At 38.7% G+C, this 144179-nt stretch overlaps 4 protein-coding genes across 7 annotated transcripts; 2 read left to right on the forward strand and 2 right to left on the reverse strand.

Annotated features, from left to right (window-relative positions):
- Nucleotides 1-57306: 57306 nt before the first annotated feature.
- LOC311277309 (uncharacterized protein) lies at nt 57307-66053 on the reverse strand. Of its 2 annotated transcripts, none has more exons than XM_084387586.1 (5): nt 65604-65889; nt 64527-64618; nt 63551-63598; nt 63309-63452; nt 57307-57759 (listed from the first exon to the last, which is right to left on the reverse strand). In XM_084387586.1, the coding sequence occupies exons 1-5, from the start codon at nt 65617-65619 to the stop codon at nt 57652-57654; spliced, it is 408 nt and encodes a 135-aa protein (XP_084243712.1). In that variant the 5' UTR covers nt 65620-65889; the 3' UTR covers nt 57307-57651. The 2 variants fall into 2 exon arrangements, with proteins under 2 accessions (XP_084243712.1, XP_084243711.1); XM_084387585.1 differs by lacking the exon at nt 57307-57759 and adding an exon at nt 62529-63175 and having other exon boundaries at nt 65604-66053.
- rad50 (RAD50 homolog, double strand break repair protein) lies at nt 65317-118833 on the forward strand. 3 transcript variants are annotated; one of them, XM_084387580.1, is made up of 26 exons: nt 65317-65382; nt 66634-66788; nt 67814-67897; nt 68053-68204; nt 69758-69943; nt 70673-70877; nt 72026-72154; nt 74124-74289; nt 74895-75088; nt 75436-75642; nt 76872-77054; nt 78610-78767; nt 79383-79558; nt 89737-89974; nt 90987-91176; nt 94074-94200; nt 96954-97147; nt 98703-98813; nt 98989-99081; nt 99178-99291; nt 108876-109003; nt 109760-109984; nt 117403-117488; nt 117646-117788; nt 117906-118039; nt 118177-118833. In XM_084387580.1, exons 2-26 carry the CDS (start codon nt 66660-66662, stop codon nt 118361-118363), a joined length of 3939 nt encoding a protein of 1312 aa, XP_084243706.1. In that variant the 5' UTR covers nt 65317-65382; nt 66634-66659; the 3' UTR covers nt 118364-118833. The 3 variants fall into 3 exon arrangements, with proteins under 3 accessions (XP_084243706.1, XP_084243707.1, XP_084243705.1); XM_084387581.1 differs by lacking the exon at nt 65317-65382 and adding an exon at nt 66262-66369; XM_084387579.1 differs by lacking the exon at nt 65317-65382 and adding an exon at nt 66515-66562.
- A 3187-nt stretch (nt 118834-122020) lies between these two features.
- il13 (interleukin 13) lies at nt 122021-123375 on the forward strand. The gene is made up of 4 exons (XM_084387587.1): nt 122021-122276; nt 122383-122433; nt 122691-122810; nt 122900-123375. Exons 1-4 carry the CDS (start codon nt 122121-122123, stop codon nt 123005-123007), a joined length of 435 nt encoding a protein of 144 aa, XP_084243713.1. The 5' UTR covers nt 122021-122120; the 3' UTR covers nt 123008-123375.
- Nucleotides 123376-133004: 9629 nt separating this feature from the next.
- Nucleotides 133005-134640, reverse strand: pou4f3 (POU class 4 homeobox 3; the record flags this gene model as incomplete). The annotated part of the gene is made up of 2 exons (XM_084386390.1): nt 133005-134273; nt 134545-134640. 2 exons carry the CDS (start codon nt 134638-134640, stop codon nt 133377-133379), a joined length of 993 nt encoding a protein of 330 aa, XP_084242516.1. The 3' UTR covers nt 133005-133376.
- Nucleotides 134641-144179: the final 9539 nt, after the last annotated feature.

Genomic DNA, 144179 nt, shown 5'->3' on the forward strand with positions numbered 1-144179 from the left:
AATTTTACCACAACCCATCATTGTTCGTTTCAAACATGTGAGAGCATCAAAATGATCCATGGGTGAAATTGGTTGGATTTAATTAATTTTTTTGTCAGTTCCTATCATAATTTTAACATTTTGGCATTATTGTTTAGCTATTTACCTATGTTTTCAAATTTCCTTTGTTTTTTTGTTGTTGTCTCGATCGGACTAACGGCTTTGAAGATAAACACAAATTTTTAAAGCTCTAAATGACACTTACAAAAACCATAAGGTGAAACCTGGCATGTTTGGTATTGTTGGACTCGGCAAGGATTCAGGAGACTTAGGAGGTCACACCTGTGAAAAAACACTGGCTTGAAACTTCTAAGGCTCCTTCAAGGCATTGTGCCAATGACGTATACTGAGTTTTTTTGAGATACACCAATGTTCTCATAGACTATCATGGCACCCTGGACAAAGACACTGCGTGCCAATTTTCAGTTGACTAACAGTTGGGTGCGCTTATAGCTATTTTTATGATTTTTTTCACTGTTATAGCGCCACCAAGTGGCCAATTGTCACGATTTTTTTCATGTCAACTCAGATTGAGCTTATGAACATGTGTCCCAAGTTTAGCGAAAATGTCTCTTTCCGCTCACAAGTTATAACCATTTTATAGTGCCACCAAGTGGCCAATTGTCATGATTTTTTTTCACATGACCTCAGAATGAGCTCATGAACATGTGTCCCAAGTTTTGTGAAAATATCTCTTTCCGTTCACAAGTTATAACCATTTTATAGTGCCACCAAGTGGCCAATTGTTGCGATTTTTTTCAAGTGATCTCAGATTGAGCTCAGGAAGATGTATCCCAAGTTCAGCAAAAAAATCTCTTTCCGTTCACAATTTATAACCGTTTCAGTAAAAGTGGCCCTGGTGCCATCAAATATTTTGGTTCCCCTTATCGACCGTTAATTGAAATTTTGAATTTTTTGGATGATTATTGATTGTCAGACTCCAGAGAATATTCTTGCAGTGGTTTGGTTCCGATCGGGCTAAAAACCTAGGAGAAGTTAGCAAAAATAGGTTTTTCAAAAAAATGCAATTTACTCAAAATTGGCGCCTGAAGGGCGAGCAAATCGGAGATAGCCATTTTGTCCGCCTTGAGCCAAGGATTCCAACGATATAAGACACTTGATCCTGGGACAAGCGGTCTAAGAGTTATGAGCGATTTTGAACTTTTGGTTGCTGTAGCGCCACCTATGGGCCATTCGGGGTCATACTCTGATAGGTTGTCCCCAAATTGAGGCCTACCATCTGGCCAGGTTTCAAGTCTCTAGGCCTTACGGTTTGTCCTGCACGATGCGTTTTACGAATCCTTACAATTACAATAGGGTTTCAGCATTTCATGCTTGAACCCCTAATAAGAATGAAGGCTTTTTGCCAGTTATAGCGCCACCTGTGGTCCGATCTCCATGAAACTCTGCATGCTTCCTCACCATGTTCTGACACATATGCTCATCAATTTTGGTGAAGTTCTGAGTTTTCATTTGGGATGTATAGGCTTTTTAGTGTATTTTGCCACGCCCCTTTTCTAAATGACCCTGTTACAGCCACCCAAATGCAAAAGTTCAACTTTTTTTCGATAATTATTGATCTAGAGAGTCCAGAGAATTGTCCTAGACTGGTCTGGTTCCGATCGGGCGAAAAACCAGGGACTAGTTCGCAAAAGTAGGTTTTGGACAAAATCCGACATAGCAGAAAATTTCCCCTGCCTACATCCAAATCGGAGATAGCCATTTTGTCCGCCTTGAGCCAAGGATTCCAACGATATAAGACACTTGATCCTGGGACAAGCGGTCTAAGAGTTATGAGTGATTTTGAACTTTTGGTTGCTGTAGCGCCACCTATGGGCCATTCGGGGTCATACTCTGATAGGTTGTCCCCAAATTGAGGCCTACCATCTGGCCAGGTTTCAAGTCTCTAGGCCTTACGGTTTGTCCTGCACGATGCGTTTTACGAATCCTTACAATTACAATAGGGTTTCAGCATTTCATGCTTGAACCCCTAATAAGAATGAAGGCTTTTTGCCAGTTATAGCGCCACCTGTGGTCCGATCTCCATGAAACTCTGCATGCTTCCTCACCATGTTCTGACACATATGCTCATCAATTTTGGTGAAGTTCTGAGTTTTCATTTGGGATGTATAGGCTTTTTAGTGTATTTTGCCACGCCCCTTTTCTAAATGACCCTGTTACAGCCACCCAAATGCAAAAGTTCAACTTTTTTTCGATAATTATTGATCTAGAGAGTCCAGAGAATTGTCCTAGACTGGTCTGGTTCCGATCGGGCGAAAAACCAGGGACTAGTTCGCAAAAGTAGGTTTTGGACAAAATCCGACATAGCAGAAAATTTCCCCTGCCTACATCCAAATCGGAGATAGCCATTTTGTCCGCCTTGAGCCAAGGATTCCAACGATATAAGACACTTGATCCTGGGACAAGCGGTCTAAGAGTTATGAGTGATTTTGAACTTTTGGTTGCTGTAGCGCCACCTATGGGCCATTCGGGGTCATACTCTGATAGGTTGTCCCCAAATTGAGGCCTACCATCTGGCCAGGTTTCAAGTCTCTAGGCCTTACGGTTTGTCCTGCACGATGCGTTTTACGAATCCTTACAATTACAATAGGGTTTCAGCATTTCATGCTTGAACCCCTAATAAGAATGAAGGCTTTTTGCCAGTTATAGCGCCACCTGTGGTCCGATCTCCATGAAACTCTGCATGCTTCCTCACCATGTTCTGACACATATGCTCATCAATTTTGGTGAAGTTCTGAGTTTTCATTTGGGATGTATAGGCTTTTTAGTGTATTTTGCCACGCCCCTTTTCTAAATGACCCTGTTACAGCCACCCAAATGCAAAAGTTCAACTTTTTTTCGATAATTATTGATCTAGAGAGTCCAGAGAATTGTCCTAGACTGGTCTGGTTCCGATCGGGCGAAAAACCAGGGACTAGTTCGCAAAAGTAGGTTTTGGACAAAATCCGACATAGCAGAAAATTTCCCCTGCCTACATCCAAATCGGAGATAGCCATTTTGTCCGCCTTGAGCCAAGGATTCCAACGATATAAGACACTTGATCCTGGGACAAGCGGTCTAAGAGTTATGAGTGATTTTGAACTTTTGGTTGCTGTAGCGCCACCTATGGGCCATTCGGGGTCATACTCTGATAGGTTGTCCCCAAATTGAGGCCTACCATCTGGCCAGGTTTCAAGTCTCTAGGCCTTACGGTTTGTCCTGCACGATGCGTTTTACGAATCCTTACAATTACAATAGGGTTTCAGCATTTCATGCTTGAACCCCTAATAAGAATGAAGGCTTTTTGCCAGTTATAGCGCCACCTGTGGTCCGATCTCCATGAAACTCTGCATGCTTCCTCACCATGTTCTGACACATATGCTCATCAATTTTGGTGAAGTTCTGAGTTTTCATTTGGGATGTATAGGCTTTTTAGTGTATTTTGCCACGCCCCTTTTCTAAATGACCCTGTTACAGCCACCCAAATGCAAAAGTTCAACTTTTTTTCGATAATTATTGATCTAGAGAGTCCAGAGAATTGTCCTAGACTGGTCTGGTTCCGATCGGGCGAACAACCAGGGACTAGTTCGCAAAAGTAGGTTTTGGACAAAATCCGACATAGCAGAAAATTCCCCCTGCCTACATCCAAATCGGAGATAGCCATTTTGTCCGCCTTGAGCCAAGGATTCCAACGATATAAGACACTTGATCCTGGGACAAGCGGTCTAAGAGTTATGAGTGATTTTGAACTTTTGGTTGCTGTAGCGCCACCTATGGGCCATTCGGGGTCATACTCTGATAGGTTGTCCCCAAATTGAGGCCTACCATCTGGCCAGGTTTCAAGTCTCTAGGCCTTACGGTTTGTCCTGCACGATGCGTTTTACGAATCCTTACAATTACAATAGGGTTTCAGCATTTCATGCTTGAACCCCTAATAAGAATGAAGGCTTTTTGCCAGTTATAGCGCCACCTGTGGTCCGATCTCCATGAAACTCTGCATGCTTCCTCACCATGTTCTGACACATATGCTCATCAATTTTGGTGAAGTTCTGAGTTTTCATTTGGGATGTATAGGCTTTTTAGTGTATTTTGCCACGCCCCTTTTCTAAATGACCCTGTTACAGCCACCCAAATGCAAAAGTTCAACTTTTTTTCGATAATTATTGATCTAGAGAGTCCAGAGAATTGTCCTAGACTGGTCTGGTTCCGATCGGGCGAAAAACCAGGGACTAGTTCGCAAAAGTAGGTTTTGGACAAAATCCGACATAGCAGAAAATTTCCCCTGCCTACATCCAAATCGGAGATAGCCATTTTGTCCGCCTTGAGCCAAGGATTCCAACGATATAAGACACTTGATCCTGGGACAAGCGGTCTAAGAGTTATGAGTGATTTTGAACTTTTGGTTGCTGTAGCGCCACCTATGGGCCATTCGGGGTCATACTCTGATAGGTTGTCCCCAAATTGAGGCCTACCATCTGGCCAGGTTTCAAGTCTCTAGGCCTTACGGTTTGTCCTGCACGATGCGTTTTACGAATCCTTACAATTACAATAGGGTTTCAGCATTTCATGCTTGAACCCCTAATAAGAATGAAGGCTTTTTGCCAGTTATAGCGCCACCTGTGGTCCGATCTCCATGAAACTCTGCATGCTTCCTCACCATGTTCTGACACATATGCTCATCAATTTTGGTGAAGTTCTGAGTTTTCATTTGGGATGTATAGGCTTTTTAGTGTATTTTGCCACGCCCCTTTTCTAAATGACCCTGTTACAGCCACCCAAATGCAAAAGTTCAACTTTTTTTCGATAATTATTGATCTAGAGAGTCCAGAGAATTGTCCTAGACTGGTCTGGTTCCGATCGGGCGAAAAACCAGGGACTAGTTCGCAAAAGTAGGTTTTGGACAAAATCCGACATAGCAGAAAATTTCCCCTGCCTACATCCAAATCGGAGATAGCCATTTTGTCCGCCTTGAGCCAAGGATTCCAACGATATAATACACTTGATCCTGGGACAAGCGGTCTAAGAGTTATGAGTGATTTTGAACTTTTGGTTGCTGTAGCGCCACCTATGGGCCATTCGGGGTCATACTCTGATAGGTTGTCCCCAAATTGAGGCCTACCATCTGGCCAGGTTTCAAGTCTCTAGGCCTTACGGTTTGTCCTGCACGATGCGTTTTACGAATCCTTACAATTACAATAGGGTTTCAGCATTTCATGCTTGAACCCCTAATAAAAATCCTTACAATTACAATAGGGTTTCAGCACTTCGTGCTTGAACCCCTAATAATAAAAATCAGTACAATTACAATAGGGTTTCAGCACTTCGTGCTTGAACCCCTAATTAAAGCTGCAAGCAGCATTTATCGGGGTTCAAGCATTTAAGGCCTTTATGCACATAAGCATTTAAGACATTAAGATTTATTTAGAAAGCTTTTAACCACTGAAATAATAGATGGAAAAGTCAATTTACAGCCAATACAGGCAATTTACCATAGGAAATATATGGTTTTCAAAGCTTTTTAACAGTTATAGCGCCACCTATCATCCGATCTACATGAAATTGTGCATGCTTCTTCACCATGTTATGACGCACATGCTCATCAATTTTGGTGAAGTTCTGAGTTTTCATTTGGGATTTATAGGCTTTTTAGTGTATTTTGCCACGCCCCTTTTCTAAATTACCCTGTTACAGCCACCCAAATGCAAAAGTTCAACGTTTTTTCGATAATTATTGATCTAGAGAGTCCAGAGAATTGTCCTAGACTGGTCTGGTTCCGATCAGGCGAAAAACCAGGGACTAGTTCGCAAAAGTAGATTTTTAACATAATTACGAATATTTAATGAACGGTTTGATTGACAGCAATGGTTCTTGAGGCAAAGTTGTTCATCATGAGGAGATCTATCAAATGATATGCTTATTGTGTTGATATGTGCAACACCACGTGATTACAGAGGGCGTAAACCTCGTTAGCGCCAACTAGTGGCCGATTTCTTTCAAAATTCTTACAGACCTCTAGGGTCATGAGTCGAACATGCCCATCGAGTTTCGTTCCGATCGGCCTCTGTTAACCTTGTCTTATAGGTGCTCAAATTTCATTGGCCGACGGTGGCCATGTTTTTTGAGATACGCCAATGTCCTCATAGATATACATGGGGCCTTTGACCAAGACACTGCATACCAATTTTCAAGTAATTTGGACTAAAGCCTGTTTTATACTTCTGCGTCGAACTGCCGCCGTAGCTACGTCGTAGGCTGTGTGTAGCGCGCGTACCCTTCGGCGTACCCTGACGTGCACCTCTCCAAAAATGTAACAACGCGTCAATTCTACGCGGACACAAGCGCTGTGATTGGTCTGCCAGAACCCCTCCCTCGGGGTTTCATGCTCCCCAGGTGCGCGTCAACGCGGACAACGACACAGAAGTATAAATTAAAACCAACACGTTGCCTACGGCGTATAGGCTCCGGCGTAGGTCCGACGCAGAAGTATAATGAGGCCTTAACGGTCAGGTGGTCATAGCCCTTTTCATGTTTTTTTAATGTTATAGCGCCACCTAGTGTTCAATCGTCGCGATTTTTTTACTGTTACCCCAGATTGAACTCATACACATGTGTACCGAGTTTGGTGAAAATATATAATTTTGTTCATGAGTTATAACCATTTTAGTAAACTGGCTCCGCCTCCTTCGAACGTTTTGGCACCCCCTAGCGACCATGAATCAAAATTTCAACATTTTTTCAATAATTATTGATGGACAGACTCCAAAGAACATTTCTGCACTGGTTTGGTTCCGATCAGACGAAAAACCACGGACTAGTTCGCAAAAGTAGGTTTTTGACAAAATTCAAAATGGCGGAAAAATTTGCATACCGGAAATGAAATCGGAGATATACGTTTTGTCCGTCTTGAGCCAATGATTACAGTGATATAAGACACTTGAGTCTACGACAAACTGTCTAGGAGTTATTAGCGATTTCATACTTTTGCTTACTATAGCGCCACCTATTGGCCAATCAGGGTCATAATTTGATAACCTCTCCTCGATTTTTGTACTACCATCTGGCAAAGTTTCAAGTCTCCAGCACTTACGGTTTGGGCTGCACGATGCGTTTTACGGCAGAAGAATAATAATAAAAATCAGGGCAATTACAATAGGGTTTCAGCACTTCGTGCTTGAACCCCTAATAATAAAAATCAGCACAATTACAATAGGGTTTCAGCACTTCGTGCTTGAACCCCTAATTAAAGCTGCAAGCAGCATTTAGCGGGGTTCAAGCATTTAGGGTCTTTAAGCACATAAGGCAGTTTAGTGAGTTTTTGTTTAGGATTTACAGGCTTTTGAGTGTTTTTTGCCATACCCATTTTCTAAATGATCCTGTTATGGCTACCCAATGGGTAAAGTTAAAGTTTTTTATATAATTAATAATCTAGAGCTTCCAGAGAATTGTACTGCACTGGTATATTTCTGATCGGGCGAAAAACCTAGGACTAGTTCGCAAAAGTAGGTTTTTAACATAATCGCAAGTATTTAATGAACAAATTGATTGACAGCAGTAGTTCTTGAGGCAAAGTTGTTCAGTATGAGGAGATCTATCAAATGATATGCATCACGTGATTACATAGCCGTAAAACCTGTTAGCATCAACTAGTGGCTGATTTTTCAAAATTCTTACAGACCTCTAGGGCCACGAGTCGAACATGCCCACCGAGTTTCGTTCTGATCGGCCTCCGTTAAGAGTAAACTAACAGCTTTGAATTAAAATGGTGAGGTATCCTGTTGTAAACATCAACCATGCCTGTTGACAGTTCTCTTTTGTGGGAAGGGAATGAAAAGTTCTCAAATCCGCAGCACAGCCTCAGACATAACATTTATATCCATGATCTGCCATTTTCACTATTGTCCTTGCTTGCTTCTTCACAATACCTGCAGATCTTCTGATGATTTGGCTGTGCAGGTCCACATTAACACTGCCTGGCCTAGAAAATGGACTGGGAAATGCAAATTTGGGGGGTATAAATATTAATGATCCTGACTCCAACGTCACAGTCGGTGTTATGGTGGGATTCACTCATTTTTCAGCGGTCTTTTGCAAACAGGAGATTTACACATGAAGGAGGAAACAATGGTGTTTGAGGCTCACGGTATGTCAGTTCCATGTCCAGAACTCTTATCATTCAACTATGCCAAGATAAATACAGTTTTCAATTGTATGGCACCTTTAAAATAGATGATTAGTAATATAATGCTTACTTGGAGTCTGAAATGGCTTTAACAAAAGAAGAAAAATAGTCTTAGATTTCTGTTCATTCTAATCATGTACAAATAAAGTAGCACAGTAAGATTACATTTATTTGAATGCATTAGTGAGTGTGTGATTGTGCTGTGTGTGCAGCGTGTCAATACTAAAAGTGAAGGTGTAGTTGATATCTTTGGTGATAATATCTGTAGTAATCATAAAAAAACAATTAAGAAATAAAGAATTAAAATTACAAATAATATTCTATTAAGATATGAGTTATAATAACATGATTTGCAATAGTAATAATATCAATAATATATGCACAATACACACAGATTAGACTATCAGGTCTGTGTTTTACAAAAACATTAGTATTGCAGCCAATGTGAGTCTGTGGGATTTATAAACAGACAAAATATGATTTGAAATGTTATTTTAATGATTTTATTAAGTTTAAACAATATTTCAAATGGAAAAAAAATGAAAAATAATATTTTAGTGAGCAGAATGAACCAATGAGTGTTCTTCTTCTGGTGGTTAAAATGTAAATGAAAACAATAATACTTAAACAATAATACTTAATACACTAACCATGCTTGAACACACACATGCACACACATTTTGTTGTAGATGTAGATATTTAAAATAAAAGATAGGTAACAAAATGATAATTGCAAATCTCCTCTGTATAACACCATTTTCAGATTTCAAATTAATCACTGAGAGGCAGAATTGTTCAAACTGAGAGCTCAGTAAAAATGAAGTGATAAACTTTGACAAAACATGACTGTGTTATAATAGGTGATTTTCATGCAATAATTTTATATAGTCCAAAAACTTATGCAAAAGCACAGATGCAAATATTTTATTAAGTAGAATGTCCTGCTTCCATAGTAGAAGACCACTAATTGACTCACTTTCATTTGAAAGACTTTTTTTATCCACCAGTAAAACAAAGCAGTTTCTCCATGTTCTTTCCATTAAGCATGCTTACACACACAGACACACACACAAACACATCCACACACACACACACACACACACACACACACACACACACACACACACACACACACACACACACACACACACAAAGACAAATATGTTTTCAATGTTTTTAGGATGTGATATTGTGAAAATATCTTCATCTCCTCATCTTGAACAACTTTGCCTCAAGAATCACTAATGTCAATCAAACCGTTCATAATCATAATAAAAAAATAAAATATATACAAATATCATAAAAAAAAAAAAATCATAATAAAAAAGATTGCTTCTTAAAGCATTTGTTTATTTCCCAATACTGAAAGCGAATTAAAAGATCATGCGTAATCCTGCTGCTCCCTCTAGTGGACAACAGTGGTATCATAGCTTACATTTTACAGTTGAAGTGTTTGAATGAATGAATGGGAATTTGTTTTTTTACTTATATCTCAGGAACCAAAAGGCGAAAAATTCTGAAACTCAGAGCATAGATAGTGCTTGAGGAGCCCTGTTGAATGAGACCATCAAGGTGTTTTTGGGCGATTGGGGCTGGGAGTTATGGCTGTTATAAGGCATATCTGTTCGGGCTATTATCTCTGGAATGCCCAGGGCAAATAACACCACATTTGAATCGAAGCTAGCCAAAGACGGGACCTTTCCAACGAGCTCTCACACAATGTTCGGGGTGGTCTGGGTCGGGAGTAATGGTCGTTCAAAATCGGGGGTCCCGCGGACTGGCGATGCGCGGGGGGCGCGCTCCCGAGGCCCGCGACGACACGTTTCGATCAAGAGCCCGGAGATGTCCTCACCATCAAAATTTGAGCGCGCAACGACTTTCCGTTTTCGAGTTATGAATGAATTTGTATTCGGGGGCGTGGCTTAAATGCCGTTATACTTTCGTTTCATTTCATTCATTTACTTTCGTCCATTTCCATATCTCAGTGTAACACAATTGTCAATAGTAATACTCAATAGATGAGTTTTGACAAAATGTGATTGTAAATGTTAAAATAATGATTTTATAAAGTCTAAATATGAATTTTATAACAATATTAGGGAGTAGTATGATGAAATGACAGCAGGGGGCAGTAAAATACCACTTATTGGCTTAATATGTCATTATATTCATATAAAATCACCTTTTGAAGAAGTTAAACTTTTTTTCTGATAATTATTGATCTAGAGAGTTCAGAGAATTGTGCTGCACTGGTTTTGAACATTATGATATGAACATTATATGATGATAGAAGACACCATTTACAGCAAATACAGGCAATTTACCATAGGAAATATATGGTTTTAAAGCGTTTTAACAGTTATAGCGCCAACTATGGTCCGATCTCCATAAAATTTCCCATGCTTCTTTAGCAGGTTATGACACATATGCTCATCAATTTTTGTGAAGTTCTGAGTTTTCGTTTAGGATTTATAGGCTTTTGAGTGCATTTTACCACGCCCCTTTTCTAAATGACCCTATTACAGCCATACTCATGCAAAAGTTAAACTTTTTTTTGATAATTATTGATCTAGAGAGTCCAGAGAATTGTCCTAGACTGGTGTGGTTCCGATCGGGCGAAAAACCAGGGACTAGTTCGCAAAAGTAGGTTTTTAACATATTCATGAATATTTAATGAACGGTTTGATTGACAGCAATGGTTCTAGAGGCAAAGTTGTTCAGGATGAGCAGATCTATCAAATGATATGCATTTTGTGACGATAAGTGTAACACCACGTGATTACAGAGCCATAAAACTCGTTAGCGCCAACTAGTGGCCGATTTCTTTCAAAATTCTTACAGACCTTTAGGGCCATGAGTCGAACATGCTCATCGAGTTTCGTTCCGATCGGCCTCCGTTAACCTTGTCTAATAGGTGCTCAAACTTCATTGGCCGATGGCGGCCATGTTTTTTGAGATACGCCAATGTCCTCATACACATACATGGCACCTTGGACCAAGACACTGCATACCAATTTTCAAGTCAATCGGACTAACGGTCAGGTGGTTATAGCCTGTTTTATGTTTTTTTCAATTTATAGCGCCACCATGAGGCCAATCGTCGCGATTTTTTTACTGTGACCCCAGATTAAAATCATACACATGTGTACCAAGCTTGGTGAAGATACCTCATTTACATCGGGAGTTATAGCCATTTTAGTAAAATAGGCCCCTCCCACAACGTACGTTTTGGCGCCCCTTAGCGACCGTGAATCGAAATTTCCACTTTTTTTCGATAATTATTGATATTCAGTCTCCAGAGAACATTTCTGCACTAGTTTGGTTCCAATCGGGCAAAAAACCAGGGACTAGTTCGCAAAAGTAGGTTTTTGACAAAATTCAAAATGGCGGAAAATCTATCATGGCGGAAATGAAATCGGAGATATACGTTTTGTTCGTCAGGCGTCTACCTTTCCAATGATATAAGACACTTGAGTCTACGACATACGGTCTAGGAGTTATGAGCAGTTTCGCGCTTTTGGTTGTTATAGCGCCACCTATGGGCCAATCGGGGTCATAATCTCTGAACCTTTCCTCGATTTTTGTACTACCATCTGTCAAAGTTTCAAAGTTCCAGCTCTTACGGTTTGGGCTGCACGATGCGTTTTACGGCGGAATAATAATAATAATTAAAGCTGCAAGCAGCATTTATCGGGGTTCAAGCATTTAAGGCCTTTAAGCACATAAGCATTTAAGACATTTTAACCACTAAAATAATAGATGGAAAAGACCATTTAGAGCCAAAACAGGCAATTTACCAAAGGAAATATATGGTTTTCAAAGCTGTTTAACAGTTATAGCGCCACCTATCGTCCGATCTTCATGAAATTTTACATGCTTGTTTAGAATGTTATGGCACATATGCTCACCATTTTTTGTGAAGTTCTGAGTTTTCGTTTAGGATTTATAGGCTTTTGAGTGCATTTTGCCACGCCCATTTTCTTTATGACCCAATGTACCCATGCGAAAAATGCTAAAGTTCAACTTTTTTTTGATAATTATTGATCTAGAGAGTCCAGAGAATTGTCCTAGACTGGTCTGGTTCCGATCGGGCGAAAAACCTAGGACTAGTTCGCAAAAGTATGTTTTTAACATATTCATGAATATTTAATGAACTGTTTGATTGACAGCAATGGTTCTAGAGGCAAAGTTGTTCAGCATGAGCAGATCTATCATATGATATGCATTTTGTGACGATAAGTGTAACACCACGTGATTACAGAGCCATAAAACTCGTTAGCACCAACTAGTGGCCGATTTCTTTCAAAATTCTTACAGACCTCTAGGGGCTTGAGCCGAACATGCCCACTGAGTTTCGTTCTGATCGGCCTCCGTTAACCTTGTCTAATAGGTGCTCAAACTTCATTGGCCGATAGCGGCCATGTTTTTTGAGATACACCAATGTCCTCATAGACATACATGGCACCTTGGACCAAGACACTGCATACCAATTTTCAAGTCAATCGGACTAACGGTCAGGTGGTTATAGCCTGTTTTATGTTTTTTTCATATTATAGCGCCACCATGAGGCCAATCACCGCGATTTTTTTACTGTCACCTCAACTTGAGCTCATACATATGTGTACCGAGTTTGGTGAAAATATCTCATTTCGTTCACGAGTTATAGCCATTTTCGTATAATTAGCTCCGCCTCCTGCGAACGTTTTGATACCCCTTAGCAACCGTGGATCGAAATTTTACATTTTTTTCGATAATTATTGATCTTCAGACTCCTGTGAATATTTCTGCACTGGTTTGGTTCCGATCGGGCGAAAAACCAGGGACTAGTTCGCAAAAGTAGGTTTTGGACAAAATCCAAAATGGCGGAAAAATTTGCATACCGGAAATGAAATCCTTGAGGCCTTTTTTGTTCGGCTTGACCCAAGGATTCCAAAGATATAAGACACTTGAGTCTGTGACAAAGGGTTGATGAGATTTAAGCAAAAATATGCCATTTTTTTGTTTTTTGCACTGTAGCGCCACCTATTGGCCAATCTAGCTCATATTCTCTGAACCTCTCCTCGATTTTTGTACTACCTTCTGGCCAAGTTTCAAGTCTCTAGCACTTACGGTTTAGGCTGCACGATGCGTTTTACGGCAGAATAATAATAATAATTAAAGCTGCAAGCAGCATTTATCGGGGTTCAAGCAATTAAGGCCTTTAAGGCCTTTAAGCATAAAAGCATCAAAAGTTATTAAGATTTATTTAGCAAGCATGTAACTACTGACATAATAGATGAAAAAGACCATTTACCATAGGAAATATATGGTTTTAAAGCTTTTTAACAGTTATAGTGCCACCTTTGGTCCAATCTCCATAAAATTTTGCATGCTTGTTAAGGATGGTATGTCACATATGCTCACCAATTTTTGTGAAGTTCTGAGTTTTTGTTTAGGATTTATAGGCTTTTGATTGTATTTTGCCACGCCCATTTTATAAATGACCCTATTACAGCAATCCAAATGCAAAAGTTCAACTTTTTTTTGATAATTATTGATCTAGAGAGTCCAGAGAATTGTCCTAGACTGGTCTGGTTCCGATCGGGCGAAAAACCTAGGACTAGTTCGCAAAAGTAGGTTTTTAACATATTCATGAATATTTAATGAACTGTTTGATTGACAGCAATGGTTCTAGAGGCAAAGTTGTTCAGCATGAGCAGATCTATCATATTATATGCATTTTGTGACGATAAGTGTAACACCACGTGATTACAGAGCCATAAAACTCGTTAGCGCCAACTAGTGGCCGATTTCTTTCAAAGTTCTTACAGACCTCTAGGGGCTTGAGCCGAACATGCCCACTGAGTTTCATTCTGATCGGCCTCCGTTAACCTTGTCTAATAGGTGCTCAAACTTCATTGGCCGATAGCGGCCATGTTTTTTGAGATACACCAATGTCCTCATAGACATACATGGCACCTTGGACCAAGACACTGCATACCAATTTTCAAGTCAATCGGACTAACGGTCAGGTGGTTATAGCCTGTTTTATGTTTTTTTCATATTATAGCGCCACCATGAGGCCAATCACCGCGATTTTTTTACTGTGACCTCAACTTGAGCTCTTACATATGTGTACCGAGTTTGGTGAAAATATCTCATTTCGTTCACGAGTTATAGCCATTTTTGTATAATTAGCTCCGCCTCCTGCAAACGTTTTGATACTCCTTAGCAACCGTGGATCGAAATTTTACATTTTTTTCGATAATTATTGATCTTCAGACTCCTGTGAATATTTCTGCACTGGTTTGGTTCCGATCGGGCGAAAAACCAGGGACTAGTTCGCAAAAGTAGGTTTTGGACAAAATCCAAAATGGCGGGAAAATTTGCATACCGGAAATGAAATCCTTGAGGCCTTTTTTGTTCGGCTTGACCCAAGGATTCCAAAGATATAAGACACTTGAGTCTGTGACAAAGGGTTGATGAGATTTAAGCAAAAATATGCAATTTTTTTGTTTTTTGCACTGTAGCGCCACCTATTGGCCAATCTAGCTCATATTCTCTGAACCTCTCCTCGATTTTTGTACTACCTTCTGGCCAAGTTTCAAGTCTCTAGCACTTACGGTTTAGGCTGCACGATGCGTTTTACGGCAGAATAATAATAATAATAATAAAAATCAGCACAATTACAATAGGGTTTCAGCATTTCATGCTTGAACCCCTAATAATAAAAATCAGCACAATTACAATAGGGTTTCAGCATTTCATGCTTGAACCCCTAATAATTAAAGCTGCAAGCAGCATTTAGCGGGGTTCAAGCATTTAGGGTCTTTAAGCACATAAGGCAGTTTAGTGAGTTTTTGTTTAGGATTTACAGGCTTTTGAGTGTTTTTTGCCATACCCATTTTCTAAATGATCCTGTTATGGCTACCCAATGGGTAAAGTTAAAGTTTTTTATATAATTAATAATCTAGAGCTTCCAGAGAATTGTACTGCACTGGTATATTTCTGATCGGGCGAAAAACCTAGGACTAGTTCGCAAAAGTAGGTTTTTAACATAATCGCAAGTATTTAATGAACAAATTGATTGACAGCAGTAGTTCTTGAGGCAAAGTTGTTCAGTATGAGGAGATCTATCAAATGATATGCATCACGTGATTACATAGCCGTAAAACCTGTTAGCATCAACTAGTGGCTGATTTTTCAAAATTCTTACAGACCTCTAGGGCCACGAGTCGAACATGCCCACCGAGTTTCGTTCTGATCGGCCTCCGTTAAGAGCAAACTAACAGCTTTGAATTAAAATGGTGAGGTATCCTGTTGTAAACATCAACCATGCCTGTTGACAGTTCTCTTTTGTGGGAAGGGAATGAAAAGTTCTCAAATCCGCAGCACAGCCTCAGACATAACATTTATATCCATGATCTGCCATTTTCACTATTGTCCTTGCTTGCTTCTTCACAATACCTGCAGATCTTCTGATGATTTGGCTGTGCAGGTCCACATTAACACTGCCTGGCCTAGAAAATGGACTGGGAAATGCAAATTTGGGGGGTATAAATATTAATGATCCTGACTCCAACGTCACAGTCGGTGTTATGGTGGGATTCACTCATTTTTCAGGGGTCTTTTGCAAACAGGAGATTTACACATGAAGGAGGAAACAATGGTGTTTGAGGCTCACGGTATGTCAGTTCCATGTCCAGAACTCTTATCATTCAACTATGCCAAGATAAATACAGTTTTCAATTGTATGGCACCTTTAAAATAGATGATTAGTAATATAATGCTTACTTGGAGTCTGAAATGGCTTTAACAAAAGAAGAAAAATATTCTTAGATTTCTGTTCATTCTAATCATGTACAAATAAAGTAGCACAGTAAGATTACATTTATTTGAATGCATTAGTGAGTGTGTGATTGTGCTGTGTGTGCAGCATGTCAATACTAAAAGTGAAGGTGTAGTTGATATCTTTGGTGATAATATCTGTAGTAATCATAAAAAAACAATTAAGAAATAAAGAATTAAAATTACAAATAATATTCTATTAAGATATGAGTTATAATAACATGATTTGCAATAGTAATAATATCAATAATATATGCACAATACACACAGATTAGACTATCAGGTCTGTGTTTTACAAAAACATTAGTATTGCAGCCAATGTGAGTCTGTGGGATTTATAAACAGACAAAATATGATTTGAAATGTTATTTTAATGATTTTATTAAGTTTAAACAATATTTCAAATGGAAAAAAAATGAAAAATAATATTTTAGTGAGCAGAATGAACCAATGAGTGTTCTTCTTCTGGTGGTTAAAATGTAAATGAAAACAATAATACTTAAACAATAATACTTAATACACTAACCATGCTTGAACACACACATGCACACACATTTTGTTGTAGATGTAGATATTTAAAATAAAAGATAGGTAACAAAATGATAATTGCAAATCTCCTCTGTATAACACCATTTTCAGATTTCAAATTAATCACTGAGAGGCAGAATTGTTCAAACTGAGAGCTCAGTAAAAATGAAGTGATAAACTTTGACAAAACATGACTGTGTTATAATAGGTGATTTTCATGCAATAATTTTATATAGTCCAAAAACTTATGCAAAAGCACAGATGAAAATATTTTATTAAGTAGAATGTCCTGCTTCCATAGTAGAAGACCACTAATTGACTCACTTTCATTTGAAAGACTTTTTTTATCCACCAGTAAAACAAAGCAGTTTCTCCATGTTCTTTCCATTAAGCATGCTTAAACAGACAGACACACACACAAACACATCCACACACACACACACACACACACACACACACACACACACACACACACACAAAGACAAATATGTTTTCAATGTTTTTAGGATGTGATATTGTGAAAATATCTTCATCTCCTCATCTTGAACAACTTTGCCTCAAGAATCACTAATGTCAATCAAACCGTTCATAATCATAATAAAAAAATAAAATATATACAAATATCATAATAAAAAAAAAAATCATAATAAAAAAGATTGCTTCTTAAAGCATTTGTTTATTTCCCAATACTGAAAGCGAATTAAAAGATCATGCGTAATCCTGCTGCTCCCTCTAGTGGACAACAGTGGTATCATAGCTTACATTTTACAGTTGAAGTGTTTGAATGAATGAATGGGAATTTGTTTTTTTACTTATATCTCAGGAACCAAAAGGCGAAAAATTCTGAAACTCAGAGCATAGATAGTGCTTGAGGAGCCCTGTTGAATGAGACCATCAAGGTGTTTTTGGGCGATTGGGGCTGGGAGTTATGGCTGTTATAAGGCATATCTGTTCGGGCTATTATCTCTGGAATGCCCAGGGCAAATAACACCACATTTGAATCGAAGCTAGCCAAAGACGGGACCTTTCCAACGAGCTCTCACACAATGTTCGGGGTGGTCTGGGTCGGGAGTAATGGTCGTTCAAAATCGGGGGTCCCGCGGACTGGCGATGCGCGGGGGGCGCGCTCCCGAGGCCCGCGACGACACGTTTCGATCAAGAGCCCGGAGATGTCCTCACCATCAAAATTTGAGCGCGCAACGACTTTCCGTTTTCGAGTTATGAATGAATTTGTATTCGGGGGCGTGGCTTAAATGCCGTTATACTTTCGTTTCATTTCATTCATTTACTTTCGTCCATTTCCATATCTCAGTGTAACACAATTGTCAATAGTAATACTCAATAGATGAGTTTTGACAAAATGTGATTGTAAATGTTAAAATAATGATTTTATAAAGTCTAAATATGAATTTTATAACAATATTAGGGAGTAGTATGATGAAATGACAGCAGGGGGCAGTAAAATACCACTTATTGGCTTAATATGTCATTATATTCATATAAAATCACCTTTTGAAGAAGTTAAACTTTTTTTCTGATAATTATTGATCTAGAGAGTTCAGAGAATTGTGCTGCACTGGTTTTGAACATTATGATATGAACATTATATGATGATAGAAGACACCATTTACAGCAAATACAGGCAATTTACCATAGGAAATATATGGTTTTAAAGCGTTTTAACATTTATAGCGCCAACTATGGTCCGATCTCCATAAAATTTCCCATGCTTCTTTAGCAGGTTATGACACATATGCTCATCAATTTTTGTGAAGTTCTGAGTTTTCGTTTAGGATTTATAGGCTTTTGAGTGCATTTTACCACGCCCCTTTTCTAAATGACCCTATTACAGCCATACTCATGCAAAAGTTAAACTTTTTTTTGATAATTATTGATCTAGAGAGTCCAGAGAATTGTCCTAGACTGGTGTGGTTCCGATCGGGCGAAAAACCAGGGACTAGTTCGCAAAAGTAGGTTTTTAACATATTCATGAATATTTAATGAACGGTTTAATTGACAGCAATGGTTCTAGAGGCAAAGTTGTTCAGGATGAGCAGATCTATCAAATGATATGCATTTTGTGACGATAAGTGTAACACCACGTGATTACAGAGCCATAAAACTCGTTAGCGCCAACTAGTGGCCGATTTCTTTCAAAATTCTTACAGACCTTTAGGGCCATGAGTCGAACATGCTCATCGAGTTTCGTTCCGATCGGCCTCCGTTAACCTTGTCTAATAGGTGCTCAAACTTCATTGGCCGATGGCGGCCATGTTTTTTGAGATACGCCAATGTCCTCATACACATACATGGCACCTTGGACCAAGACACTGCATACCAATTTTCAAGTCAATCGGACTAACGGTCAGGTGGTTATAGCCTGTTTTATGTTTTTTTCAATTTATAGCGCCACCATGAGGCCAATCGTCGCGATTTTTTTACTGTGACCCCAGATTAAACTCATACACATGTGTACCAAGCTTGGTGAAGATACCTCATTTACATCGGGAGTTATAGCCATTTTAGTAAAATAGGCCCCTCCCACAACGTACGTTTTGGCGCCCCTTAGCGACCGTGAATCGAAATTTCCACTTTTTTTCGATAATTATTGATATTCAGTCTCCAGAGAACATTTCTGCACTAGTTTGGTTCCAATCGGGCAAAAAACCAGGGACTAGTTCGCAAAAGTAGGTTTTTGACAAAATTCAAAATGGCGGAAAATCTATCATGGCGGAAATGAAATCGGAGATATACGTTTTGTTCGTCAGGCGTCTAGCTTTCCAAAGATATAAGACACTTGAGTCTACGACATACGGTCTAGGAGTTATGAGCAGTTTCGCGCTTTTGGTTGTTATAGCGCCACCTATGGGCCAATCGGGGTCATAATCTCTGAACCTTTCCTCGATTTTTGTACTACCATCTGTCAAAGTTTCAAAGTTCCAGCTCTTACGGTTTGGGCTGCACGATGCGTTTTACGGCGGAATAATAATAATAATAATAATAATAATAATTAAAGCTGCAAGCAGCATTTATCGGGGTTCAAGCAGTTAAGGCCTTTAAGACCTTTAAGCACAAAAGCATCAAAAGTTATTAAGTTTTATTTAGCAAGCATTTAACCACTGACATATATGACTCCAACGTCACAGTCAGTGTTATGCTGGGATTCACTCATTTTTCAGCGGTCTTTTGCAAACAGGAGATTTACACATGAAGGAGAAAACAATGGTGTTTGAGGCTCACGGTATGTCAGTTCCATGTCCAGAACTCTTATCATTCAACTATGCCAAGATAAATACAGTTTTCAATTGTATGGCACCTTTAAAATAGATGATTAGTAATATAATGCTTACTTGTAGTCTGAAATGGCTTTAACAAAAGAAGAAAAATATTCTTAGATTTCTGTTCATTCTAATCATGTACAAATAAAGTAGCACAGTAAGATTACATTTATTTGAATGCATTAGTGAGTGTGTGATTGTGCTGTGTGTGCAGCGTGTCAATACTAAAAGTGAAGGTGTAGTTGATATCTTTGGTGATAATATCTGTAATTATAAAAAAACTAAAACAATTAAGAAATAAAGAATTAAAATTACAAATAATATTCGATTAAGATATGAGTTACAATAACATGATTTGTAATAGTAATAATATCAATAATATATGCACAATACACACAGTTTAGACTATCAGGTCTGTGTTTTACAAAAACATTAGTATTGCAGCCAATGTGAGTCTGTGGGATTTATAAACAGACAAAATATGATTTGAAATGTTATTTTAATGATTTTATTAAGTTTAAACAATATTTCAAATGGGAAAAAAAAATGAAAAATAATATTTTAGTGAGCAGAATGAACCAATGAGTGTTCTTCTTCTGGTGGTTAAAATGTAAATGAAAACAATAATACTTAAACAATAATACTTAATACACTAACCATGCTTGAACACACATGCACACACATTTTGTTGTAGATGTAGATATTTAAAATAAAAGATAGGTAACAAAATGATAATTGCAAATCTCCTCTGTATAACACCATTTTCAGATTTCAAATTAATCACTGAGAGGCAGAATTGTTCAAACTGAGAGCTCAGTACAAATGAAGTGATAAACTTTGACAAAACATGATTGTGTTATAATAGGTGATTTTCATGCAAGTAATTTTATATAGTCCAAAACTTAATGCAAAAGCACAGATGAAAATATTTTATTAAGTAGAATGTCCTGCAGAGGGCAGTAGAAGACCACTAATTGACCCACTTTCATTTGAAAGACTTTTTTATCCACCAGTAAAACAAAGCAGTTTCTCCATGTTCTTTCCATTAAGCATGCTTACACACACAGACACACACACAGACACAAACACATCCACACACACACACACACACACAAAGACAAATGTTTTCAATGTTTTTAGGATGTGATATTGTGAAAATATCTTCATCTCCTCATCCTGAACAACTTTGCCTCAAGAATTACTGTCAATCAAACCGTTCATAATCATAATAAAAAATAAAATATATACAAATATCATAATAAAATAAAAAAACATCATAAAAAAAGATTGCTTCTTAAAGCATTTGTTTATTTCCCAATACTGAAAGCGAATTAAAAGATCATGCGTAATCCTGCTGCTCCCTCTAGTGGACAACAGTGGAATTACAGTCTCCATCTTACAGTTGAAGTGTTTGAATGAATGAATGGGAATTTGTTTTTTCACTTATATCTCGGGAACCAGAAGGCGAAAAATTCTGAAACTCAGAGCATAGATAGTGCTTGAGGAGTCCTGTTGAATGAGACCATCGCAGTGTTTTTGGGCGATTGGGCCCGGGAGTTATGAGGCATATTATTTTGGGGCTTTTATCTCTGGAATGCCCAGGGCAAATTACACCACATTTGAGTCGCTGCTAGCCAAGGACGCGCCCTTTCCAACGAGCTCTCACACAAGGTTCGGGGTGGTCTGGGTCGGGAGTTACGGGCGTTCAAAGTCGGGGGGGGCGCTCCCGAGGCCCGCGACCATACGTTTCGATCAAGAGCCCGGAGACGTCCTTACCATCAAAATTTGAGCGCGCAGCGACTTTCCGTTTTCGAGTTATGAGTGAATTTGTACTGGGGGGGCGTGGCCTAAATGGCGGCCTCTGTTTTTACTTTCGTTTCTGGATTCCATTCATTAATGTGACACAATTGTCAATAGTAATACTTCAATAGATGAGTTTTGACAAAATGTGATTGTAAATGTTAAAATAATGATTTTATAAAGTCTAAATATGAATTATATAGCAATATTAGGGAGTAGTATGATGAAATGACAGCAGGGGGCAGTACAATACCACTTATTGGCTTAACCTGTTAACTGTCACGGGCCCACCGGTGGGCCCAAATCCATTACATATTTAAAACAGTAATATCCTATACTAAACCTAAACTAATCTTGACAAACTATATATCATTTGAAAGCTTACAATCTCTAGTTTTCATATTTGGTGACTGATTTTCAAAATAAATTACAGAGGAGCCATAATTTATCAATTTGCATCAAGAATATTTTCATATTCCTAAGGCGTGTTCAGACCTTTATTTTGAAATAGCAATGAACATTTTTATGTGTTTCTTAGAGGTTGAATTCATATCAAAATCTGCCAAACTTCCCATATTACTTCTGAATAGAATGTCTACTTCATAAATTGTATGAAAATTGTGGAAATAATGGTTCAGATCACCACATATGGTAATAGAGGCGCCCTTATATGGGCAGCAATGGAGTCTGGTTGTCACCTAGTGAAAAAGTTTGGTACTGCGCCCAAACAAAATCTTACTGAAAGCTCATTTTTTGAGATATCAACCTAAATTTTAAAAAACACAACTTGTTCAGATTTTTGGCTTTGATTTTTTTGCAGTTTTAGAGTCGCCCAGGTTTTAAAAATATATATTTTATATAAAATATGAATAATTATTTTTTTTACATTGTACATTTCCATAAACTCAAACTTCTATAACTTTTTTCCTCTTTCACTTTTTTAATTTATTTCACTTCTACACAAATCTGCCAAATGTCTTCTTTAAAACAAGACCAATTGTACGTCTATACTCCAAAGCATTCTTTAATTACAACCATTTAAGTTCGAAATGTGCATTTTAACGTCTACTCAAAAAAAGGGGGGTGACAGTTAACAGGTTAATATGCCATGTTATATATTTTTTTACATTTTTAACTGTTATAGAGGCAAATTTTGTCCGATCTGTCTGAAATTTTTCATACTTCTTAAGAGTCACATGTTCTGACTTGTTTTTATTAAAGAGATATAGGCTTTTGGAGACACTTGGTCAAGGCTACATATTGAAGTGACACTATTATAGCCATCCAAATGAAGAAGTTATACTTTTTCTGATAATTATTGATCTAGAGAGTCCAGAGAATTGCACTGCACTGGTTTTGAACATTATTATATGAACATTATATGATTATAGATGGAAAATACCATTTACAGCCAATACAGGCAATGTACCATAGGAAATATATGGTTTTAAAGCTTTTTAACAGTTATAGCGCCACCTATTGTCCGATCTCCATAAAATTTGGCATGCTTGTTAATGATGTTATGTCACATATGCTCACCGATTTTTGTGAAGTTCTGAGTTTTCATTTAGGATTTATAGGATTTTTAATGTATTTTGCCACGCCCATTTTATAAATGACCCTATTAGAGCCATCCAAATGCAAAATTTCAACTTTTTTTTGATAGTTTTTGATCTAGAGAGTCCAGAGAATTGTCCTAGACTGGTCTGGTTCCGATCGGGCGAAAAACCTAGGACTAGTTCGCAAAAGTAGGTTTTTAACATGTTTGCGAATATTTAATGAACGGTTTGATTGACAGCAATGGTTCTTGAGGCAAAGTTGTTCAGGATGAGGAGATCTATCAAATGATATGCATATTGTGTGGATATTTGTAACACCACGTGATTACAGAGCCTTAAAACTCGTTTGCGCCAACTAGTGGCCGATTTCTTTAAAAATTCTTACAGACCTCTAGGGCCTTGAGTCGAACATGCCCATCGAGTTTCGTTCCAATCGGCCTCCGTTAACCTTGTCTAATAGGTGCTCAAATTTCATTGGCCGATGGCGGCCATGTTTTTTGAGATACGCCAATGTCCTCATACACATACATGGCACCTTGGACCAAGACACTGCATACCAATTTTCAAGTCAATCGGACTAACGGTCAGGTGGTTATAGCCTGTTTTATGTTTTTTTCATGTTATAGCGCCACCATGTGGCCAATCGCCGCGGTTTTTTTACTGTGACCTCAGATTGACCTCTTACACATGTGTACCAAGTTTGGTGAAGATACCTCATTTACTTCTGGAGTTATAGCCATTTTAGTAAAATAGGCCCCGCCCACAACGTACGTTTTGGCGGCCCTTAGCGTCCGTGAATCGAAATTTCAACTTTTTTTCGATAGTTTTTGATATTCAGACTCTAGAGAACAATTCTGCACTGGTTTGGTTCCGATCGAGCAAAAAACCAGGGACTAGTTCGCAAAAGTAGGTTTTCGACAAAATTCAAAATGGCGGAAAATCTATCATGACGGAAATGAAATCGGAGATATACGTTTTGTTCGTCAGACGTCCAGCTTTCCAATGATATAAGACACTTGTGTCTATGACATACCGTCTAGGAGTTATGACCACTTTCACGCTTTTGGTCGCTATAGCGCCACCTATGGGCCAATCGGGGTCATACTTTTATAGGTTCTCCCCAAATTGAGGACTACCATTTGGCCAAGTTTCAAGGTTCCAGCTCTTACGGTTTGGTCTGCACAATGCGTTTTAGGGGAAAATAATAATAATAATAATAATAATAAAAATCAGTACAATTACAATAGGGTTTCAGCACTTCGTGCTTGAACCCCTAAAAATCAGGACGATTACAATAGGGTTTCAGCATTTCATGCTTGAACCCCTAATAAGAAGAGACGTTTTGGACAGTTATAGCGCCACCTATTGTCCGATCTTCACGAAACTTGGCATGCTTCTTCACCATGTTCTGACACATATGCTCATCGATTTTTGTGAAGTTTGGGGTTTTCCCTAAGTAGAATGGCCAGCAGAGGGCAGTAGAAGACCACTTATTGGCTCACTTTCACTTTAAACCAGTTTTCTGCACTAAAGCAAGCTTACACACACACACACACACACACACACACACACACACACACACACACACAGCATAGGTAACCATGATTTACCACATTACTAGCAATTATTTGAAGTGTCAGTGCAAATAAAGTGATTAACACTGACAAAATATGATTGTGTTATAATAGTTATTGCTATATAAGTGATTTTTAGTGTGTATTCAAGTATAAATGCAAGCACATGTGGAAAAATTTAATTAATAAGTAGAATGGCCAGCAGAGGGCAGTAGAAGACCACTTATTGGCTCACTTTCACTTTAAACCTCATGATTTTGACCAGTTTTCTGCACTAAAGCAAACCAGTGTTTCCATGTTAACTCAATAATGCATACTTGCTACATATGCTACACACAATAATGCTACACACACACACACACACACACACACACACACACACACACACACACACACACACACACACACACAAATGTTTCAGTGATATTGGTGTCACATTCACCTTCATCACATTCACCTTCTGTCTTCATCACATTCACCATCTGTCGTCATCACCTGCACCTGCTCCTCATCACCCTCCTCATCATCACCTGCTCCTCATCATCATAACCGTCACCTGTTGTCCTTGTCTTGATCTGTGTATTTAAGTTCCCCTCTCATCCATTATCATTGTCGGTTATTGTTTGTGCACTAGCACTCTGTTATGTTTGTTTTCATGTTGGAAAATAAAACCTTTGTTATATTTGTACCACACACACACACACACACACACACACACACACACACACACACACACACACACACACACACACACACACCATCATTTATCATGATTTACCATGGCTGATACCAATACCAATATGAGAAAATGACTATTTTAAACAGCAGGGGGCAGTAAAATACCACTTATTGGCTTAACATGCCATTAATTCATATCATTTTCAACTTTTTAACTGTTATAGAGGCAAATTTTGTCCGATCTGTCTGAAAATTTTCATGCTTGTTCAGGGTGATATTTCACACGTTCTGACTTGTTTTTAAGAAGGTCTGAGCATTGATTAAAGAGATATAGGCTTTCGGGGACACTTGGTAAAGGCCAGATTTTGAAGTGAACCTATTATAGCTATCCAAATGAAGTAGTTCAACTTTTTCTGACAATTATTGATCTAGTGAGTCCAGAGAATTGTATTGCACTAGTTTTGAACATTATGATATGAAAATTATATGATCAGAGATGGAAAAGACCATTTACAGCCAATTCAGGCAGTTTACCATAGGAAATATATGATTTTAAAGCTTTTTAACAGTTATAGCGCCACCTATCGTCCGATCTCCATAGAATTTTTCATGCTTGTTAATGATGTTATGTCACATATGCTGACCAATTTTTGTGAAGTTCTGAGTTTTTATTTAGGATTTATAGGCTTTTTAATGTATTTTGACACGCCCATTTTATAAATTACCCTATTACAGCCATCCAAATGCAAAAGTTCAACTTTTTTTTGATAATTATTGATCTAGAGAGTCCAGAGAATTGTCCTAGACTGGTCTGGTTCCGATCGGGCAAAAAACCTAGGACTAGTTCGCAAAAGTAGGTTTTTAACATATTAATGAATAATTAATGAACAGTTTGATTGACAGCAATGGTTCTTGAGGCAAAGTTGTTCAGGATGAGGAGATCTATCAAATGATATGCATATTGTGTGGATATTTGTAACACCACGTGATTACAGAGCCGTAAAACTCGTTAGCGCCAACTAGTGGCCGATTTCTTTCCAAATTCTTACAGACCTTTAGGGCCATGAGCCGAACATGCCCATTGAGTTTCGTTCCGATCGGCCTCCGTTAACCTTGTCTAATAGGTGCTCAAACTTCATTGGCCGATGGCGGCCATGTTTTTTGAGATACGCCAATGTCCTCATACACATACATGGCACCTTGGACCAAGACACTGCATACCAATTTTCAAGTCAATCGGACTAACGGTCAGGTGGTTATAGCCTGTTTTATGTTTTTTTCATTTTATAGCGCCACCATGAGGCCAATCACCGCGATTTTTTTACTGTGACCTCAACTTGAGCTCTTACATATGTGTACCGAGTTTGGTGAAAATATCTCATTTCGTTCACGAGTTATAGCCATTTTTGTATAATTAGCTCCGCCTCCTGCGAACGTTTTGATACCCCTTAGCAACCGTGGATCGAAATTTTACATTTTTTTCGATAATAATTGATCTTCAGACTCCTGTGAATATTTCTGCACTGGTTTGGTTCCGATCGGGCGAAAAACCAGGGACTAGTTCGCAAAAGTAGGTTTTGGACAAAATCCAAAATGGCGGGAAAATTTGCATACCGGAAATGAAATCCTTGAGGCCTTTTTTGTTCGGCTTGACCCAAGGATTCCAAAGATATAAGACACTTGAGTCTGTGACAAAGGGTTGATGAGATTTAAGCAAAAATATGCCATTTTTTTGTTTTTTGCACTGTAGCGCCACCTATTGGCCAATCTAGCTCATATTCTCTGAACCTCTCCTCGATTTTTGTACTACCTTCTGGCCAAGTTTCAAGTCTCTAGCACTTACGGTTTAGGCTGCACGATGCGTTTTACGGCAGAATAATAATAATAATAATAAAAATCAGCACAATTACAATAGGGTTTCAGCATTTCATGCTTGAACCCCTAATAATAATAATAAAAATCAGCACAATTACAATAGGGTTTCAGCACTTCGTGCTTGAACCCCTAATAATAATTAAAGCTGCAAGCAGCATTTATCGGGGTTCAAGCAATTAAGGCCTTTAAGGCCTTTAAGCATAAAAGCATCAAAAGTTATTAAGATTTATCTAGCAAGCATGTAACTACTGACATAATAGATGAAAAAGACCATAGGAAATATATGGTTTTAAAGCTTTTTAACAGTTATAGCGCCACCTTTGGTCCGATCTCCATACAATTTGGCATGCTTGTTAATGATGTTATTTCACATATGTTCACCAATTTTTGTGAAGTTCTGAGTTTTTATTTATGATTTATAGGTTTTTTTATTTATTTTGCCGCGCCCATTTTATAAATGACCCTATTACAGCCATCCAAATGCAAAAGTTCAACTTTTTTTTGATAATTATTGATCTAGAGAGTCCAGAGAATTGTCCTAGACTGGTCTGGTTCCGATCGGGCGAAAAACCAGGGACTAGTTCGCAAAAGTAGGTTTTTAACATAATTACGAATATTTAATGAACGGTTTGATTGACAGCAATAGTTCTTGAGGCAAAGTTGTTCAGCATGAGCAGATCTATCAAATGATATGCATTTTGTGACAATAAGTGTAACACCACGTGATTACAGAGCCATTAAACTCGTTAGCGCCAACTAGTGGCCGATTTCTTTCAAAATTCTTACAGACCTCTAGGGGCTTGAGCCGAACATGCCCACTGAGTTTCGTTCTGATTGGCCTCCGTTAACCTTGTCTAATAGGTGCTCAAACTTCATTGGCCGATGGCGGCCATGTTTTTCGAGATACACCAATGTCCTCATAGACATACATGGCACCTTGGACCAAGACACTGCATACCAATTTTCAAGTCAATCGGACAAATGGTCAGGTGGTTATAGCCTGTTTTATGTTTTTTTAATGTTATAGCGCCACCATGTGGCTAATCACCGCGATTTCTTTACTGTGACCTTAGATTGACGTCTTACACATGTGTACCAAGTTTGGTGAAGATAACTCATTTACTTCTGGAGTTATAGCCATTTTAGTAAAACTAGCTCCGCCTCCTTCGAACGTTTTGGCGCCCCTTAGCGACCGTGAATCAAAATTTAAACTTTTTTTTAATAATTATTGATATTCAGACTCCAGAGAACATTTCTGCACTTGTTTGGTTCCGATCGGACAAAAAACCTAGGACTAGTTCGCAAAAGTAGGTTTTGGACAAAATCCAAAATGGCTGAAAATTTGCATACCGGAAAGGAAATCCTTGAGGCCTTTTTTGTTCGGCTTGAGCCAAGGATTCCAATGATATAAGACACTTGAGTCTGTGACAAAGGGTTGGTGAGATTTAAGCAAAAATATGCCATTTTTTTGGTTTTTGCACTGTAGCGCCACCTATTGGCCAATCTGGCTCATATTTTGATAACCTCTCCTCGATTTTTGTACTACCATATGGCAAAGTTTCAAGTCTCTAGCACTTACGGTTTGGGCTGCACGATGCGTTTTACGGCAGAAGAAAAATAATAATAATAAAAATCCTTACAATTACAATAGGGTTTCAGCACTTCGTGCTTGAACCCCTAATAATAAAAATCAGCACAATTACAATAGGGTTTCAGCACTTCGTGCTTGAACCCCTAAAAATCAGGACAATTACAATAGGGTTTCAGCACTTCGTGCTTGAACCCCTAATAATTAAAGCTGCAAGCAGCATTTAGCGGGGTTCAAGCATTTAGGGTCTTTAAGCACATAAGGCAGTTTAGTGAGTTGTCTGAGTTTTTGTTTAGGATTTACAGGCTTTTGAGTGTTTTTTGCCATACCCATTTTCTAAATGATCCTGTTATGGCTACCCAATGGGTAAAGTTAAAGTTTTTTATATAATTAATAATCTAGAGCTTCCAGAGAATTGTACTGCACTGGTATATTTCCGATCGGGCGAAAAACCTAGGACTAGTTCGCGAAAGTAGGTTTTTAACATAATCGCAAGTATTTAATGAACAAATTGATTGACAGCAGTAGTTCTTGAGGCAAAGTTGTTCAGTATGAGGAGATCTATCAAATGATATGCATCACGTGATTACATAGCCGTAAAACCTGTTAGCGTCAACTAGTGGCTGATTTTTCAAAATTCTTACAGACCTCTAGGGCCACGAGTCGAACATGCCCACCGAGTTTCGTTCTGATCGGCCTCCGTTAAGAGCAAACTAACAGCTTTGAATTAAAATGGTGAGGTATCCTGTTGTAAACATCAACCATGCCTGTTGACAGTTCTCTTTTGTGGGAAGGGAATGAAAAGTTCTCAAATCCGCAGCACAGCCTCAGACATAACATTTATATCCATGATCTGCCATTTTCACTATTGTCCTTGCTTGCTTCTTCACAATACCTGCAGATCTTCTGATGATTCGGCTGTGCAGGTCCACATTAACACTGCCTGGCCTAGAACATGGACTGGAAAATGCAAATTTGGGGGGTATAAATATTAATGATCCTGACTCCAACGTCACAGTCGGTGTTATGCTGGGATTCACTCATTTTTCAGCGGTCTTTTGCAAACAGGAGATTTACACATGAAGGAGGAAACAATGGTGTTTGAGGCTCACGGTATGTCAGTTCCATGTCCAGAACTCTTATCATTCAACTATGCCAAGATAAATACAGTTTTCAATTGTATGGCACCTTTAAAATAGATGATTAGTAATATAACGCTTACTTGGAGTCTGAAATGGCTTTAACAAAAGAAGAAAAATATTCTTAGATTTCTGTTCATTCTAATCATGTACAAATAAAGTAGCACAGTAAGATTACATTTATTTGAATGCATTAGTGAGTGTGTGATTGTGCTGTGTGTGCAGCGTGTCAATACTAAAAGTGAAGGTGTAGTTGATATCTTTGGTGATAATATCTGTAGTAATCATAAAAAAACAATTAAGAAATAAAGAATTAAAATTACAAATAATATTCTATTAAGATATGAGTTACAATAACATGATTTGCAATAGTAATAATATCAATAATATATGCACAATACACACAGATTAGACTATCAGGTCTGTGTTTTACAAAAACATTAGTATTGCAGCCAATGTGAGTCTGTGGGATTTATAAACAGACAAAATATGATTTGAAATGTTATTTTAATGATTTTATTAAGTTTAAACAATATTTCAAATGGAAAAAAAATGAAAAATAATATTTTAGTGAGCAGAATGAACCAATGAGTGTTCTTCTTCTGGTGGTTAAAATGTAAATGAAAACAATAATACTTAAACAATAATACTTAATATACTAACCATGCTTGAACACACACATGCACACACATTTTGTTGTAGATGTAGATATTTAAAATAAAAGATAGGTAACAAAATGATAATTGCAAATCTCTTCTGTATAACACCATTTTCAGATTTCAAATTAATCACTGAGAGGCAGAATTGTTCAAACTGAGAACTCAGTACAAATGAAGTGATAAACTTTGACAAAACATGACTGTGTTATAATAGGTGATTTTCATGCAAGTACTTTTATATAGTCCAAAAACTAATGCAAAAGCACAGATGAAAATATTTTATTACGTAGAATGTCCTGCTTCCATAGTAGAAGACCACTAATTGACTCACTTTCATTTGAAAGACTTTTTTATCCACCAGTAAAACAAAGCAGTTTCTCCATGTTCTTTCCATTAAGCATGCTTACACACACAGACACACACACAAACACAAACACATCCACACACACACACACAAAGACAAATATGTTTTCAATGTTTTTAGGATGTGATATTGTGAAAATATCTTCATCTCCTCATCTTGAACAACTTTGCCTCAAGAATCACTAATGTCAATCAAACCGTTCATAATCATAATAAAAAAATAAAATATATACAAATATCATAATAAAAAAAAACATCATAATAAAAAAGATTGCTTCTTAAAGCATTTGTTTATTTCCCAATACTGAAAGCGAATTAAAAGATAATGCGTAATCCTGCTGCTCCCTCTAGTGGACAACAGTGGTATTATAGCTTACATTTTACAGTTGAGTGTTTGAATGAATGAATGGGAATTTGTTTTTTTACTTATATCTCAGGAACCAAAAGGCGAAAAATTCTGAAACTCAGAGCATAGATAGTGCTTGAGGAGCCCTGTTGAATGAGACCATCAAGGTGTTTTTGGGCGATTGGGGCTGGGAGTTATGACTGTTATAAGGCATATCTGTTCGGGCTATTATCTCTGGAATGCCCAGGGCAAATAACACCACATTTGAATCGAAGCTAGCCAAGGACAGGCCCTTTCCAACGAGCTCTCACACAATGTTCGGGGTGGTCTGGTTCGGGAGTAATGGCCGTTCAAAATCGGGGGTCCCGCGGGCTGGCGATGCGCGGGGGGCGCGCTCCCGAGGCCCGCGACGACACGTTTCGATCAAGAGCCCGGAGAGGTCCTCACCATCAAAATTTGAGCGCGCAACGACTTTCCGTTTTCGAGTTATGAATGAATTTGTATTCGGGGGCGTGGCTTAAATGCCGTTATACTTTCGTTTCATTTCATTCATTTACTTTCGTCCATTTCCATATCTCAGTGTAACACAATTGTCAATAGTAATACTCAATAGATGAGTTTTGACAAAATGTGATTGTAAATGTTAAAATAATGATTTTATAAAGTCTAAATATGAATTTTATAACAATATTAGGGAGTAGTATGCTGAAATGACAGCAGGGGGCAGTAAAATACCACTTATTGGCTTAATATGTCATTATATTCATATAAAATCACCTTTTGAAGAAGTTAAACTTTTTTTCTGATAATTATTGATCTAGAGAGTTCAGAGAATTGTGCTGCATTGGTTTTGAACATTATGATATGAACATTATATGATAATAGAAAGAAGACACCATTTACAGCAAATACAGGCAATTTACCATAGGAAATATATGGGTTTTAAAGCGTTTTAACAGTTATAGCGCCAACTATGGTCCGATCTCCATACAATTTTCCATGCTTCTTTAGCAGGTTATGACACATATGCTCGTCAATTTTTGTGAAGTTCTGAGTTTTCGTTTAGGATTTATAGGCTTTGAGTGCATTTTACCACGCCCATTTTCTAAATGACCCTGTTATAGCCATTCGAAAAATGCAAAAGTTCAACTTTTTTTGATAATTATTGACCTAGAGAGTCCATAGAATTGTCCTAGACTGGTTTGGTTCCGATCGGGCGAAAAACCAGGGACTAGTTCGCAAAAGTAGGTTTTTAACATAATTACGAATATTTAATGAACGGTTTGATTGACAGCAATGGTTCTTGAGGCAAAGTTGTTCAACAAGAGGAGATCTATCAAATGGTATGCATTTTGTGACAATAAGTGTAACACCACGTGATTACAGAGCCATAAAACTCGTTAGCGCCAACTAGTGGCCGATTTCTTTTAAAATTCTTACAGACCTCTAGGGCCATGAGTAGAACATGCCCACCGAGTTTCCTTCTGATCGGCCTCCGTTAACCTTGTCTAATAGGTGCTCAAACTTCATTGGCCGATGGCGGCCATGTTTTTTTAGATACGCCAATGTCCTCATACACATACATGACACCTTGGACCAAGACACTGCATACCAATTTTCAAGTCAATCGGACTAACGGTCAGGTGGTTAAAGCCTGTTTTATGTTTTTTTCATATTATAGCGCCACCATGTGGCCAATCGCCGCGATTTTTTTACTGTTACCTCATATTGAGCTCATACATATGTGTACCGAGTTTGGTGAAGATACCTCATTTACTTCTGGAGTTATAGCCATTTTAGTAAAATAGGCCCCTCCCACAACGTACGTTTTGGCGCCCCTTAGCGTCCGTGAATCGAAATTTCGACTTTTTTTCGATAATTATTGATCTTCAGTTTCTAGAGAACATTTCTGCACTGGATTGGTTCCGATCGGGCGAAAAACCAGGGACTAGTTCGCAAAAGTAGGTTTTTGACAAAATTCAAAATGGCGGAAAATCTATCATGGCGGAAATGAAATCGGAGATATACGTTTTGTTCGTCAGGCGTCCAGCTTTCCAATGATATAAGACACTTGAGTCTACGACATACGGTCTAGGAGTTCTGAGCAGTTTCGCGCTTTTGGTTGCTATAGCGCCACCTATGGGCCAATCGGGGTCATAATTTGATAACCTCTCCTCGATTTTTGTACTACCATTTGGCAAAGTTTCAAGGTTCCAGCTCTTACGGTTTGGGCTGCACGATGCGTTTTACGGCAGAAGAAAAATAATAATAATTAAAGCTGCAAGCAGCATTTATCGGGGTTCAAGCAGTTAAGGCCTTTAAGCACAAAAGCATCAAAAGTGATTAAGTTTTATTTAGTAAGCATGTAACTACTGACATAATAGATGGAAAAGACCATTTACAGGAAATACCATAGGAAATATATGGTTTTAAAGCTTTTTAGCAGTTATAGCGCCACCTATCGTCCGATCTCCGTGAAAATTGGCATGCTTGTTAATGATGTTATGTCACATATGCTCACCAATTTTTGTGAAGTTCTGAGTTTTCATTTAGGATTTATAGGCTTTTTAATGTTTTTTTGCCACGCCCATTTTCTAAATGACCCTATTACAACCATCTACATGCAAAAGTTCAACTTTTTTTTTGATAATTATTGATCTAGAGTGTCCAGAGAATTGTCCTAGACTGGTCTGGTTTCGATCGGGCGAAAAACCTAGGACTAGTTTGCAAAAGTAGGTTTATAACATAATTACGAATATTTAATAACCGGTTTAATTGACAGCATTAGTTCTTGAGGCAAAGTTGTTCAGCATGAGCAGATCTATCAGATGATATGCATTTTGTGACGATAAGTGTAACACCACGTGATTACAGAGCCATAAAACTCGTTAGCGCCAACTAGTGGCCGATTTCTTTCAAAACTCTTACAGACCTCTAGGGCCATGAGTCGAACATGCCCATCGAGTTTCGTTTCGATCGGCCTCCGTTAACCTTGTCTAATAGGTGCTCAAATTTCATTGGTTGATGGCGGCCATGTTTTTCGAGATACGCCAATGTCCTCATAGACATACATGGCACCTTGGACCAAGACACTGCATACCAATTTTCAAGTCAATCGGACTAACGGTCACGTGGTCATAGCCGTTTTCATGTTTTTTTCATGTTATAGCGCCACCTAGTGATCAATCGTCGCGATTTTTTTACTGTGACCGCAGATTGAACTCATACACATGTGCACCAAGTTTGGTGAAGATATCTAATTTCATTCTCGAGTTATAGCCATTTTAGTAAAATAGGCTCCTCCCACAACATTAATTTATCACCCCCTGGCGATCAGGAATCGAAATTTCGACTTTTTTTCGATAATTATTGATATTCAGACTCCAGAGAACATTTCTGCACTGGTTTGGATCCAATTGGACAAAAAACCTAGGACTAGTTCGCAAAAGTAGGTTTTTAACTAAATTCAAAATGGCGGACAATTTGCATACAGGAAATGAAATCGGAGATATACGTTTTGACCTTCAGGTTTCCAGCTTTCCAGTGATATAAGACACTTGAGTCTACGTCATACGGTCTAGGAGTTATGAGCAGTTTCGCGCTTTTGGTTGCTATAGCGCCACCTATGGGCCAATTGGGGTCATATTCTCTGAACCTCTCCTCGATTTTTGTACTACCATCTGGCAAAGTTTCAAAGCTCCAGCTCTTACGGTTTGGGCTGCACGATGAGTTTTACGGCAGAAGAAAAATAATAATAATAATAATAATAATAATAATAATAATAATTAAAGCTGCAAGCAGCATTTATCGGGGTTCAAGCAGTTAAGGCCTTTAAGCACAAAAGCATCAAAAGTGATTAAGTTTTATTTAGCAAGCATGTAACTACTGACATAATAGATGGAAAAGACCATTTACAGGAAATACCATAGGAAATATATGGTTTTAAAGCTTTTTAGCAGTTATAGCGCCACCTATGGTCCGATCTCCATAAAAATTGGCATGCTTGTTAATGATGTTATGTCACATATGCTCACCAATTTTTGTGAAGTTCTGAGTTTTCATTTAGGATTTATAGGCTTTTTAGTGTTTTTTTGCCACGCCCCTTTTCTAAATGACCCTATTACAGCCATCTACATGCAAAAGTTCAACTTTTTTTTGATAATTATTGATCTAGAGTGTCCAGAGAATTGTCCTAGACTGGTCTGGTTTCGATCGGGCGAAAAACCTAGGACTAGTTTGCAAAAGTAGGTTTTTAACATAATTACGAATATTTAATAAACGGTTTAATTGACAGCATTAGTTCTTGAGGCAAAGTTGTTCAGCATGAGCAGATCTATCAGTTGATATGCATTTTGTGACGATAAGTGTAACACCACGTGATTACAGAGCCATAAAACTCGTTAGCGCCAACTAGTGGCCGATTTCTTTCAAAACTCTTACAGACCTCTAGGGCCATGAGTCGAACATGCCCATCGAGTTTCGTTCCGATCGGCCTCCGTTAACCTTGTCTAATAGGTGCTCAAATTTCATTGGTCGATGGCGGCCATGTTTTTCGAGATACGCCAATGTCCTCATAGACATACATGGCACCTTGGACCAAGACACTGCATACCAATTTTCAAGTCAATCGGACTAACGGTCACGTGGTCATAGCCGTTTTCATGTTTTTTTCATGTTATAGCGCCTCCTAGTGATCAATCGTCGCGATTTTTTTACTGTGACCCCAGATTGAACTCATACACATGTGCACCAAGTTTGGTGAAGATATCTAATTTCATTCTCGAGTTATAGCCATTTTAGTAAAATAGGCTCCTCCTACAACATTAATTTATCACCCCCTGGCGATCAGGAATCGAAATTTCGACTTATTTCGATAATTATTGATACTCAGACTCCAGAGAACATTTCTGCACTGTTTTGGATCCAATTGGACAAAAAACCTAGGACTAGTTCGCAAAAGTAGGTTTTTAACTAAATTCAAAATGGCGGACAATTTGCATACCGGAAATGAAATCGGAGATATACGTTTTGACCTTCAGGTTTCCAGCTTTACAGTGATATAAGACACTTGAGTCTACGCCATACGGTCTAGGAGTTATGAGCAGTTTCGCGCTTTTGGTTGCTATAGCGCCACCTATGGGCCAATTGGGGTCATATTCTCTGAACCTCTCCTCGATTTTTGTACTACCATCTGGCAAAGTTTCAAAGCTCCAGCTCTTACGGTTTGGGCTGCACGATGAGTTTTACGGCAGAAGAAAAATAATAATAATAATAATAATTAAAGCTGCAAGCAGCATTTATCGGGGTTCAAGCAGTTAAGGCCTTTAAGCACAAAAGCATCAAAAGTGATTAAGTTTTATTTAGCAAGCATGTAACTACTGACATAATAGATGGAAAAGACCATTTACAGGAAATACCATAGGAAATATATGGTTTTAAAGCTTTTTAGCAGTTATAGCGCCACCTATGGTCCGATCTCCATAAAAATTGGCATGCTTGTTAATGATGTTATGTCACATATGCTCACCAATTTTTGTGAAGTTCTGAGTTTTCATTTAGGATTTATAGGCTTTTTAGTGTTTTTTTGCCACGCCCATTTTCTAAATGACCCTATTACAGCCATCTACATGCAAAAGTTCAACTTTTTTTTGATAATTATTGATCTAGAGTGTCCAGAGAATTGTCCTAGACTGGTCTGGTTTCGATCGGGCGAAAAACCTAGGACTAGTTTGCAAAAGTAGGTTTTTAACATAATTACGAATATTTAATAAACGGTTTAATTGACAGCATTAGTTCTTGAGGCAAAGTTGTTCAGCATGAGCAGATCTATCAGTTGATATGCATTTTGTGACGATAAGTGTAACACCACGTGATTACAGAGCCATAAAACTCGTTAGCGCCAACTAGTGGCCGATTTCTTTCAAAACTCTTACAGACCTCTAGGGCCATGAGTCGAACATGCCCATCGAGTTTCGTTCCGATCGGCCTCCGTTAACCTTGTCTAATAGGTGCTCAAATTTCATTGGTCGATGGCGGCCATGTTTTTCGAGATACGCCAATGTCCTCATAGACATACATGGCACCTTGGACCAAGACACTGCATACCAATTTTCAAGTCAATCGGACTAACGGTCACGTGGTCATAGCCGTTTTCGTGTTTTTTTCATGTTATAGCGCCACCTAGTGATCAATCGTCGCGATTTTTTTACTGTGACCCCAGATTGAACTCATACACATGTGCACCAAGTTTGGTGAAGATATCTAATTTCATTCTCGAGTTATAGCCATTTTAGTAAAATAGGCTCCTCCCACAACATTAATTTATCACCCCCTGGCGATCAGGAATCGAAATTTCGACTTTTTTTCGATAATTATTGATATTCAGACTCCAGAGAACATTTCTGCACTGTTTTGGATCCAATTGGACAAAAAACCTAGGACTAGTTCGCAAAAGTAGGTTTTTAACTAAATTCAAAATGGCGGACAATTTGCATACAGGAAATGAAATCGGAGATATACGTTTTGACCTTCAGGTTTCCAGCTTTCCAGTGATATAAGACACTTGAGTCTACGTCATACGGTCTAGGAGTTATGAGCAGTTTCGCGCTTTTGGTTGCTATAGCGCCACCTATGGGCCAATTGGGGTCATATTCTCTGAACCTCTCCTCGATTTTTGTACTACCATCTGGCAAAGTTTCAAAGCTCCAGCTCTTACGGTTTGGGCTGCACGATGAGTTTTACGGCAGAAGAAAAATAATAATAATAATAATAATAATAATAATAATAATAATAATAAAAATCAGTACAATTACAATAGGGTTTCAGCACTTCGTGCTTGAACCCCTAATAATTAAAGCTGCAAGCAGCATTTATCGGGGTTCAAGCAGTTAAGGCCTTTAAGACCTTTAAGCACAAAAGCATCAAAAGTTATTAAGTTTTATTTAGCAAGCATTTAACCACTGACATATATGACTCCAACGTCACAGTCAGTGTTATGCTGGGATTCACTCATTTTTCAGCGGTCTTTTGCAAACAGGAGATTTACACATGAAGGAGAAAACAATGGTGTTTGAGGCTCACGGTATGTCAGTTCCATGTCCAGAACTCTTATCATTCAACTATGCCAAGATAAATACAGTTTTCAATTGTATGGCACCTTTAAAATAGATGATTAGTAATATAATGCTTACTTGTAGTCTGAAATGGCTTTAACAAAAGAAGAAAAATATTCTTAGATTTCTGTTCATTCTAATCATGTACAAATAAAGTAGCACAGTAAGATTACATTTATTTGAATGCATTAGTGAGTGTGTGATTGTGCTGTGTGTGCAGCTTATCAATACTAAAAGTGAAGGTGTAGTTGATATCTTTGGTGATAATATCTGTAATCATAAAAAACAAAAACAATTAAGAAATAAAGAATTAAAATTACAAATAATATTCTATTAAGATATGAGTTACAATAACATGATTTGTAATAGTAATAATATCAATAATATATGCACAATACACACAGTTTAGACTATCAGGTCTGTGTTTTACAAAAACATTAGTATTGCAGCCAATGTGAGTCTGTGGGATTTATAAACAGACAAAATATGATTTGAAATGTTATTTTAATGATTTTATTAAGTTTAAACAATATTTCAAATGGGAAAAAAAATGAAAAATAATATTTTAGTGGGTAGAATGAACCAATGAGTGTTCTTCTTCTGGTGGTTAAAATGTAAATGAAAACAATAATACTTAAACAATAATACTTAATACACTAACCATGCTTGAACACACACATGCACACACATTTTGTTGTAGATGTAGATATTTAAAATAAAAGATAGGTAACAAAATGATAATTGCAAATCTCCTCTGTATAACACCATTTTCAGATTTCAAATTAATCACTGAGAGGCAGAATTGTTCAAACTGAGAGCTCAGTACAAATGAAGTGATAAACTTTGACAAAACATGATTGTGTTATAATAGGTGATTTTCATGCAAGTAATTTTATATAGTCCAAAACTTAATGCAAAAGCACAGATGAAAATATTTTATTAAGTAGAATGTCCTGCAGAGGGCAGTAGAAGACCACTAATTGACTCACTTTCATTTGAAAGACTTTTTTATCCACCAGTAAAACAAAGCAGTTTCTCCATGTTCTTTCCATTAAGCATGCTTACACACACAGACACACACACAGACACAAACACATCCACACACACACACACACAAAGACAAATGTTTTCAATGTTTTTAGGATGTGATATTGTGAAAATATCTTCATCTCCTCATCCTGAACAACTTTGACTCAAGAATTACTAATGTCAATCAAACCGTTCATAATCATAATAAAAAAAATATATATATATATATATATACAAATATCATAATAAAATAAAAAAAACATCATAATAAAAAAAGATTGCTTCTTAAAGCATTTGTTTATTTCCCAATACTGAAAGCGAATTAAAAGATCATGCGTAATCCTGCTGCTCCCTCTAGTGGACAACAGTGGAATTACAGTCTCCATCTTACAGTTGAAGTGTTTGAATGAATGAATGGGAATTTGGTTTTTCACTTATATCTCGGGAACCAGAAGGCGAAAAATTCTGAAACTCAGAGCATAGATAGTGCTTGAGGAGTCCTGTTGAATGAGACCATCGCAGTGTTTTTGGGCGATTGGGCCCGGGAGTTATGAGGCATATTATTTTGGGGCTTTTATCTCTGGAATGCCCAGGGCAAATTACACCACATTTGAATCGATGCTAGCCAAGGACGCGCCCTTTCCAACGAGCTCTCACACAAGGTTCGGGGTGGTCTGGGTCGGGAGTTACGGGCGTTCAAAGTCGGGGTCCCGCGGACTAACGATCCGCGGGGGGGGGGGCGCTCCCGAGGCCCGCGACCATACGTTTCGATCAAGAGCCCGGAGACGTCCTTACCATCAAAATTTGAACGCGCAGCGACTTTCCGTTTTCGAGTTATGAGTGAATTTGTACTGGGGGGGCGTGGCCTAAATGGCGGCCTCCGTTTTTACTTTCGTTTCTGGATTCCATTCATTAATGTGACACAATTGTCAATAGTAATACTTCAATAGATGAGTTTTGACAAAATGTGATTGTAAATGTTAAAATAATGATTTTATAAAGTCTAAATATGAATTATATAGCAATATTAGGGAGTAGTATGATGAAATGACAGCAGGGGGCAGTACAATACCACTTATTGGCTTAATATGCCATGTTATATATTTTTTTACATTTTTAACTGTTATAGAGGCAAATTTTGTCCGATCTGTCTGAAATTTTTCATACTTCTTAAGAGTCACATGTTCTGACTTGTTTTTATTAAAGAAATATAGGCTTTTGGAGACACTTGGTCAAGGCTACATATTGAAGTGACACTATTATAGCCATCCAAATGAAGAAGTTATACTTTTTCTGATAATTATTGATCTAGAGAGTCCAGAGAATTGCACTGCACTGGTTTTGAACATTATTATATGAACATTATATGATTATAGATGGAAAATACCATTTACAGCCAATACGGGCAATTTACCATATAATATATGATTTTAAAGCGTTTTAACAGTTATAGCGCCACCTATTGTCCGATCTCCATGAAATGTTGCATGCTTGTTAAGGATGTTATGTCACATATGCTCACCAATTTTTGTGAAGTTCTGAGTTTTTATTTAGGATTTATAGACTTTTTAGTGTATTTTGCCACGCCCATTTTATAAATGACCCTATTACAGCCATTCAAATACAAAAGTTCAACTTTTTTTCGATAATTATTGATCTAGAGAGTCCAAAGAATTGTCCTAGACTGGTTTGGTTCCGATCGGGCGAAAAACCAGGGACTAGTTCGCAAAAGTAGGTTTTTAACATGTTCGCGAATATTTAATGAACGGTTTGATTGACAGCAATGGTTCTAGAGGCAAAGTTGTTCAGCATAAGCAGATCTATCAAATGATATGCATTTTGTGATGATAAGTGTAACACCACGTGATTACAGAGCCATAAAACTCATTAGCGCCAACTAGTGGCCGATTTCTTTCAAAATTCTTACAGACCTCTAGGGCCATGAGCCGAACATGCCCATTGAGTTTCGTTCCGATCGGCCTCCGTTAACCTTGTCTAATAGGTGGTCAAACTTCATTGGCCGATGGCGGCCATGTTTTTTGAGATACGCCAATGTCCTCATACACATACATGGCACCTTGGACCAAGACACTGCATACCAATTTTCAAGTCAATCGGACTAACGGTCAGGTGGTTATAGCCTGTTTTATGTTTTTTTCAAGTTATAGCGCCACCTAGTGTTCAATCGTCGCGATTTTTTTACTGTGACCTCAAATTGAACTCTTACACATCTGTACCGAGTTTGGTGAAGATACCTCATTTACTTCTCGAGTTATAGCCGTTTTAGTAAAATAGGCTCCTCCCACAACGTACGTTTTGGCGTCCCTTAGCGACCATGAATCGAAATTTCAACTTTTTTTCGATAATTCTTGATATTCAGACTCCACAGAACATTTCTGCACTGGTTTGGTTCCGATCGGACGAAAAACCTAGGACTAGTTCGCAAAAGTAGGTTTTTGACAAAATTCAAAATGGCGGAAAATTTTCCCAGGCGGAAATGAAATCGGAGATATACGTTTTGTCCGTCTTGAGCCAAGGATTACAGTGATATAAGACACTCGAGTCTATGACAAACCGTCTAGGAGTTATTAGCGATTTCATACTTTTGCTTGCTATAGCGCCACCTATGGGCCAATCGGGGTCATACTTTGTCAACCTTTCCTCGATTTTTGTACTACCATCTGGCAAAGTTTCAAGTCTCCAGCACTTACGGTTTGGGCTGCACGATGCGTTTTACGGCAGAAGAATAATAATAAAAATCCTTACAATTACAATAGGGTTTCAGCACTTCGTGCTTGAACCCCTAATTAAAGCTGCAAGCAGCATTTAGCGGGGTTCAAGCATTTAGGGTCTTTAAGCACATAAGGCAGTTTAGTGAGTTGTCTGAGTTTTTGTTTAGGATTTACAGGCTTTTGAGTGTTTTTTGCCATACCCATTTTCTAAATGATCCTGTTATGGCTACCCAATGGATAAAGTTAAAAAAAATTTATATAATTAATAATCTAGAGCTTCCAGAGAATTGTACTGCACTGGTATATTTCCGATCGTGCGAAAAACCTAGGACTAGGTCGCAAAAGTAGGTTTTTAACATAATCGCAAGTATTTAATGAACAAATTGATTGACAGCAGTAGTTCTTGAGGCAAAGTTGTTCAGTATGAGGAGATCTATCAAATGATATGCATCACATGATTACATAGCCGTAAAACCTGTTAGCATCAACTAGTGGCTGATTTTTCAAAATTCTTACAGACCTCTAGGGCCACGAGTCGAACATGCCCATCGAGTTTCGTTCTGATCGGCCTCCGTTAAGAGCAAACTAACAGCTTTGAATTAAAATGGTGAGGTATCCTGTTGTAAACATCAACCATGCCTGTTGACAGTTCTCTTTTGTGGGAAGGGAATGAAAAGTTCTCAAATCCGCAGCACAGCACATAACATTTATATCCATGATCTGCCATTTTCACTATTGTCCTTGCTTGCTTCTTCACAATACCTGCAGATCTTCTGATGATTCGGCTGTGCAGGTCCACATTAACACTGCCTGGCCTAGAACATGGACTGGAAAATGCAAATTTGGGGGGTATAAATATTAATGATCCTGACTCCAACGTCACAGTCGGTGTTATGGTGGGATTCACTCATTTTTCAGCGGTCTTTTGCAAACAGGAGATTTACACATGAAGGAGGAAACAATGGTGTTTGAGGCTCACGGTATGTCAGTTCCATGTCCAGAACTCTTATCATTCAACTATGCCAAGATAAATACAGTTTTCAATTGTATGGCACCTTTAAAATAGATGATTAGTAATATAATGCTTACTTGGAGTCTGAAATGGCTTTAACAAAAGAAGAAAAATATTCTTAGATTTCTGTTCATTCTAATCATGTACAAATAAAGTAGCACAGTAAGATTACATTTATTTGAATGCATTAGTGAGTGTGTGATTGTGCTGTGTGTGCAGCGTGTCAATACTAAAAGTGAAGGTGTAGTTGATATCTTTGGTGATAATATCTGTAGTAATCATAAAAAAACAATTAAGAAATAAAGAATTAAAATTACAAATAATATTCTATTAAGATATGAGTTACAATAACATGATTTGCAATAGTAATAATATCAATAATATATGCACAATACACACAGATTAGACTATCAGGTCTGTGTTTTACAAAAACATTAGTATTGCAGCCAATGTGGGATTTATAAACAGACAAAATATGATTTGAAATGTTATTTTAATGATTTTATTAAGTTTAAATAATATTTCAAATGGAAAAAAAATGAAATATAATATTTTAGTGAGCAGAATGAACCAATGAGTGTTCTTCATCTGGTGGTTAAAATGTAAATGAAAACAATAATACTTAAACAATAATACTTAATACACTAACCATGCTTGAACACACACATGCACACACATTTTGTTGTAGATGGAGATATTTAAAATAAAAGATAGGTAACAAAATGATAATTGCAAATCTCCTCTGTATAACACCATTTTCAGATTTCAAATTAATCACTGAGAGGCAGAATTGTTCAAACTGAGAGCTCAGTACAAATGAAGTGATAAACTTTGACAAAACATGACTGTGTTATAATAGGGGATTTTCATGCAAGTAATTTGATATAGTCCAAAAACTAATGCAAAAGCACAGATGAAAATATTTTATTAAGTAGAATGTCCTGCAGAGGGCAGTAGAAGACCACTAATTGACTCACTTTCATTTGAAAGACTTTTTTATCCACCAGTAAAACAAAGCAGTTTCTCCATGTTCTTTCCATTAAGCATGCTTACACAGACAGACACACACACAAACACAAACACATCCACACACACACACACACACACACACACACACACACACAAAGACATATGTTTTCAATGTTTTTAGGATGTGATATTGTGAAAATATATTCATCTCCTCATCTTGAACAACTTTGCCTCAAGAATCACTAATGTCAATCAAACCGTTCATAATCATAATAAAAAAATAAAATATATACAAATATCATAATAAAAAAAACATCATAATAAAAAAGATTGCTTCTTAAAGCATTTGTTTATTTCCCAATACTGAAGCGAATTAAAAGATCATGCGTAATCCTGCTGCTCCCTCTAGTGGACAACAGTGGTATTATAGCTTACATTTTACAGTTGAGGTGTTTGAATGAATGAATGGGAATTTGTTTTTTTACTTATATCTCAGGAACCAAAAGGCGAAAAATTCTGAAGCTCAGAGCATAGATAGTGCTTGAGGAGCCCTGTTGAATGAGACCATCAAGGTGTTTTTGGGCGATTGGGGCTGGGAGTTATGACTGTTATAAGGCATATCTGTTCGGGCTATTATCTCTGGAATGCCCAGGGCAGATAACACCACATTTGAATCGAAGCTAGCCAAGGACGTGCCCTTTCCAACGAGCTCTTACACAATGTTCGGGGTGGTCTGGGTCGGGAGTAATGGCCGTTGAAAATCGGGGGTCCCGCGGGCTGGCGATGCGCGGGGGGCGCGCCCCCGAGGCCCGCGACGACCCGTTTCGATCAAGAGCCCGGAGAGGTCCTCACCATCAAAATTTGAGCGCGCAACGACTTTCCGTTTTCGAGATATGAATGAATTTGTATTCGGGGGCGTGGCTTAAATGCCGTTATACTTTCGTTTCATTTCATTCACTTACTTTCGTCCATTTCCATATCTCAGTGTAACACAATTGTCAATAGTAATACTCAATAGATGAGTTTTGACAAAATGTGATTGTAAATGTTAAAATAATGATTTTATAAAGTCTAAATATGAATTTTATAACAATATTAGGGAGTAGTATGATGAAATGACAGCAGGGGGCAGTAAAATACCACTTATTGGCTTAATATGTCATTATATTCATATAAAATCACCTTTTGAAGAAGTTCAACTTTTTTTCTGATAATTATTGATCTAGAGAGTTCAGAGAATTGTGCTGCACTGGTTTTGAACATTATGATATGAACATTATACGATAATAGATAGAAGACACCATTTACAGCAAATACAGGCAATTTACCATAGGAAATATATGGCTTTAAAGCATTTTAACAGTTATAGCGCCACCTATGCTCCGATCTCCATAAAAATTTCCATGCTTCTTTAGCATGTTATGTCACATATGCTCATAAATTTTTGTGAAGTTCTGAGTTTTCATTTAGGATTTATAGGCTTTTTAGTGTATTTTGCCACGCCCATTTTCTAAATGACCCTATTACAGCCATCCAAATGCAAAAGTTCAACTTTTTTTCGATAATTATTGATCTAGAGAGTCCAGAGAATTACCCTAGACTGGTCTGGTTCTGATCGGGCAAAAAACCAGGGACTAGTTCGCAAAAGTAGGTTTTTAACAAGTTTGCAAATATTTAATGAACAGTTTGATTGACAGTAGTGGTTCTTGAGGCAAAGTTGTTCAGCATGAGCAGATCTATCAAATGATATGCATAATGTGACAATAAGTTTAACACCACGTGATTACAGAGCCATAAAACTCGTTAGCGCCAACTAGTGGCCGATTTCTTTCAAAAATCTTACATACCTCTAGGGCCATGAGTTGAACATGCCCATCGAGTTTTGTTCCGATCGGCCTCCGTTAACCTTGTCTAATAGGTGCTCAACTTCATTGGCCGATGGCGGCCATGTTTTTCGAGATACGCCAATGTCATCATAGATATACATGGCACCCTGGACCATGAGACTGCATACCAATTTTCAAGTCAATTGGACTAACGGTCAGGTGGTTATAGCCCTTTTCATGTTTTTTTCATGTTATAACGCCACCTAGTGTTCAATCGTCGCGATTTTTTTACTGTGACCCCAGATTGAACTCATACACATGTGTTCCGAGTTTGGTGAAAATATCTAATTTCGTTCATGAGTTATAACCATTTTAGTAAACTGGCTCCGCCTCCTGCGAACGTTTTGACGCCCCTTAGCAACCGTGGATCGAAATTTCAACTTTTTTTCGATAATTACTGATAATCAGACTCCAGAGAACATTTCTGCACTGGTTTGGTTCCGATTGGCCAAAAAAACCCTCTACTAGTTTGCAAAAGTAGGTTTTAGACAAAATTCAAAATGGCGGAAAAATTTGCATACCGGAAATGAAATTGAAGATATACATTTTGTCCGTCTTGAGACAAGGATTACAGTGATATAAGACACTTGAGTCTGTGACAAAGGGTTAAGGAGATTTAAGCAAAACCGTGATTTTTTTTGGTTTTTGGCACTATAGCGCCACCTATGGGCCAATCGGGGTCATACTCTCTGAACCTCTCCTCGATTTTTGTACTACCTTCTGGCCAAGTTTCAAGTCTCTAGCACTTACGGTTTGGGCTGCACGATGCGTTTTACGGCAGAAGAATAATAATAATAATAAAAATCAGTACAATTACAATAGGGTTTCAGCACTTCGTGCTTGAACCCCTAATAATAATAATAATAATAATAATAATAAAAATCAGTACAATTACAATAGGGTTTCAGCACTTCGTGCTTGAACCCCTAATAATAAAAATCAGTACAATTACAATAGGGTTTCAGCACTTCGTGCTTGAACCCCTAAAAATCAGCACAATTACAATAGGGTTTCAGCACTTCGTGCTTGAACCCCTAATAATAATAATAAAAATCAGTACAATTACAATAGGGTTTCAGCACTTCGTGCTTGAACCCCTAATTAAAATGCATATTTATGCAGAGTGGGGTGAATTGAGATTTCCAGAGCTGACGTTTGCACAGCTGCAGTTTTATAGTCAATTGCTCTCGTTGAGTTTAAGAGCAGTAACTGGCACACTGGGGCACAGATTTGTACCATTTTATTTCAACCTCTTCATTTGCACCCGTTACACTCAGACACTTACGTTTTCTCGAGGGAGAAATTGCTAATCATTTGGCTTGTCTAAAGAAACTTTCAGCCGCCAAGAAGAGCAGAGACCTCATTTAAACAGGTTAACATGAGCCACCCTGATGTTTCCTCTCATCAAGATCTCTTCCAAGATGGCTAGAAGTCATACAGGGGATTTTTGAGATACAAAGAGTCCAATTTCACATTACCACCCACTGCTAAGAGCAATGTCAAGCTTATGAGTTGGAACATCAAGGACCACAAATCCTCTTTGACATGTCAGCACATATCTGACTCTGGGTCTCCGGCGGGTATTAGACGAGTGCAGAGATTCAACATCGAATTCTAATCCTCCAATTGAGAGTTTCCGTATTACAACAGCCGAGCGGCTATGGTGGATTTCACGTAAAAATCTTTACGTCCATTATTAGTTATGATTGGTCTGTGTATTTTTATGGGATGCTTGGTTTGTATATGGTCTGTGGTATAGGCTATGGTCTTTTGAAGATTTTCCCTCAGGCTCACAATAGACCTTTAATCGAAAAGGCAAGAAAATCGAAAAGCCCACGAGGCACCAGATGCGCTTTTCTCTTGCAGTAATAATTCTCTTGAGTGTATCGTTTTAAAGAGGATAGATTCCCTGGAGAGGGCTATTCATTCTTCCCTCAGTGCCTGCTAACAGATTTTTGCTTTAACCTTGGGAAAGCACTGTGTTCTCCTGGCAACATGTTTTACAGATACTTTTGAACATCACCCAGCACTTTCCTTAGAAAAAAACAATACCATGTTTTTTTTTTTCTGTTTTAAAAAAAGGCAGAATCATGCAGTATAAGCAGGGGTGCATATAACTGGTGCGCAGGTGCGCATGCATGGTAAAAGTAAACGATGCGCAGCAGAAAACATGCAGGAAGCGCTTTTCAGTACCAATTTTTTTTTTTTTTTTTTTTTTTTTGAGACATGGACACGTTTACTTACTGGAATAGGATTTTTCTTCATCTCTGGTAAGATAGCAATCATGATGATAAGTGTGTTCAATAATTATTAGGGGTGCAACGGATCGCAGTTGATCCGTGATCCGTACGGACCAGGCCTCACGGTGCAGCACACGTGATTCACGGATTAACTTTTAACGGAAAGTTTAACCATCATAGAGTGAAAGTTTATCATTTGGATGTGTTTGTCTTGCCAATTTACACATTCAAATGATTTTCAACGCACGCGCATGCAGAGAGAGAGAGGCGCGTTTCAGACATCACTCGAACACCGAATTTCTTCCTCTTTCACTTGAACGGACACATACACACAAAATTATGTCAAAACTGTCTCGGCAAGTATTCTCTCAGTTCTGTCAGGACCACTACTGTCAAATACAATTGACAATTAGCATACAGTTTGGATTGGCGGTATGGTTCCGTTCTGGGCGAGAACTCCCTGCGCATCCATGCAGCCTAGCATGGATAAGAGCAGGGAGAGCAGCAATAATCCCCCTTAGGGTAAACAGAACAGAACCAACATGAATGTATGCAGATATATTTAATTCAAGATTTTAAAGTACAACATAATTCGAGAATTTATTCTGATTCAAGGGGAATGGAGAGATGGAGCTGGGGAGGAGAAGGGTAATTAGCTCCTGAGAAATGCGATAGCTGCTGATAATACTGAAGGAGCTTATATATGTATACAGTGATAGGCGTCGTATTCCTATAGGTAGATGTGGATCAGCTGAGAGTCAGCTGATGTGAGCTTGACTAACGTGACCTTCCAGAACTAACGCTACGCTTGATTTATGTCATAAGTGAACATTTGAGAAAGAAACCGGATGTGTGTCAGTATTTTCGGTCAGTGCATTCCATCTTAAAGTGACAGCAGCCTAATATTCCTGCTCTTGTCTGTCATTAATGGCAATAAAAATAATAAAAAAAGGACGAAAGTGATGACGGCAGCTTGTATAAGTAAACCGCTCAAAGTGTGAGGACCAAGCAGCATCTCCAAGTGCTCCCTTGAGAACCCGACGAAAAAAAAAAAAAGTGTTTTTTTTTCTGCCTGACGGCTCATGCTACTGCTAACCCGGACGTCGAAGACACTTCCGTGATTTGGGAAAAGCACATAAAAGTCCTGGCAGAAAGCGATGCATAAGGATGTAGTGTAACAACGACTTATTATTTTTTCTGAAGTGTTGACAACTTAGTGTTAACTAATAATTGTTGCAAACTGCATCTCAAAATATTAGTGCATTCCTGGAACTGGGCGTTGTTACACTACATCCTTATGCATCGCTTTCTGCCAGGACTTTTACGTGCTTTTCCCAAATCACGGAAGTGTCCTCGACGTCCGGGTTAGCAGTAGCATGAGCCGTCAGGCAAGTGTTATTTAAATAAACTCCTGATGTACTTACAAACTTTCCAATGCCTCGTTTTATGAGTACAGAACCTATTTGTACTACTGTATAAGTTTGGTACCATTCTGGGCATTATTAGTGGGGTAATTTACGAGATACATCCTAGGATCCGTTAGCGCCTGCACTAAGCCATTCAGCTGATATCTCTAAATAAGCTCTAACTTTAATAATGTTCGACCAAGGGAAAAAAGGCTTCCGGGGCGGGGTGTTTGGCTCGAGGTCATGGTGCAAAGGACCCTAGGTTGATTTTACTCCGAACCATCCCTTTAAATTAAACTAGAAGTCACTCCATTTCTATTCCTTTGTTGTCTGAATATGATGCCCAAGTCAAATAATATAGTTGTGATGTGCAAACTATTATGTATGTTATCTAAAAAAGATAGGTTTCTCAAGTGGGCTGCTCAGTGTCACCTCAATACCTGGATAGTGATGTTTCAGTTAACCTTGAGAAAGTCTTGTTGACAACTTCTATTGATTATATTTTTGACATCATTTCGATCCTGGATGGATTTCAAGAGCACAGTGTCAGGAACAGTCTGCATCCTGTGTGTTCAGTGTGCCTCACACACCAGTAAATGGATCGGACAGGTGTGTTGATTGACTATTCACACACATAAAATGAAGTCACATGAAGTCATTCTACATTTTGCCTCTCCTGGCTATTTGAAAATGATGGTCAAATCAGGTAAAACATCAGCAATGAGTGTCTTTCTAAAGAATAGTGGGTTAATAAGTCTCATAATCTGGCAAATGATGTTCCTTTGTTGCATTTTTAGTTATAGCAGTTCTATTTTAATATATTTTAAAATGTAATTTATTCCAGTGACGGCAAAGCTGAATTTTCAGCATCATTACTCCAGTCTTCAGTCTCATGATCCTTTAGAAAAAAAAATCGAATATTCTTATTTGCTGCTCAAGAGACTTTGCTTATTATCAAATGTTGAAAACGTACTGCTTAATATTTTTGTTGAAAAAATAATGTCGGGATTATCTGATGAATATAAATTTAAAAAGAACAGCATTTTCAGGTTGCCACATACAGTAGACAGTAAATAGATGAGACTGGTATGTGACTGACAACATTCCTATTCACACATGTTAAATTAAACTAGAAGTCACTCCATTTCTATTCCTTTGTTGTCTGAATATGATGCCCAAGTCAAATAATATAGTTGTGATGTGCAAACTATTATGTATGTTATCTAAAAAAGATAGGTTTCTCAAGTGGGCTGCTCAGAGTCACCTCAATACCTGGAAAGTGATGCTTCAGTTAACCTTGGGAAGGTCTTGTTGAGAACTTCTATTGATTATATTTTTGACATCATTTCGATCCTGGATCCTGGATGGATTTCAAGAGCACAGTGTCAGGAATAGTCTGCATCCTGTGTGTTCAGTGTGCCTCATACACTAGTAAATGGATCGGACAGGTGTGTTGATTGACTATTCACACACAAAGTGAAGTCACACGAAGTCATTCTACATTTTGCCTCTCCTAGCTATTTGAAAATGATGGTCAAATCAGGTAAAACATCAGCAATGAGTGTCTTTCAAAAGAATAGTGGGTTAATAAGTCTCATTATCTGGCAAATGATGTTTCTTTGTTGCATTTTTAGTTATAGCAGTTCTATTTTAATATATTTTAAAATGTAATTTATTCCAGTCAGTGACTGCTGAATTTTCAGCATCATTATTCCAGTCTTCAGTATCTCATCCCAGACAGAAACATAGTGTCTGCCCAGATCCGGCCCACATTTGGGCCGTGTGGAATCCACGTGTACCAGATGTGGGCCGGATCTAGGCCAACGCTATGATGCTGTCTGGGATGATCCTTCAGAAATCATTCTAATATGCTGATTTGGTGCTCAATTATTAATAATGGTTCTTATTGTTATCAGTGTTGAAAACAGTTCCTTTTCGAAGCAGAACTTCGATGCTGCGTCATGGAGTTGATACTATGGGCTGGAGTTGATGGAGTTGCCTGGTCACGTGTAAACACGCACCAATAAATCATTGGCAGAAGGCAGTCCATGACGTCACACGTGGAAAGCCCGCGAGGATAAAAGAGTGCCTGTAATACACGTCATCAGCTTTTTTGTCTTCAGGAACCGCTTGTTTGTATGTGTGTGTAAGATAACAATCTGTTGGAGCGAGTTTAACTCCCAAGGGAGCTGGATGTGCTCATTAGGATGCATTTACGGTAAGAAGCTCTGTTATTGTTTGATTCTCTACCGAGGGATAAATATCTAGTGTTTGTTCAGCTAATTGAAATCTGTTCACCATAAAATGCGATTGTATCTCTTCAGAAAATGTGGACTAAACCGTTCAATTCATATGGATTAGTCTTACGATCTCTTTATGAACTTTTTGAAGCGTCAAAATGGTAGTTGCGAAGCTGTCAATGGAGGGACAGAAAGCTCTCAGTTTTCATCAAAAAGAAGTTAATTTGTGTTCTGAAGATGAATGAACGACTTATGGGTTTGGAACGACATGAGGGTGAGTTAATAATGACAGAATTTTCATTTTTGATTGAACTATCCCTTGTCTATAGCTGCAATGTGCTCACTGTTTTGAGTCGTGATGAGGGAGCTCCCTTCTCACTTGATTTTTTCTTTTAAAAAGGCATGAAGTGTTTGCACTTCATGGTTTAGGCCGCGTGTCTGCTGAAGTAACACGGCAGCTTCGATTGCGGGGTCGCAGATGGGTAGAGTAGAGGTGGATGTTGTCAAATAAGTCCTCCGCCTCTGCTTACCAGCTTGCGGCTCAGGATAGGATATATGCGGAGGTAAGGCAGGCCTGTGGGGCCCTGCACATCATGAATTTCACTACGCAGTGCTGTCCAGAGGTTGCATGCTCTTGTACGCTCCCCTGTGGATGGTTGCCTGGTGGTATTCCTCCTTGTTATTTTGCACTCTATAACTTAGACGAGTGAATGGAGTCTTTTATGGACCCTGGAGAAGCACCTGCTAGAGCACTCTTTCTTAATTGCTCTAGGCATTTAAGTAGAACCGAAGCTCCCCTGCGGTTTCCATGCGGTTTCCCTAGGGGTTGAGCTTTGATGGTGAGAGTCTTTGGCAATAATATTATGGTGTTCTCATATTTGCTTCCCTTCTGAAGAAGATGAGGGTTGCATTCTCCCCCTGGAAGTAGTGGTAATATCAAAGATTATAGTTTATATTGCCCCTTTGGAAGGCTACTCCCTAAGGGCTTTGTCGAGGTGCTGAGCTGAGCCATATTTTCTAAGAGCTCTGCTCTTGGAGCCTTATAAGACTGACAGCTGTCCCGCAAGTGAGGGACTAATGTTTTAAAGGCTGGGACTTTCCTTACTATAAAGCATAGAAGCTTGGGTATCTTACTACACCTACTATTGGAGGATATTGGCTTAGGGAGTGGTGCCACTATATACAAGTCATTTTGGATGTGCCCTTGGGGTTGATGCACTCTGATTCGTAATCAGTGGAGTCAATTTATGAAATGCCCATTATATTTGTGGATATTCACAGCTTAGATTCCCTAGGCAGGCATTCCCTTAGCATTGCGTAGTGGGTATTGGTTCTCCATAGTGCCACCTCCATGACGCATGTCTTGTTGCCATGCCTAGGGTTTGCCTGCACATCTCCTTCAGGCAAAAGTGTTGATGACGTGTATTTCGGCCGCCCTTTTATACTGATGGGCGCTCCAGTTGTGACGTCATGGACTGCAGTCCGCCATTGGTTAATTGGAATGTGTTTACATGTGCTTCAGACACCGGTCATGCTGATGCCGTCCCTATTGTGTCAACTCCATGACGCAGCATCTCGTTTCCCTTATCTGGGAGCTGGGGTTACATACGTAACCTAGACGTTTTCACTGCTTTAAATTTGTATGAATTTTTGGGAAACTTTTTTCAGGATTCTTTGATGAAAGTAAAGGTCAAGAAAACTAAATTTCTCCTTTGAAATATATATTTTTTTACCATTATAAAATGTCTTTACTTTCACTTTTGATATATAGGGTAGAGTGGGGGAAAACGCCCCCCTGGGGTAAACCGCCCCCCACCTGTTTTTCCCAAAATAACCACTAAAAGTAGTCAAGATACATTTTTACTGTTGCTATGCACTACGTTGATAACGGGGATATACAAATCTCTATGGATAAGCTGACACCAGCGACACATTTGAAGAGAAGAGGATTACAGGGTAAATGCTATAATTTTCAGATATTAGTAAATAAGTGTTTAAGAGAATATTGTTCTGCAGGATATCGCAGTGATGTATGATAGATGAATAGTGAAGTCTGTAGTTTGAGATCATATATTATTTATAAGGAATATAATTATATTTTAAAAATTAAACATTTTTTTAAAAACTCATAGCTTGTGGGGGTAAAACGCCCCCTACGCTGAGGGGTAAAACCATAGATAAAACGCCCCCCTGGGGGCATAGTTTCTCTATCATAATTACTATAATAAAATATTTCTGTCTATCAAATCCTTTGTTTTACACTTAATGCAGTATAACTAGTTCAAATATTTGAACAAAACATGAAAAAATTACCTCAAGTGAGCATTAACTAGCTAGCTTGCTAGCACAGTTAGCTCACTGATGGAAGGTAGTTTTGCCTATTTTGAACATTGCTGAAATAAATATTAATATATATACATGTTGATACATTACTTGCCTTTTACCTTTAGAGATTAAAAACTATTGTCTGTTAATTTTGCTGTTGATCTATGAAGCAAAGAAAGGGGGCATTTTACCCCACCTTGGGGGCGTTTTACCCCACCGCTGGGGCAAAACGCCCCCTTTGTACAAAAATATTTTCAGTGAAAATACTAATTAATTATGAAGGCTGAGCAATTTTAATATTTGGTGAATAACTCCTGCCATAGTCACTCAAAACCGGGATGGCAATTCTAGTCACATTTATGTTTTGTTTCACTGTAATGTCACATTTTCCTTAAGGGGGGCGTTTTCCCCCACTCTACCCTACACTCACCGGCCACTTTATAAGGTAGGCCTACACCTGTTTAACTGGTTGTTAATTCAAATATCTAATCAGCCAATCACATGGCAGAAACTCAATGCATTTAAGCATGTAGACATGGTTAAGACAATCTGCTGAAGTTCAAACTCAGCATCAGAATGGGGAAGAAAGGAGATTTAAGTGACTTTTTACATGGCATGATTGTTGGTGCCAGACGGGCTGGTCTGAGTATCTCAGAAACTGCTGATCAACTGATATTTTCACACACAACCATCTCTAGAGTTTACTGAGGTAAACCCAAAAGAGAAAATATTCAGTGTGCAGCAGTTCTTTGTGCGAAATGCCTTGTTGATGTCAGAGGTCAGAGGAGAATGACCAGACTGGTTCGAGCAGATAGAAAGGCAACAGAAACTCAAATAACTGTTCGTTACAACCGAGGTCTGCAGAAGAGCATCCCTGAATGCACAACACATCCTACCTTGAAGAAAAATGAGGCTACAATTCACACAGGCTCAACAAAATTGGACAATAGACAATTGGAAAAACGTTGCTTGGTCTGATGAGTCTTAATTTCTGCAGAAATGTGGCATAAACCACATAAAGGCATGGATCCATCCTGCCTTGTATGAGCGGTTCAGGCTGATGGTGGTGTAATGGTGTGGAGAATATTTTCTTGGCACACTTTGGGCCCCTTAGAAACAATTGAGCATCGTTTAAACACCACAGCCGACCTGAGTATTGTTGCTGATCATGTCCATCCCTTTATGACCAGTGTATCATTTTCTGAAAGCTACTTCCAGCAGGATAACGTGGCATGTCACAAAGCTCAAATCATCTCAATCTGGTTTCTTGAACATGACAATGCGTTCACTATACTCAAGTCTCACTCACCAGATCTCAATCCAACAGAACACATTTGAGATGTGAAGGAACGGGAGATTCGCATCATGGATGTGCAGCCGACAAATCTGCAGCAACTGTGTGATGCGATCATGTCAATATGGACCAGAATCTCTGAGGAATGTTTCCAGCACCTTGTTGAATCTCTGCCACAAAGAATTAAGGCAGTTCTGAAGGCAAGAGGGGGTCAAACCCAGTACTAGCAATGTGTACCTTTTAAAGTGGCCGGCAAGAGTGTATATATACTGTGTGTGTATTATGGATCATGCCCTGGATCATGTGTGTGTGTATATATATATATATATATATATATATATATATATATATATATACACACACACACACTAACGTTATACAGAAACTATTGAGAGACTGAACAAAATTTTACCCAAAAAAATTTGTATACAATAAAAAGTCCAGTAACCAACCTAGAAACTGCGCAGAACACCCTAACATCCACCTAGCAACCACACATAATACCCAAGCTGCTTATTAATATGTGAATCAAGTAGCATACAACCACATAGAGCGGAGCCCTAAAGAACCTCATGAATATGTGTCAATGTCAAGCATCACACTAGAAACCACCCACTACACAGACAAGCACCACTCACATTTTCCGGTAATAATTCTCAATTTCATTTTTGGATAAATATCAATATGATAGACAGTGATGATATTCATTTTGGCTTTAGACTATCACTAAAGCCAAAAAAATCAATTATATTGATATGTGGCTAACACATGTATGGCACACAAATGAGCATGATCTAACAAAAAGAAGATTAGATACGGTATTTGCACTGAAGAGTAACTTCAAATGACTTTCCCTGTCTAGTAAGACAGGCCTTGCTCTCTAATCAGTCTGGGAACCACGAGGAGGCAAAAGCAGACATTTGCCAAAGTAATGAGTGTCCCTAATGACACTAAGTTCATTTAATTTGTCATCAGGATGGTAATAATTGGACTCCATTATGACCTTGGTGCCGTAATTAAACTGCTGCCTGGTGATATTCTGCACAGTGGCATGTAGTTGTCAGTAGTGATTATCAGCGATGAGAGAAAGGGAGTGACAAGCTACAACTTTTCTGGCAGCCCACAAAGAAAAGCCTTTTTCAAAGGCAGCGACTTTTTCTGAGAGTGATGTGTCATTAGAAAAGCAAAGCGATGCAGACAGGTCCATTAGCAGGCCAAAGGCGCACGAGATAGGAGAGCAAATTAATCAAACTACTTTCTACCATTTAAATGTGTGCTAAATTGGACAGGCGAAAGGGCCCGCATTTCAAACAGCAACCAGGCCACCGTTTGACTTAAGGCTTTCTGGCAAACAAGTGACCTTGGCTTTAACCATCAGCCGTTTCAACTTTGATGTTTTGACTGACATTTCCGGCAATCCAATTTACACCCGTTCACACTTTTAACAGCCGGTCAATTGGTCCAACGCGGTCCAGACATATTTTATGTGGGAAATATAGATTTTTTTTTTTCACCACTGCTCAGCCACCAACCGAATTAATCTTGTTCAGAGATTAAGCATTATGTTTAATCTCTCGCTTCACAGAGCATTTTCAGATGATAATTGGCTGTTTTTTTTCTTTTTTTCTTGAGAAGATGTAACATTTCAGGGGAAATTGGGAATGATGAAAATTGAAAGCAAACACTTTGATGATTTACATAAATCATCAAGATAACGGAGTAAATCAACTGGTTATCTATAGGAAATGCAATATGTCTATCCGCACCCTTAGGCTATGTCTGCAAAATAGAGGTTGCTCTATGTTCTCTTTGCATTTGAACATGGTTAAAAATAGCCCTGGATCATGTGACAACAAATATCATGTGACGGCAAAGAGCATTTGGCAGGAATTCAAGCGTAGAGTGCACACTGAATATGGGGTCATATAAGCAATAGAACTGTAATGAGATTTCTGCTTTCACTACTGACCTTTTTCATTCGCCCTTTCCTTCTGGCTGATTACAAATAATTTGTGAATGATTTTTTGACAGTTTCTCTGGCTGTAGAATTGTGTTGGTCTTGCTTTCCAATATATCTGTAACCTGAATGAGGAAGAAATAGATGGCAATCATTCTGATAACAAGTGAAACCGTCACTTTTCTAGCTGTAGCTTGGTCTTACATAATGAACTTTCAATTTTCAATTCTCTTTGGTTCAGCATGCACATGTGGCCTGCCTCTTTGAAGTAATCTTTAATATTATATTGATCAAATATTAATTCAAAGAAAATTCCTTGTAATCTTTTTTTATTTTTTTTATTAAAAGTACAAAGGTAAACATACGTTTTATGTAGGTCTACATGCTGAGATAGTATATAGTAGACGATATTTCATATTGGAGATATTAAGGTATCTGGATTATTTAAAATATATGCACTGCAATAACAGCAGCTATACTGTACTGTTGTTTACCTCAGACAGCAGTTTCTACTTGTCCTAAAGGAAACGTGCAACTACTTTAAAAATTAAAATCACCATCACCATTGTTTTGATGCTTTAACACCTTCAAACTTCAAGCTTCCCATCATAGTTATAGAACACAGAACAAAGATTATTGGAGTTGTTTCACAAGGAAATACTATTCAGTCTTTCCCAATGAGTCTGGGTTGGGTATGGTTGCCAGGAAGTTGTTAGGTGGTTGCTAACTGGTAGAACACTATTTATACTATTTATAATGGTCACGAGATTTTATTCTTGATTCGAAATACATTATTAGAATATAAACTTGTCCTAAAGGAAATGTACAACCCAAGTCAAAGAGCCCAGGATGTTCCTTCAATGTAAATCTTTTTTTGTGTTTTGACCATTTATTGTTCAAAATTGGGCCGCAACAACCCGCGCAATTTCTGTCTGTATAGCACAAATGGTGCGGGATGAGTTACGTGATTAAGTTTAATACGCTCGCACTATGTGTCGAGTCTTCAAATGTTTGATCTATTTTGAAACAACTTCTCAAATACTTTAGTGGTGAAAAATGTAAGTGATAGAAGGCCAAATAAACAAGTCTCTTTGATCGTAAAACCTCAGCTTTAAATAACTAACAGTCTTTGGTCATTCAGTCAAAGCCTTGAAGGATTTTTTTTTTTTTTAAGTACCATCAATTTATCTGAGATTCTAGTCAGACGAAAAATAATAACTTGGGGGGACTGGCAGAAGTCTCACCCGGGTCACTGACATCTCCTCTCATCTCCTGAACTCACTGAAGTTGTAATAATGATCTTCAGCTGGTTACATACATTCAGCCATGTCGTCTTATTTTTGTCCGCGTTACTCTTAAGGTTACGATTTCCAAACCTTAAGTTATACTTAGGGAAATGACCGTTAAGGGGTTTTATGCAACACTTAACGCTTTTTAAGGGATTACTTAAGTGAAAAAACAGCGTTTAAAGGAAATTCTAAGTGTTTATGATGTTTCACTTAAAGAAACCCTTAAGTAACACTTAAGGGTTTTTTTCTGCAACACCCTTAGGTTTAAGGGAAACATAAGGGAGAACTTAAGGGAAAATTACACTTAAGGTGCTTTATGCAACCGGGCACTGGTCTTTGATCCCTAGCTAGTATGTAGCACCTCACGCAGAACGCTCATGGCCACCCATGTGAGATATATGATATTCTGCTTTATGCAAAATGGAGTAGTGGAATGAAACTACTGCAATGTTAAAGCCCCTTTAAGGCAAGTCAGTCTGCTTGGTGGCCATTTTCATATCCTAAAGCCCCTAGGCAACTATTTCCAGCGTTGGAAGAACTGATTGAAAGAGGAAAGTTCAAACTCTACTAAACTGTTGGTCAAGTTTACATTCTAATAACGTATTTCGAAACAAGAATAAAATCTTGTGACCATTATAAATAGTGTTCAATGAGTCAAATCATGAAACTAAATAGTAGAGCTAGAGTAAAATAGTCCATTAGTTCTTTAACTGTAAGGTGGGATTTTCATTCCTAAAGTTGCCATGATGTCTCCTTCAGAATTCTTGGGAGAAATAAACACACTTATCTTCCGGATCTACTTTCAAGGTTTTACATGAGATCCCCAAAAATTGTTTTGCCTGATTTGCTATATTTTATTTATAGAGAGGAAGGCAACAGTGAAAACGGTCAAACAACAATGGGCCAGACTCAAATCTTTGTAACCTGTATGACAAATGTGACAAAGACATTCATAATGTTACAAATAATCTATTTCAAATGCTGTTCTTTTGAACTTTCTATTCATAAAGAATTCTGGATAAGTATAACAAAAATAGCAGAAAAAATCTTGATAATAATAAGCAATGTTTCTTGAGCACCAGATCTAGTCTCAGCCTCAGATGTCACGCCCGTTGGCTGAACGTCTGATGCATATGGCACTCTCAACCGGAAACACTTCAGGATTTTCAAAGTCGTCATCTGATTGGTTCAATAATACAGGACGTCCGGGAGACGTGTGTGTCGCGTTCTTTGATGACCCGCCTGGAAACAAATGCTGTGACACCAAACCCCCTTGTGGAAGAAAAACGCTGTCGTGTTTACAACTGTGACAATGAGCGCTTACCAGGATCAACTCAACGCTGAATTTTCAAAAGTATGTGAAGTTTGCGGCTCCATTGTTCCAGTAAATGTGCACAACATTCATGAATGGATAATTTATTAAATGTACGCCGGTCTGTTATTGTACGGGCATCGACTTCATGACGCGGAACAAAACTAACTGTGATTTTCTTGGGTGGTCCTTGGCCAACTAAAGCTGCGATAGAGACCTTCTGCTGTCAGTCTGAAGGTTTGGCCACGTGAGACTACACCAGATGATTTCTGAAGGATCATGTGACACTGGAGTAATGATGCTGAAAATGTAGCTTTGCATCATAGGAATGAACTACATTTTAAAATATAATTAAAGAGAGAAAAAAGTTATTTTAAATTGTAATAATATTTCACAGTATTACTGTTTTTACATTTACTTGCTTGTTCAAAAAAATGCCGTCTTGATGAGCATCTGAGGCTTCTTTCAAAAACATTACAAACATCCCAACACCAGCCTTTTAAATGGTTTCAAACCAGTTTCAGGCACCCCAAAATCACAATGACAAGTGAACCATTGAGATAAATATATTTTTTTAAATTAATAATGCTTATTTCCATGTAGAATAATCACACTGTAAGGTCTTTCAACCAGTCTACCAGACACTGCTTTTAATCTCCCAATCATCTGGCTTTAAATCGCATGCCCTAATGCCTTCTTTTCTCGATATAGACAGTTTTTTTTTTTAGATTTCACACACAGCCAATGTGTGTCAAAGTCAGGGCAGCGAAATATGGTATCTGTCTTGGCTGAAGCTTGTTAAATCAGTGTTAGTGAGCTGCCTCCTCTCTCGCTGTCTCTCTTTTGTGTAACAGAGCATATATGTAGTGTCTGCTAGAAACCATCCGAGTCCCAACAGATCCAGCTGATTTGCTTCCCAACCCACCTCGAAATAACTTCCTGCCCACGTACCGCACTTCACCTGCCTGCGCTTTTGTTTCAGAATCCTGATAAGGAACTTTGTATGTGTGGGCTTCAGGGACTGTATACCTTTATATGTTTTATACATTGCATACTTGTAACATATATTCAGTTATTTTTGACTTAGTTTCATTTTCATGGACCTTCAGTTTGTTTCTATCCATTTTTTTTGCGTTGTGTTTCTTTGTCTGCCTTGATTTGAGTTTGCTCGTGTGGATAATTAAAGACTTTCTTAATCTGATCTTCTTCTTTATCGTGTGTTCTCTGCAACCGTGCATGACAGAAGACCGGACCAACTATGGACTTTGCAGCACAGTTTGCTGCTTTGACCCGGAGTGGCCATGACTGAATGAACTACTCGCTGCAGTTCTGCCGACGCTGAAATCTTTGTATTGGATCACCACCCAGTAGACCTCCCCGTCCCCAGAGCCCAGCCCGTCAGATCAATCCTATTCAAAATCAATGTGATAAACAAGTTAGGTCAAACATAATATAAAAGTAATCGGATTAGATTACCTTAAATGTTTATTGTAATGGATTAAGTTACTAACTACAAATTTTGTCATGTAATTTGGAATCAGTAACTTAATTTGTATGCAATCTATCCAGCAATGTATATGCTTTCATGTACAGCTTTAGGGGCTGTTTTCATGGGAATCTCATGGATAACTATATTACATAATCATGGCAAACTGTATTATTTCCAATACAAAATTTTTGTTAGATATATCATGACCGACACTGTCTCACAAAAACAAGATGGCCAAAGAGGATTTTTGCTTTCACCAGCTTGTTTTATGGAGCAAACAAGAGCCAGACAGGAAATAGAAACTAATCAATGTTAATTTCTGCTGCTTTTAAGATATAATCTTGTAATTTACTCATTACTTCATAATCTAATCACATCCAACCTCATTTCACTGACTCATTTCAACTATTTGTTCCCCCACATCTGTTAATAAGGTTAATAAGTGTGATGTACCATCTGATATGTTTTTTACACTGGAATATGAAAAAAAATATATGTTAGACAATTTAACAGTGGGAATCAATATGTAAATATGTTAATATATCCTTGCTGGACACGATGTATAAATATGTAAATATCAATGTATGTTGATGGATGTATCCAATTTGTGTGATGGTGGGGTCACGTGATACAGACTTTAAAAAAGGGGTAACTGTTTGTACACTTCCTGTTAGTCTGAGGAAGGGCCATGTGAGGCCCGAAACGTCACTAATAAAAAAATGTTTTGAAATGGGAGCTTATTCGGTGTGCGGATCTGTTACTTACTACTCCCCCACATCTGTTAAAATGAAGTGGCAGCCCATGGAGGTTTGAAGGACACTCTTAAAAATAAAGTTTTTTTATTGGCATCGATGGTTCCATTAAGAACCTTAAACATCCATCTCACAAAAGATTCTTTATAGTGTAAAAAGGTTCTTCGGCATATTAAAACATTCTTTACACTAAACAAAAATGGGGAAAAGGATTCTTTTAAGAGCTGATCACTGAAAGTTATCGCTAAAAAGTTTTTTTTTTTTAATGGCATCACAGCAAAACCTGCCTTTTCGAAACCTTTCTTTTTAAGAGTGTAAATAAATAGAGTGCACCAAAAGCACATCAAAGAGAAAGCTTCCCAAGTTATGTTCACACATTATTATTTATTGCAGCATTATTAAAGAAATCACGTGGTAACATGTGGTCGAAAGCACTTATCAATATTAGATTTCAACTTTGAGGTTGTCCTGCTAAGCCATTTACTCTATAAAAGCAATAGATGGACAATTAAACAGCTATTTAATGCAATGATCTAAACAGAAGTCAAAGCGAATGAATCAAAAGTCACTGCTGGTTATGCATTTGGACATCCAGTCCTGGAAAAATGTGAAACATCGACGGATGAACGTCAGCTCTTGATTAGTCTTCAAATTAATCTTGCGAACCATGACTTTGTCTTTTAGACAGTGTTCTCCGATCTTGCAAAATAACATGAAGGGAAGAAAAATACACATACCTGAATACATCATTGGGCCAACTTTCAAGGCACATATATATATATGAGAGAGAGAGAGAGAGAGAGAGAGAGAGAGAGAGAGACATCTCGCTTACTGAATTCTGAAGGAGAAATCTGATGTTGTGCAGTAAGAGTCGAAGAGCAGTGCGAGATTCGACAGCGCCGTCTTGATCAGTGATTTCTGCTGAAACTAATGTCTTCAGAAGCTCTTGAGCAATGAACTCTTTACAGCTGCACATCTGAAAGAAAACAGGCCAAGTCTTGTTCATATACAGCATATGATATCTTCAAATGTCATAGTTTCCTCTACAGGCCTGTTAAGCTACTCGAAACTCACCTCTCCGCTTTCAATATGCACATTCGGCATGTATACTGTGTTCGTGTCCTTTAAAAGACGCAGAAAATGTTGGTCTTTAAAAAAACGGTTTATTTATAGTGTAAATGCAGAAATTTTAAGTGACAATTGACAATCTTTTTTAAGGGTGCGTCTCAGTTTCAGTTTCCTAGTTCAGGGCACTGGTCAAGGAGTCGGCCATTTTAAGAGCTGTCTCAATCTTTCCAGTGCACTGAAGCGTTCGCGTCCTATAAAGTCCCACAATACACCAGACCTGTAGCCTAGGAGTTTCTTTCTTTTGTTGAACACAAAAGAAGATATTTTGAAGAATGTTAGTAGCCAGACAGTTGATGGACCCCATTGACTTCCATAGAAGAAAAAAATACTATGGATGTCAATGGCTACCATCAACTATCTGGTTACTAACATTCTTCAAAATATCTTCTTTTGTGTTAAAAAAAAAAAAAAAAACTCATACAGGTTTGGAACAACATGACAAAATGTTCATTTTTGGGTTAACTATCCCTAATGGAAGTTCAGAAGCATGACACATAAATCATGTGAGCCAAATCACTACACATAATACAATTTTTAGACAATTTTAAAAACAAAAGATGTTTTTAAATTACAAACCATTATTACATCATATTTCAGCATAAACCTACATCGCTAGACAGGCAATGAACATAACATTTATCATTTATTTACGGCTGAAATGTTTCGCGTATACATAACAAGAAAAGTATGTATCATAATGTACTTTAAATAACATTAAAACATAATATTAATAAAGATCTCAGTGCTGCAGTTGTTCATAAACACCAGTAGTGATGTTGTATAGTGAGGGCGTTGTCATACTGTCCTCACAGTGTCCGAATTAATGTACACGATATACTGGTTCACGGCCTAGAAAGCTAGGAGGCTGATTGAGACACACCCTAAGATTGTCACGCTTATGTTCACTGAGCATGTTACTTACAAATGTGAAGAGATGTGCATAATCCATGAGGTCTCTGAGGTGGTAAAGTGCCTCACGTATCGTGTCATCCCCCTGAGCCATGTGCTGCAATGCTATAAAGAAAAACAGCACAGTTGGAACAGTTTTTGGGACCTGGGAATATATATATATTTATATTATTTATTTATTTATATTATATGTGTGTGTCAATTAGTGAATTAGCATGCTAATTCATTCTAGAAACGTGCTAGAAGCACTAATCCAAACATCTATTTTTTCCTGAGAGACTGGATTGCCTTCAAAACCTTCAAAATTGAAACTACTTTAAACTTCAAACTACTTGCAATTGAACATCTTGAAACGGCTTCGAACGGAAAACCTTCAAAGTTCATATTAGAATGATTTCTGAAGTATCTGAAGGAAAGCTGTTTTGAATATCTGTTTTGTTAAAAGTGCTATATGAATGAAGGTGACTTGACTTGATCATGTGACACTGAAGACTGGAGTAATGATGCTGAAAATTTTGCTTTGACAACACAGGAATAAGCTACATTTTAAAAAAGAAAACAGTTATTCTAAATTATAATGATATTTCACAAAGTATTTTTTTTTAACAATCTTAATTTTTCATTTAAATAATCTTAATTCTTCCGAACTGTAGATTCTTGTTTTTATTATATCCTCATCCTCGTGACTCTACGCACTCTCTTCAGTTGGAATCTCATTTGAGCCTCTTTTATTATTATTTTTATTTTATTTTTTATTTTTATTAAACGCTTGAAGAAAAGAAAAGAAACACCACCGCCACCAAGTGGACGGATGTGGTGATGACAACGACAATACACTTTAAATGGGAAAATGTGCCTGCCGAATTAATGTGAATATAAACAAAATATGTAGGACAATTCACATTGCTTTTAAATTATATATTTGTATAAAATGCAATTGAGAATAATGAGCTATTACAGAATTTTGTCGTTTTGGGAAGCCAACGTAATATCAAATGTGACTCCACTCACACATCTGAATATGTACTTTTCACCTGTTTCAGGCGGTCAGTAAAATGTGAATGATATGATCCTACTTTGGAGTACTTACAGACAAGAAACAGCATGAGAGGGAAGATTTGAGCGATTGTGGGTGGAGGGTTGCAGGTCCGTGAGCCTTTGAAATCATTGAATACGCGAACACGATTCGACCATTTTGCACATCCTTAAAGCTGAAAGCTCTTCTTCGTCCACATCTACAAACCAAACTTTGGTAATGTGCATGTTGATACTGTTAAACTAACCAATAGTTTCCTCAGAAAAGTTGTATCTCGTGACAAGAGCATTTGATACGTTTCGAGAATGTGCTGCTAGAAAACCGTTCTAGTTCTGAAAGCAAAACTAATAATCTTACAATGGCTGTGTTCAAAATAGCACTACTTCAACAAATCCTGTTTTAATGTAGGCTATAATATGAGAAATACTACAAAGTTCACGATTTTAATTCAGCTGTTGGAATTTACATTAAAAATCAAAACAGTGCATGACATAATATGGTCATGGGGACTTCGGGGAAAATAAGAGAATATATATTTTTTTTTTCTCTCAATATTATTTAATTATATAAACAAATCACAATTGTTTGTATTTTATGTATTCGTTATTAAATTAAAAGAATCGCTGTTAAAATATTTTTTATTATAATAAAATTGCATTGTGGGATATGTAGTTTCTAGATGATTCTCGTGACGCTGAGTTGAATGCGGAAGTACGTCACTGCGCCGACGCGGGAAACACGCGACTGACTGAGACTGACTGCCTGCAGTCAAAACAAACTAGTACAGTTTACGTGGAGTTTACTGCGTTATTTATTCTGAGTGAGTGGGTTATTTTAATAGAATGTAATGCTATTTTAGAGCCGTGTTAAATTATTTATTGATTTTTTGCCAGCCCATCTGCAATGCAACGTTAGTACGACTGTGTTTCAAGTAATTATTTGTACTATCTAACGTTAATCAACTTCACAGGCTCTCCTTAATATAGGAAGAAATTGACAACATCACTTTAAAGGTCTGCTTATTAAAATGCGATTTTTTAATTGTGTGCACTGAAAATTAATTAGACTTTTATATCATTTCAAGGCTACAAGTCAAAGCACTGGTCCAAAATGTCAAAGATTGAAAAGATGAGTATTCTGGGAGTGAGGAGTTTTGGAGTTGAGGATAAAGACAAACAAGTGATCTCCTTCTTCAGCCCTCTCACGGTGCTTGTGGGACCTAATGGAGCTGGAAAAACGGTTTGTATATTGCAAGTCAGTCAGTGTGTGTGTATAATTTAAATGCTGGTAATGAGAAGAGTATTTAGAAGAGATTTAAACACGGCTGCACACTAACATTTGACAGAGGTGGGGAGCTTTAAAGGGATAGTTCACCCAAAATGGAAAATTATCCCATAATTTAACTCACTCAAGGCAAGCCATCCTAGGTGTATATGATTTTCTTCTTTCAGCCAAACACAATCGGAGTTATGTAAAAATGTCCTGGCCCTTCCAAGCTTTATAATGGTAATGGTACCTTGTTTTTGAAGCCCGAAAAAATGCATCCATCCATCATAAAAGTAATCCATTTAACTCCAGGGGGTTAAGAAAGGCATCCTGAATTATTTATTTTTTCCTTTGTATTCAGCTGTAACAGTATTCAGAAAGGATAACATATACTGCACATTTGTGGTCTGCTCTCGCAAATATATTTATGATATATCCCATGAATAATTCACTGGAATCCACTAAGAATCTCTTGTTTTTTTTCCTCCCCAAATCCTCACGTCTCTTTCCAGGTTTGTTTTCACACGGATGCTTTAAAATGTAATCCGTCTCCCCTTTTTACTTCTAATCCTTATTAGCAGTGTTTACTGAAGTATTTCTAAGACAGGTAAAGATAATATTTATTGTCTGTCACAATGACGGAAATCGCTTTGGATTTTTATCACTCAATGTTCCAGTTAATGAACATTTTTGATTAAGGTAACGCATTACATAATACAGACATATTTTTCTACAGCGATATGTAACATTATGGTCTGTTGTAGTAATTTGTTAAAGCTTTTACACTTTTAACTGTCCTTTCGATGTTCAATGTTTGAAGGGTGAGTAGAATAACGTTGTACCCAGTTTTTGAAAATGCTTTTTATTGCTTTCATAGAGTGAACTTTTAGCTGATTGTTTTTCAGTTTAACAGAAGTTACTCTCAAAATTCACACTTGGCGTCATGGGGCGCAAGAAAAAAGGTGGATATGAACTATTTCTTTTTTATGAATTTCCAGACCATCATTGAGTGTCTCAAATACATCACTTCAGGAGACTTTCCGCCAGGAAGTAAAGGAAACACATTTGTCCACGATCCCAAAGTAGGTCCTTGACAGGAGTGATTCAAGTAAACAAATCTAAGCTGTAATAGAAATGTTCTGATTTACAGGTATTTTTGCTTGTCTTATTCAACTTTTGCAAAAACAGGTTGTATTGTCCATGCAAGAGTGTTATAGATCGTGTTGGTCTGTTGTAGGATGCTCATGAAACGGATGTACGGGCACAGATCAGACTCCAGTTTAGAGATGTGAATGGCGATGCTGTGGCAGTCCAGAGGTCTATGCAAAGCACACAGAAGGGCAAGAAAACTGAGTTCAAAACCCTTGAGGGTGTCATTACCAGAATCAAGTAAGTTTTGTTTTTTCAGGTCAAGTCACCTTTATTTACATGGCACTTTTTACTATACAGATTGTTGAAAATAATGCAACAAAGTTTGTTTCTGCTGTACAGCAGATATAGAAGAAAATAGTGTCACTGTCAAGTTTAAGTAAGTTCAGAGTTGATTCATTTCCGTTATAAAAATCATTAGTTATTAATTTTGTTAATTTATATATACAGCAGCTCTGGAGAAAACAGTGATGTCATCGTCCAGCTCAGTTCAGTTCTTATATAATGGTGTCAGTGACGGCAGATCAATAATATTGTTCAATATTAAGTTGTCTCTTACTGATCTCTTATGCGCACTAAGGCAAAACTACAGTAAAAATAATAATACTGTAAAATATTATTTTCTATTTTAATATACTATACTTTAGACTGCAACCTTTTTTCCTGCCGGTGCGACATCATTTTGTTAGAGGTCGCTCTGGTGCCGATACCAACTTGTTAAATTGATTAGCGCTGCCGTTTCTTTATTACAGTAAATGTATTAAAGAAGTAATGGAATATAATAACAGTATTTTTTGTTTTGTTTTTAAGATATATGCATTTTTTGCTTTTGTATTTATACTAAATGTGTTTAGGCTATTATAACAAATATCATATAAACCATATAGTTATTTTTGCATGTTAGTGGGGTGGTGCTTTGCATGGTTTTGCCTGTGGTTATGACATACTAATGCATACTATAGAAGAACAGGTTTAATAAGAGTTTAATAAGATCTGCTGTCAACTCAAATGTCAAAGGTGCATTTTCACACACAAAAACATGGAAAACTAATAATGAGTATTATTATTAATTATTTTTGGTGCTAGAACTTGGTGGATCTGATGCTACTGCGCTCAAATGTACGTCTAGAGCCCTGATAATATATTTAAAATGTAATTTATTCCTGTGATGCAAAGCTGAATTTACTCCAGTCTTCAGTCTCACATGATCCTTCTAAAATCTGTTTAATATGCTGATTTGCCGCTCAATAAACATTTCTTCTTCTTATTATATTTTTGTGGAAACTGTGATGCATTTTTGTTCAGGATTATTAGGTGAATAGAAAATAATAAAAATAGCATCAGTTAGAATATAAATGTTTTTGTATCATTATAAATGTTTTTATACATTTTCACTTTTTGATCAGTTTAATGTGAAAAACTTTTAATGGTTTGTCTATTTATTTATTTATATGTGATTTCAAATGTTTAATTAATATAAATTTTTTATATAAATTAATTATAGTTGTGACATTTTGCTCTTCATAACATGCACTTGTTGGTGTTTTTTTTCTCTTGTGCATATTTTTATGAAACAACACAGTTTCCTTTGTAGAACTTTAGAATCTCTTTTATTTTATTGATTTATGTGAGGAGGTTGTAGTCTGTTGTTTTAAATGTCTTGTGTTGGAATTCATGAGGTTTGCCTTTTCTTGCTCCCACTTTGGCTCTTGAAAAGTGTACATTATGGTCCCTGTTTGAAGCACTCGTTTGCTTGTTGGATGTTAATACATCTTGACCTCTCTTGATGTCAGGCACGGAGAGAAAGTGAGCCTGAGCTCTAAATGTGCTGAACTAGACCGTGAGATGATCTCATCCCTGGGCGTCTCCAAAGCTGTCATCAGCCATGTCATCTTCTGCCACCAAGAGGAGTCCAACTGGCCGCTCAGTGAAGGAAAAGCCCTCAAGCAGAAGTTTGATGAGATTTTCTCAGCCACAAGGTATTTTTATCTGTACAATGGCTTTCTCACTGAAGCTTCATTCATTAAAAGGGTCATATTGTACTTCTTATTTTTTTTTTTTTTTTTTTTTTCTGAGGTCCACATGTGACTCTTTTGGTACAATCTGCATCATGCTTTAGTTTTTCATTTTACATCCTCTCTCTGATCCTTAGAATTAGACGATCCCCTTCACAAATGCTTAATGGGCAACAGCACTGAATGCCTTTTAATTTTTGGCTGGTCATTTTCAGTCAGTTTATGAGTTCATCAAGCCATTTTATCTCAAAAGATCTAGGAAAATTGATTCTTGCCTCATAGATATCTCATCCTCATAACAGCATTTGAATAAGGTTTGAATAACATTTGAATGGTATAGGCCTACAAGAAAACATCATCCCCATCCAAAGTCTTTTTAAAACTTTGATATTTGTATATAATTATTTATTTACCCCTTTGTTTAATGCATATTATTAGCCTATAAATGACTGTTGTGTATTATCTACACAATATATGTTTTGTAAATACTGTAAATTCTCAACAATCATGCCAGAGAAGCTTTGAACTCTATGGGTCTAATTCTGTAGGCCTACACCAGTAGATGGCGATAAATGAGTGTCTATTTAAACAGACTTTTTTTTACATATTGGCTTGTCCTGTGGTGTCATTTACTCATATTAAGCTGGCATTACAAATGAATGGCTGAAAATAACCAAAACCTTTTACTTAAAGGTACATTAAGGTATTGGACACCCTGAAGACGTTGAGGCAGAAGCAGGCCCAGACTGTTAATTCCTGCAGGATGGAGCTAAAGTACCTAAAACAGAACAAAGATAAAGCCCTAGAGATTAGAGAGATGCTGTCCACTAAAGAGGCTCAGCTTTCTTCCTCTAAAGAGAATGTCCAACGCATCGAGAATCAGATTGACCCACTGGAGGTAAGACACCACCTCCAAATTTTGGACCATCGGTTCTATCGCAGTTACACGCTCACGTGACGTTGCTGTGCGGCATGGTCACGAAAACGTATAATTTGCATGCGTTTTCAAGCATTGGCCTTGAATGGTTAAATACACAAACTTGTGTCAAAATGCCTGTTTTAAACACAGTCATTTATGTCTTAAGTGAAAGTAAACAGCTGAGAAAGAAAACGCATGTGTAACAGTATATCAGGTCAGGGTATTCGGTCTTAAAGTGCCATATATTCCTGCTGTCTGTCTTTCATGATAATCAAACTACAAAAGAGAGAAAATCTCTCACTGACTAAATCACTTTTGTACATTTAATAAGAAGAAATTTATGTTTAACTTCCCCATTGAAGACTGTAGTGTGTTTTTTTTTTTTTTTGTACATTTGATTACTTTATACAGTTTATGTAGCATTTCTTATTTATTTGTTCTACTGCATTTATTTATTTATTTTGGTCATTTCTTGGAAATTGGTTTCTTATTCTTATTTTATCGCTGACTGTTTACATGTCTTCAGTGAGCTTGAGTTTATTTTTATTTTTTTAAGGCTAGTATTCGTTTTTTGTGATATTGACATTGGTGACAAGAATTATGATATTTCTATGGTATCAACATTTTTGATATCATAACCTAATTTAAAGCAAAATATATCGTTGTCGTGAAATAAATTACTTATATTGTGACATAAGATTTTATTCATATCGTTGTTGTCCTTGGCAGCTAATTCATCCCAAAATATATGTTTTACATGTATGTATTTACATTAACATGCAATAATGTGTATTTTTAAATAATCCAATCATTTAAATTCTTTATTAATAAAAAGGTCATCAAGATGAATACTTTTTTTCTTTTTTTTGATACTTATTTACTTATACTTATTATTTTGATACCAAACTAAAAAATAAATGGATCCTAAATTATTGATAAGTCTGAAATCAGTGCAAAAACAGAACCTTCACATTATGAATTAGTTGTTAAAAACAAAAGATAGATGAGCCCCACTGTAAAATAGTCAAAATGTGTACTTGTGACTGCACATCAGTTGAATTTGAGCCCATACCCTCATGCAGTCATGTGATGTATATTCACTAAACACACTTTCCCCATATTTTCAGAACCGACTGAATGACATAGACAGCAGCCTCAGCAAAATAATGAAGTTGGATAATGACATCAAAGCTCTGGACAGCAGGAAGCAACAGATGGAGGATGATAACCGGGAACTAGAGGAAAAGATGGAGCAGGTAACCCAAGGTTTTTTTTTTTTTTATATATATCAGTCATCAGTTATGAAGCTTTCACTGCTTCTCAGTATTAGTCATAAATGCCAGATAATGATCATGTGAAAGCAGAGGAAGTGTTTTGCATAGAAAACATTTACAGGATGTTCAGTAATTGATGGTATATTAACTGCTGCTGTTTTTCATCTGATGTTGGAATGAGGGGGTTGCGTTTGCTTGCTTATCTTTGTCATTTGTTTTAGATTGTTTGAAAATAAAAGAGGTCCATCCACTACGTTTTTTTACTAAAAGCCATTCAATTTTCTTAATTTACCTAAGGGTTCTTCTGGACTACTGTGGATCCAAATAAACTTTTTATGTGTTAGTTCTCAACAGTGCTCCCATTGAAGTCACATTAGTGTTGATGCTTTGGTCCACTGGTAGTCAAGTCAAGTCTTGTCACCTTTATTTATATAGCGCTTTTTACAATACAGATTGTTTTAAAGCAGCTTTACAGAGATAACAGGGAAATAATGCAGCAAAGTTTGTTTCCAGAAGAAAATAGCATCACAGTCCAGCTTAAAGGGGTCATATAATGCCATTTTTGTACAAGCTAATATGATTCTTTAGGGTCTAATTTAAAAGTTTGTAATATACTTTAAAAATTCTCATTAGTATTGTAAGAAAACACTCATTTTACCTGGTCAAAAACAGCTCTGTTTTCAGCACGCCGTTTAAGTGCATGTGTCTTTAAATGATAATGAGCTTTGCTCACCCGCCCCTCTGTTCTGTGCGGACACCGTAACACAACAACACAATAACCATAACGCATTGTTCATTATAAACGTGGGATTATGAATTATATTGAGAACGTCGTACATAGAAAACATGCCGTAATGTACCCTGAGTGTAAACCTTAGCCGCATTCATCGTGAAGCGTGCTAGCGAATTGCAAAGATTAATATAAATATTAATATAAAGGTTAATAAAACGTTACACTCACTTCTTCTGGAGGTGCAGCAGGAACACGAATAGTTGGTACCGATCCTTTTTTCAGGAGCAGCTTCTTAGCAAAACCAGCTTTATAACATTACTGACCCTCCTTTGTAAAGCAGTCTGGTGTATGAAATGATTCACGCAAACATGAAAGCATTGACGTTGATCGTGGGGAATATTCCCTTCGAAAACAAAACTCAGCCACTGCGTCTTCAGCGGTTCGGATTTAGGAACATCAAAATGACTGCTGTGTTCCTTATTACACCCAAGAACAGAACACCACAATCGCTTAGACGCCATTCTGCTCATAGACAGTGCTCCAGCGTATCAACAATGACCGCGTGGAATATGATTGACAGCTCGCTCACGAGCGAGGGCAGGTCTGTGTTGAAACGCTGCTGTCAATCAACAATCGTGGGAGGGGCGTCGTCACAAAATCGAACGGCTTGATTCGAGACGGTAAAACACAGGGATTGTACTGCCAGCACACATTTCAGTACAATCAACTTGTAAAAGTGCATGTACCATTATATGACCCCTTTAAGTAAGCTCAGTGATGTTTCATTAATTTAGTTAATTTATATATACAGCAACTCTGGAGAAAACAGTGATGTCATCGTCCAGCTCTCTTCAGTTCTCAGATAATGGTGTCAATGCAGGCAGATCAATAATATTGTTGAATATTAAATGTCCCCAAGTGACAGATTTGAGTTCAATCTCAACTTCGATTTATTCCTCCCCTCTTTCTTTCCCCAAAGATTTCTTCTTAAATTGTAATAAAACAGAGAGAAAACCATCAATATTAAAAATGTCTGGAGTCTGGAGAAATGTAGAGTTTTTGAGCATTACAATGAAACGTAATACCATGTTTTCTAAACATATCACCTAAAGAGAGCATGTACGGAAAGAAAAATAAAGGGCCTAAGACAGAGCCTTGCAGCACACCGTGTGTTCATTCCTTGGGGCGCATTGACTCTGTGTTGTGTTGTGTTTTTAGGTGTTTCAAGGCTCAGATGATCAGCTGCAGGACATGTATCAGAACCACCAGCAGACTGTCAAAGAGAAGGAAAGGAAACTTACGGAGTGCCAGCGCGAGTTTGAACGGGCCGGCCGAGAGTGCCAGAGGATGACCCGCATCAAATCTGACTTGCTAGTTGAGCAAGGTAGTTGTTAGCTCCTTTGCTATTCATTTATTGTTGTGTGGTGGTGGTGGAAATGTGTTCTCTATATATGATCAAATGGTTGTTTCGTTGATTGTAGTATTTAAAAGAGTCAATAGAAGAATAGTGATGTCCTTTTTTTTAGTTTACATCGCAGCCTGATTTGCTACTTGCTATTGTAAGTCACAGGAAGGTGGTATTGGGTAGATTCACTAGGGTTAAATAACGCAAGCACTTGGTGTGGCAACCTGCAGGCCAGTTACAAACATGATCATGACCTTTTTAGAAGTTCTTATATAAAGTGCTCTCGTCTCGAGCTTTTGGCAACTTGGCGTTAAACACATATATTTGCTTTTATCTCACTTTGTGGCCTTCATCATTTATCCTCTTTTTAAATTGAAATTACTACTACTGCAAAGTTACTTCACTTAAGAAATTTAGATTTTATAGATTAGTTATTGCAGTCCTAAAGTACACTATACTTATAGACATGCACTAAAAACTAATACTTTCACGTCGAGTGATTTTGCTCAAAATGCATTTTTAGCAGGAAAAATGTTTATTCTTTCTCAGAGCTGTTCATCGTCATTGTTTCTGTTCATTTTAAGGCCGTCTGCAGTTGGAGGCAGATAGACACACACAGAACATTAAAAGGAGGGACACCCAGGTGAAGAGTTTAGCGTCTTCCCTGGAGTTGGAGGGCTATGATCGGACACCTCTTAACGAAAGACAACTCCAGAGCTTCCACAGACAAGTCAAAGAGAGACTGGACCAGGACACTGAAGCCCTCAACCAAACTATGGTAGATAATTGAACTGCAGGACGTCATTTACCACCCAGTTCACGCTCTTTTGTTATATTATATAATTATATATTATAAATATATATAATTATTATTTGTATTTTTTTGCATTGGCAATTTTTATACTCTTTATGAAGGGGTCCAATATAGAGACATATGTAATGTTTGGGTAACAGTAACCCTTTAATTATATTATTTTTGTATTATTTAATGCTTAACAGAAAATTCTACAATCAAATTAAATCAGATATTTATAAATATCCTGAAACTTCATGTATTTTCCAAAGTTCAATATTATAGTATTGTAACAAGTTGCCATTTTTTTTATAATAATTTCTTGTTTTCAGCAAGATATGCAGGAGAAAGAGGCACAGAAGCAGCAAAGCATCGATGATCTCCGTGATAAGAAGACCGGTCTAGAGAGAACCGTTGAGCTGAAGAGAGACATACAGGCCAAGAAACAACAGGAACTGAAGAACATCAAGTGTGATCTCCAAAAACTGGAGGGCTCCTCTAGCAGACTGCAGGAGCTGGACACTGAGCTTCAGAAAGCGGTTAGATCTGCACTACACCACTAAACTTGCCTTGAGCATTAGGCCCAAAGTATGCTTCGTTTTCTTTAACGCGTGCGCTAGCATATGCGTACAGTCGAGCGCGTAGCCTTTCAAAGTATACTCTATTTGATAGCATGCACAAACGCAGACGGTCGACACATGCGCTCTAGAACGTTTCATCTATGTCCAGTGTTTGCCCTATTTTTCTACAGAAGTTATGACTGATAAAAATGTCATGGTATAGGTGAGGTTACATTGACTGTTGATTCTATCATAAAATACACAGTATCAAAATCAGTAAATCATTCACACAATTTTCTGGGATGCATGTTCATTTATAGATCAGATTAATCAGCAAAGTCTGTTTTAAGGTCTGTTTCTGTCTTCCCCATTGTCTCTGTCTTGAGCATGTGGTCACATTTTTTTAACAGCCATAAAACCAACTTATCTGATCGTGGTCATGGTAACTAACACCTTCTTGCCCTTGTTGGGGGGATGGGACCACAATCCCAGAGTGAGTTTTAAATATTATTTGTTAAACTATAACAAATACTTGTGTCTGATTTGTCTCAGTCGTTACACAGTCTTCAGTATATTGGTGTTGTTCCGTCTCTTTAGTTTCGTTTTCTACTGTGAAACAACAGCCAGGCCAGTGTTGCCAACTTATGGAACGACTGATTAGTGCAAAACAAATTTAGTCCGCATGTGCGACCTGCGCATACAAAACGTATTTGATTTGTCAATGTTCTGTTGGTTTCCTCAACTGAACCTTTAACTAAAATTTATTTATTTATATAGCGCGTTCATGTCAGCTAACAGCTTGCACCAGCTCAGTCCCTCTTTTGGTGTTAAAAAACTACTTTCAGGTTTACAAAATAGCGATGAAAAGACACAGACACAGTCATTTTTGTTGCTGACCTTATTGCATACGTATGTAGGAGTTTCCCTTTCAGATGTAAAATTTATGGGAGAAGTGTATTTAAATAAATTATACATTATAATCTACTAAGATTTGCGGTAGTCAATTTACTGGTATTTGCGACATTATTTTTAATGTCAGTCAGGATTACAGTGTCACGCTAATTTGCCCTGTTTAGTAAATGTGGCCCAAAATCTGAAAATAAATTGTAGAAAGAAAACAATACTAACACTGCAACCAACAAAACGACCATCATTGACACCCTACATTGCCTTTGTATGTGTTTTTCTTAATGTATGTGTGTTTATAGGAACGTGAGCTTGATAATGCCACGCAGGCCTGTACTGTGGACAGTCTGAAGGCAGAAGTAATCGATCTACAGAAGGAGAAAACTGAACTGGATCAGGCCCAGCGCAGACTGGACCAGGAGATGGAACTGCTGAACACACACACCAGGGCACATGCAGAGATGGACATGCTCAAGAAGACCAAGGTGAACACACACATCATTCTCGCCCGCAGCCATATCACCTGTAGCCCAGAGACTGGTTTCCCACTGAAGCTGAGCAGGGTTGAGTCTGTCAGTACCTGGGTGGGAGACTCCTGGGAAAACTAGGTTGAGGCCAGTAGGGGGTGCTGCTCACCCTGTGGTCTGTGTGGGTCATAATGCCCCAGTATAGCGATGGGGACACTATACAGTCAAAAAAAGCACGTCCTTCAGATGAGACGTTAAACCGAGGTCCTGACTCTCTCCAGTTGTGGTTGAGGAGAGACCGTATGTACAGTATTGTTCATTAGTACATTAGAAAAGCGCTTTCTAAATGCTTCATTCGTCCGTTGTGAAAACACCTTTATGCCTAATTCTGAAACAAATGCTGCAAACATAAACAAAACAAATGTCTTCGGGCAAATAAAGGGGTGCAGAGATGCTATCAGAACCCGGAGGGTTAATTCGCTGCTGGTTCCTTCAAAATTATTTCCTATGGGGTTTTTGTAATGAGGTTTTTCAATTTACGAGTAAAATAAAAGCATGTGGTAAACATAACTTGATGAAACTAAACTGCACATCTGAACAACACAGAAACATACAGGATTCAGCTAATAATCTCGAGATACCATAATATATCCTAAAAAAAATTACGTTCTAGATGTGTATGAGTTTGCCAGCACAATGTTTGCAGTATATAACTGTAACACTAGATGTCAGCACAGTCTTTCTGTCATTTCCTGACCACCTAACATCCTCCAGTCTTTTATAAAAACTTCAGTTTGACATTTTTACAGCACAAAAAAATTAACTATTTATAACAATAGGTACATTGTGTTAAATTTCAGTTTCAACAAAAAAAGTTTAACTGATGCCTTTTAAAATGAAAACTAATGCTAGGTTTATTTTAAAATGTTTGCTGGGGCATCAAAGTAACCTGTATAACATTCCATGCTGCCTAAAGCAAGAAATGAAAATGAATGGTCAATCAAACACATAATTCATTACAAACATTAGTCATCCATTTCTTGCCATGATAATTTTTCTTAGATTAATTTCTTGACTTTAAGAGATTATATATTTAATAGATTTAATAGATAATTATTTAGGTCATGTGCAATCTATAAAATATTTCCTTCAGAAATGATGTGTTCATACTACTTTTAAAAAGCAAGAGTGTTTACAATTTCCAGTCCTATTTTTGTTCATACCTTTTGAAACATTCTATAAAAAAAGGGGGAAAAAAATATATTTCATCATATATGTAATCCAAGTGTGGCATAAAAGCAATGACAATATATGCTACTATTTATGTTTTAGAAGTTTGCAGATTTTATATACAGTATATGGATTAACCAAATTATTCCCATTATTACATTTATCCAAATGTGCTGAATCAGTGCAAACTGTGAGATATTAACTGGACGTCACTTAGGATCTATTGATCTATATACTCAAATATAGCAGTTTTATGATCAGTGCTTATGCCAGACAGAGGCTTGCAAAGTGACAGCTTTATCCAACTAGAAAATAAATAGTTCATCTCTGCTTCGGATTCCAGATGGAGAAAGAGGAGCAAGTGAGGAAGATCAAGTCGAGACACAATGAAGAGCTGGTGTCTCTCCTGGGACACTTCCCAAGCAAGAGCGAGCTGGCAGACTGGATCCACTCCAAAACCAGAGAGATCAACTCCACCAGAGAACGGCTCAGCAAAATGAAGTCTGTCGCACTTTGATTTGTTTTTCCGCAAATGTTTATTACAATAAGCTAGAGAATGGGATATATTATAAATAGGATATTCAGTGTGAGGGCCTATAATGTTTCATGGAGTTTTAAATGTCTACGTGATGAGCGACATACACACATGCATTGACACTGATGTAACAGAAAATACTGGCCTTTTTACAACCACCCACATACTTAAAATTTATACATATTTGGTTTCGATTCCGGGTTCCTGAGGAAGAAGTCATCTTCAGGTCAGTGGAACATCCTGTGGAGTTTTCAAATGGTGACATTTAGCTTACATAGACATGTCTAATATAAGGCTGTCTAGCAAATATGGCAGATATGATTTGCACTTGTAGTAGTGTACATAAACTGTTCGTAAGTTCACACATATCAATAAAATACATGTTTATGTGTAAAATAATATCGGAGAATGTACAATTTTCCAAATGCTGTATTTGCACAATAAAATGTAATTATCCTCCAACTTACTCTAACTTCAACAGTGCTGAAATAATTCCCAATAAATGTTAATACATCCTTTGCAGCCTTCAGATGAATTAATTAGCATTACTAGACAAGACTTTTCATTTTTATTTTTCGTAGTAAGGAGCTTGCATCTGGAGAACAGAAGAAGACTCACATCATGGCAGAAATCAAACATAAGGAAGAGCAGCTGGTCAACTATGAAGAGAGACTTTTCAACGTGTGCGGCAGTCAGGACTTCCAGTCGGACCTGAGCAAACTGGAGGATGAGCTGGAGAAGTCCTCTAAACAGAGAGGTATGCTCTCAAGAAACATTTCAGATCCACACTAAATCTACATTCTGTGCTCATTTTGTAGGCAAATCTTCAGAATAATGCAACAAATCATATACATTTGGTAGAAAATGCTAATATAATGGACAAATCATACATGAACCCGTTAGGGTCGAGGGACGCGTTTTATGTATGATGGCATTCTGATTTGAATTCTGCTGAAGTCTTTGAAGCTTTTCAGATGCAGATTCTGTGTGGGCCTGTTTGATGGTAAATTACTGTGTATTGGTAAACAGGATATAGACTTCCTTTATGCCAAGTATAGCAATGACTGTTGATATGACGTATCAAGCTGGGACCCACACAGCTGAGTTTATGAAGTCCACAGCATTTACACAACCCAGTATGTGTGCGGATTCAGAACATCCCTGGTTTTCTCAGTCTTCCGTGTTTTGAATGTGATTATCGGAAGTGTTGGGGAAAGTTACTTTGAAAAGTAATGCATTACAATATTGCGTTACTCCCTTAAAAAGTAAATAATTGCGCTACTTAGTTACTTTTTTGAAAAGTAATGAGTTACGTTAATTTTACGGTAGAGTTACGGTTTTTGCTCCTGGGCTTGGCTTGTTTTTTTTTTTATAACAAAAAAGTTATATTTTTGGGCAAATGTAAAGACCTTTTCACACCAAATGTGAAATAATAAGCCTCAGGCTGAAGGAAATTCACAGCTGTACAGTAGAGGGCGCAGCTCAAACAAATCTTTCAGCTCTTCTGACATTTCTGGATAACGGAAGAATAGGATGCAACACTTACTTTAACCAATAAAAAAAAAAAAAAACTATAGTCATTTTTACTTATGGTTTAACTGAATCATCAAAGGTCAGAAGCAAGTCCATTGGTCAATAAAGTGAGATCAAATGCATAAAAATGTATGTTTTGTTTAGAGATGCACCGATTACAATTTTCTTGGCCGATTCCGATTTTTCATTGAGTTTGACCTGCCGATACCGATTTTAGCCGATTCCGATAAAAAAAAAATTCTAACCACTTTACAGCACACACAAATATTTATTTTCGATCTTTTCTTTAACCCTTTCACGCGCAAGTTTAAAATATTCTAACTGACACCCACACCCCACACCCCCAGAGTGAGTTTTTTCAAGGCAAACGTTCCCTTTAATGTTTCCATGGCGACGCGTCACGCAAATACACCGCAGCCACAATAATACTGTATGACAGATGTGTCACTTTTATTTCGCTTTTCCTTTTTTATTCAAAATATGCACAAACTTGCTTACCATGTCATCAACTAGCCTATCTGATATTCCGATTCTCAAATACGTGTAAGTGAGTGTGTTTGGTCGTTTAAAAACCTTTATAAATAATCTTGATCTATAACATGAGATGGGCGCCGCAATGTTGTCCTGTCAGTCGGATTTGCAGCACGTGAATTCATTAGTTTATCCCGAATTAAATGCAAGAAAGTGGCCGGTGAACTGAGAAGAATAGAGTAAACTTTATAGTTACTTCCACTATGTTTGTCTGATATGAATAACACATGTCGGCAAATTATATTTGAATAGATTGTTATTGCTGCTTCCACAGACATCAGTGTGTATTTTACAAACTATTTTACTCGTGCTTATGTGTATTTAAATATCTGAATGCTAAAATAAACATTATGAGGAGGTTGAAAACACTGCTTAGTTGTGATATATGACAGCGCTGAACGCGCCCGACTCTGGCTCAGCGCCAGCCAACGCGCGAAAGCATAGTTTGAATCTGGCAGTTATGTACGGTGGCCGAGAGAGCTCAACGCGCTGCAAATGAAGAAAACGCATGCAAACAGAAAAAAACGCATGCAAACAGAAAAAAAACACATGCAAATAGAAAAAAAACCACCAGCGAATAAGAAAACATCTTCATCAGTTTTACAAATTTTTACAATACGGAAACGCGCTGCAAATACTGAAACGCGCTGCAAAAGTTCACAACACAACCAAATACAGAAACGCGCTGCAAATAGAACAGAACACATCGGAAATGTTTCCGGGGAACGCAGTAAGTGACGGACCCGGCTAGGACGTGCTTACAGCCAGAGAATGTCTAATATGGCGAGAAGTTTCACTCTCACTACACTTCCGGCTTCTGAACTGGTTGCAGTTCCACTCTGATTCCATATGAGGGCGCTCACAGGACGAGTGCAGAATGAATGGAGGTCAATGGCGGTATACCCCTCAAAATCCACTTTTCTCAGGATATAATTTTTTGTCTAGTAATTTGAATGTTGTATTCGAAAGGAGATGCAAAGAAATTACACATTGCTGGGTGTTAGATTTTTTAGAGTCACTTATTTGCTTTAAAAAAGTCTTTCAAAATGTCAATGACGTCATTAGCAGAATGCTAGCGTGTTATGGGCAACAACAACTCAACCTGTAAGAAATCAAAACGACATAAGTACTCGTTCATTCAACTTTCGACCTAAAACCCATGTTGAACTTGCAAAACCTACAATCAAATCTGAGATTTCTCAACGGCAATCGGGTGAAAGAGACAAATTTAGCCGTCTAGCCCCATTGACTCCCATTCATTTTGCACTCATGGCGAGCGCCCCCCAGTGGAACTCTGGTGGTACTACAACCAAAATTCGGTACAATAGGGCTTAATAGGGAGTGGACAGGCAGACGGGCTCTGTTACAGCTGTCTACTTTTTTTTTTTTTTTTTTTTTTGCAAAACATACAAAAATGACATGTTTATGACATACAACTTTGCATACAATATACAAAATGTATATTTGCGATATGTTCAATGTCATAAGAATACTAAAAAGAACAATGAGCTGAAGACTAAAATAAATAAATAAATAAATAAAGATAGAGAAAAAGAACGAGGAAAAGACATTAATCTATACATCAGTTACATTGAACACATTTTGTCATGTTATGTTAAAATAAGTTTCATAAGAAATGTTAGAATGTAGCTATAGGTCCAAATATAAGACGGCAAGTTTTAAAGTTGAGACACTCACACAAAGATATAACACATATTTTAAAAACTTTGTTGTATACAATGTATATTTATTTGCAACAGTTATGTTAACAGCATTAATACTATATTTCTGGTAAGAACAGCTGTTCAGCTGATGGACACGCGCTGCGTTGTCATGGGAACATCCCAGGTGAAAATAATGAGGAAATAACGTTGTCTTTCGTTGCTCCCTTCATCAACATAATGGCACACAAGTGCCCCGCTCCCTCCAAAGTGCCCAATTCAAGGGCTCTGCCGTCTGCCCTTTTAAGAGAGTAGGGCATAGGTAAAGCCAGAGCCCGCGTCTCTCTGGTAAAACTCGCGAGCCGTCCGTCCGTCAGTTATTGGGTTCCCCGGAAACATTTCCGTTGTGTTGTGTCCTATTTGCAGCGCGTTTCTGTATTTGGTTGTGTTGTGAACTTTTGCAGCGCGTTTCTGTATTTGGTTGTGTTGTGAGTATTTGGAGCACACATGTGTTGTGAAACTGATGAAGATGTTTTCTTAATTTCGGGTGTTTTTTCTATTTGCATGCGTTTTCTTCAGTTGCAGCGCGTTGAGCTCTCTCGGCCACCGTAGTTATGCGACGTCACTGAACATTCTAAATGTGGAACATGTGTGAACATTCACACTGTACTCTCAGGGGCACAGAAATAAAAATCCCATATATGAGACCGTACCGCTCATATATGCACCGTACCGAGTGCATTTGGCCGGCATAAAATCGGCATATGTCAGACTGACCGGCCGGTCGCCGGTCATGGCCGATCACGTGAAAATCGGCCAATTCTGGTCACCAGCCGATCAATCGGTGCATCTCTAGTTTTATTTAACATATTTAGTTATTGAAGGTTTGCATAGTATACTGATTCTGCATTTCACTGATTTTATTAATTTTGATAAATATTGAATCCTTTTTTGTGCAAGTGAGATGAGTAAATGCACGCTCACTTTTAGTCTAGAACTACAATAAGCATCATGTTCACACAGCACACAAACACACACACACACACACTCACACACAACGCCTCTGCACTTACTCATGATTCTCTCAACATGGGGACAAGCTGTCAGTCAATAAATGGGAAAACAAAGTAACGTCTCGGTTACGTCGTGACGACGAATGGGGTTTCGCTTAGAAAGCCTCTCATCTTCGAGAAATAAAACGAGCCAATGGCAAAGAAATGCCATGGGTCTGCAGAATTTGCATTGCATAACTCCGCCTTACCTCGTGGGTATAGAAGGAAGTACGCTGGCAACATGCAGATATGTTTCTTCGCTGAGGAGCCGAGACTGAACTCCGGCGTTCCAGCGGTACAGCGGAAGTGGCAGGGAGACGTAACGTCTCCGTTCCCTACTCGGGGAATGAGGGTTACATACGTAACCGAGACGTTCCCTTTCGTGGTCACTACGAGTTACATCGTGACGACGAATGGGGTTCCCAGTCTAATCACGCCACCTCGGCTGTCTTCCAGTGCCCTGCGCAAGTCTGAGATCCCTGTTGTGAGACTAGCACAGACAAAGGACTCCTATTTAACATGCACATGGCGGCACCTAGCCAATCGCGAAAGCTGCCAGTGGCATAACTCTGGATTTGACGTCAATAGTGCTGGAGGAGCACCCGAGGAGAACAATCGTACGTATCCAATCCGTGGAGTGGAATGGCGAGCAAGTGAAGACACTTGAGCGGGTCCTAGTACCGGCTGGTTGAAGCGAGTACATGAGAAGACACTGGCTCCACTCGGAGGTTATAGAACCTGGCGAATGTGTTAGGTGTCGCCCACCCTGCAGCTCTGTAGATGTCTGTTAGCGAGGCGCCGTGCGCTAGAGCCCAAGAGGAGGCCACACTCCGGGTGGAGTGGGCCTTCACCCTAAGGGGGCACGGTTGACCTTGCTGCTGGTATGCCAAAGCAATGGCGTCCACAATCCAGTGAGACAACCTTTGCCTGGATAGAGCCTTTCCCTTCAGCTTCCCACCATAACAGACAAAAAGCTGGTCTGAGGTCCTGAAACACTGCGTTCTGTCTACGTAAGCACGGAGAGCGCGTACTGGACAGAGCAGTGCCAAGGCTGGGTCTGCCTCCTCCAAGGGCAGCGCTGGCAGGTTCACCACCTGGTCTCGTTTAAGGGAGTGGTGGGAACCTTGGGCACATATCCAGGCCGGGGTCTCAGGACCACGTGAGAGTAGGCCGCCCCGAATGCGCTGTCTTCATTGACAGGAACTTAAGCTCCACAGATTGCAGAGGCTCAAAGGGAGCACTCTGCAGGGCAGTTAAAACCACTGAGAGGTCCCAAAAGGGTACAAGAGGAGGGCGAGGAGGATTCAGTCTCCTCGCTCCTCTCAGGAACCTGATGATCAGGTCGTGCTTTCCCACGGACTTACCTTCAACTGCATCGTGATGTGCGGCGACGGCGGCAACATACACTTTCAGGGTAGAGGGAGACAGCCTTCGCTCCAACCCTTCTTGCAGGAAGGAAAGCACGACACTGATCGGGCATTTTCTGGGGTCTTCTCGGCGAGAAGAGCACCAGGTGACAAAGAGGTTCCACTTCAATGCGTAGGCATGTCTCGTAGACGATGCTCTAGCGCAGTGGTCGGGAACCTATGGCTCGTGAGCCACACATGGCTCTTTGGCAAAAATCATGTGGCTCGCAAGATCTGTCACCCTTTACCAACAAACTATAAAATAAATAAAAATAAGACACATCAACAGAGATTGGCTCTTTGCAGAAAAAGCAGCCAATGGGCTTTATGCACAGCTGCACTACTTCCTGAACTTCAGGCAGGTCCTTTGTTTCCTGTCTGCCATTATTGGACAAACTGATTAATCCAGGTGGTCAGGCACACCTGGATTAATCAGTTTGTCCAATAATGGCAGACAGGAAACAAAGGACCTGCCTGAAGTTCAGGAAGTAGTGCAGCTGTGCATAAAGCCCATTACAATTCCCTTGTTGTACAGCCTACCGAAGTTAATGAAAAGTTTATGATAATAATAATAATAATAATATTCAAGTTGTACCGGCAAAAGTGCGTGTTCAGTGCTGTTCGCGAGTGTCACGAGTCACCACAGCAATCAACGAACCACTTTTCCACGTTTCTGTGGTAACCTACAGCTCCTGCACTGGGATTCCAGCAGCTTGTTTATGCGAAAATGTAAAAGTAGGCTATATAAACTTGAATATATCCTTTTATTGAAACGGGTGCTTTTCTGTGCAAAGAGACATTTCGAAACATTTCACCTACTTTCACTTTTGCCGCAGAGACCCTTTTATGTCCTATAAATGTGTTGTATTTTTGATAATCCGCGCAGATTTCAGTTGACCATTCTGTTTGAAGTTATTAATAACAAAACATGAATGAATGAGAAAGAAAAGAGCAAGATGTGCGTTATATTGAAAATAAATATTAAAAGCGCGATAAGTCGCGAAAGAGAACTGAATTCTACTGACAGGATGCTGTGTGCGCGGTCCGAGCGCAACACGGACAAGCATAGTAGCCTTTGTCTTCGGTTGCGCGCCTAAACGGCCAAATAAACACAGAAATATATCAAAATGCCAAGACGAGTATTCACGTAAACACAGTAGACCGTAGGAAAGGTCTGTGTCGAGAAGAAAGGAGACATGAAAGTAGGCATCCTTCAGTTCGATTGCTGCTAACCAATCCTGTGGCCGCACACATTCAAGAATGTGATTGGCCATGAGCATCTTGAACGGAAGCCTGTGGAGGGATCAGTTCAAGACGCGCAGGTTCAGGATTGGCCGTAACCCACCGGATTTCTTCGGTACAATGAAGTAGGGACTGTAGAACCCGGACTTCATTTCGGCTGGAGGGACAATCTCGGCCGCACCTTTCGCCAGTAAGGTAGCGACCTCCGTACGCTTTTTTTTTTTGTGTGATTATGATTTTTTATTTTTAATCAATAAACACATATCATACAGGAAGAGCATTCAGACGAGGATAGAAATAAAATTAAAATAAAGTAAAATAAAAACACATGCACACAGAACACAAACACACTTAAACACTGGCAGCAAACTCATATTGACTGTATTCAAAGAAGCTATTTAAGGGCAGAGGCTATATTCATCCAGGTGTTCACAGTGGTTGTCTTTGCCTTATTGATCTTTGCAGTTGTACACTCAAGGCAAACTATATAATGAAATGAGACTATCCAAAATTGTTTCAGGTTTGTGTCTGGGGTTATCCACTGCTGTAAAATAGCTTTTTTTGCAGCTGTGAACCCTGCCATCAACACTCTTTTATCACATAAAGAAAATTGGTACTTTGAATCATCATTCAATAATAGTAAACAGGGGTCCAAATCCAAATATAGACCTGTAAGATCATGTAACATAACAATCACATACTTCCATAATGGTTGAATCATTGGACAGTCCCAAAACATATGTAGAAATGTACCAGTGGCGTCAGTGTTACAGAAACTGCAGTATGGATTGGGTATAAGTTTCATGCGATATCGCTTGTAAGGTGTGTAGTAGAAACGATGAATAGTCTTAAAATGAATAAGTACATGACTAAGGTTTTTAGAAGTAAGGCCAAGGTTTGACCACACTGTTTCCCAGTCTGGATGGAATCCTAACCAAGAAAGTTCCAAATCCCACGTTGATAGTATCTTTAAAGGTTTATGAACACTACTGAGTAAAGAATTATAGGTTACTGAGACCGCCCCTCTGGGATCTTTGACAGGATCAATCCAGCTAAACATTGGGTGGTCAGTCAAAACAGAATTCCATGGCACGCCATAAGCTTTCATAGCAGATCGCAACCTCAGGTACAAGAAAAAAGAAAAGCCAGGTAGGCTGTATTCTGCTTGGATATCCTGGAATGTGCGCAAACCAGTCCCGTCAAAAATATTGGAAAAAGTAAAAACCCCCTTAGACGGCCACAAAGGGTAAACAAAAGGTTGTTGATCAGATAAGAAGTGAGCATTGTTCCATAGAGGAGATTGCTGAGAGAATTTCTTTGAATGGCCTATTGCTTTTTCAGCACTGTTCCATGCAGCTAAAGTGGATGAAATAACCTTACCAAATTTATGGTGCGAGTTGCAACGTCCTATAACTGTGAAGGGCAGATCTTGAAGTCTATGGTGATGTACAATAGCTGATTCTATGCTTCTCCATGGCACTTTACTGTCTTTGTCCGTCCATGTTCGCATAGCTCTAATCTGGAAGCGACCTCCGTACGCATGACAGGGGCATTGCCACCCACCATAGTGTAACGGACTCCCCGGAAGCGGGAAGGAGATTGTGCGAACTGAATCGCATAGCTGAGCCTGATGGTTCTCTCGACCCAGCGGGACAGGTTGGGAGGCGGCCTCGGCGGGAAGCAGACTAAGGAGACCGCACGGACGGATGGCCGTCGGTGCAGAAGGGCCTCAGTCTACTTCTGGGCGGTTGAAAACTGTTGGGCGCAGTTTTCAACCACACCGCCGAAGAGCCCAGCCTGGGATATGGGGGAGCTGAGAAAACGAGTTCCCAGACACCCTCACATCAACCTGGCTGAGCCCATTCCTGGACCACACTTGTGGACGTCACCTGGCCCAGAGATCACGCAGGTACCGATGTCGCCCATAGAGCGAGGTCAGTAGTGTGCGTGGCGGATCGACCAGTCCGGACATGGGAGGCATACCGTCCCTGAGTGGGGGCATGGTCGAGTTTCCGCATTCTGTCATTGTTGGCCAGGGAAGGACCAGCGTTCCATGGCGGCCAGGTTTGACAGAACTCCTGAGTCAGCACTGCCTCGAAGGTAAAGACGACACACAGCACTGCATGCCTGTGTCACAATAGTGGCAGAGAACATACAGACCATGATCGCTGCGTCAACAAGTGCAGTGAGGGCGGAGGACACCCGCGGGCCGTGATAAGTCACAGGAACTCTTGCAAACCGGAGGTGTCCTGATGCACGTCCGGGAAGAAAGGCATTGGGAGCGAGTGCTGGTAGTGCAGCACGCGCCGCACCCAGGAACCAATCGTCCAGCCTACAGCACTTGGGGGAGGCCAGCGCCACTCCAACCGACACTTTCAGCTGCCCGGGAAAGCATGGCCGTCAGCTCTGGATCTTACTCTACTAACTCTGGCACTCCCGAGGGAGGCAACGCAGTCGAATCCTCATTTCCAGAGGAATCAAGCCCGCCTTGTGATGCTGTGATTGACATGACATCATCTGCCGGAGCACCGAATGGAAAAACTGGGTCCCCGAGAGGAACCAGCCACACACAGAAGCCCCACGGTTTGCGTTGTGGAGGGGGGCGTGGCCCGAGGAATGACTCGTCGGTTATATGCCACACCATAACCCTCAGATCACCCTGGCCACCAGCCAAAGTATCCCCTCTCGAGGAAGAGATAAACTGGGGTGTGGCAGAGGGGACTGTACCCACACGGAGATCATTGAGTCTCGATCTATAAACATCGCGATGGTCATGTTCCCGCAATGAAAACATGACTCATCCATGAGCGCTGCCGAGCGTGATTAAGCCCAACACGCGAAACAGCGCTTGTGACCGTTAGGCAGATGGATCACGCACCCACATCAAGAAAATACACGAGCGAGCCGTCTTGAAAAAGACGTGCCGCGTGCAGCTCTTTTAGAGAGAGGGAAAGCTCAGCAGAGTGCTGAAGCGCCCAGGGAGAAACACACACACTGTCGGCAGATCACTGCACAGATCAGCAGCAGGCAATGCGATATCGCTGGAACGCGCCGTCGCACCAACACACTGAAGAGCCACTCGTCTCGTAGAGTGAAGATGATTTAGAATGGCTTGTGGGAGTGAAGAGAACTCTTGGCTCCGAAGCGAAAAACATGTCTGCATGTTGCCAGCGTACTTCCTTATATACCCACGAGGTAAGGCGGAGTTACGCAATGCAAATTCCGCAGACCCATGGCATTTCTTTGCCATTGGCTCGTTTTATTTCTCGAAGATATTAGGCTTTCTAAGCGAAACCCCATTCGTCGTCACGACGTAACTCATAGTAACCACGAAAGGGAACTTGCGTTACTTATTTTAAAAAGTAACTCAGATATTTTGTCGGAAATTTTATAAGTAATGCGTTACTTTACTAGTGATTTGAAAAAGTAATCTGTTTACGTAACTCAAGTTGCTTGTAATGAGTTCTCCCCAACACTGATTCTCATTATCTTTTTGTCTTCTCTTGGCAGCCATGCTGGCGGGTGCCACCGCCGTGTACAGTCAGTTCATCAGTCAGCTGACGGAGGAGGGCGAGCCCTGCTGTCCCGTGTGTCAGCGTGTGTTCCCCTCAGAGGCCGAGCTCCAGGATGTCATTAATGACATGCAGTCCAAGCTGCGGCTTGTCCCAGACAAACTGAAGAACACCGAGCAGGACCTGAAGAGGAAAGAGCGCAGGCGTGACGAAATGATGGCACTGAAGCCCATTAGGCAATAACACTTTTCTGGCCATTCAGTCATCACTTTATTAATCTATCTGTCCATTCCTCAATCTGTTTATCACTTTAACTATCCATCCTTTACTTCGTGTTTATACATCCATCTTTTACTACACCTATCTATGCATCCATCCATCATTCACCTGTTTACCCCTTCATTCCCCATCCTTCCATCCTTCCATTCAGCCATCCTCCTGTTTACCCCTTCATTCCCCATCCTTCCATCATCCATCCATCCATCCTCCTGTTTACCCCTTCATTCCCCATCCTTCCATCCATCCATCATCCATCCATCCATCTGTTTATCCCTTCATTCCCCATCCTTCCATCCATCCATCTGTTTACCCCTTCATTCCTCCATCCTTCCATCCACCTGTTTACCCCTTCATTCCTCCATCCCTCCATCCATCCTTCCTCCTGTTTACCCCTTCATTCCTCTATCCTTCCGTCCATCCTTCCTCCTGTTTACCCCTTCATTCCCCATCCTTCCATCTATTCATCCACCTGTTTACCCCTTCATTCCCTATCCTTCCATCCATCCATCCTCCTGTTTACCCCTTCATTCCCCATCCATCTGTCTGCCTATTTACTCTTTCATTCCCATCCTTCATCTATGCATCCATCCATCCACCTGTTTACCCCTTCATTCCCCATCCTTTCATCTATCCATCCATCATCCACCTGTTTATCCCTTCATTCCCCCATCCTTCCATCATCCATCCGTTCATCCAGCTGTTTATCCCTTCATCTGTCTATCGATCCATCATCCACCTGTTTATCCCTTCATTCCTCCATCCATCTATCCATCCATCATCTACCTGTTTATCCCTTCATTCATTCATCCATCTATCCATCCATCATCCACCTGTTTATCCCTTCATTCCCCCATCCTTCCATCATCCATCCTTCCTCCTGTTTACCCCTTCATTCCCCATCGTTCATCCATCCATCCACTTATTTTATCCCCTTATATTGATATTGATGAATATTTTTTGTCTTGACAGGCAGTCCATTGTGGAGCTCCAGGAGAAAGAGCTGCCAGAGTTCAGAAATAAACTCCAGCGTGTGAATCGAGACATTGAGAAGCTGAAAGGAGACACTGAGGAGCAGGAGACACTGCTGTGCACACTGATGTCTGAGGAAGACACCGCCAAGGCCTGTCTGCAGGATGTCTCCCTCATGGATCGCTTTCAGGTCTAAGCTCATCTCCAGCCAGCCCAAACACAGAAAATAAAACGTTAATAGTTAGACTGCTTGTAATTTGCGAGCGAGTTTAGTCATCATCAGTCTAGTCACTAATAAACAATAATTACGTGTCATCATAAAAACATAATTATAATGCCTAGGATTCTGACGGATTACAGATAGCTGTTAACAAGGCAATAGCAACGGACCGGACAACTTAGCCAAGCTTCAGACTCACATGATAAAGTCCCGTCCTCACCTGTGCCATCCATCATTATTGGTGGGGGCTACACATTCCACAGGAATTCAGGAAGAAAAAATTTAAATATAGGCAGTAGAATGTATTTGTAGGCACAAACACTGCTGCACACTTCTAGTGGACCATAAACCGTGATTGAGAGGCATTATTTTTGTATTAGTCTATACTTGCGTAACTGCACCTTTAAAGGGATAGTTCACTTTGAAATTAAATTTTGGTATGTTTTAGCTTACCTCAAGGGCATCCAAGATGTAGGTGTCTTAGTTTCCGCAGTAGTTTCAATGTTGATATTTTTAAGTCAAACCGTTCTTGTCTGTCAGTCATATAATGCAGGTCTATGGTCACCACCTCAAAGAGCATGCACAGAGAAGTCCAAATTAAACAATTCCCCATCGTAAGTACACATTGATGGCCTAAGACACGAAACGAGCGGTTTGTGTGAGAAAACGAACAGTATTTATACAGTATTAACAGTATATCGTTTTTACCTCTTGTACACTTTCCGGCGCTTGCGCAGACTAAGCCAGAACGCGCGCACACGTCACACACCAGGAAGCGTGCGCGCCCTCAGATCACTTGGACGTGGTTGTGTAGAGGTAAAAACGATATAAATACTGTTCCTTTTCTCACACAAACCGCTCGTTTCGTGTCTTAGGCCATCAATGTGTACTTACGATGGGGAATTGTTTAATTTGGACTTCTCAGTGCATGCTCTTTGAGGTGGTGACCATAGACCTGCATTATATGACTGACAGACAAGAACGGTTTGACCTAAAAATATCAAAATTGAAACTACTGCGGAAACAGACACCTACATCTTGAATGCCCTTAAACATACGTAAGCTAAAACATACCAAAATTTAATTTCAAAGTGAACTATCCAGGGCTTGACATTAACTTTTTTGCTCACTAGCCAATGTGGCTAGTGGTTTTCCAAAGTTACTAGCCACACAGCATTTTTACTAGCCACATTTTTGTTGTTGTGAAATTACCTGATAAAAGTTGACTATGGCGTGCTAAAATTTACTTGAACTAGATTTACAACCCTTTTAAATGTAAAACCACTGTACACACCCAAATCAAGACTACATAAATATATAACAATACAGGTCATTACCATTAGCTCTGATAAGGTTGTGTGTAAAGCACCTTTTTTTTAAATAAAACCATGTATTATGTATTATATGTCGCGCCACATAGCTCCACCGGCATACGATGTAACTCCAGCAGGGCAGCTAGCTGTCTCTTTGTTTCTGTGTTGTTGGTCACTAGCGTGCAAGCGCAAGGCAACACTATGTGCATGTAATACTCATTAGGGCTGTCAAAATTGCTCAAAAATGACATTCGAATATTCCCTCTAAAAAAAACACACAACTATTCGAACATCTGGTTGCGCATTACGTCAATAACAGGACAAATTAATACAAAGAGACATAACTACTTGTATAGGTAGTTTATTTAAGTTTAAACATATTTGACAACGTATTACCTACACAAAAACAAGTAAATCAACTAATGGCCAAGACCGCAGACCTCACTCTCGCTCGCTCGCTCACTCGCACTCGCAGGCACTCTTTTTACTCTCTCGCCCTCACCCTGCATTCACACCAAACGCGAATAGAGCGTCTGGCGCGAGTGATTTCAATGTTAAGTCAATGTAAAGACGCGTTTACGCGCGTCTGGAGGTTTTGCGGTGCGAATGAGGCGTCACACTCTCTGCGCATAACGGTTTAAATGAACAACAACAATAAGCAAATGTTGAGTGCTGATCAAGAGTTTTGTGCAAGCAATTGGTCGCAACTCTTATATAGCAGGCTTCATTCAGTGATTGAAACAAATATTATTAACATTAATTGAAGTTTTACAGTATATAGAATCAAGCGAGCTGTGCTGTGCTGTGGTAAACATGGAACTTTTCCTTGACATGAAACGGTAAATAATCAAACCAGTGGAAGCCTGCAGTGCATGAAACTGCTGTATCTAACCTACCTTATTCATGCAATATCTATTCAGTCAGTACAGTAGCCTACACTTTAGTAATGTTTCTGTTTAACGTTAATGCTTCTTCCTGTTACCTGTCCCTGAACCCTCAGGCAGCGCGCCAACTCGCAAAGTAGACAGCCGCGCCTCCGCGCTTTTCCACATTCGAATATTCATTTTCACCTTCGAAATTCTGTTTTTTTAAAACTATTCGAATAAATATTCGAATTTAGAATATTCGTTGACAGCCCTAATACTCATGGGAGTTGTAGTGTCACACTTATTCCTTTTGAAAAGACTACAATTATTCAACCCGCCAAAGTGGCTAGTTGGAGTGACTATGTTACCCGCCACGAGCAAAATCCACCCGCATTTGGCGGGTTGGCGGGTGTTAATGTCAAGCCCTGGAACTATCCCTTTAAGTCTGATGTCATACATTATATGACATATGCTCCTTTGGATCCCAAAAGCAAACAAACTGTGCTAATTATACACTCATGGTGTGCTGTACTACTGAAAAAAATCACGATCTTAACCTTTATCTCCATAGAAATCTTAGTTGGCCAGACATTGGACTTGGACGCAATAGTAATGGATGTGGCACAACTTACCAAGCAGTATTTTTTATTGAACTGTGGGTAATCAGAATGTTTCCTGTCATATGTAGCTTGACCTGAAGGATGTGGAGAGAAAGATCGCTCAGCATGCAGCCAAGCTTCAGGGAGTTGACCTCAGCCGAACCATGACGCAGGTCAGCCAGGAGAAACAAGAGACCCAACACCGCCTGGACACCAGTACGTTCAGCTCTTTATGTAGAATACAAAACACTTTTTGTGAATCTCATGTGAATGTACACTCTTGTTCAAAAGTTTGGGGTCTGTTTTTGAAAGAAGTTTTTGAAAGAAGTCTCTTCTGCTCACCAAGGCTGCATTTATTTGATCAAAAATACAGTAAAAACATGTGGAAAATTATTACAATTTAAAATGTTTTCTGTAATATATACAAAATAGTAGTGTAATTTATTCCAGTGATGGCAAGGCTGAATTTTCAGCATCATTACTCCAGTCTTCAGTGTCACATGATCCTTCGGTTCATTTGGTACTGTTTAAAACAGTTGTGCTGCTTAATATTTTTGTGGAGACCATAATACTTTTTTTAGGAGTCTTTATGGATAGAAAGTTCAAAAGAATTTTTTTTTTTACGGAATCTTTTGTAACATAATAAATATCTTTACTGTCAATTTACTGACCCCAATCTTTTGTATGGTCATGTACTTTAATTTAAACATTTGTCACTTGTTCTTTGATATTCTTATTTTATATTTATATAAATTTAGAAGGGAAATTGTATATCCTGGGTACTGTATCAACAGATAGGCAGAACAACCAACACAGAAAGACAGATAGACAGATAGATAGATAGATAGATAGATAGATAGATAGATAGATAGATAGATAGATAGATAGATAGATAGTAAAAGGTCTTTTTTTTCTATACTTTTAATCACTTTCACTTCTTAGGAAAAATAAGCAAGCTTTCATTTAATCTATCATTTTGATCCTAGTTTTATTTTACATTTAAGATGGATTAACTTTAATCTTGTTGCTCCATTACTTTAAACTCTGATTTAAATCTCAGTTAGGGATAATCTTTAAACTTACAGGTGAGGTTTAAATGCACCTACAATAATAAAATAAAATAAAAAACGTCAAATTAAAATATGTGGCTGACTAAACAAAGATAGAAACAGTGGCTGTGGCGTCAGGTCTTAGAGAGATGTTCGGGTAGAGTGTGAGGGTCATTGTCGCCCATCAGCTCGATCCGTCACTGATCTCGGTGCACCTCGGATAAAGAATAGAGGAGAGGCATATTTTCATATGTATAACGGCAGCTCTGATGAGGTGAGGTAGGTACTCCACAAGTCATGCCAGTTGTTTTTTCGTATCTCCGTTCTTTTTTCATAAGTTATGCTGCCATATTACTCCATTAATTGATACTATAATATATTTCCATGCTTATAAAATCTGTTTCCACTGCCGCAATGTTTTCATTGCCTGCTTTATTCTATCTGTCTCTCTACACAGTAGTTTATAAAGATAGTTGACTTTTTACAAGTTTATTTCCTTTATCGGCAATACATACTTATGTCAGAGAGAGAGTTACTGGTAGTCAATAAAAAAGGAAATGGAATATTAACATTGTTGCTGTTAATTAGCTGTTTTACAATGCCAAATACATCAGACAATTAAATTAAATCGCAAATGAAGGTTTTAATCATAGGTTAGAATTTGAATTCCTGATTTGTTAATCTGTGTGTAAAATTGAGTGGTGCAACACAACTCGATTTAAAATAAAACCCAGATCAGCGAATCCTTTATTAGCTTTAAACTTTTGTTAAAGGTATAGCTGAGGATCTTTCCGAATTTTAGATAAGACCCGCCCTCTCCACTTTTTGAATAAGTTTGATTGATTCACCAGAATGATTGACAATTAGGAGGACCAATAGTATAGGTGATCCACCCGGAAGTAAAAAATCCTCTGCTATACCTTTAATTTAATCATTATTGGTGCAACCCACCAAAATGCCCTGTTCTAATGACAAGGCTTAAGCCTAGTCCCAGACTAAAATTCATGTTTGAGCTGTTTTAACTGAAAGCAACTTGCACTGACATATATCTTCTTTTTTTTTTTTTTGCTAAGTGTTGTTTTTTTTTATTTATTTTTTATTTAACAGACAGACATACAGGCCAAAATAGTGTAGTAACGAACAATCTAGTAATTCCAGAATTCCAGAAGTGAAATAAAAGTGTGTAAATGTATAGGGGTGTGAGTGTGTGTGTGTGTGTGTGTGTGTGTGTGCGTGCGTGTGTGTGTGTGTGTGTGTGTGTGTGTGTGTGTGTGTGTGTGTATATGCATAAGCAAAGTAACCATTTATTATTTATTACCATCTTCATTACCATCACCACCACTCCTCCTCACTACCATCATACTGCCAACATTGTATTAGTCAATTTTTATTTTTATTTCTATCTTTTCTCCTATGTAACAATTACCATTGTCAGCACTCTCTATAGATAAATAAATTTTTAGATAGTAAGATAATAATAGAAGATAATATAATAAGATAATATAAGATAAAAATAATCTTAAAATATATCAGTACCATTGTTTTTCTCAAAATTCACACCAGTAATGTTTTTTTCTAAGGCATGTTTATAAAAGCTACTTCAATGTCCTAATATATCTAAGGCCTAATCCTGGCTTAATCTATGCCTTAATGTTTTAAGTAGTTATTTGCTGTTGATGTCATGATAAATAATCAAATGTCCTCAGTTTATTTTGAAAGTCTGAATGCATTAATGTAATATAATAATATAATATAAAAGAAACTGTTGAAATTAATTTTAAATGTATCATGTCACACCATAGCAAATGTCAACAAAGTATTTTATGTCAAATATCCAAATACTGGTAAAATAAGTTCTAACACCTACTGTATCTGACCCTGTTTATCACTGTGTCTCCATGTGATGCTCCTCGTGTTTAGCCTGCAGTAAGATCGAGCTGAAAAGGAAACTGATCCAGGACCAGCAGGAGCAGATCCAGGCCTTGAAAAGCAGCGTAAACGAGATTCGTGGAGAAAAACTCCTGATCTCCAGCAACATGCAGAAGCGTCAACAGTTGGAGGAGCAGTGTGTGGAGTTCTCCACTGAAATCCAGACGCTCCAACGAGACATTCGAGTGAGAAGCGCCTCTCCACTTTAATGTGCCTTTCATTCATAATGAAAAAAGTTCCCCTCGATGCAGCGTCATTAGCTGACATTATCGAAAACACCCTCCAGGTATGACGATTGTCTGAAACCTGTATAGAATCACACCAATTCATTGGCTGATTGTGCTTGCACCGGTCACTAAGGCATGTGTCACCAGTGCTTTAAAAGGATGTGATCATGGCATCACTCCTCAGATTTCTGCTCTTCAGAAATCTGAGCCATGTAGTGTGTTTCTTCTGATTTGAATGGATTCATTGTGTTTGGTGGTCTTCATCACGTAGATTATTATCCTCTGGGTGAACACAATGGCATTTCGTAAGTATGTGGCTCTGTGTCATTTTTTTTATTACGAGCGAGGACTCGCATAAGTGCTTGGGCTATCATCATGCTCAAGCCGCCTTTAATGACTTGTCAGCACTGCAAGAATTTTAAAATGAAAGTGCTTGTTTTTTTGTTTTTGTTTTTTGTTTTTTTTGTTGAGGAAACAATGATTGGACATCCCCCTCTAACTAGTTCTGCTAACTAGTTCTGCTATTGCTGAAGTGCTGCATGACCTAAAGCTTAGGGATCCGATTGTTGAGTTAGTGGAGAGTGGAGGCTATGGAGAGTGAACCAATGAATTTCTGTGTCATGCTTTCCCTATCGCTCTCTAAATTGCATGCTGAAAGCCTCTCCGGATGAGTTTGCACATGATGATTTGTGTGCAGATCTGTTAACTCGTGGTGCAATATATTTCGGTTTGGAGAATCAAACCGATTCTAGGCCACCTAAAGCATATCTGCCCCGTAGGCCTTTGCCTTTCTTCTAGGATCTCCATCAGGGTATATCAATCACAAACTCGGATGCTTGAGAGTTCACCACTATCTCTAAAACTGTCTCTGAGATGTAGGTGCTTGAAGGCACACTTGTTCCTCAGATTCAAACCTCAGATTGGTTTGTTACGATCTATCTGAAGGATGAGTATTTTTGTATTCAAATTGTCCAGAGGCACAGGAATTTCCTCAGGTTGGATTTTACCAGTTTTGTTTAGTTTTTTGCGGGGGCTTGAGTTGAGACTAAACCTTCAGAAAGGGTAGGATACGTTTTTCAGTGTTTTGTGTTTATGCAATCACAGACTGATAAACCAGCAGTTACCTCGTAGTGTAGTGCTGTGGTTTACTGTTCCCATAGCTTCAGCTCCTGACTCAGCGTTAAATGAACCCATAAAAGGGAACATCTATAGGTTACTTATGTATTTATTCAGTAAGAATGCATCAAACTGATCAAAAATGACAGTAATATACATTTTAGTATAATGGCTGCTGAAAATTCAGCTTTGCCATATATATATATATATATATATATATATATATATAATTTATATTAAAATAGAAAACCGTTATTTTTACTGTATTTTGATCAAGTAAATGCAGCTGTGGTGAGCATAAGATAATTCTTTCAAAAACAAAATCTTACAGACCCCAGACTTTTGAACGATGATGTAATCATATTTTTACTGGTGTGTCATGATTTGTGTTTATTAGGATGCAAAGGAGCAGATGTCTCCTCTAGCTGCAACTCTGGAGAAGCTCCAGCTGGAGAAACAGGACATTGCAAAGCGCAGGATGCAGAAACGGGAAGAAGGGCAAGAAAAGGTGTTGGTTAATTTGTTTTTGCATTTGTGTTTTAGGTTTTATGTGACTTATTTATGTTTACTGTGAAATTATTCACCACAATGTATTACATGAAAGGTTGTGGATTTTTACTTTAATGCAAGACAAAGTCATTGCTTATCATCAGAGTTGACTAAAGCTTTATACTTTCTTTTAGATAAATTCACTCAAGGAAAAAGTTAAAAACTTGACCCTCCTTGAAAGAGAGATCACCAAGTACATTGAAGAGGGCAAAGACAGCTACAAAGAGGTACGACAAAATAATGTGCAATCTCTTAGCTCTCGTTTCCTAATAAATGCAAGAAAGTTTTCTCATTTATTTTCTTTTTTACTTTTTCTTATTTAGCAAAAAGAAACTGAGCTACAAGAGGTGGACAAACAACTACACGAGGCTGAAAAACAGCGAGAGAAGACCAATAAAGACATGGGCAACATCCGACAAGATATTGACACTCAGAAGGTCAAGCAAAGCTTTGTGTTTTTGCTTTTGTTGTTGCATAGGCCTATATATACAGTTGTAATCTAAATTATTCAACCCCCATTGCAAATCAGATTTATTGGCAAAATTTACAGACTTTCAGCTGTTTGCAATGAACAAATCAAAAAAAAGTTTTTTAAAGGTTATTGAAACAAGTGTTTCAAGTGGTTTCCCCAAATTCAACTGAAAATGCAACTTTTAATGACTTCTGCAGTCTCAAAATTATTCAGCCCCTTTAATGGCAAGCATCTTTATTACTTAGTAGAACATCCTTATGCTGTTTGATCTGCTGCAAACGAGATGTTTAACCAGACAGCAGCTTCTGGCAGCGTTTCTGAGGAATCTTAGCCCATTCCTCATGAGCAATATTACCCCCATAATATTCATTAATTCTGAATATTAGAATATGTTTCAGTAATATTCTTGGGTTTGCGTGCTGCAACTGTCTTCTTCAAATCCCACCAGATATTTTCTATGGAAGTCAGGTGACTGTGAGGCCACCGTAGAATCTTCCAGGACTTCTTCTGCAAACAAGCCTTGGTGGAATTTTAGATATTCCCGGGATAATTTTCCTGTTGGAAGGTCCAATGATGCCCAAGCTTCAGCTTCCTCACTAGGATTTCCTGATACTTTTATGAATCCATCTTGCCTTCCACATGCTGCAGGTTTCCAGTTTTAGAGGGTGCAAAGCAGTCGCAGAGCATCACCGAGCCTCACCATGCTGAACTGTTGGCAGAGTGTTTTTTTTTTTTCAGCAAATGCTTCATTCTTGTTCCTCCAGACATACCGCTGATCCATAGGGCCGAAAAGTTCCAGTTCTCTTACGAGAGGTTCTCTCGTATTGCGTAAGTTGCTTACGCTACGGGAAAGTCATCTTGATGTGAAGATGTGAAGCCAGAAAATTATCCTTAATTTTTGTATTTATTGTCAACGCAGTGCAGCAGCTAGCAGACCTAGAGTGGCTGTCTAGCGCGCTCATTGGCTGCCGCGCGGCAACTGCAGCAGCCACCCACGTGTGCGCCCTTACACGTCAGAGCCCGCCAGAATGGCCGTGGCTTTAGTGTATATAAGGACGGGCTCGGGTGCTGCTTCCCTGATTTTCATTCTCTTCAGCGAAGCTCTACGCATCCTGAATCCTGAGAAGAAGCCGCCGCCGTGGAAACAAGCGACTAGCAAGCAGAGGAAAGCGTCTGAAGAAGCCGGCCGTCTTCGCCACCTTCAGCCATCCGTGCCTGCCACACTATCCGGCGACAATATCCTCTCACTCCGCCGAGAAGGGGTACAACACTATCCCCCCAGTGGAGGAGGCGGTAGCAGCGCACCTTTGTCCGCCCTCTGCGGGATGGCGTTCAAAGGCTGCCCTCCCGTCTAAGGCATGTAGAACGACGTCAGCTCTTGTCGGCCGCGCTTTCTCTGCCGCCGGACAGGCTGCGTCCGCACTACACTCAATGGCAGTCCTGCAGATCCTCCTGGCCGATCTCCTCCGCGAGATAGACGAAAAGGGCCTGGACCCGGCCGCCATCACAGATTTGAGAAGCGCGACGGATCTCTCCTTCCGCGCTACTAAGTCTGCGGCCCAGGCGATTGGAAGGTGCATGTCGTCGCTCACCGTCACAGAGAGGCACCTCTGGTTGACGCTCGCCGACATAAGGGAATCTGAGCGTGCCACATTTCTCAACGCGCCGCTCTCCCCCACCGGCCTCTTCGGCCCAGTGGTAAACGGGATCGTTGACCGCTTCTCGGAGGTGCAAAAGACCACGCAGGCAATGAACCTTTTTCTACCTCGACGCTCTAGCTCTGCTGCAGGCCGCTCTCGAGATCAGCCTCCTGCGCAAAGCTCTAACCAGTGTCCAGCACAGCCTCCGTCTTCGCAACGACGACAGGGCGGCCGCCCTAGATCGCGCTCAGCCAGCCGTCACAGACCGCCACAGACCCCGGCCCAAGATCGCGCAGAGGCCAGAGCACGGAAAGTCCTTCTAGCTGCTGCAGGGAGGAAGAGGCGGTTAAGTCCCGCTGCGGCCGGACCACCGTCAAAATACCCCGCTTTGTCAGTCCCCTTAAGGGAAGTGTAATTGGAAGTGTATTTGGCAGCCAACGAGCCGGTAAAATGACCCGCTCGCCTGCACACAAATGCCGTTTTCATGGCTACCCAGAGAAATCTCAAAAAGAGTGTAATATCTGGTTATCCGGCTCAAGCCGCTGGCATTTTAAGTGTAGAAAATGTGCCCACATCTCAGTGTTCACCGCTACACACAAGCACGATAACCCCCGTGTCTCTCACCGAGCCCACTCTCATAAAGCTGGCAAATGCCGCTCGAGTACTAAAAGTGGAAGATGTGTCCACGAGCCTGTGCCCACACCTACTCACTGCCCGCTCTGTCACAAGGCCAAAATTACCTCTTACCGGTCATGTTATAAATGTAAGTCCTGTGCCCGCACACACTTACTGAGAAACACTTTACCCCCGGCGCTGCTCGCGCTTCCCAGTTTTCCCACAAAATGTTCCCCCTCCAAGAAAACCGGGACATCGTGTGTAAAACAACCAGCCATCGCTGTCAGCGAGCTGCCGTATCCAAGCACCGAGAGCGTGCGCGCCGCGCTCATACCTCTGAGTCAGGTTATCAAGCACACGAAGTGCGGCAATCGAAACCCGGAGGTCATTCTGCCCTTAGCTGTACATGCAGAAGCATGGGAAGCTATTCCAGGTGTCAGAATGGGTGCTGAGCACAGTAAAACAGGGCTATTCGCTGCAGTTCGCTCGCTGTCCCCCGCGCTTTCAAGTACGGACCGAGACAACAGTGAATTCGGAAGTAGCACACCTACTTCGTGCAGAAATAATGAAGCTACTGTGCAAAGGGGCCATAGAACCGGCACCTCCTTCTCTGAGCGAGGCAGGCTTTTACAGCCGTTACTTCCTCGTACCCAAGAAGGACAGAGCTCTAAGACCTATCTTAGACCTGAGATATTTGAACAAAGCTCTTATGAGAAGACCGTTCAAAATGCTCACAACCAGACAGATACTCGCGCAAATTCGCCCGAGGGACTGGTTTATTTCTCTCGATCTGAAAGACGCGTACTTTCAGATACAGATAACACCCCGTCACAGGCCATTCTTGAGATTCTCCTTCGAGGGTCAAAGTTATCAATACACCGTCCTTCCGTTCGGCCTGTCTTTAGCACCCCGTACATTCACGAAGTGCATGGACGCGGCTCTCGCTCCCCTGAGAAATCGGGGTTTGCGAATTCTGAACTATCTGGACGATTGGCTGATTTTGGCACAGTTAGAGATGGAACTTATATCTCACAGGACAGTGCTTCTCAGCCATCTGGAAAGCCTGGGCCTCACGGTCAACTGGACCAAGAGTTCATTACTGCCCAGTCAGTCAGTTTCTTTTCTGGGAATAGAACTGGACTCTGTGGCAATGACGGCACGTTTGTCAACACACACCTTCATATAACACCTTCATATAAACTGTCTGGAGATGATAGCGGTCGAGAACACGCTAAAGCGCTTCCTCCCATACATACGGGGCCACCACGTTCTAGTCCGATCGGACAACATGTCTGTGGTGTCCTACGTGAACCGCCAGGGTGGTGTCAGATCCAGGAATCTCTGCGAAACGCCTCCTCGTGTGGGTTCAGCACTCGCTATGCTCCCTGAGAGCCGCGCATGTGCCGGGCCACCTGAACAATGGCCCAGACAGACTGTTCAGGGACAACATTCCCCCGGGAGAATGGTCCCTGCATCCTCAGACAGTCCAGCTACTATGGCGCCTATTCGGCAGGGCGGAGGTCGACCTTTTCGCGTCAAAAGACAACGCTCACTACCCAAAGTTCTTTTCAAAGAACGAGGACGCGCTGGCCCAAACCTGGCCCAGCCTCCCACTGTATGCTTTCCCTCCGATCTCGCTGTTACCACAGGTAATCAAGAGAATCAGGGAAGCGCGCCACTCGGTGCTCCTCATAGCCCTGCGATGGGAGAATCAGACTTGGTTCCCAGAGCTGATGCGGCTGTCACAGGTAGCCCCATGGCCGATCCCGGCGAGAAGAGATCTGCTCTCTCAGGCCGGCGGCTCAATCTGGCATCCCCACCCAGAGCGCTGGTCTCTGCATGCATGGATAATCAACGAATACCCGTTGCTTTGCCAGAAGGGGTCGTGAACACGATCACGCAGTCTAGAGCTCCTTCTACGAGAAGGCTATATGCGTCTAAATGGTCTGTGTTCTCCTTATGGTGCACCGACTAGACCCACGTACGTGTGGGGTTTCGTGGGTGCTCTGCTTCCTTCAGGAGCTGTTGGACAAGGGCAGGTCCCCCTCCACGCTCAAAGTGTATGTGGCGGCTATAGCAGCGTTGGCTATGCCAACGCGCGGCCAGTCAATAGGAAGGAACGAGCTCATCATCCGCTTCCTCAGAGGAGCCAGGAGGATGAATCCCCCGCGGCCCCCATCGGTTCCTATTTGGGATCTGTCTTTGGTCCTAGAGGCCCTGAAGACGCATCCCTTTGAACCATTAGACTCCGTGGATCTGAAATATCTGTCACTCAAAACCGCGTTTCTGATAGCTATGTCATCAGTCAAACGCGTGGGGGATTTACACGCGCTGTCTGTCAGCGCCGCGTGTCTCGAGTTTGGACCGAATGACTCTAAAGTCATCCTCAGACCAAGACATGGCTATGTCCCCAAGTTGATTGGCACTCCCTTCAGAGCGCAGGTTATCTCCCTATTGGCTCTGCCAGCATCCGGTAGCGAGGGCGATGTTAAACTCCTATGCCCTGTCAGTGCGCTGAGAGTTTACATTACGCGCTCCGCCGCCTTCAGGCGCTCTTTGTTTCGTTTGGTGGACGCACCAAGGGTCTCGCCGCCTCGAAACATAGCCTGTCCAGATGGATAGTGGATGCTATCGCAGCAGTATACGCTTCTAAACACCTGCAGTGCCCGTTGGGCATCAGGGCTCATTCCACTAGAGGCATGGCCTCGTCGTGGGCTTGGTCCAGCGGGATTTCTATTCATGACATTTGTATGGCAGCAGTCTGGGCCTCCCCCTCTACATTTGTCAGGTTCTATAACCTGGAAGTTCCCGCCTTGCAGGCTAAAGTTTTGTCAGTCTAACGGGATGTATGCTCTGCCCACAGTGTCTGTGCGCAGTCTACTCTCACGTGACATAGCTCTCCTGGTTGAGCTGCACTATTAGGGTTGATGTTCTTATAATAGACCGGCAGCGCCGATCTGTATTCCCCTACAGTGTGCTTATGTACATGTGTTGGCCCGCGTTGCTGGCCACCTGATTCCCACTCTTTATGTTCCCCGGGCTCCCCTGGGACTCATATAGTGGATGCTAGGCGCGCACGGGCGTTGACAAGGGGTTCCCGTAGCGTAAGCAACTTACGCAATACGAGAGAACCTCTCGTAAGAGAACGTACTCGGTTACCTAATGTAACCTCGGTTCTCTCTAGAAGAGGGAACGAGTATTGTGTAACCTGCCGTGCTCGCGCCTCGAGCTGATTTCGCTCAGTCGAATGAAAACCAGGGAAGCAGCACTCGAGCCCGTCCTTATATACACTAAAGCCACGCCCATTCTGGCGGGCTCTGACGTCTCAATTGGGCGTGATGTCACGCGGGGCTCAGTGGTTGGCTGCTGCAGTTGCCGCGCGGCAGCCAACGAGAAAAGATGACTTTCCCGTAGCGTAAGCAACTTATGCAATACTCGTTCCCTCTTCTAGAGAGAACCGAGGTTACATTAGGTAACCGAGTACGTTTTGTTTCATCGCTCCACAGAACCTCTCTGGCTTATTTATATGATTTTGAGCTGACTTTTCTTGTGCTTTTGGGTTGGTAGTTTTGTACGTCTTGGAGTTCTGGCATTAAAACCGCATCCGTTTAGTACGTACCTTACTGTGCAAGCTGAAACCTCAGTGCCTGTTGCCACCAAGTCTTGCTGCAGGTCTTGCTGCAGGTCTTTTGCGGTCACTCAAGGGTTTTTCTTAAACTTGCCTTCTCAGACATTTGGTTGCAGCCGTTGATAGCTTCCTTTTTCTGCCCTGTCTAGGTAGTGTAAGCACTGTTCCTTTAACTTTTAACTTGCAAACTATGCTTCCAGCGGTGTCTCTAGGAACATTTAGTGCCTTCGCTATCTTTTTGTATCCTGTTCCTTGTTTGTGAATGCGATGATATCTTCTCTAACTTTTTGGACCATTCTTTTGACTTAGGCATATTTCTAACATGCAATCAAACGTGACACCAGTGATGGAGTACTCGAGTCCCTATTCTCTGGACTCGAGTCTGACTCGAGACTCTATTCTCTTGACTCGTGACTTGACTTGGACTCGCCGACTGATGACTCGTGCTTAGACTCAGACTCGAGGATATATAAAATCGGACTTGAGCATTCATCAAATGAATGACGTTGGAAGAAGTTTCTGACCAAATAGGTTATACAAATTTGATATAAGATGTTACACTTTTCCTGTTTCGGGCTCCAAGACTGGCCGGGATCTCTTTTTTCCCGCATATAAGAACGAGCAGAGAGAAAGCCCCGGCCGCTCACCGTCTTCAAACAACACGAGCGCTGCCTCGCTCTCTCTCCCTCCCGCATATTAATAAAAATCAATTGACACGATAGTAAAAGGTCGAAAGAACGAAGTTTCATTTGGAGCATTCGGAGATTTTTTTTTCTCCTGAATTACCGTGGGGTGTGAATTGTTCAAAAAAAAACAAAAAAAAAACGTTTGCCTTATCTTCTCTGAAAAGCGTTCTGCACATTCAGCTGACATAAACCACAATTTCAATAAATGAAAAAAACCTATCCAGTGATGAAATGTTTTCTGTGTAGACACAAATCTTGTGCGATGTCCTAAACTGCCGAGATAATCACACAACGCGTGCCGCAGGCTACACGTCCATTAATGACATGTACGATTCGCGAACTAATGACACCTTTAAACTGACTCACTTTAATTGAATGGTTAAAAAAAACTGTCCATCTGTCCAACAATGAACTCACGACAATGAAATCCGTAACACTTTACAGTAATGTTCCATTTATTAAACTCTAGTTAACTACATTAGGTAACATTTACTATTAATAAACTGCACTTCTACAGCATTGTTAAAGTTTATTTCAACATTTAGGCTACTAGCCTACATTATTGAAATCAAAAGTTTTATTTGTTAACATAGTGGTGTCATTTTTGTTTAATGTAGACCCTCTTTTACAATTATATCAGCTCTTTAAAGGTGCCAGAGTGGAGAAATGTAGGCAGTCTTGAAATATAACACAGACTCAACCTTGATGACTCGACTCGGACTCGAACACTGGGGACTCGAGACTCGACTCGGACTCGAACTCAGGTAATGGTGACTCGACTCGGACTCTTCTTTGGTGACTCGGACTTGGACTTGGACTCGAACACTGCGGACTCGAGACTCGACTCGGACTCGACAGTTGGTGACTCGACTACAACACTGCGTGACACTCAACAAACCCAGCCAGTTCAGATATTTCATGTGTTCTAGCTCAAGCACACCTGGTGCAACTAATGAAGCCTTTGATTAGTTGCATCAGGTGTGCTTGAGACAACACCTGTTTTGCAGATTTGTGTTGTTGTGAGGGATTCTACTCAGGTGGTTGAATAATTTTGAGACTGCAGAAGTCATTAAAAGTTGCATTCATGTAATCACAGCTGGACTTGATGATGGTGAGAGCAGATCTCCGTGTGGAGCACCGGCTGTTATCAGACTCCTTGTGCATTTAAAAATCTCACTGGATTATTACAATTAATGGCAAAAGGAATGTTTAGAAATGTAAACGGATATTTCCTACTGACACACTACAGCAAAATATATAAATAACTGGCTTAAATAAATTGTTGGGGGGTGAAAATACTAAAGTGCCTAAGACTTTTGTACAGTTGTACAGTACTGTATATATAAGTGCGTTCATTTACTGGATTAATCGTACCTTACGTAAATTTTTTTTTAAATATATTTTTTATTTGTAATAATTTCATATTTATTCTCCAAATTAATGTAGAAACAACATAAAGACAGTAGCCTATATTTTAAATATTTGTTTAATGAAAGAAGGTGATAGGGTTGGGAGCAGGCTTCACTCTATGTTTTTTTAGATTTTCAGAGTGCTGGCCTTATATAACACATATGAAACAAAGTAAAGAGGCCGCACTATGCATATAAAACGTTTATTTTGCACAAACGCGTTTCGGCGTGTGCCTTCTTCAGTGTGCAATCAGGAAAGCTTGTGACCAATCTTAAATACCCACACCCATTGTCATTGACACACCCATCATCGTCATCATCATCAAATAATAATATTAAAGTGATACCGGGACCAATGGTATCACTATATACTGCAATATAATACTCATAATACATAAAGAATTTTAACACATTCAATACACATGTGGTATTAACCTGCATTTATAAGAAGCAGCTTAGTGTCAGATCTTCATTCATCCCGTGCGGGATGCAGGTGTTCAAATTAAAAATATGCCAAGCCTCTCGCTGCAAGAGGAGGTTCTCATGGTCTCCACCTCTTGGAGGCCGATTGACCAGCTCCAAGCCCATAAATTTGAGCATGTTGGCATTATGTCCCACAGAATTAAAATGTCTTGCAACTGATGATTTATCGTCATTCTTTCTGATGGCACATTTGTGTTCGAAAATTCGGGTTTTCAATTGTCGCTTTGTTTTGCCCACATAAAATAAACCACAAGGACACGTTAGTAGATACACAATAAAAGTTGATAGACATGTGATTCTGCCCTTTATTTTATACACCCTGCCTGTTTTTGGATGTGTGAAGGAATTTTCTGTGATCATAAAATTACAAGCAGCACAATTCAAACATTTGAAATTCCCGTGTGGTATTCTAAAGGGAAAAGGCGAGTGAGTTGGCGCAGGAAGATGCGAGCGCACTAGCTGATCTCTGAGGTTGGGTGCACGTTTATAGCAGCTGCGCGGCGGATCTTGGAACGTGTCGCCCAAGTTCGGGTCACTGCTTAGAATGTGCCAATGGCGATGCACAATATTCTTTAAGATCTGACCATAAGTGGATACACATGTCACTGTAGTGTTAGCGTTATTCTGATCGGTCCGTTTGGTCAACAGATCAGTACGTTGGATGCTGCGTGTGCGCTCCAAACAGTCACGTACTAAATTATATGTGTATCCCCTGTCAATAAATCTTTGACATAATTCATTCGCTTGTCGCTCAAACACCTCATCATCATCACAAATACGGCGTACTCTTAATAGTTGACTGTAGGGCAAACTGCGTTTGAGAGCAGGTGGATGGAAACTCTGGAAATGCAGAAAAGAGTTACGATCCGTTTCTTTACGATAAATTTCAGTGTGTAACACATTCTCTACTTTGATGAAAGAAGGCCAATATCACCGATACCAAAACTGCTATTGATGTCTCTATGAAATAGATTTTTTCTCAATTTTAGCCATTAATTATAGGCATTTAGCATTACAGTATAATTTAATTATACAATATAGCTATTCATTTTCATTTTAATGATATATGATTTTGTGATTTTTAACAGGTTCATGAACGCTGGCTACAAGATAACTTGACCTTACGGAAGCGTGTGGAGGAGCTGAAAGGGGTGTCTAGAAAACGTGAGGCTTTGCTTAAGGAGATGGGAAACATGCAAGTCGTGCAGTTGCGCAAGTATGAGATCACTTATACCTCTTATATACAGCTACCAAGTGCCAGTTAGGAAGTCCTGATGATGTTTGACACTTTCTGAAGCTCAGAAGGCTTTATATGCTGAGTATGTTCTTTGGTTACCATAACTCTAAATTAATCTCTCTCACCAACTCATAGATTTTGCTCCTCGCTACTTTAATGAAACCTAGTTTGTTTAAAGGGGAACTATGCAGGTTTTTTTAGCTTAATTTACCTTAACTGAACAGCTTCGGAGTCATTGGAATGGTAATATGACTTTTTTCGGGTTGAATGGTGGTCTTCTTGCACCCACCTAGCACCTGTGAGCGGAAAAAACACCCTTGCAACTTTGGGCCGGCGGGCCTGACCTCAGCGTCAGGAAGTATCGTGTGATATCAGGTCTCGCGTGTAACGAATTGCTTTACGGCACTGCACGCATACACTATCTAAACATTTATATGCTGGCCTTCTGTGTATCATACACACCTCAGTGGACATGGCTCCATGCGTTCGCCGGCTTCTTTGAAAACAAATGCACATGACCAGAGTTAGAATATGGGAGGGGGGAGAGTCGCCAACGAGTTTTGACGATAGTATTGTCAAATATCTATTCCGAAGCTGTAGGGGGAGCTCTATAGAAAAACCTGTGAGAAAACAGTGAAGAAATTGCCAAAACTGCATAGCGCTGCTTTAAATGTTCACAAAGGGTGAGAGTTCAAATGAGTGTGTATCTTAAAGAGTGTATCTTCTGTTGTCAAGTGAGCGGCGAGAAGTGGAGCGAAAGTTGGATGACCTGAAAAAGAACCGCAGTGTGGCTGTCGGTCGGCAGAAAGGCTACGAGGACGAGATCCTCCGTTTTCGTAAAGAGCTCAATGAGGATCAATATAGCCGGGCTGAGGATCTCTACAGAGACAAAATGATTGTCATGAGAACAACAGAGTTGGCCAATAAGGACCTGGACATCTACTATAAAGCTCTAGACCAGTAAGTAGGTTTCGCTATCGGGGGTTTTCTGAAGGGTAATTTCAAGTAGCGTTTTGTCAGAGTGTGTAGGTTTGGTTTTGATGTGGTTTGGCAGAGAACAAGAAGCAACAATCAGCAACAGCCAATGTGTGTGATGACCTAGACTGAAGGAAGTCTGACTCAACTTTTAGCACTAATGGTGCAGTTGAATCATCACTAACTGGTGGGCTTAATATCACAGGAATTCCACAGAAAGATGCTAAATGTTACAACCATTGCTATGGTGATCTTGCCATGTTTAGGTCTTGATAATATAAGTAAAATAATTTTGTAATGTGTAAGAAATGTTGTCCAAAACACTATATTACACACTATACACATTTTTGTTTATTTATTCAGAAAATACTAAGAAATCATTCAGAAAATACTAAGAAATCGTTCAGCAGATGAGATTATACAAAGTATTTTATGTAAGAGAAACATAGAAAGCAATTTTTCATACAAGAGCAAACAATGATCACTGCAATACCCAGTAAAGTTAGAGTAAGCTACAACATAGGTAAAAATGCAGAAAAGTAATAAAGAAAGCATCATTTTATTTGCAGGAAATGCCTTTGATTGTTATTGTACTTTAAAGGGCTCATAACATGAGAAATCAAATTTTCCTTGACCTTTTGACACATAAGAGGTCTTTTTACCATTAAAATACCCTAGAAGTTGTTAAAACATCCTCCTCATTAAAACAAAAGCATTTAACCGAGCTACAAAAGCAGTTTGTTTGGATATTACGGGGTCTGTGATGTCACATGGGCAAATACACTTGCATATGATATTTTTCCACACAATTGTGGGACTATTACTAACACTAAACTCAGGTCCTTGTGGAACTATACTGGTTCAGATAATATTTCAATGTTGATTCTCTCCCTCATGAAGACCCTGGCTAAGTGGTTCGATGCACAAGCACTGACCACTCAGTTGTAGTTTACGAGATCTGTGTACAATTTACATTCACTTGCCTCGTCCAAATTTGAGCTCATTTTCATTGGTCTCTGTTCTGCAAAAATTTACAATTTTAGCAATAATGATAAAGCATTGAGCATTATTATTAAAAATAGTGGTCAAAATGATGTTGCTGGTTTCTGTTGAGGAATACACAGAGCAAGTCACAAATCATTATCGTTGGTTTAGATCGGTATCGTCCTGTCTTCACAGAAGTTACATCAGCAGGCCTGTGGTTGTCTGAATCGTTCTGCCGTCATCAGCCTATCTACAGTGCAGAGGCGTAATCCTGACTTTTCAGCTGTTAATCTTCAATTTCTTATTCTTATTCTTATTCTTTAAGATATCGAGTTTCAATTGTCAATGACTTTTCTTTACTTTATAAAAGATCATAGTTGTCAGTATAGTCATTTCACTCCAAATATTGAATATCAGTACTTGAGACACAGTAGCTATAGTGGTCTATTAGTCACTCATTACTGCTCCATTGTGAATAAATGAATAAATCAACAGCATTTATTGCATACATTTATTGCATAATCTCTATTTTAGACTGTATTCAGTTTGCACCAGAAATAGCAGTTTTTAGGACAAATTGTGCAACTCTCTTATTACCACAACAGATTATTTCAGGGTTTGTCACACTGCTTCTAGCAAACACCGGATATGGCTTATCATTGAATAAAATAAAATAACTTCAGTAAATTTGGATATTTCAGTAAATATTGCATAAAATAAGAGATTTTATCCCCATTTTGTTTGTCGACTACTTTTAATGTTTTCTGCGCACTAAAAAAGAAGATAAGTTTGTAAAACTTTACAATAAGGTTTAATTTGTTAACATTAGTTAATCTATTAACTAACATGAACTAACCATGAGCAATACATTCGTTACAATATTTGTAAATATAAAATACAGCTGTGCATTGTTTGTTAATGTTACCTCACAGTGCATTAACTAATGTTAACAAATACAACTTTTGATTTTAATAGTATTCGTAAATGTTGAAATTAACATTAACAAAGATTAACAAATGCTGTAGAAGTGCAGTTCATTAGTTAGTGTTGTTAACTAATAAAACCTTACTGTAAAGTCATCATCATCATCATCATCATCATCATCATCTTCCGCTTATCCGGAGCCAGGTCATGGGGGCAGCAGTCAAAGCAGAGATGCCCAGACTTCCCTCTCCCCAGACACTTCCTCCAGCTCTTCCGGGGGGGACACCGAGGCGTTCTTCCCCGGGGTCTCCTCCCGGTGGGACGCGCCCGGAACACCTTCCTGGGATGCCCGAGCCACCTCAGCTGGTCCCTCTCGATGTGGAGGAACAACGGCTTTACTCTGAGCTCCTCTCGAGTGACTGAGCTCCTCACCCTATCTCTAAGGGATCGCCCAGCCACCCTGCGGAGAAAGCTAATTTTGGCCGCCTGTATCCTGGATCTTGTCCTTTCGGTCATGACCCACAGCTCATGACCATAGGTGAGAGTAGGAATGTAGATTGACTGGTAAATCGAGAGCTTCGCCTTGCAGCTCAGCTCTTTCTTTACCACGACAGACCGGTACATTGACCGCATTACTGCAGAAGCTGCACCATCTGTCTGTCAATCTCCCGTTCCATCCTTCCCTCACTCGTGACCCAAGATACTTGAACTCCTCCATTTGAGGCCGGAACTCTCCACCAACCTGAAGTGGGCAAGCCACCCTCTTCCGACTGAGAACCATGGCCTCGGATTTGAAGGTGCTGACTCTCATCCCAGCCGCTTCACACTCGGCTGCAAACCGTCCCAGTGTATGCTGAAGGTCCTGGTCTGATGGGGCCAACACGACAACACGCTAGCTGCCTGTCCCCTGAACACACTGTAAAAAAACGCGGTATCTGTAGACAGCCCAGGCTCCACAAACGGCAAGAAAAATGAAGGATGAAGAGGAGGGAGGGTCGAGCTAGCCTCCGTTTTGTTTGACAATACTTTGAACGTCAACAAGAAGTGACGTCACCCAACATAGCTTAGAGCACCTTTAATATGTATTGATCAGCAAGCAAGAAAACTTTTTCTTTTATTACCTAAACTTGTAATACATTGATACTACTGATAATTGCTGATTAATCAATAACAAAATATACCATATAGTAATGTGTCATGGTACTGGAATTCAATACAATACCTTGAAAAATATCCAATACCGTTTTTGATACCACAGGGAAAACTGCCATATACTACCACCACAGATAATTTGTTCTCATAATTGTTTGATAATTTGGGTAGTTTTGTGTAATAGCTTACACACAGCACAGGGAGTCTTTTTATTTGAATTGTTGAACTGCATTTACAAAAAAATACAAGTAAACAGTCAGTAATAAAATAAGAATAAATAAACAAATTGCAAATGATAGATCAAAAATAAGTACAATAGAATAAAAAGACAAATGAAATAAACATGGATTTAAGTTTTTCAGGTGGGTCTAACAGTAGCATTCTGGTAAGAAATACTACAAAAATGTAAGTAATTGTATGTAAAATAACACTGGATAGTTTCCATTGTAAAAATGTAATGCATGATTAACATGACAGCAGCAGGTTTATTAGGCTGCTGACACTTAAGGGCTTATGCACGGATCCAATATACTGTTACACAACATGCGTTTTCTCTCACCTATTTGGGTTCCAAGACTGACCGTATTTACCTGAATAGCAAGACGGGCATTTTGACAATTGTGTATGTATTTGGCCATTAAAGCACAAAAAGCCACGAAAAAGAAGTAAATGTGATACTCGCGAGCTGATTGAGAGGCAGCTTTATGGTTGCACCACTTATATAGATCAGTGACGTATAGGGTAAATTGCACATTGCCACACCGAAAAGAAGAAAAGGTTCTATTTATTTATTTTCCATAATTCATTTTATTAGTTCAAATACTATCAAAAATGTATTTAAGCACAAGTATGTTGTACATCACATGAGGATTTAGGAGTGAGGGAAACTAATTTAATGAAGGGCCTGGTCCCCGCAGGCCTCCTAGTGGCACTGACCCTGGCATTAGGAGGCAAACGCACAGAAAACATTCTTTCCTTCTGATATATATAGCTGGGGTTTACATTTTGAGGATTCCAGCAATCCAAAATATCTGATAAATATCTACTGAATATTCTAGAACCATTCTTTCGTACCAGTGGTCATTGGAAACCCCATGTTGGTCAACCACTGGTACGAAAAACCAAACCTAACTGCTATAAGTCTTTATAAATGCCAAGTACTTCAGTAGATTGATTGGAAACTTGCCAAGGCTGAGAATTGGGTTTTATGCATGTGACGTCACTTATATTCTCTATAGCTGATCAAATGGAGACTTTACACAGACAGCTGTCCATAGTATTCTGCTTTCTAGGCCGTTGATTGGGTGTAGGCTGGTAAAGCAGTTTTCTTCTAATGAAATATTGAGCCACACATCAAACCAGCTGACCCGTTCTTCTCACCATGATACCATCATTGCTGACTGTGCAGAAGAGTAGAGGAAGTGTGGTAATCTGATATGACACACCATGTTGAGATGCAAGATTTCGCCTAATATCAATTCTAATAAATGGGTGAGAAAACAACCTAATGGTCAAAATTACAGTATTTTCTTACATTTTGTGAAATCCAGAGTGGTGTCTTCAAAAATCTGGTGAAAAATATAATAATACCTGTAAATACATCTCTACCACAGTGAAGCAATGATTGAAGAGGTTTCGTTTTGTGGCGAGCCTTTTTAGCTGCCTTTTTCACCAATACGGTGAGCTACTTCACTGTAAAATATCACTTAATGCTTTGGAATAAAGGAGAATATTGTAGAATGGCTTTGCTTCCCACAAAAATGAACAGTTGTTATAGTTGTGTGTGTGTACATTACATTACATTACATTACATTACTGCCCGGCCTGAAAAAAAGTTGATGTTTGAATTTAAATAGGAAAATAAAAAGCCTATGACTTGGTCATTAATCATTATTGCAGTGATCATTATGTTTCTAGCATATATCTAGTTATATGTTTGGGAACAGCTCTTCTAACCCTGATCGATGGAGTGTGTAGATTTTCATTTTGAATTCACGATGTGTATAGGGAGCAGCAGCACATTTTACAAGATATTTGTCAATGACACTTAGGATCTGTTGCGCACCAAATCCTCAAGTCAAGTCAAGTCACCTTCATTTATATAGCGCTTTTAACAATATAGATTGTTTCAAAGCAGCTTTAGAGTGATAATAGGAAATTAACATAACAGAGATTGTTTTGGCTTTACAGCAGCTCTACAATAAAGTTATTGTCCAGCTAAAGTTAGTTTTGATTGATTCTCTTCTGTTGCAACGATCATTAGTTATTAACTTGGGGGTCGCTAACACGACAGCGTTCTGACAGAAAACCATCAATGCGATCCAGCCGCCCATTTGCACAAAACAGTGCCGGGTGGCTCGAGAACACAAACCATGAAATAGGTTCCAAGGTACAAGCCTTGAATTTTTTTATCGCTTCCGCGTAGCCACGTGAACCGGAATTATCCTGACAAAGTTTTATCTGTACAGAGGTACAGGGAAGGGAAGGAAGCCTTCACAGGGGAGAGACTAGTTGAGACTTCAGGACTGCGTTGTCGTCGTGTCCAGGCGCAGGTCCTTCATCAGATCTGGATACGGCCTGGATCCAACGGACTGCGGTAAACCTCGGGATAAACAGAGAGACTAATATTAGCGTAGATGCCATCCTTCTAATGACCTAACAAGTACATCAGGATTTATGGGAAGTGTTCCCGGGTTCCGGCTGACCTAATCTATGCAGCCTAACATTGAATTATAGAAGTCTATAATGTGTTATGTGTATGCTAGGTGTGTTTTTAAAGAGATGTGTTTTTAGTCTAGATTTGAACTGACAGAGTGTGTCTGCTTCCCGGACAATGTTAGGAAGACTGTTCCAAAGTTTTGGTGCTAAATATGAAAAGGATCTACTGCCAGCAGTCGATGCGTTAAGAGCTCGCTCAAGTACTGGGGAGCTAAACCACTTAGTTCTTTGTAAGTAATCAGCAATATTTTAAAATGTATGCAATGTTTAATAGGGAGCCAATGCAGTGCTGACAGAACAGGGCTAATATGGTCATACTTCCTGGTTCTGGTAAGAACTCGAGCTGCTGCATTTTGGACTAGCTGTAGGTTGTTTATTAAGCGTGCAGGGCAACCACCCAGTAGAGTATTACAATAATCTAGCCTTGATGTCATGAACGCATGAACTAACTGTTCCGCATTTGTCATTGAGAGCATTTGTCGTAATTTAGATATATTTTTAAGATGGAAAAATGCTGTTTTACAGATACTAGAAACGTGACTTTCAAATGAAAGATTGGTATCAAAGAGCACACCCAGGTTCCTAACCGACGACGAAGACTTGACAGAGCAGCCATCAAGTGTTAGACAGTATTCTAGGTTATTACGTGAGGACGTTTTTTTATCCAATAATTAGAATCTCTGTTTTTTTCAGAATTAAGTAGTAGGAAATTACTAGTCATCAGCTATGCATTCTGTTAATTTTGTGAATTGGTAAGTTTCGTCAGGGCGTGAAGAAATATAGAGCTGAGTATCATCAGCATAACAGTGGAAGCTAATTCCATGTTTCCTAATGATATCTCCTAAGGGTAGCATGTACAGAGTGAACAGCAGCGGTCCTAGTACTGAGCCTTGTGGTACGCCATACTGAACTTGTGATCGATAAGACATCTCTTCATTTGCTGCTACAAACTGATAACGGTCAGATAAGTATGATACCATGCTAATGAAATTCCACTAATGCCAACATAATTTTCGAGTCTATTTAAAAGAATGTTGTGGTCAATGGTATCAAATGCTGCACTAAAATCAAGTAACACTAATAGAGAACAACCACGATCGGATGATAAGAGCAAATCATTTGTGACTCTGATGAGAGCTGTCTCAGTACTATGGTACGGTCTAAATCCTGACTGAAAATCCTCGCCGATAGCATTTCTTTCTAAAAAGGAACATAGTTGTGAAGATACTGCCTTTTCTAGCATCTTTGACAGAAAAGGTAGATTCGAGATCAGTGAAATCTGACTCCTGCCACTCTGCAGTTTGTGCTGTATGGAGCAGAGAAGATGCTTTCAGGTTACAATTGTAGCATCTGTTGTCCAACTGAAATAAATGTTTTTTATTTAAATAAAAATGCAAAATGACAGAGAGTGAGGTGCCTTGGTGGCCAAGTAACGTAATCAGTGTACGGTCAAACACTGTGTAACACTGAGTAACACCTGTAACACAGAATACTGCAGCAAGGCTAGCATGCACAATTAAATAACCAATATCGACGGATACCAATAAAAAAAAAAAAGATATGGTACAGATGTATTGTGCATCCCTAGTATATATGAATATTCATGAAGCTATTTTTTATTGCAGAACAATAATGAAGTTTCACAGCATGAAGATGGAGGAGATTAATAAAATCATCAGAGATTTATGGCGGAGCACATACAGGGGACAAGGTCTGCCTTTTACACACAAATGTTTGTCTGCAATTATGGCTTTGTTTTCATGAATCTTTTGTCCTGCTTGATAAGGTGTCAAATCTTTGTTTGATTGTTTGAGACTTACTATATATAGTGACCTTTTACCATGAGTACGTCTCCTCATCTCCCACAGACATTGAGTACGTAGAGATTCGCTCTGATGTGGATGAGAACGCCTCTGCCGGCCTGAAAAGAAGGACTTACAACTATAGAGTGGTAATGGTCAAAGGAGACACGGCTTTGGACATGCGGGGACGTTGCAGTGCTGGACAAAAGGTCAAAAAGCATCTACGTATATCTTGTTTCTCTATCACTCCAGTGAAAAAAAAAAAAAAAGTCTCTTAGAATCACCCAAGGTTCCCATTTAAATGTTTTCTGCATGTTTGTCTGTAGGTTCTCGCCTCCCTCATAATACGATTGGCTCTGGCTGAGACGTTCTGTCTGAACTGTGGGATTCTGGCGCTGGATGAGCCCACCACCAATTTAGACAGAGAGAATATAGAGTCCTTGGCACATGCACTGGTGGAGTGAGTCTTTTTTTTTTTTTTGTCTTTAAACAGGAAACACAATTTATTTACAGCAAGAGCAACATTACAAAACAACATTTTTATTTGCCTTTTTACCCTTTCACTAACTAAAAGATGTGCCATTGGTTTCTTTGCAGGATAATCAAGAGTCGTTCTCGTCAGCGCAACTTCCAGCTGCTTGTTATCACTCACGACGAGGATTTTGTCGAGCTCCTGGGACGATCCAACTATGTGGAGCATTTCTACAGGATCAGGAAGAACCAGGATCAGTGCTCAGAAATCACAAAGTGTAGTATCAACACACTCAACTCCTACCTGCACTGATGCCTCAGATCAGATGAGAGAAGAAAGACTGTTAGTCTATATTCAGAGGTGACAGAATCAAAGTTCAATTTATTAGACCGCTGATTAGCATGATCTAAACATAAGGCATATCAGTCTCCATGTACCAAATCTGGGCCAAATCTAAGCACAGAGCAGTAAATTGTCCACATAACCATACATGCATTAATGTCGAGTTAAATTAAATGCAACAATTTACATAAGAATGGTTTTGCGTAAAATTTACACACAAATTTGTTCTGTTTCATGAAAGGCACAATGTGATTCAACTTTACTAATATTAGTTTGTACATTTAGTTGCCGCCTTCTGAAATATTAAAAACATATTTTCTTGTTCTAATTTCTGAATCATGATCTAATTATTTGTGACCTCACGTCATGATCTGTAATTGTGGCATCAAAAATATTTGGATTAGGGCTGTTAATTGATTAAAAAAATTATAAAAAAAGTAGTTAAGGCTTCTGTAATTAATCACGAGTAATTGTCCCTAACATTAAAATTTGTAATCATCAATATATTTTCACATTACATCAATATGATAAATAAATGTGGAAACAACATGTATGTTAAATATTTGACATTTTCAATGTTTGTTTAATGGAATCTTTTTACTAATTAAGATCAGTATCACTGATTACCAATACTGGCATTTATATTGCACTTTACTATTTAAGTGCTTTACAATCATATCAGGAGTCTCTCCTCAATCACCACCAGTGTGCAGCATCCACTCAGATGATGTGACGGCGCCAGTGCGCTCACCTCACACCAGCTATAGGTGGGGAGGAGAGGGAGTGATCGAGCCAGTTCAGTTTGGCCAGGAAACCAGGGTTACACCTCTACTCTTTACGAGAAGTGCCATGGGATTTTTAATGACCACAGAGACTCAGGACCTCGGTTTAACGTCTCATCTGAAGGACGTGCTTTTTTTGACTGTATAGTGTCCCCATCACTATACTGGGCCGTTAGGACCCACACAGACCACAGGGTGAGCAGCGCCCCCTACTGGCCTCAACCTAGTTTTCCTGAGTCTCCCATCCAGGTACTGACAGACTCAACCGTGACTAAATTGCAAATAAACTAAATTGCAAATTAACTGAATGTTTTTGTTTATCATTTAATAACAATTACAGAACATTAAAATATTATTACAACTTTTCATTTATATGAACTTATATGAAACAATATTCACATAAACTATTATAAATGTATATTTAGTTGTGCCTAATAATATATAGTATTTTTGGTTCTGTTTCTGTCTTTATCAGCGCTCTCTGAATTGGTGCTGTCAGTACTTTCCCCCCCACTTTAAAGTTTATTTTGCTCATTTATTTTCATGATAAAATAAAGAATTAAAATTTCTAGTTAGAACATTTGGTATCAATATTATGGTAACTCTTTACAATAAGGTTCAATTTGTTCACATTGAAAATCTTTAAAAACTAAAAGTTGAAACTGTCAATATTAACTAATGGGCCTGAGCTAACACAAACTAACAATGAAGAGTTATTTTAAACAATTATTTTTATAACTAAAGTTAACAAAGGTTAATAAATATCTTAAAAAGTGTATTGCTCAATGTTAGTTAATGCATTACCTAATGTGAACTAATGAAATTGTGAAGAATTAGCCAATATGTTTATGCGAGAATTGATCGTATGCTGTAACACTAGCCAAAGGATGTGGGGGAAACACATTAGCATAGCTATTTTAATAATAAATAAATAAAAACCAGATGCTGTGGTAATTGTGTTAGTTATTTTTGAATGAGTTAAACAGCAAATACAGTCATGGTCAGAATTATTGGCACCCTTGGTAAATGTGAACCTATTTTTGTGTTGATTTTGATGTTTGTTTTGGATCATTGGTCTGATTGAAGATCCAACCACATCCCGTTATAAGATTTCTAGCAGTCATGTTTCGATTTTTTTATCTGTTGGTATTAGATTGAATCCATTAAACCGTGTATCTGAACAAGATGTCCAGGACCTCGAGCCAAAAAATGGGCCCACAACATTAAAGATCCAGCGGTTTATTTAACCATGGACATGGGGTACTATACCCTGCTTGCACCAAACACATTTGATTGGATTACTGCCAAAAAGCTTTTTTTTTTAAAGTTTCATCTTGAAGCCAGTCCCGTGTGAAGTTCCAGTCATGTCTGAAAACTGAATTTGGGGAGGAGATATGCAGTTTGTTTCTGGATGAGCGAGGAGGATTTTTTTTCTTTAAACCCTCTCAAACAACATGTTTCTGACCTCAAGACTCAAGTAATCTCTGCAATTCTCCATCTGTGATCCTTGGAGAGTCTTTGGCCACTCAAACTTTCCTCCTCCTCAGTGCATTAAGACAATATAGACACACGTCCTCTTCCTGGCAAATTCGTAACATCTTTAGTTGATTGGAACTTCTTAATTATTGCCCTGATGGTGGAAATGGGAATTTTCAGTGCTTTAGCTCTTTTCTTACAGCCACTTTCTATTTTGTGATGCTCGACAATATTTTGCTGCACATCAGAACTATGGTTTTACTCATTGTGATGGATGATTAAGGGAATGTGGCCTTTGTGTTTCCTCATATTTCCATATTTCCATATCCTGTGGAACAAGAAGCCATGGCTGGATAATGTCATGTTCCTAGTCACCCTGACTACTTCAGATTTAAATATGTATTGGGAATATATTTCAGAGATATTTTACTCATAAGATTTTCTAGGGGTGCCAATAATTGTGGCCAACATGTTTTGTAGAAAAAAAAAATTATTTTTTTTTAATGAAAGATCAAAAGGATAAACAGCGCAGATTTATTTTTACTGCCATTTTTGACAATATTTACCTAGGGTGACAGTAATTTTGACCTAGACTTTATTCATTGCATAACGTAAAAAGTAGCCCAGCCTTAATTTGAATGCCTAAAAAAATTATTTATGAAAATATCAAACCCAGTTGCACTTATTTTAAAGCATTAAAGCAACAAGCAACAAAATCTAGTGTTTTAGGTTTGATAAAACAATATATATACTGTGAATAATTAATTAACTGTTTTATATGTAGGTAGGACATGAGGGGAAATGACTTCATACATTCACTAAAAAGTTATTATTTAAGGTAATTAACTTGATAGTTTTGAGAAAATTTGTTTTCAGATGTTATTTGGTTTGATTATACATTTTAAATGCAACTTGAGTATTTTTTTTTATTTTTTTATGTTATATAATGTTTTAAAATTGTCTGTTGAGTTCTGCCAACCAACATATTAAAATTCGATTTTAAAAGTTTTTATTCATCGGACCTTTGATGCTGTAATCTGTATGACTAATTGCAAGTACGAACACATGCAGATTTGCAGCAAAAGCTATCAGTATTGATCAATTGATTTTGCAATAATGAAACTTATTTGCACAAGCAAACCTAGTGAAGATGTGGCCTTCAGAACCCCATCTAGAGGCCTGTTACTCAAAATCATGATGATCTTGAAAGTTAGTCAGTGTCAGTTCCAGGAAATCAGGACAATATGACAAACATTATCAACCACATCTCAATCAAGATATTCAGTGAGCGCGCCGTAATCAGCCAATAAACGTCGCTTCGCTTACGATGCAAAAAAAAAATTTAAAAGCTAGATAGCCAAGTCTTGCCTTCTTGAGAGTATATATACACAGCATACAGCAGAGAGGGAGTCAGGTACCTCAGGCCTTCAAACAACCAAAGTCTCGAGAAATCCAAGCAGACAGACAAAATGATGAAGACTATTCTACTGCTCGCTTTCGCTGTGTTCGTCTCCGGTGCTCCTCTGAATGAAGAAAAGACTTCTGTGAAAGAAGAAAAGATTTTATTGAGAGAGCTTGTTCATAAGCTGGACGCCGCAATCAAAAATCTCCCAAAGGAGCCCAAGGTAAGATTTAACTTTAGTATAGTAACTATAGTATGCCAAAACTGTCTATACTTTTAGATACTGAGCAGAGCATGATTGCAATATTCATTTTACCTGTTATTTCTAGGGGAAAGAAATCTTCCTGGAAGATCTGACAAAGGAAGGCACGTGCTCTGAGGTGAGATACATTTTCATTGACTCGAAACAGCATTAACAACTATCCAGCATATTTCTTTCATGGTCAGAGCCTAATAAACTTTTTTGGGTTTGTGAAAATTGTTTTTGTGGAATTGGTTTGCTTTTGCTAGTCTCTTATGTGGGAACATTTATGAGTTTTGCTGCTTTTATAATGTTACCATTTGAATTGAAAGGATTTGAGCCCTGGTCTTACCTGTGATTTCAATACATTTCAATGATTCAATGATTTCTTTACAGGATGTGTTCTGCCAGGCTGAGCAAGAACTGAAGAAGGTTTCTGGGCTCAGTAATTATGATGATTTCCGTACTGATAGAACACTTATGAGGGATTTATATAAGTATAACGTGCACAATGGGGTAAGTTGAACTCTGAAACATGATGTCTTTTCCGTTCAATACCTCCATCCTATCGGAGTTGAATAACTGTGACGTTTACTGTCTTTCAGACCACCTGCAATGACAAACATGTTGCTAAAGGCACAGATCAAATCATCCTGCATGACTTCTTGAACAACCTCAAGAAATGTGTCCAGAGTAAATTGAGCAAAAAATAATTTATAAAAGATCGTATTTATTTTTTTGTCTTTATTAACATATTATTATGTCTACATTGACTGTAGCTGTAGTCTATATAATTTTGTACCTGAAGAAAATTTGCAAAAATGTATTTATCATTCTTAAATATGTTCTGATGTATTTTGTAAAGTACAGATTTTGTGCAGTATTTCTTTCAGTGCTTTAAAATTTTGATCTTTTTTTTTTTTACTTGCACTGAAACATCAATTTATAGAGCATTACTGAGGTTTTTTTTTTTTTTTTTTGTATCTTGATGTTTAGATTGTTGTCTGTGCTTAGTCTTGACATTAATGGATTAGGTGACCTCACAATATAATAAATACTAAAATACAAAAGAAACCATTTGATTTATGTATTATGCGTCTTTATTTTAATGAATTAACTTGTGCACAAAATAATGAACTTGTATAATGCTTCATAAAAAAAGCTTCTATAATAGGACTCTATATATATGTTTGGAGCACTGTGAACTGGCCTTAAGGAGAAATGACTTAATTCATTGCATAATACTTTCATGTTTAACTGTTATTTCAATCTTTTGTAGTGATTAAGTATTTTACGAGCTTTCATCAAATTTAGTTCAAATTAAAAAAGGATCTATATATGAAGTGCCTAAAATAACCCTTTCAAGGTTTTATGTCGTAGAACCTTTTCTTCTAAGAGTGTACAAAAGAGCAAACTTATTAAAAGGAATCATTGTGTTACATATACACTGTAAAAAATGATTTTTTGGTGAAGTAAATACTACTGAAAAAAAAACAATGTAATTTACATGAAAAAGTTAGTTCAGGCAAGAATTAAAAAAACTAAGTAAATTCCATATCAGTACTTAATTCAAGCGAGTAGAAATGAAAGCGTAAATATCAACTCAATAAAATTAAGTAAAAATTACTCAACTTTTCTGATACTGGGGTTCCCATCATGCACTGGACCTTGAATAATTAATGAGGTTCATTTTTCACTGTTTTCCAGCTGTATTTACACTGTTTTATCATTGCTTTTGTTGTCAGGGTTAGTAACTTGCCATTTTGTGACATTTGGAGTACATTTTCTGCTCAAAATGACACAATCAAACACAAAAATGATCCATCAAATGTTACCGTCATTGTGTATTGTCTACCAAGTATTGAGGTCTTTGCATTCACATGAGACATAATATCTGACATGATGTAGTATAAATTACTTAGATAATCTAAGCAAAGCACATACTATAAATGACTGGTATAATTCAATATTATTGTTTGAGTGAAATGTAATGCAAAGGAAATTTCAACCAAATCGATATTAATCAACCTTTTACTAGCCAAGTTAAAATTACTTATTTTCTTTGTTACTTTCACTTAACTAGGTTAAGTAAAGTTGACTTAATTCCATACTCCAAGTAAATTTAACTTAAAGATTTCTAATTAAAGCTACTGATAAATATGTTTAGGTTTTTACTTGGCAAACTCTGTAAATTTACTAGCATTTTCTGAGTGAAAAAACTTAGCAAGCTTTTTTCAAGTAAATCCTACTCCAAATTTTTTTCAGTGTATAATCTGCAATCTTTGTATTTATTGTGCATGCCCTCTACAAGACTAAAGATTCCTTTTGGGGTAGTTAACACTGATTAATAATCATGCATGCAGCTATTAATCATTCATTTATTCATTCAATACATAATTTATGCTTGTTAAATATTTCATGATATGTTCACTGTTAATAAGGGATTTGTGTATTTTTTTTCTTGAGGGTGTTGTCTGTTCCAGAGGGCATATATCATGTGAAATGGATCACAGAAGCTTTGATACACTTTGATAAAATTCTAGAATTTGTAGTTCAACGGTGCTATTCATTTTTCCCCCTTTCATCTACAGTTTACACACTGATATTGCATAGAAAACAATCACACCTGATATGCCTTTAAGTGTTGCTTTATGCAGCTAAATTCACAGTTCATTTAGCGTAAACATCGTGTCAGTATGTGTGTTCGCTGGGAATCGAACCCATGACCTGGCTGTTGCTAGTGCTATACTACCAGTTGAGCTACTTTTAGTGGGGAAAAAAAGAACACTTTAGCAACCATGTATAGCAATGCCCTGGAAATCAACAAAACACCTTAACATTGCTCTACCACTTGCTCTATTCAAGTGCACATTTTCATTGTGTTGCTGTGTTATAGCACATACGCCCCCTTGCTTTCACATGTGCTTATAGCAGTGAAATGTAGACCAGTGTCCCATAGTGGGAGCTCAAGAGAACATGTGGAGTGATATATAACCACACTGCATGGGTGCATGTATTATTCAAAGGCAATTCAAGAGCCAAGTGTGCACACGTCCCACAATCCAGCACGCTTAAAGGGGCGCGAATGATCAGATACCTGTGCCTATCAGCCACAGGGTCAACTCTATTACAGTCCTGGTGTCACATAGCCTGGACTCGCTCTGGGTTAAAAAAAAAAAAAAAAAAACGAGTGTCTTTGCACATAGCAGGTATATGCTAATGCAATTCCCCTGACTTCTTACCAGTACAGCCATACATTAAGTGATTCAGGATTGCATGTAGCAATAAATGTTACAATTGTAACCAAAAAGGATTTTCTTTTTGTCCTTTTCATGTCCTTCTCAGCTTATGCAAGGACTTTTTTCAAACATTTTGTAGATTACTTCAGAATTAGCTGTTCTATTTTGGTTTTCATGTAATTATAATAAAAATAACAATAAATCTCCCTTTGACTTACATTTAGTGTTAAAAAAAGATAGGGATGATCCTATTATATTCAGAGTTAGTGAAAGTTACTTAGATTATGTGTTACAATAATGCATTACTCCCTAAAAAAAAAAAGCAACTAATAACATTACTTTTTATGGAAAGTAATGTGTTACTTTTACTCACCTGGGCTGGGCTTTCTTGTTTGTTTTTTAACAACACACCAAACCAAAAGTGAAATGGATAAGTCTCAGGCTGAAGGAAATGCAAATTCACGTCTGTGAGTTTCACACTTCAGCAATAAAAACTAAAAAATTAAACACAAATGTGATGTTTATCTAAAGTCATTTTTGCTTATTAGTATGGTTGAATTCAATCATCGAAGGTCAGCAGCAAAGACATTGATTAATAAAGTGAGATTAAATACATAAAGTATATATGTGTTATTTTATTACAGGTTTGCAGGGTTTTTTAACTCAGGTATTTTGTTGTAAATTTTAAAAAGTAATAGTTACTTTACTGGTTACTTGGAAAATAAGTAATCGGGTTATGTAACTTGCGTTACTTGTAATGCGTTACCCCCCAACACTGATTATATTTATCAAATAAAAATTTGTTCTTACATGCATTTAGTTGTATACTGAATTTTGATCTGACAAAGCATTTCCCATAGCTTTGCCTAATAGTAATTCTACTTTGAAATTAATATCAGATAATCACTAGAATGTAATCACACAAATACTGTTTTGTTTTGTTTTTCTCTATTTTATCAAAATTATGACATTATCACTCACAATGCCTATTCCTTTATCACTCACTGTCCTTACCTTAAAATACATATTTTAAACAAAAACTTGGTAACACTTTATTTTACAGTCAGTCTGTTAAATGTTACATTGTACTTACCATAGTAATAACAGTAAGTTATGCATAATTACATGCAAGTAACCCTCAACCAAATCTTAATCCTACCCTAAGCCTAGTAAGTACATGTTGTTAATTAATATTACTCAGTATTTAAATATTCCTCAAACTTTTTGTCAACACAACTTTTTTCTGAAAACAAACTAAATCTTCAAAAATATTACACAATCATAGCCTTCGTGCTTGAAGGCCTATGCATGGATTTCTCTGCGACGTCATCACTGCTTGCGCACGCAACCAGGAGGCAAAAAAGACCCTCGGTCTTCGTACCGGAGTAAAGGGTTTAGGCTAGTGGCATAGTGGTGGTGTTGTCGCTAAGTCAAAATGCCATTGCCAAGGAGTTGTTACGTATGTAACCAAGGCCCTTATGGACATACACCCAGGCATCATAAGGCTTGGCTTTAATGCCTTGCCTTTGACTAGGGAGCACATCTGACCTCAACACGCAAAAATCCGGTCCAGCATCAAAGTAATTGACGAGCTGCACATGACCACATAGCACGTAGTTGTATGCATCAAGGGATTTGTACGCTCTAATCATTTCTCTTGTATACACACTTGGTGTCTGAATAAGATAATTATATATATCAGGCGGCCATACAATTGCTGGCCACTTCTTGTCATCCACAATCCAAAGATCGTCATGTATTGCGTAGGGATCCGGCAAGATCTCACCATTGCTGAGAGTACGTTTTTTAATATAATCGCCACGGTTCGGAGGTACTATTCCCACATAATCCATCGTCAAATCTTTGATTTACAGTGAAGTAACGTTATATGTGTGCAGTCATGAAATGTTGCAGGTCGTAAAGTAACGTAAACAAGGTTAACTTATATAAAAGCAAATTCGGGCTCTATAGATGCTGCACTGCTAACACTGGCTATTACATTACTAACTTAGTCTAACATGATAATTCATACATGCATCACAGTATGTCCGGATTTTGATTCGTAAACAGTTGGACGTTTTACATATTATGAAACACAAACGAACAGATCCAACTCTGAAATTGCAGTTTATTATTGAGTCAACAAGAAATTATAAACAATGCGAAATCTACGTTAATTACAATGTTCTTTTACAGAACTCGGCATAACAGATAGCGTTTTTTTGCCTCCTGGATGCGCGCGCATCCGGTATTGTTTGTATACAAGAAACCTGTGTATAGGCTCAGGTGAGTTAAATAGTTTAAAAAATAATTACACTCAACTGAAGTAGATCTTATTTAGTACCCTGGTAATAACACTTGAAAACAAATGCTGTTTACTTTAAACTGTAAGATGATTTGTGTCTGTCTGAAACTGTGCTGTAGTCTCATTCCATTAATTTAAAGGTGCAGTTTGTAAGTGACAACTAGTGGTTGAAATAGGTACTGCAGTCGAATTCAAAATATCGGAGATTGTTTCTCCCGCCACTTGCTCCTCAGACTAGACGGCGCTCACTCGGGTTGCTGAGCACACGCAACAGGAACGAGCGCAATGGACAATGAAAAGTGGCAAATTGGCAACATGCAGTATCACAGACCAAAACAAAAAATTCCAGCCTGGAAACGCACATTTCAAAATAAAATAACTGGCTATAGAAGTGTTTTTTCCTAAATATCTGCTAACATATTATGGTATTTGTATGCTTAAGTAGAGTGAAAAAGTTACATAGAGCACCTTTAAAGTCAGCATGAAATCAAAATGGACAATTCTTATATTTTTTAATGGAATGCAGTATTTATAAATCATTTAACCATGAATATCTTCTTTTTTTTTTTCTTTTTTTTTGCCCTAGTAATCTTTAATCAAAATAACTTTCTTCCCTCTTGCAACAACATCTCTTATCTGATGATGCTTTTATTGGCGTGAAGGTAGGGCAACCTGTCACTCACATGAGATCCACCAATGTTCCTGTCATATCAGAATTTTTTTTTTTTTTTTTTTTAGTTGAAAGCACATGAACACCACAAAGTTGTAAATATCAGTGGGAAACTTGGGATTTTCTTTGAGTCCTGACCTTGGGAGCGTGTCAGTGAGGAACAAGGCGGAATACCACAATATATGTATTTAGCAGTGACACTTGCCAGACTTGTTTATTTACAACAAAATAAGCTAATTGCCTGCACAAAATACAATAGCATTGGAATATAACAAGTAAAGTTTACAGTTGCTCCATAAATTACTTAAAAACATAAAAAAGCTAAACACAGGCTACCTGGTGCACATTCTTTGTCCTTTATTTTAAGTAGAGTTTAAGAACCTTGCTGTTTTTGGGGACACCACCACCAGCTGGTAACATTCAAAGAATAGGCTACCAGTCAAAGCAGCAATTGTTCTCCCCTCCCCCCATAAAGTTCATGGCCCGTCCATCTCGGGAACTTGGGTATCAAAATTATCCCCGAGTGGTACGACTTGAGAGGGCGTCCAAGTCCAATTTTTAACTAACTCGTATTTCCGATCATTCCGATTGCACGTGAAGGAAGCATTGAATAAGGCACCATGTCACGAAATAAAATAATATGGCAACTTTTCATGACTTTAATAGAAATAGTTGTAATTATTTTACACTTTTTACATATGGTATAACCCATATTGCTATATAGCTACTTGATTTATACATATCAACTTTAGTTTGTTTTAGTTTGTCTGTTCTGCCCTATAGTGTTCAAGAAAATGTGTTGATTATACACCGCTGACAGAAAACTTACGCGTTTCGCAAGAACAGCTAAATGCAATGGGGCTCTTTATTTAAAATTACAAAATTAAAAAGTGCAAACACCATATAGTCCATATAGTAATGTGACTTTCTAACCCGATCTCATAAGTAACTATTTTAGGAGTTGGTGATTTCGGCTGACATAACTCATACGATTTTTTTTCCCCAACTAACTATGAAGAGACACCAGTAGGCCTACTATAAGTGGGGTGTAAGCAATTAATACGAATTAGCCACCAATTCGCCAAAATGTAAAATAGTTACGAATCGCCTTGATGAGTATGAGCTTGACATTGAAGTATGAGCTACAAAGAGATTCTAACACAACGTTGAAGACGCGCCCAAAATTCACCTCTGAAGGACGGCCTCAAGTTTCCCGGTAACAGTATACCCTTGGATAACCCCGTGAGTTATCGCATGGAGACACCGCGGGCAAATGCCTAAGGTGGCTTGGCGTGTGATGATGATAGGAACGGACTAATAAAGCACACCGGGTTCGCGGTCTGCCTCCGCATTGGCTACATCTCATATGTTGCTGCTGGCGTTGTATGAATAATTAAAGCGCCGGTGTCTTAACTCTGCCGTTCTCGTACGCGGAGTCGGAGTGTCGGCCCGAGAACAACCGCTTGTCCCGCAGAGGGAGAGGGGGTTCGCCACATCTTCCAGGAGACCTCCACCCTCATTCTGTCAGATCTTCTTTGCTCTGAAATAAAAACATGAATTCACTTTCTCTCTCTGTCTCTCTCAGACACGCATGTCTAGCAACCCCAAGGTCTCAAGTAGGCTAGCTAGGATATCTTAAAAATAAAGGTAGTTATTTAAATAGCAATTTTAGAGTTTATTGCTTTGAACATTAAAAGGTTTCTGCACGCGCTTTCTTTAGATCTAGAAACGGAGTTTTTTTTTTTTTTTTTTTTTGTGACTAAAGTCAGTCAGATAATTTCCATTTTAGACTTTTTTTATTATTATTTATTTACAGAATTTCACAAACCAAATGCCCCTGTATGAAATAAGAAAGTGAATTAAATTAATCCACTATTATAGGCTAGTTCCCCTGCGATTTCCTTGAATTGTCGAGTTGCTAAAACGTTATTCTAATCTATTTAGAGTTCTTGAGGATTTCTATTCAGGATTGCCCTATACGAAACAAATAAAAAGAAATGTGTTCTGTTGATTATAAGAGTAGGCTATGAGTGTTTCATGGGTTTCAAATCAAATTACATCCCTTTAGAATTTTTTGATTGCATGAAAAAGGTGATGAAAACTCAAACAGCCTGAACTGAAGCAACAGTTCTTTGAGCATTACTCTGAAACATGCCATAGGTTGTTCCTTATGACACATGAGTTCCTGGCCTATAGGCCTCTACCTTTCAGTAGAACATCAATAATTCAGTCCCCACCACTGGCCACATGCCCTGCTCTGTGCTCAACTTAGATTGGTTTACACCGTTGTTTGAGGGTTATGATATAAAAAAGTATTGCCGATCTTAATTATTCATGATCCGCCTTCTCCAATGAATTTAACCCTCCTTCATAATCCCATTAGTTTAACCACTTAAATTTGGATTGATGATCGTTCTTGGCAATTAGGAAAGATTATAATTTAGGCTGGGGGGAAATTGCAGTGCTAGAGTTACGTATTTTATACCTTTTAACACTTCTTTGGAGAACAACTTAAAAGAAATGCGAATTTTGAATAGGCTTTAGAACTTATAATGTTATGCTTAAGAAGTAGCCTAAACCGATGCTAAAACGAATTTGCGCAACATAACATTGTCATGCAATTACCTTATTACAAATAAAAGAAAAAGAATAACCCGCACTAACTGAGGCTACATTTTGAGCATTAGTTATGTATTTACTGTACATTTTCAAACCTTTAGCTTACAGGTTTTTGTTTTGTTTTTTAAGAAGAGGAAAATAACTAAAACGTTTATATAAAATAAAACCCCATACAAAACTATTTTACATTTTGTGTAATGTAAAAAATTAAAAACCTTAAAAAAACCTGAAGAAGCCTCCTTGAGAACTGTTCGGCTCTAAAATGTAAAATTAACTAGGCTACTCTTAATTTAGTCAAACAAAAGGATTAACGGAAACGTGTTAGATCAAATTGATCAACCTTTTTAATTTAATTTAAACATACCAACACTTAAACAATAACTGTCTAACTTTCTTAAGATGATAGGCTATCTGTCTATTTGTTGTTATTATTATTATCGTTTTGTATGGGCTACAGTAATTCATGTAAATCTACAACGACATCGTCTAACATAACTTCACAATTGCTCCTTGAAACATGACAGTGAACTGGAACGATCATCGTCTTACCTGAACAGCGTCTCTTCTCCTTCCCTTGAGCCTGTAAGAAGCGTTTCCTGACTAACAACTCTCCCTTCAGCTCTCTGCCTGTTTTATACCAATATACAATTAATATTGCATCGCCATTACTTAATAATTTCAAATCCCTCTCTGCACAAAAGCCGTGACAGACATGTATTATTCAGCGGTGTCTCATTCTTAAAGTTGGAAAACCAGATAGAAAAGAGGGGAAAATAGCCTATTAATGTTGGCTTGAATTTGTATTTTTGTTCTCTCTGTAAATATTCTTTAAATTAGGTGGTGGTTGGTCTATATTATTCCATTAATGTTTAATCACAATTGAACTGAAGCTTATTAATAAAACAACGCAAGTCTTAAAAATTAATGATATTACAAGGATTTTGATGCGAGTTGCTTTCGTTGTATATTGTTTATGTAAGATGAAAATGGCGCATATATTTATATATAGCAGTATTCTTATTATTTTTCTCCTATGACGTGATACGAGACACGTTGTCCTGTTTTTTTGTATTTTTATTTATTTAATTTGTTTATATATGTGTCATTAATAATAAAAAAAAGTCCACAGAGGTTTTGAAAAAAAATCAACAATTTATTAAATAACATTCTTCAAAGTCACACATTTTGTAAAGTGGAGTTTAAAGTGAGAGTGATTGCAGTGGCTACATTAATGCAAATCAAATAGCAGCATTCTTTACACCATCAGTTTTTGCATATTAGGATCACTTCGACTGATGATCGAAAAATATAAATATAAAATATATATTTAGTGACATTTTGTGAGAACGTGATTTCCACCATGTATGCAGTCACATCTGACAAGACATTCAAACGAATATTACAAACGCTATACACAAATTTCAATGGGCATTTCATGTGATAGCCTACTATCGTAACTTGTGCGCAAATTGTATTGTAATATAAATAAGTCTTTAAATACCAAAAACACACGTACACACTTCAAAATATAATTTCACGTGTGATAATACTGAAACAAAGTTTTTTTAGTAGCCGTTCAGTTAGTCTCCTATAAATGTATTCAGAGTTTATTTCAGATTAAAGCTTTTAATGATTAAACGGTGTTGCTTTATAATGCAGTGGTAAATTAATATTTATTTTGTTTTACTAAACTAAAAACTAAAAAATACATTACGATGCCCATGTTACACCGTGCATGTTGCTTTATAACCAGTGTAATCACAATCAGCTTCATAAAATAATTACACATTAAGTGCTCCATGTTTTTCATTAGTTTTACTTGCTCGTATAGCTAAATACAAAGTAACATGAACTATGTAATGTAAGCTGTGATCACAGATTAATCAATCTAATTTCAAGTTTGTTTAAAAGGTCAAAGTGTGCGAATTATTCAATGGCCTTCGGTGGAGTGAAACATTTCTGTCACTAACTTTCGGGTTGAGGTTTCTCGACCTCGCACAAACCAAAATGACTAACTTTTGAGGTTAAACTGAAACGTAAAAATACAGATACTTTACACAGAAACCTTGTGTTTTGACTTGGGGGGAGTCGAACTTTTATTAGGTAGCCTACAGACCCCATGGAATAATTCGCACACTGGTTACATCAATTGGAGGCAATATGAAATGTCTTTATAGGCTTATAATGCTTAAAAGAAGAAATTTAGATCCCTGTGGTGTTCCTAAAATGTCTCCTTTGCTCTAACAGCATTAGTGCACTGCTGAATATTTCATCCGTTTCTGTTTTTGCCGTTGATTGCAGAACCAAACCCGAACCACGTTCTTCTTTAGATCCAACTTCTCCGCGATTGCCGCGATTTTCTCCGACGACGGTCGCGGTTGGATGGCGAAATACGCCTCGAGCGATCGCTTCTCCGGAGCCGCGATGGACGTTCGCTTTCGTTTCCTCTCGTTCCCGTTAAAAAGGTCCGGTTTCCCGTTTTTCTCCCGGTAAGCCGCTTCAGCCTCCTCCAGCCAGGCTTGGAGAACGGGTTTGAGGGCGATCATGTTGTTGTGGGAAAGCGTTAGGGACTCGAACCTGCAGATGGTGCTCTGGCTCAGCGAGCCGACCCCCGGTATCTTGAGGTTGGCGAGGGCAGAGCCCACATCAGCCTGGGTCACTCCGAGCTTTATCCTCCGCTGCTTGAACCTCTCCGCGAACGCCTCCAGCTCTCTGGGATCGGACTCCACGTCGTTGACGCACGCCATCCCGTTGTGGACCGACAGGGCGTGCGGGTGGCCCATGGCCATGGCTTGGTGTAAGTGACCCATTTGCAGGTGGTGCTGGTGGGCTTGAGTGCTCATCTCCGGCGGCGCACCCATGCCGCTGACCGATAAACTCGAGGAAATGTGGTCAAGCAGATCCCCCTCCAGGGTCTGGTGGCTGAGGTGGTGATGGTGGTGCGAGGACAGGTTGGATGACGGGTGGGATATGGGCACTGTGGACGAAGAAGAGGTGCAGGGCACGCTGCTCATGGTATGGTAGGTGACGTCCGTCTTGAAAGGGTGACTCTTGCCGTGACTGTGAGACACCAGGTCAGCCGCTGCCAGAGCTTCAGCGCGGGCCAGCAGACTCTCATCAAAGCCGCTGAATATATTGCCCTGGAGCTGCAGGGAAGAGCGCGCACATGGAAGTCAGTGGGGAATTGTGTCAACTCTGGATTAAAGAACATTCCCAAGCACCCTCCTCAAAAGCACAGGTCATAAAAATTAATATGAAAGCAGCAGCTTTGCTTGGATAGGCATGTGGGTGAGGGAGAGAGGGAGTCAGAGGGAAAGAAAGGAGAGGCTGGGGAGGGAGGGATGGAAGCTGGAGCAACTCAAAACACCTCAAAGTGACAGAATGGAGACAATACGAGGAGTTTAGCGCGAGACGTACCTGCGGGGCAGGTAGACACACCCGCCGCATGCCCTCGGAGCTCGGGTGCAGCGCAGGGTGCATGGAGAAGTGCTGCTTGCCGTTCATGGCCATCATCTTCGGTGCGCACCTTGCAGGTGAGTGGACCTGACATGGAGGCGACGCGGCGCTCTGGCTCGACGCTCCTCGTGTGTGCGGTTTCCATTGGCAGCGCCTCCCGGGCTACACACACACACACACACACACACACACACACTCCTCACACCGCCCTCCCGCCTCCACCTGTTCCTCTATTCAACTTACAAGATGCGAGTCGGGAAAGCGTAAGCTTCTGTAGGATAGCCTACTTACCACATGCAAAATGTTGGCCAGTATTTCAATAATTTAACTCATCAGCGCAGGGATTTTTTTATGGTACAACTAACTATTAATAATAATTATTTTATCTTATTTTATTTGTTTACGATTATTTTATTTTTTTCATATTTATTTGACATGAAATAATATATTGTAATATATTTTCATTTCATGTTAATGTACTTTGTTTAAAATGGAATTAATAATAAAATGTTATTGATAATCATTATTATTATTATTCATTGCGAAAAACAGTAGTTTTTAAAGTGTGCAAAAATCAAAAACAATGTTAAATGCGTTACTATATATGTTATAATATTAATGTTTCGTTTTTTCTTTCTAATTTTAAAAGTGGAAAACCAGATGTAGGCAGTTTGTTCTTAAACTTAGTTCAACAAATTTCATAATAAATGTAATTTATTATAAATAAATAATAATTAGGTCATTCTTGGTTTTGTATTGTCAGTATTGTATCTCCTGAATTATGTAATTTCACAATACATCAAATGTAATGGATAATCAAAGAACATTTTTGTCTATTTTAATGTGCAGGAAGTCCAATCATTTAACTTACATTATTTCTAATTATTGTAATGTCATTAGAAATAGCCCTATGCTGTGTAGAATATTGAATGTATTAGTAAAATGCTATATGAAACACGATGCATTAAGAGCCGAGGGGTGAAATCTTTTTGAATTTGAAGGTCAAGATATATTAATTAATTTGGACATTTTCATCCTGTTCAAAAGTGTTCATCCCCCGGCTCTTAATGCATTTGTTTCCTCCGTCAGTGAATATTTGAACCTTTTTAATAGTTGTGTTTGAGTCCCTCAGTTGTCCTCAGTGTGAAAAGATGGATCTCAATATCATACAGTCACTGAAATATGCAAAACAAATGCTGGAAAACTGAAGAAGTTGCAGGACCTGAAGGGTTTTTCTGAAGAACATTGGGCAGTTTAACTGCTTAGAACAAACAACGGATTCAAGAACAACCATCACAACAACAACAAAAAACCCATAGATCATCTGGGTAACAGCACACAGTTTTAAGAATCAAGGGTATGTAAACTTTTGAATGGGGTCATTTTTATAAATTTTTGTCTTGTGGACTATATGTAAACATCTTTTAAATACAATATCTTATTCTGGACAGTACTAAACAAAAAAAATATGCATTTTGTATGATTGTGTTAAAATAATGAGCATGACTATATATATATATTCCCTTATAAAAATGTATATTTTTGAAGAAAATCTCCATATGATCACATCAACTTGAGGAAAGTTAATGCTCGCAGTCGATGGCAGGAACTTTCACCTTGGCTGACCCCTAATCTTCATCAGCTGTGGCGTTTGAGAGGTGCTCTCACCTGCCCCGTCAACCGCCTGAACAATAAGAGTAGGACACAAAAACACTTGAACTGCTCTATTCAATATAGAGATTCATGAAGCTAGCTGTTGTCCGGTTGATACCAAAGTCAAAACCAATGATTTGCAAACTCAATATTAAAAGAAAATTTAATTAAAGAAAAAATTGGACAAGCAAAAAGAAAAAAAAAGAAAAAATCTTATGAAGTCATTTTATATGAGCACCACTGAATTCCCAGCGCTCAAATTGGTTTGGTGAATAAATGAATGGCATTGCAGTTGGCCACTGGAAGTAAACACCTGTTCTTCTTCTGTGTCTGGGTGACGTGGCGAAGAGAAGCCAGGCAGTGCAGTGACACAGATGCACCATCCGATCTCATCCACCTCTCCTGTTCCCCCAGACGCTCAATTATTCATCTGCTATGTGGCGGGCATCCATTACCTCTCTGGCATTTTCTCATTCATTACGCAGATTAACAATGCATACTTTTTTTTAAAAAGTCTTGGCAAAATTGTCAACAGTCTTGTTGTGCCAACTGTGTCATGATATTCCCTAATCTTGCTTATGATATCTTTTATGATAAAGTCATGTCCCTATCCTTGCAAGATAAAGTTTCAAGTCATGAATATTTTACAAGCATAACCTAAAAATGCCCCATTCATAGCCCATCGGTTCATCTTGATTTACATGAACAGTTACTTTTTCCATAGTGTTTGTGTAATCTTGAATTGAGCGTCAAAATAAATTGAATTTATTGTTTAATCTGTCATGTGGTACTTTTTTTATTTGTGGTCAAAAGCTTCTTTGATACTCTAAATATCAAAAAAATGATATACATACAGGTTTAACCCTGTTGCTTTTTCAGGGATCTTGAGATTTGCCTTTCTGTTGGTTTAGTGGAAGTAATGTCCACAATTAAGTGTTTTTATTATTTTTCAAGACAAATAGTAGGCTACGTTTGTAAAATATGGTGTAGTATTAATAATTTTGTTTATTACAAGACAGAAATGTAGGCCTAATGGATCAATGGGGGTGTAATAAAATAGGCTACATTAAAATGCAGTATAACTCATTGGACAAACTCAATTTAATTGAGGGCAGGATTTCCATCCAATAATTATGTGTAGCCCCAACTTATAAAAAACTCATTCATGCAATGAAATGTAATTAAGTTGGTCCAACTAAATTTTGACCAACTTAAATGAGTTGGTCCAACTCAATTATGAGCAACTTAAATGAGTTGGTCCAACTCAATTTTGACCAACTTAAATGAGTTGGTCCAACTCAATTTTGACCAACTTAAATGAGTTGGTCCAACTCAATTTTGATCAAATAGTTTAGATGAAATGGATACATTTATACAATTAGTTTAATGCTTCTTAAACTTAAATTAGAACATTTCATTGAAAAATCAATTAGGAAATCCTTATTTTGTACCCCATAGAGACAAGAGACAAACTCAATAGTGCAATAGTTATTTAATGTGAAAAGTACTTAGAAAAATGCAAGTACACATTAAAGCCTTTATCCAAACATGTACAAATGTCTTTGTTCTGTTGAACACAAAGGAAGATATGTTAAAGAATATGGGAAACTGAACAGTTCTGGGCCACCATTGACTTCCATAGTAGGAAGAAAAAACAACAGCTATGAAAGTCAATGGTGGCCCAGAACTGTTAAGTTTCCCATATTCTTTAACACATCTTCCTTTGTGTTCAACAGAACAAATACATTTATACAGGTTTGGAACAACCCTAGGATCAGTAAATGACAGAATTTTCATTTTTGGGTGAACTATCCCTAAAGACAAGAACGACTAAGTAGAAATACACACAAAAAGCATGTAAGAAAAAGCATGTAAGAGTGTTTAAAAAAAAAAAAATGTGTGGTGTGTGTGCGTGCATAAGTATGTTAATGATTCAATATACAACGTTTTCTCAAATAATTCTCATTGTGTTCTCAAAAAAAGTGCACATCTTATGCAAACAACTTGATTTTAAGTTGCTGGATTTTTGCATTCAGCCTATGTCCATCCAAGTTCATTAGGATTTTCTGGATAAACTTGAAGGTGTACTTGAGGTTGTCAGGAAAATTAAGATCAAGAGCATAAATGAGATCGAACAGCATGATGAATGCCAGGATCACGCAGTCTAGGTCGCTCAAAACCTTAATGCCCTCGATCACAACTCCGATGTCTTCTGTACAATCTCCTTGACTGTGTTTGGGATTTCATTTTCTGCATCCTCAGTGGCCTGGACAAAACACAAAACACTTTGGTTAAGCCCAGGTGAATTTGACCCTTTATATTTTAAAAGTAATCGGCAAATTGCATTGCTACTTTTCACTTTTACTATTACATTGTTGGCTGCTATTTACTTCCATTTTATGGACATAGACATACACATCTGAAAACTTCTACAAATTCTATTGTGTTCAGATGAACAATGAAAGGCATACACATGAAATGAAAAAAGTTATTACCCCTGCAAAATTATTACTATTAAAAATATTATTTTATTAAAATGAATAAAACAAAATATTATTATTCCACTAATACATATTTTATTGTGAAATGAAAATTGAGCATTTAATAATAATAAATCATATCTTCTTTTATAAAACATGAAAGTATTAACAGAATTGTTGTTATATATATATAAAAAAAAAAATCACTTACCACATACTCCTTGAAGAAAGAGTCTGGATCTTCAGTCGGGTAGATCATCAGGCCTTTCAGGGTGCACTCTCTCCTGATGTTTATGTTGTCACACTAGGGGGGAAATCAAGACTGAAATTAGCCAAATGCAGAAAGCTGTACAATAACTAGACAAAACAGAAGACATTGCATGCATTTATACTAACAGAGTCTGTGATCGCCAGGGCGTTTTTGATCTTTTGCCCCTTCACTCCTCCTTTGCTCTTGAAGATCTGCATCAGTTTATCTGAAAAGTGGTCCAGCTGTAGGAACATATTGATTGCAGTGGCTTCGTAGTGATCTGCATGAACTCTGTGTTCACCTTCAAAATGAAAAAAAAAAAGAACAACACAAAAACAATTTCTTACTATGAAAAGAACCTAATAACGACTAAAATAAAACACTACATAACATGTTTACTTACTTCACTCTGCTGAAAAAGAGCTGGCCATTGATTCTTGAACACCTCTATCATGGGCATTGGCTGACGACAATGGGTTTGAAGTCTATTAATGAATGTGGATTGTGTTTCCGGTATCTGTGGGTGTTAAATGTCCTGTAAATGTTACTTTCAAATGCACATCCTACAAACATACACTGAACTGTTTCATTATGCCTGAGATGTCCATTTATGTGTTGAAAATAATCTTTCTGTTGCTAGCTCCTTGCATGAACACACATGACACTGGAATGTTGTTAATTCTTCTGGCTTTGGAGTTTCCTGTTTAGCATGTATTTTGTACGTGTGATTAAGAAGCTTACTCCATATACTAAACGTGCATGGGCAATCTGTGTATGGACATGGATAGCGAAAACTACCCCTAAAGCACAGATGAGTCTGCATAAAATGCTGCAGCAACAAATACCTGCTAGGTAGTTTCGATGGACACATTCTTTGCACTGCCACATTCACAATCCTAAAAAGAAGAATAAAAAAGTATTATAAGATACCATATTTAACAAATGACACAAGTAGCCTAAATCAGAATATTTGAATATGACTTACTATAACTAGGAGGTTGCTGTTCACCTGGTCATATTCATAAATCTGTGAAAGAGAAGATGTTGATTAGGAGTGGGAACCAGTACTCATATGAAAATATGCTTTTTGAGGTGAACTAATCCCTTAATATGACACTTTACAATTCTCTCAAGTAATTAAATTGATTTTAAAATAATTTAAAATGTTTACTTGGTACAATTGTCTACCAGCAATATTTAACCCAGTCGCATGAAAATGCATATCTATAGCATGCTTTGTGTTTCATCGTGCAGTTGATATGCAAAAATGACTTTTTACATGCATAGCCTATTTACGCACTGTAAACCCTTGGGTAGGTTTAGTAGTGTGGGGTACGTGCATATCAAAGTGCGTATGTATTATATATAGATAGATAATGTTAGATGCCTATTATTATTTTTTTTGAGAAATGAATGGGAGTTCACAGAATAGATTGATAATTTCAACAAATATGCGTTTTATAGCGTTAATCAAATAGTGTGTTTAATGCAAAAACAGACGACTATATCGTCCATTCTGTCACATTTTTCAGGTGTTCTGATGTAACGTTAACTTAGGTTAACCCCTGTATGTCACTTGCTCTGATTTACCATGGGCAGCTCAGCTACGATGTTGTAAATAGGTAGTTTACATGATAAAAGTAATCTTAATATTGAGATAACGTTATACGTTCTACCTTATAGTTAATTATTTAAACAGGCCTTTGAACAAAAACGATGGTTTCGTGTATTTCCCCCCCCCACAGCGCTTAATGTCATTATGGTGATTGTGAAACACGGAACACCTCACTTCATGATTTTATGCTGAAATGTCTTATTTTTCATGTTAGGCAGGTCAAATTTGATCAAGAAAAACGCACTGTGGCCAATTCAGCGTGAGTGAGTGACGCAGCTAAAAATAGATTCGGCGCCGAAACAATCGCGGCGATCGCAAGCCTCTAATTCATTTTATGACGGATATATCAATCCAGCTAGCAAACCAATAAGTTAAGAACCAATTTTGCACAGTTACAGTCAAATTCTGTCTGTTAGACTGGTCTAACACAGAATTTGCACGTTGTGTGAGCAGGGGCGGATCTACTGGGGTGGCACGGGGTGGCAGCTGCCACCCCTAGTAAAGGTCTTGCCACCCCAGCTGCCACCCCATTGATGTCAGCCAGGCCGGCTGAAAATAAGACGGCATTTACGGTAAAAACCTTTGTTTCCTGGGCGCCCCTAAACGCATCATCACTTGAGTAGAAAATACTTAACGTCCCTGATTCAAACGTGCAGAGCGGCGTTCGCTCAGTCTGGCTCACACACAGCGAGTCTGCTGCGGTGCGGTGGCCCTGCAACCCGACTCGAGAGACTGAGCTGCACCAGAGCCTCTGAAGGTGAAGTGAGTTTCCCCAGCTGTAGTTTAAACACACGTTTAACTTAAAGTTACTTTTGTATGTATTGTATGCTAAAGACGATTCAGCATCAGCAAAAACGGCGAGTCTATTACGTTAGCCAAAATCAGCGGTCAAATCGCTCCCTCGTGATTTGTAAGATAATAATAATAAAAAAATATATATAAAATATTGTTTGTGTTTACTGATGGTCGCCGTTACGTTACAACACACCGTGTCAGTTAGGAGATCGATCATTTGATTAGCTAAGCAGTCCTATTAATTTCAGTTCCTCTCAGATATCACAGCAATGAAACCAGGTTACAACTGGGGAAATAACAAATACAATAGGATTAGTCTAAACATAGCCTAACTGGTGTGTGCATGTGATCTGTCTGATTTTATATTTGTTATTGAGGACAGAACTAAACATTTAAAATGGTTACACTTTCTGTGATATTAAACAAATTTTATTTTATATTTAGATTTTGGCTTCCAATGATTATAAAAAATAATATATTTGTGGTATAGCTGCATTCTGTCTAGCGCAACTTCCTTCCCTTCACAGCGGTGCGCTGTCATCTCCCTAAAACCCAAACATAACATCACAATTTGCATGATCGGTGATTGTTGTAAAATAGTCTATACTGTTGCCAAACTGCGGGACGCGTTTGATAATAAAAGGCTATTAAAAGTACCAAAATTGACGCAATAGACGCTGTTCCAAATGCGGCGCGCGCTCCAAAACACAGCGCAACGAGAAGTAACGTATATTTTGGGCTTCGTGTGCACATCTAAACGATCAAATATGTCAAAATGGCTGTCTTGGAGATTCACTTAAACAATTTATTCACTTAAATACAGTTTATGTCTTAAATGGGCGTTAATAGTTGGGAGAAAATATGATGCGTAATAATGATTAGATCTGCATTTGGTCTTAAAGAGGCAGCAGTCTAATAAACCTGCGGACGATTGCTCCATTAATGTGAATCAAACAACAAAAGGCAAAGAGAAAATCAGTCGCAGCTCTTGAATGAATAATTTTGGCTTTTATAACTTTAATCTATCTATGAATGCAGTGCTATTTTAAATCTGACTTTATTAGATGTCTTTTTAGCCCATATTACTCCTGAACAGTAATGTCAGTAGACATTACTGAAATTAAAGCACTGGGTATATAATTTGTATATTTGTTTAATTGTATACTTTTTTTGTTTGACCATATGTTTGTACTTTGTTTTTGGTGTCCTATGTCTTCTGAATATAAAACAGAAAACCCTGCACCCTTCTGCATAACATGCATGTTTTATTTGTTTTGTTAAAGCATTGCTTTTTCTTTTGCTATATATATTTATTTTACATTTCAAAATATAAAGCAATATTAATTGTGTTCTAAATAAGTGGGTGGTCAAAGGCAACAGGTAGGATTTAAAGTGTGACGTCCACGCATGTAGGCTAGATTCCCGGTGGGTCGCGTGCTTTTTGGGCCGATACATCTAATAGACGTTTTTTTTTTTTTAAAGGCCCATAAAACTCGTACATCTGTGGCACATTCGTTTTGTTTTGTTTTGCTTAATTGGCGACGCTGGGTTCGTGCCGTTGTTATGCATTGGCCAAAAAAAAAGTCAGCGTTAGGTTTTTTTGACATTATTAATTAAACACGTAGCTGCGGCCCATTGGTTCTTTTATTGATTGACACTGGGCTTGCCCAATCACATCTTTAATGTGAAGTATAGAAATTAGTACAAAACTAATTATGAAAGTTTCCTTTATTTTTCAGTGCATTTGTTTTGCAATATATGGCGATTACTATCATGGGATTAATATTATAACTATTATTATGTAGGCTAGTAGTGTAATCTAGACTGTTACTGTTACTAAAAAAGGTTTGAATTTTTCTTTGTTTAATTTGCACACTGAATATGGGTTGGAGCTTTTAATTTTGAACTCTCAAAGTGCACCAGATTGATGAATTCAACATTAAAAAGCACAAAATTTTCTTACGGGGGAGCATGCCCCCGAACCCCCCTAGAGGGGACAGAGGTACACTCAACAGGGAATTCATCACTGTGAAGTATAGTTCACAGATATTATGAAATTACAATTTTGTACTGTCTGTTAACTATCACATTACAAGGCACAGTTATTTATTTCTTTTGTTGTTGTTGTTGTTGTTTTTTTGGGTGGGGGGGAGCAATTCATTTTTGCTGCATACCCCTCTGACACTGGGTGGTTGCGCCACTGAGTATCGGTAAGAGTAGTAATAGGCCTACCGTTAAAACCTTAACGATACCCATACCTATTGGCAGCAATGAATTACAAGTTATGGCCAATTTAACTGTGATTAAATTCAGTATACGTCTGCAATATGTTGCCACCCCTCAAAAATTCCTGCCCCCCTCTCGCCACCCCATAAATATTTTTCTAGATCCGCCCCTGTGTGTGAGTAAGTTAAGCTATCGAAGGGACACTTAAAACAATTCACCTCGCATAACTTTCACTGCTGTTGCATGCATATTTCACTCAAAATTATGATATAAGTTACACATCCTCTTACAGTGAGGAAAATTCTTTGTTACAAATACTCAAACAAGATAATACTTACCAATAACGAATACGACGTTGCAGTCCTTCTTGCGGCGGCAGACGATAAAATGGCGGCCACACTCTGAGCATGTTCTTCTCTAAGCTTGTCTTGCACATGCGCAAATGGCGCGCTCCGAAGCCAAATTAATTTGAGTTAACCAAATTAAATAAAATCTCATAGATGACACTATTTATACATTTTACGTTAGACTTATTAAATATATATACGTATTATTCCTAATTAGATATATTAAAATA

Source organism: Rutilus rutilus (assembly GCF_951802725.1).
Source record: "Rutilus rutilus genome assembly, chromosome: 18".
In the NCBI taxonomy this organism is placed as follows: domain Eukaryota; kingdom Metazoa; phylum Chordata; class Actinopteri; order Cypriniformes; family Leuciscidae; genus Rutilus; species Rutilus rutilus.

Excerpts from the sequence above, each read along its gene's own strand:
- rad50 (XM_084387580.1), top strand. The coding sequence starts at position 66,660 with ATGTCAAAGATTGAAAAGATGAGTATTCTGGGAGTGAGGAGTTTTGGA. Across the intron at positions 70,878-72,025 it reads ATCAGATTGACCCACTGGAG|AACCGACTGAATGACATAGA; the intron begins GTAAGACACCAC and ends CCATATTTTCAG. Across the intron at positions 78,768-79,382 it reads GAACGGCTCAGCAAAATGAA|TAAGGAGCTTGCATCTGGAG; the intron begins GTCTGTCGCACT and ends TATTTTTCGTAG.
- il13 (XM_084387587.1), top strand. The coding sequence starts at position 122,121 with ATGATGAAGACTATTCTACTGCTCGCTTTCGCTGTGTTCGTCTCCGGT. Across the intron at positions 122,277-122,382 it reads ATCTCCCAAAGGAGCCCAAG|GGGAAAGAAATCTTCCTGGA; the intron begins GTAAGATTTAAC and ends TGTTATTTCTAG. Across the intron at positions 122,434-122,690 it reads AGGAAGGCACGTGCTCTGAG|GATGTGTTCTGCCAGGCTGA; the intron begins GTGAGATACATT and ends ATTTCTTTACAG.
- LOC311277309 (XM_084387585.1), bottom strand. Across the intron at positions 63,453-63,550 it reads TGCATATTGAAAGCGGAGAG|ATGTGCAGCTGTAAAGAGTT; the intron begins GTGAGTTTCGAG and ends GTTTTCTTTCAG. Across the intron at positions 63,176-63,308 it reads GATTTCTCCTTCAGAATTCA|ATCGGAGAACACTGTCTAAA; the intron begins GTAAGCGAGATG and ends TTATTTTGCAAG.